Source organism: Melitaea cinxia, chromosome 16 (genome assembly GCF_905220565.1).
Source record: "Melitaea cinxia chromosome 16, ilMelCinx1.1, whole genome shotgun sequence".
NCBI classification, from domain to species: Eukaryota; Metazoa; Arthropoda; class Insecta; order Lepidoptera; family Nymphalidae; genus Melitaea; species Melitaea cinxia.
The window spans coordinates 11370414-11496051 of NC_059409.1; the positions used below are offsets into that span (position 1 = coordinate 11370414).

A 125638-nucleotide genomic window follows, 5' to 3' on the forward strand; every position below is an offset into this window, starting at 1 on the left:
GAAACAAACATAACAAACAAACTGCCAGTTTATTGTCTTCACTATAAATTTCATAAAAGTTCCAAATAGGCAATTTCTTACAAATGGATTCATTTAACTTTACTCGAATCAACGGTGATATTTCTTATGGTAATCAATCACATTAAATGTTATATCGTAGAATACAGTACGTACGATGCACCAACGACCAACAAATAAAGCAGGTCCGCGAACACGACCGCGAAGTACGTATTACTTCAGCGATGCAAGTTTCGTACGGTGACGAGTTGTGTCTTGTCGCCCGTGAAAAGTACTAAGTGTGGCCGAATATTCGGCTGCCGAATGTTCGGCGCTTCGGCCAAGAGCCTCGCCGAACATTCGGTATTCGGTATTCGGCCAAATTACTATTCGTGGCATCTCTACCATCTCTACCATATACCTATGTTAAGTCCATTCCGATTCGAAAACTCAAACGTCCTCACACGAAACAAACAGATTCGAGACATCATTAAATTATAATATCCCAGTGCATTTTTCTGTAGTAACTAAAGTCTTAAAGTCTGTTTCATATAAATAAATACAAACCAAATAAATAATTCGAACCTGTATTTAATGATATTCAAAATGGAATCGCTCCGAACTCTGCGCAATATTTTCTTAAATTGAAAACTCGAGACAATGATGAGTCACGCAGCTAATCCCCACAAATATTATAAATTCGAAAGTAACTCTGTCTGTCCTTTACGCTTTTATTTAATAATTTATTTAGGATCACCAGTATTTTTTAACACTAATTAATTACACAATAAAGTAAAATTAATCTACATACAGCAAAGTAATTTCTTAAGGTGAACACCACATGAAAAAAGAAGGGGTACATTCAAGCATAATAAAAAAATGTATTTAAAATCCATGAAAAACAACAGTAACATTCGTGCGATTCCCGTATAAGCTTACCAAATGAGTCAGCAAGGACGTCGATGGGAGTCTGGACTACTTTGGTACCCTGAGTTTGCACCCAGAGTTGTTTTGCAAAGGGACGGATACAGCGGAGTAATAGGAGTTTGAAGATAAGTTCTCGGCACATGGAATTGGAAACTCTCAAACAGTTGTAAGATTTTTCACAAACAAACGATCAACAAGACAAATTGATTGTAATAAAATGTGGTACTAAGATAGATGGGGCTCTGGAGACAGTAACAGGCTATTCGTTTTTTGTATTAGAGGTGGTTTAACGCGGACGTATCCGCAGGCACGTTAGTTAAACATAATTAAATCTGCTAAACTAATTTCTAGAATTGTCCCCATAATATTGGAGCCAAATTGGCTGAATATTTTTGCTTATAATTACGAATGTTAGCACAATGGTCACGGCACTAACTTTTAGCTGTTGCGTTGACGGTCACGGGTTCGAACTCCGCACATGGCAATAATTTGTATTAGCCATACAGACCATTGCTGTGGTCTGGGCGTTGTGCTTGGGTATTGTGTGTGTTTTCGGAATACCGACGACCATACACACACCCACGATGCATTATTTTGAAGTGATTATCCTAATTCTACTTCGAAATATATTTCCAAAATGATCTCATTGAAATGGCAATTGTTATTGTAGTGTAGACTAACCAATCCATCGTAACACGTTATAAAAAGCGCCTTCAAATTCGAATAGCAATTTCATAATTAAACTTCTTTGTGACAAAATACATTGAGAAACTGATAAAAAAAAGTTTTTTGTCCTTATAATATAGACTATTTATGTAAACAGAAACTAATGCATAATTATTTGATGAAAATCATCTAGTCATAAATTATTTAAAAAAAACTAATACACATACTTAAAAAATAATAGATAAATAGTGGTAAAAAATCAAAGCTGGCAACACCTTTAAAAAGTAAACTGAACTACTCACTATTTTAACGGCTATCCAGCCGTTTGTCCAGCCGCTTGACTGTTTTCGATACGAAGTTCGTTTTTATTGTTATGAAAGAATAAACATTTATTTTTTACTGTTTTATTTAACACATACCATTTGTGTTATTGTTTTCACACAAGTTTGAAGTGCTCGGTAAGTACGTCACTTAATTTTATTTATAAAGTTTATTATTTAGTACGTATTAATAGAGCTATTAATAGTTAATAATAGAGCTTAAGTATTGGCATTATTGATAGCTTAGTTTACAATTTGTGCTAGTTAAAAGTCTTACTAGTATATTGTTATAATCGTTTTTGAGATTATTTTGGCCACAATAAATGGAATAACGTACATAAATAAAATAATTCAAATAAATGTAAAAATTATTTATATTCAATGTTTTTTAACTAAGTATTTTCGTAATTTTTACATGTTTATAAATAGACTAAAACCCGGCAATATTTTTTATTGCTGATATTTTATTGTATCCTACAGCAAAAACCAGCTCATAAAATTAATTTACGAATAACATAAGCCTCTCGATAAATCTCGGTACTTTCTTGATTAATTATAAAAATAAATGTTTTGTAAATCATAAATAGGTAGTAGTTATTATAATTAGAACTTGAAGAAGAAGAAATTTGCAAATGCTCTGTTATCTGTTTTTGAATAATATAATCACATTTATTAAAGCATGTTTTTAGAATTCCAGTGTATCGAACTTTTTTAGTAGCTACAGCTGTAAGTCGCATTTATTTTTAGGTATTTAAAGCTATTCAAAGCTACAAGCAATGTAAATAAAAGTAAGCCAAACGCTTAGACTAAAATTATAATTTATCACAATAAACATTCTTGAATATAATTATAAAACAAGTTACAACTTGTAACTTACAAGTTATATACCTACTTATTCTATTTATAGCAAGTAACTTATTTGAAAAAAAGACCAAGGCGCCGAGTTCGTTGGACCTATCGTAGGTATTTATTTTATTTTTATTTACATTGAATTTGATAAAGCGCAAGCATTCTTCTCCTCCTGTCCTCCCTTGACCATGGTTGCTGTAAGGTATCCGAATCTTTGGGCATCTAAAACACTTAATAAACCGCGATAAAATCCAAAAAAGTTTTCTTCATTATAATAAAGGGTATTTATACTTATTCAATATGTAATACAATAAAGATAAGAATAATGAAAATATTAAGCCAATTAGCTCTGTTTTAAAAAGCTTAAGTTTTGATAAAAACTTCGTAATTATAAATCTATCCCTTAATAATCCATTACGTTTATATCCTCCTATAATACTTATATTTATTTATCATATATGAATTTGTATATTGCTTGTACTAGTGTAGGTATTTCATACGATTTGAATACACCACCTACTTTAAAAATATTAGTTTCAAAGTAAAATAAAGCGATAACTCCGTAGATACATGTAAATTGTAACTAAATTCTTGAATAATAATCACCAAATTAGTATGAAATATAAATCTGCATTCGTCGACGTACCCGCATACAAATACAATAATAAATAATTTTAATAACTTTAATTTTGATTTTTATTAACGTCCTTGTGGACTATGGTTAAAAAGACTTTTAATCAAAATATATTCAATACGCAGTTTGGAATATATTAAAGTTTAATGAAGGTAACCGTTGTACTGTTATGCCGTCGACAAGGTTGATTATTCCATCGTATTTCTCGTATTTTCTCTAAGACTGTTTAAAATAAATTCACAAATCTTCCTTTATCTTGAAATAATTACATGGATCCTTGTCATCATCCTCATCTTCTTCCGTGAATTCTAATGGATAAACATACAAAGAAAGCATAATGTACCATTGTCGGAATAGTTGTACACTGAGGCCATTGTCCGGTAGTATTATGTTAAATGTAAATAAAGGTGTCATAGACTGTAACTTTTATCGATATTTTATGCAAAGGTATTTTTTGATCGTTGTTCATTTTCAACTATTCCCTGTAGTTTAGTGCATTTCGAATTTATCAATACAAACAGAGTTAAAAACTTTACGTCCAAACGACAAAAACAAAATTTTAATAATATCACCCTAGTGGTGACAAACAAGATTACGGTCTGTCTGATCGACAGCGGTTACTATAAGCTAACCTGTAACACTAATAGTTATTTACAGGAACCTTAAGTGAATTACTGGCCGTAATTCGCTATTTGTACCTTTTCAATAAAGTTGGTGAGATCAACTTGTGGGAGGCCAACTAAACCTATTTCCAACACAGCAGAGTTTCTAAAATACTAAAGAAAGTTCGAAGCATCAAAATGTAGGAGTTAGTTTTGAACCTATTCATTCTCATATATATATATATATATATATATATATATATATATATATATATATATATATATATATATATATATATATATATATATATATATATATATATATATTATTACTACATTATTTCATAGCACAATTCTGAGGAATTCTACGAACGATTATGTACGACGCGACACGCGCTTCACGCGGACGTAGTCGCGGGCAACAGTTAGTGTATTATAAAACAAAGTCCCCAAAAGTGTATATGATCGATTCCCTCAAAATCTACTGAACGGATTTTCATGCGGTTTCACTAATAAGGGGAAAGGGGTTCAAGAGGAAGGTTTACGGAACGGCTAAGCCGATTTTGACGAGAGTTTTAATGAAAGTTTACCGGGAAAACGTTGTGACACACTGATTTCAACGCGGGCGAAGCCGCGGGCACTGCTTTGTAGCTGTTAAAGTTTCGGAGATTCCGTGATGAGGGAGTCAACCTATCGTCCCCCGTTTTGACCCTAAAAAGGAGTTGATTTCAAAGATACATTATTTGGACACCTTTTCACCTTTTACAGAGCGTACATTTTAAATTTCAAGTCTTTCACTTCAAAAACATAGGACTTTCATACAAAATTCCAATCCCCGTTTTATACCCTTGGGGTCGAGTTTCGTAAAATCAGCTCTTAGCGGATGTTTACGCCCTGTAAGGAACCTACCTGCCAAATTTCAAGCTTGTAGCTGTTATAGTTTCGGAGGTTTCGTGATGAGTGAGTCAATCTACCATCCCCCGTTTTAACCCGAAAAGGGAGTTGCTTTCTAAAGATACATTATTTGGACACCTTCTCACCATCTATAGAACATAAATTTTAAATTTCAAATCTCTTACTTCAAAAACATAGGACTTTCATACAAACTTTCAACCCCCCTTTTACCCCCTTAGGGGTCGAGTTTTGTAAAACCCGTTCTTAACGAATGTTTACGTCTTATACGAAGCCTATCTGTCAAATTTCAAGTTTGTAGCTGTTATAGTTTCGGAGATTTCGTGATGAGTGAGTAAACCTACCATCCCCCGTTTTAACCCCAAAAGGGAGTTGATTTCTAAAGATTCATTATTTGGACACCTTCTTATCATCTATAGGGTATACATTTTAAATTTCAAGTCTCTTCCTTCAAAAACATAGGACTTTCATACAAACTTTCAACCCCCGTTTTATCCTTTTAAGGGTCGAGTTTCATAAAATTCGTTCTTAGCGGATGTTTACGACCCAGAAGGAGCCTATCTGCCAAATTTCAAGTTTTTAGCTATTATAGTTTCCGAGATTTCGTGATGAGTCAACCTACTATACAATCCCGTGTTTTAACCCCAAAAGGGAGTTGATTTCTAAAGATACATTAGTTGGACACCTTTTCACTATCTATAAAGCATACATTTTAAATTTCAAGTCTCTTACTTCAAAAACATAGGACTTTCATAAAAAATTCCAACCCCCGTTTTATCCTCTTAGGGGTCGAATTTCGTAAAATTCGTTCTTAGCGGATGTTTACACCCTATAAGGAATCCACTTACCAAATTTCAAGTTTGTAGTTGTTATAATTTCGGAGATTTCGTGATGAGTGAGTCAACCTACCATACCCCATTTTAACCCCAAAAGGGAGTTGATTTTTAAAGATACATTATTTGAACACCTTCTCACTATCTATAGAGCATACATTTTAAATTTCAAGTCTCTCACTTCAAAAATATAGGACTTTCATACAAACTTCCAACCCCCGTTTTATCCCCTTAGGGGTCGAATTTCCTAAAATTAGTTCTTAGCGGATGTTTACGACCTATAAGGAGCCTATCTGCCAAATTTCAAGTTTTTAGGTGTTATAGTTTCGGAGATTTAATGATGAGTGACCTTTCGCTTTTATAAAATGTATAGATTATAGATTATAGACTGGAGATTTTTTTTTAACATTTTTATAATATATAAATTCCGCTGATAAACTGTCACGCATTTTGGCGGGTTATGAAATTGTAAAAGTATTTGGTCCATATATAGAATTTATTATTATGTATTATATTTTTATTAATTATCAAAATATTTACCTATTATTACATTACATAATAGCTTCTGCGCGCGACTTCGTCCGCGTGGAACAGAGGCGCCCGCAATACTTGATCAATATTTTGCTGCGATGTTATTTAAAATCTGCGATATCTCCTGGAATACTCATTGAAATTGAATTACGTAAAAGGCTATTTAGTTTCAAATTAAATACTTGTGATGAGTAACGTATTTATTTAGATAAGGATTAATATCATATTTATAAAAACATCTTCGCAAATAATGCATTATTTAAAAACAAACTTGGTTGGCATAAAAAAGGTTATAGTGAGCCAGCCTTAAAAGATAGATATATGCTGTCGTGGTTTTTTTTTAGAACTTTTAAAGAGGATCCATTCTGTGATACATGATTTTTGCGAAACTAACTGTTTTTACAGCGCACGCAGCGGAAGCTCTCAAAAGGAAAAAAGAACCCCCGATTTTAAAACATTATTCATTGGTGCTCCGCTCCTTTCAGTTTGAGCGTAATGAAATATAGCCTATAACCTTCCTCGATAAATGGGCTATCTAACAGTGAAAGAATTTTTCAAATCGGACCAGTAGTTTCTGAGATTAGCGCGTTCAAACAAACAAACAAACATTTCAGCTTTATAATATTAGTATAGATAACACTACTAAAGAGCATTATTTGGTTAAGGTTTTCTGGAAGATTAAGGCATGTGGTCTTAACTTTTAGCAGGGTATTTTCTGCTGTGCTCTAATTCATATATATGCGCTTGTGTAGTCAAAAGCGTAATAGACTAAAAAAAATCTTCGTCTTAATTTACTTAAAAAAAATATAGAGTTTGGCAGTAAAAATTCTAATAACGCTGAAATCTTTTATGCATACTCTTATGAAAATACGTGGAAAATTTTATTATCCGGCGAACGCTTGGCGCGGAAGTATGTACGTCTATATGTACGTCTTTCGTGTCTTGATAGCGAGTTCCAGCAATTACAACATAAATATACAGTCGTTAATTTATGTTGTTACAGTTGATGATGATGATGATTATGCATATGTTATACTGCTAAGTTTCATTAGAAAGCCAAGTATATGTAGTTGTATTTTTTACACGACTAAAACAGGCGTACGACGGTAAGTGGTTACGCCTTCAATACCTAAAGCATCGCAAGCGCTTTGCTGACTCTACCCCCTCCTCAGAAGCTCTGGCCACATAGAGATTTATCTGCGATTTTCTGTAAGGTTGAGGTACTTCCCCGCATGGGTTGCTTCAGATTTTGAGCAGGTTATATCCTTCTGTGCTCTACCTCAATAATATAGACATTAAAAAAAAATGTATAAAATACAACATAAATAAAATACAACACAAAAAATTAAAACAGGTAATATTTAAAACAGAATAAGTCGCAAAAAATGTAAACGTCGGATATGCGCATTAATCTAATGATAGGTAGGATTTGAATGTAACTTTTTTTTAAAAATATTACTGACACAATGTTTTTCACAAAGTTCTGATATAACTATACGGTCACGAAACACGTTAATTATAGTTTTTATTGTGTGAGGATAGATGTGTGAGATTTATCGTACGTAAGCAAGACTACTTTATAATCATAGATCAATTGCACGATTACTTATAAATAATTTTACAAAGAAATAATTTGAAGGTTCACCTACTTTTAACGGTCGATTAAATAAACGCTACACTCTTACGAGATCAAATTATGCAAAGCGGATTTCACAAAAAAAAAAATACAGTCGAATTGAGAACCACCTCCTTTTTTGGAAGTCGGTTAATAAAGGGATAATGATGAGTGAAGGTCTTAATTTAAATGTTAGGTCTACTTCGCCGATTACTGATAAAGCTATTTTACCTATAACAGTATCCAAATGAAAAAAGTTTCTCATTAATTTTCTTTTCATCGTCAAAGTTTACTTTATTTTACAAATAAGTACATTTTTATATTCATAGGCCTTGAATCCAAAAGTCGTCGTTTATAAATTGAAGTGAAATAAGCCTTAATGACTTGTTTTACATGCTGCTGATATATTGTGATATTCTTTGAATACAGAAACTAAAAGCGCACTCAAACAAAAATGTTTTTTCGTCTCAAACAAAAATGTTTTTTCGTCTATCTCTATGAGCGCACACATCATACAACCTACAACATGGAGTTCAATGAAACTTAATATTTTACAAGGTTCCGAGCCATTGTCAATACTTTAAAACCCAAAGTAATGAACGAATAATTTAAATTTAATTGGTAAAATATAATAAGGTGTTTATTATCATTTATCATACATACGAAGTTAAGACCAAAAGCTAGTAAGTACCTACCTATAATGGGAAATATTAGGTGGCAGATTAAATAAGAAAACGTAAAGTAAGACAGGTAAACATTGATACTAGAGTTGGACAGTCGTTGTGGAGTCGGCGTAGTGATTCATCATTTGAATTAGTGTTGCCCAAATGCAAGAACAAGACGAGACTTAGCCAGTCTTGGTCTTGGTCTTGCGCCAATACACCTGGTCTTGGTCTTGGTCTTGGTCTTGCGCTCCCATTCTTGGTCTTGGTCTTGGTCTTGCAGCAAGAGTCTTGCAAGTCTTGCAATTACCTATTAGTCTATTACTATTTATTAAAGTTTACTTTAAATCTTAGAAAAACGTATTAGAATTGGAACATTGTGAGCTTGAATTAACATAGCCATAGTAAAGATCAAGCAGATTAATAAATAACTGAAGATTTGATAAGAAATTCGAAAAATCAACTGACCTATATGTCGTTTTCCATGGAAGTAACTGTTTCTTAATAAACATTTATGATTTATAAGCTTACATTTGCTAAAACATGTAAAAAAACAAATTAATTACAATAACTTGACTGTATTTTAAAGAACAATACTTATCTGTCTAGAAAGAGATTGAACCCTCAACTTATAAGAAATTTAATAAAAGAGTTTTACGATTTATCATTTATTTGAATAAAAAATAAAATACAACACAAATCAACAGCTTTATCATTAGGTTATGATACTTTATATCAATTTTTTTGACCAAGAATTAATACAAAGTAACCATCTGGCTGACTCATCACTTAACCTATTTCTATGTTTTCTAATTACTAATGATGCTTTAGAAAATAACCTCTCAGCAGGTACTGAAGTTGCAGGTATTGAGAGAAAATCACGGGCCATTTTCGATAAAATCGGATACTCTGTCTCATGCGTCCTCCACCAATCTAAAATGTCTTCCGAGCTGGCAGTTCTTGGTTTTCTCAGGTACTCCTCCCACTCGTCTATCACTAAGCCTTGAAGACAAGATCCAGATGACGTCGAGGGACATTCATAGAGTTTATCAAAGTCTATTACGTCTTCATCTTCATCACATACTTTATTTTCTTTTTCTGGTAATTCCAGAGATTTGTTCAGTGAGTGTAGACTTTTATATTCTTCATAAAGTTCATTGAACTTGCGCTGACTTTCTGTTTTAAGTTGCTTCCCCCACATTGTCAGGTCAAAAGTCTGAGCCTTATGCCTTGGCATTTTTGAATATCATATCAAAAATTGACCGCTCCAGCGGGGTTCGAACCCGCGCCTCCGACATACCGTGTCGGCGCTCTAGCCAATTAAGCTATGGAACGATGCACCCGCTCGAGCGAAATTTTCGATATGATAATTTTTAATTTCGGTTTAAGCGAACCGTGGCGCCGTCTATAGTGAGCTCTTTACAGAAACCCGTAACTATTCAAAGTTTCATATTACAATGAAAATCTTTGACAGGAGACGACAACGTGCTATTTTTAATATCTAACCGCTGAGCTGAGTCAATTTTTGATATGATATTCAAAAATGTTTAGAATTCCTAATGTGGGTAACACAAAAAAAATAAAATCTTAGATATTACCTTATGCCTTGGGTCTAAAATTAAAGAAGTACAATAAATCCAGTTGCTCTTCTTGTAATGTTTAAGCATTTTGTCTCGAGCTGCTTGGAAAGCTAGAATGAGCCTTTCATCCACTTCAGATCGATTAGGTTTCTCATCTAACTGTTTTACCATGGATTCAATTTTATCTAGCAAGAGATTGAATGATACAATGACTAGCGGTAATGTAACATATTTGTCTCCACCAAGTTTTGTACTTAAAAGTTTAAAGTTTATTAGAAATTTATGTAATTTTTCGAGTACCTGCCATTCATTAGCTGTGATTTGAAAATCATTTAATTCGGTGACAGAACTGCACAATATGTCAATGCCCGCTCTCACTTTTAAACCAAATCCAATCATATCATGTGTGGAATTCCATCTCGTTGGACAGTCAAGAATGGCATTTAGATTTGATGGCACGCCAGCTGCTTCACAAGCAGACTGAAACTTCTTCTTCACTATCTCACTTCTTTTTATTTTACTGGAAATACTGCGTAACTTTGTTACAGATGTACGCGAGTCAGCAATATTTGGTGCAGATTCTTCATCTTCCTCATCCTCAGTTTCGTCTGCATAGTCTTCGTACTGCTGATCTTGCGCGTTAGTGTCAGACTCACAGTGTAATGCTAAGGTCTTTAATAAATCTTGTACACCAAGGTTTAAAATGTGAGCAAAGCACCGGAAATGTTGATTGTCTGAATCAAAGTGTGGCGGCAGCTGTTTGCCCAGTTCACACATAAATTTGGTATTTGCAGTTGCGTTGTCGACCGTGATACCTTGTATTTTATCAATTATGCCATATTCCAATAAACATTCATGGAAAATCGTTGCAATATCTTCCCCAGTATGTCGACCGCGTGATGGTATAAAATCAAGAACTACAGATTGATACTTCCATTCGTTGTCTATATAATGAATAGTAACCCCGTAGTAACTCCTACCAGCAATTGACGTCCACCCATCAATGGTAAAAGACATTTTAGATGATAATTGTTGAAGTCGTTCCTTGAGATTCAATTGGAGCTCTTCAAATCGCTCTTTGACTTTCCTTCTAAGTGTAGACCTTTTAGGAAACACCATATTAGGGCAAATACATCGAAAATATACTTGTGTAGCTTCGTCATCGAAAAATGAGAAGGGAAGATATTTTTTCACCACCCAATCAACTGTAGCTGTCGTGATGTTGTCACTGCTGTTTTCCGACTGAAACAAAACAATAAATCTTGTGTTATTATTTAAAACATACTAGGTTTGAGCGTATAAGAGGAGGAGGTTTGTTGTTGTTAAATCGAGAAAATCGTTAAATTGATATTTGTTATATTAAGGTTGCACTGTACTGTAATTTACCAAAATAAAGTACTTAGTTGTTACTGGCCGATTAAATGAAAATATGGGTGTTTATAAAAAATATTTAAGACGATAATTACATACTTAATATGTCGCACCCCTAGATGAAAACACCACTAAATCAAAAATAGTTACGTAAGTTAATGGCGTTTTTGAAAGTATCGCATGAATAGCTACGCAGAGTTAAAATTCTTTTAACTGTTAAAAAAATATTCTTACCTGTCCACTTCTTCCAGCGGTTACTAAAAAGCTTGTGATATCTCCACTTAATTTTGGTTTAACAGGAAGAAATATTTCTGATTCCTTTTTGTGGAAAGATATTAGATGTTTCCTTAAGCCTGAAGCGTTTCTGTTTTTCATTTTTATTTCAATCTTTTTATGTTGGCACAATTTACAGAAGGCAGTTTGGGATGCATGAATTATTTCGAAAAACTCCTCAAATTTGCTTTTGGGTCTTTTAGATCTGTGACTCAAACTCTCGTTACTCGGACTAGAATAATTTGAATCTTCGTCACTCATATTAAATTGTACACGTGATACGTTTTTAGAAAACAACGAGAATTAGTAAAAACAATTATTAAGTTAGACTCGAAGCACAGCTCAATTGGAAATGACTGGAATTAAAATAATTCCTTTATTTATAGTACGTTTCCTTGCTTTCTACCGCGCCGCCTCGCCACGTGCCGGCTCTATGAAAAGGATGCCGCCGCAAATCAAACAATGCCGCGTGCGGCGTACAAACACACACTAAATATTACCTACTTGTACAGACGCGACGCGTGAATAAAATATATGTAAAGAATTAGTGCCAATCACTATTCTTTACATATAAGTGAATGTTTTGGCGTACATCTATACTAATATTATAAAGCTGAAGAGTTCGTTTGTATGTTTGATGACAGAAGTTTTAAAATAAATAAATAAGTCCTGAACGTCACTATACCTCCAAAGTTACTATTCCTCGTGGACGAAGTCGCGGGCACAGCTAGTAAATACTTACTCTCATCATCTCTCTCAGAGATATTCGGGCTGGTAAGTAATACAAAACTCTTATCGCAGGCTTTTTATTTTATTAGTAGGTAAGTACCTACGCTTTTTATATTATTTTATTAGTTTTGTAGAATTTTTTTACACGTTTCAAGTATATTTAAAAGTGGCTACAATATTTATTAAACGGGTGATATTTGAACACTTTTTGCTATTTTTTCTTGTAAAAACTTAAGAAATATAATGACTAAATGTACAATAATAGTACCTAAGTAATTAGTTTAAAACCATATAAGTAATCAATATTATAATATATACTTACTAGAACGAATTAATATGACATCTACTACCTATCCTTACCATTTTATCCTAATCATAATACTACTTGCGTGATCAGTATAATGTATTCATTTTCATTCTAAGCACTCTGAAACTTATTTATTCTTTGGAACACCTGTAGGTACTCTTAAAATTCGAAATTATTTTGCATGAGTATACCTACGCCCTATGTCGGCAATCAAATAGTGTCAAATGTTATGATTTCGGCGTGGCGGCAACGATTGTTTTAGATTTCAAAAGAAGCCGCCGGCGCGTGTATCATAACCATGTACTTCCGAAAAGCGGCAAATTTCTTTGAGAAGTAAGTACAAAACCTTTGATGCCGCATTATCAAAGTGCCGATGGTTAAAACATAACTATGCATGCACTCAGTTTGATTTTAATAGATATTTTTTTATTCGCTATGTTTATGGTATTAGTCGTAATGCGCATAGGTCCAGTTTTTCATATTCTTTGATACAGTTTTTTGCGTCTCATAGAATTCCTAAGCGTACCTACCTATACACCGAACTGTTACACCTAACTACTCAGTGAAATAGCGCTAAGTCCTAGCTGCAAGACGCAAGAGTCTTGCAGGCTATGTCTTGTTCTTGCTCAAGTCTTGCACGGTCAGTCTTGGTCTTGGTCTTGCTAAAAATACGCGGTCTTGTTCTTGGTCTTGGTCTTGCAAAAACGCAAGAACAAGACCAAGACTGCAAGACCAAGACTGAATTTGGGCAACACTAATTTGAATTGTGTTTACTTGAGTTGAAATACCCCACTATGTTGCGCAATACTCAGATTTCTTAAGTAATTTAATTTCGTTATTAATTCATAGCATACCGGATTAAATAATTGTGATTTATTAAAAATCGTTCATTCGAAATCGTAGGATCTTCGATTTTATTTAAATGGTATGTACGCGTACAGTTTGAGAAATTAATATTCCTTGCATGTCAAAAGTATGCCTATAAAATGATTATAAAATAAAGTACCAACATCTTTTTGTTTGTGTGTATATGTGCAAAGGCATTCTTTTAATGAGGTAAATAGAGTTTAATGACACGTGATATTTTAAAATGACACGCGAAAATTTAAAAAACTAATCCAACAATGAACCGCGATCTCACGTTTAACCTTTCCGATACCCCTGTTAAAAGGTGTAACATGTATACTGGCACACGGTCTGTGGGACCGAAAGTATAATAGCCATTTTTTTGCAAATTATTTAGTAAAATATTATCATTAAATGTAGTTTTTATATAGATAGAAATGTGTACAAGTATATCAAACAGAGGGTTACAGAGAATATTTTCTTTTACAACCAAGAAACAGTCTTTTATTACAACCTTGAACTTATTTCTTTTTAATCTAAAAACTACTTACAGTTTAAAAGAACATATTATTATTATTATTATATAGAATGAAGACAAAAAAAAAATTTTTGGGTGAATCAACAATGCAAGCAGAAAATGTTATAATAACATAGTCTATAGAAAAAAAAAAATATATTTTTTACAATTGATGCAATTTACCGAGGTTTATTGATCTTTATTAGTGTGCCAATAATAACAACGCCCTATTTTGTTGTTATTTACTGTCAATATTGTTCAAGTGTAGTCTTATTAATATATAAAAATCATTTTCGTATTAGCTTGTCATATAATACCCATTTCATTCGCATTTCGCATTCGCTTCTCATAAAATACCTATTTCACACTTTTTCTTACTGCATAATGAATTACGTGCTCAGTGACATGTTCAGAATATTGTGTCGCGTGCCATTTGTTCGCCATCGTTCTATGTCATCAATAGTCTTAGAATTTATGTTTGTGTTAAAAGTTCATTAGTACTACAACCAAACTAATACCTACTAACTTTGTCACCGCTGTGTTATCAGGTACTTTACGCCAGAACCTCATTTAAAGTTCTTAACTTTAAATATCTTATAAAAATGTCATATTCAAAATCTTTGATTAGTTGTTATTAAGGAATAACACAAATACTTTGTCGTAATTTTTTCACACATAAAGAAATCTTGGTATCAACGAACGCATAATCACAAAGTAAATATGCAAATAAATATCTCTAACACACGTACACTGTCGTCTGTTTCTAAGGAAGACAAACTTAATCCGGTTTTATAGGTAACAGCCGGCTGATAGATAGCTTTTTTTACAATAAATCTTTTATATAAAATTCTCGTTTTACTATGTTAGTTAAAATACTCCTCCGAAACGGGTGGACAGATTTTTATGAAATTTTGTGTGCATATCGAGTAGGTCGGAATCGGACAACATATATTTTTCATACCGCTAAGTTATAAAGGAGGGGGGGATTAAAGGTGGTTGGTAAAATATATGACTAACAACGTTTGTGGGGTCAGCTAGTATTCATATAAATTATACACATATAAATAAATATGTATTACAAACAAACTCCGAGGGCATAATGGTCACTGCAAACTGCGCTAACGTACTAGCCATTATAGTTCATCAATACGAGTACATATAATATAAATGTAACGGGTAGCTTTCTGTACATTTAAGATATATGAAAAATAATTGTGTTTGCTCGCAAATGAAAAAAAAAACCGACTTCAATTACATCGACGAGTAATACAACGCAGATCGACGAAAAAATAGTCAAGTAACAACGCATTATCAAAGATTACTCAAAAAGTAGTTAGTCAGATCTCGATGAAATTTAAATGTGACTACATGATAAACTTCGGCTTTCGATTAAATTAAAAATCATTAAAATCGGTACACCTAATAAAAAGTTATTGCGGATTTTCAAGAAGTTCCCTCGATTTCTCTGGGATCCCATCATCAGATCCTAGTTTCCCTATCATGGTACTAAACTAGGGATATCTTCTTTCCAACAAAAAAAGAATTATCAAAATCGGTACACCTAGTAAAAAGTTATTGCGGATTTTCAAGAGTTTTCCTCGATTTCTCTAGGATTCCATCATCAGATCCTGATTTCCTTATCATGGTACTTAACTTGGGATATCTCCTTTACAACAAAAAAATAATTATCAAAATCCGTACATACAGTAGAAAGTTATGCGGTATAATACAACGTAGGTCGACGAAAAAAGCGTCAAGTAAAAACGCATTATTAGATATAGCTCGAAAAGTAGTTGTTAGATCTCAAATAAATTTAAATGGGACCAATTGGCATACACCACCTTTCGATTAAAAGAAAATTTGTCGAAATCGCACCACCGAGTCAAAAGTTGTTTGCGTTCGTGCACGCTAATCTCAGAAACGACTTATCCGATTTATATGTGGTATTTACTAATATATAGTGGCAAGCTTAGCTTGACATTTAGTCATTTTGTTTTTATTTTTATTTTTTGTAACTAATGTGTGGGTAACACAAAAATAAAATCGTACATATTGACATTTAGTTTTTATTGTCAATCGGTGCATAAATAAATAAGCTATGTCAATTTAAAGAAAGACCTTGAACATGTAAAGTCACTATTCCACGTGGAAGATGTGAGCACGGCACTTTGTTTGTTTGTAGGGGGTAATCTTCACAAATACTGATCCGATCACGAAATTTCTTTCACTAACAGAAAGTTACACTATTTAGGAGTGACAAAGGCTATATTTTATTGTAATTGAACAAAAAATTCAGTGAAAAAATCTTATATATAAAATTCTCGTGTCACAATGTTAGTTACAATACTCCTCCGAAACGGCTGGACTGATTTTAATGAAATTTTGTTTGCATATCGGGTAGGTCTGAGAATTGGCCAATATCTATTTTTCATACAGCTAAGTTATAATGGGGGGGGAATTAAGGGGGGTTAATAACATATATAGCAAAACAACGTTTGCGGAGTCGGCTAGTACCTAATAAAATTGCAACGCCTTATGGAATAGCTAAAGACGAAGCTAATTAGACTAATGATGTGACAAGTATTATGTTATACGTATACTTATAGCTTGGCAATAATTTCATTATATGAACATCTGTGAACATGTTGAAGACGTTTTTCCTAAGCTGTGAAAAAAATACTTAAATCTATTTTTAAGCTGATTTTGTTTAAATAGAGGAGCTACTTCGATAGACTCGTTTCAAATAAAACTGCGCGTAAGCTTGGCTATAATTTATAATGAAAATATTCTACAAGATTCGGTTTTTTAATCGTATGTAGTGATCTATAATACTTGTAGAGTCCCCCATTTAAGAGAACGCAATTAGGAGTCGAACCATATATATATATATATATATATATATATATATTAAATAATAATTGTGTTTGCTCGCAAACGAAAAAAAAACCGACTTCAATTACATCGACAAGTAATACAACGTAGATCGACGAAAAAATAGTCAAGCAACTACGCGTTATTAAAGATTACACAAAAAGTAGTTATCAGATCTCGATAAAATTTATATGTGACCACATGATAAACATCAGCTTTCGATTAAATTAAAAATTATCAAAATCGGTACACCCAGTAAAAAGTTATTACGGATTTTTGAGAGTTTCCCTCGATTCCTCTGGGGTCCCATCATCAGATCTTAGTTTCCTTATCACGGTACCAAACTAGGAATATTCCCTTTCCAACAAAAAAAGAATTATCAAAATCGGTATATCCAGTAGAAAGTTATGCGGTATAATACAACGTAGGTCGACGAAAAAAGCGTCAAGTAAAAACACATTATTAGATATAACTCGAAAAGTAGTTGTTAGATCTCAAATAAATTTAAATGGGACCAATTGGCACACACCACCTTTCGATTAAAACAAAATTTGTCGAAATCGGTCCACACGGGCAAAAGTTCTGATGTAACATACATAAAAAAAAAAAAAAATACAGTCGAATTGAGAACCTCCTCCTTTTTTGGAAGTCGGTTAAAAAAAAAACTTTATGAAGTATATTGATAACTATTCGTTAATTGTTCCTATCATTAAACTCTGTGTATGCACATGAATAATGCTTATTACCCATATATGTATAGGAGTTGCTTATAATTACGGTTATCAGTTTACTAGTTATACCGATGCCTGCTGACGTTCTTGCACTTAAGTATAGTATAATAGTGGAGTATTTATAGTTTTATTATTCACATTTACAAAAAAGTTTAGTTTTTTTTTTTTTTTAAATCAATGCTTCTGTTCTCCTCCATATAAATAGTAAAAAATCTTGGGGCACTTAACTATAGTTCAACCTGACCAGTGTAGTCCATTATCGTAAGACCGACTAACCTTAATGTGGTGTCGAGTTCTTTGTATACAAGTGTCACGCTACACACGGTATTCCAGTCGAAAGTGTGGTAAGTAAAGCCGCGTACCTTACAGAATTAATACACAATATTAATTTAAAGTCACACACAGCGACACACCACCACCACCACCTTGATAATAAGGTAGATTCATGTATGTAGACATTTCAATAGTGATACATGTTTTCAATACAATGCGTGCTATAGTTGGCAATTTTATCACCAGTCTTGACAAAAAAGCAGTCTAGAGTTAAGAGCGGAATGAGCGAAAAGGCGAATTTACGGATGACAGAATTTATAAGATAACTGAATGCTTTTGTGGTGGATAGTGTCTAAGTGACGAGCTTATACTTACTCGTACATGTGTAAATTTACTTGTGCGTGAATACAATAATAGTCTATTTTTATTTTAGCCCAAAACGTTATTGAACTGTGTGACGATAGTTCCGAAGGAATCAACAGGTTCTATACTAAAAGGTGAAAAACTATGTAACAAAAAAACCGGCCACTTCACCGGTTACTACGGGGACTATTAGGTAGTACCTACTAAACTGTAGTGGGAGCACAAATGGTGTTAAAGTGCAAATTTGTAGGAACCGAAATCTTCATATCCAACCTGATACCCCAATTATAGACTATTATTGTAATACAAAATTACACTATAGACTGTAATTAAATATAACATTAAATTACATTATATCCAAATATATATTTATATGTATTTTTACATGTACGAGTAATATTATATACCTATATATTGTATTATACATCATTATATTTATTAATTAAAGTTTATTTAATTAAATTTACACTGTTCATAAATAGTAAGTATCTATCTTTTGCAAAAAGTTATCTGTTAGAGGTTGATATAAGCAATAAGACCGCCTTTGCGGACTTATATACGTTTTGTGTACGTATTTTTTTATTATTTACTGTGATTATGGTGACTGCAATAAAGTTTTTATTTATCTATAAAAAACTTCAGTTGGTTCAATACAAGTATGAACACCTACAATTGGCCTTGCAATTATATAATTACGTTGTAGATAATTTAGTTTTGTTTCTTACCAGTGCGAAATATAACGTTTTCTAACATTTATGTGCAATAGTATGTATATACATATACTGCAACACAATGTAAACACTTCCTTTGAGGAGACGAGTAATTGAGATAACGTACATTTATTTGGCTTGCAAGTATCAAGCGCTATAAGTTTTTTACTTCCAAATCTATCTTTTTACAGTTTATTAAATTTATTTATTTTTAAGTTTATTTTATTTGTTGTAAGTTCTTTTTTGTTAACAAAGTAACTATATATTTAGTAAAATAATGTCTGTTATTTAAATACATAGAACTTTTTCATTTACTTTAATGTAGTAAGTTTTTAAGTGCATTTTAATATGAAATTATAATGTGAGTACTTAGTCTAGGTAAGGCATCTTACTTGTCATACTCGTATAGTGTTTTACTGTCGATCTCACATTCTATATATTTACTAGCTGTGCCCGCAATTTCGTCCGCGTGGAATTTAACAAAAAGTTATTGCTCAGTTCGCAGAGTTATAAAATAAATAAATTTCTAAAACAAAAGTTGTAGGCTACTAGTAGTAGTCACTATTTAAAACACCACCTATCTGCCAGCGAAAGTCACGTCAAAAACGGTCCAGCCGTTTCACAGATTAGCCGGAACAAACAGACAGACAGACAGACAGACAGACAGATAAACAAAAATTGTAAAAAGTGTCATTTTGGTATATATACCGTGTACATGCATATGCATTTCGTGAAAAGCGGTTATTTTAATTTTACAAACAGACACTCTAATTTTAATTATTTGTATAAATATTATACGAAACCTAAAAGCAGCGGAATTTTGGTAGAATGAATTCAGATAGTTTACTGTTAGACGCACGTGAACTGAACTGGTCTATAATTTATAGCGAAACGGATATCGACAAAAAAATAGAAATATTTAATAGCCTACTAGCTAATTTATATGACAAACATGCCCCAGTAAGACCTGTTAAAATTAAGCATCTTCCTGCACCTTGGATGACCAACGAGTTAAAGTTGTTGATAGCCAAAAAGCACAGGGCTAGGGCAAAGTATAGGAAGTCCAATTCTGATGAGCATCGTGAGAGATACGTAAAAATACGCAATCGCTGTAATACGATGTGTAGGGATGCGCAAAGACGTCATATTCATAAATCGGTTGAGAACGGCAACCCAGCAAAAGTGTGGAAGTTTCTTAAATCACTTGGAGTTGGTAAGCAAACAAGTAATTATTACTCAGATATTTCTACAGACGAACTAAACCGACATTTTGCTTCACCTGATTCAGACTTTGACGCCAATACAAAGGCTTGCACACTACATCATCTTTCCCAGCTACCAGCTCCTAATCATCCTCCGTTCTTTTTTAGTCAAATTACTGAATGTGATGTTAAGAAGAACATATTATCCATATCGTCTGATGCCGTTGGTTGCGATAACGTTAGTCGTAAGATGCTGGTACCTATCCTTGATGTAATTCTCCCTGTTCTCACGCATATCTTTAATAGTTCTATTGATTCTGGTATTTTTCCCATTACTTGGAAGGATGCTTACGTTATTCCTTTACCTAAAAAATCTAATCCTTCTACTGTTACTGACTTTCGACCAATCTCTATCCTTCCTTTTCTTTCCAAAGTCTTCGAACGCATAGTCCACTTTCAACTTACTTTGTATATGACAAAAAATAATCTTCTCAATCCACTTCAATCAGGGTTTAGAACAGGACACAGCACGACTACTGCCCTTGTCAAAGTCACCGAGGACATCAGATATGGCATGGATAACAAGAAACTTACTGTTCTGACTTTATTAGACTTCAGTAATGCTTTTAATACGGTAGATCATGACGTACTTCTTAGTACCATGTGTTCATTTAACATATCTCCATCAGTGATTGACTGGTTTCGTAGTTATCTACAGAGGCGCCGGCAGAGAGTAAAGATGGCAATAGATCTTTCCTCTTGGTTTAATTTGCCTGTCGGTGTGCCTCAAGGTGGCGTCTTATCACCTCTTCTATTTGCCATTTTCATTAACAACATCACGAATAGCATTTCTTCTCTCTACCATTTGTATGCAGATGATTTGCAGATCTATGCTCAGTCTGACCTCGAAAACTTGCCTGGGGCTATTACTATAATTAATAAAGATCTTGCTGCTGTAGCTGAATGGAGTCGCTGTTATGGTCTTAAATTAAATCCAGTGAAATCGCAAGTTATAGTATTGGGTAGTCGGGCTTTTATTTCGAGGATTGACTGGGCTTCTTTACCTCCGGTGCTCATCAATAACACTTCCATACCATATAGTAAGTGCGTTAAAAATCTTGGCGTTTACATGGACGAGAATATGAACTGGACAACGCAGATTAAAGAAGTGAGTAGAAAAATGTTTTCAACTTGGCATTCGTTAAGACGCTTACAATACATGCTACCGACTTCTACTAAAATTGCACTCGCGGAATCTCTTTTCCTGTCTCATCTCGACTATGCCGATGCGTGCTATCCTGACCTTACTGAGCAACAACTGACAAAACTTGAGAGGCTCCAAAATTTAGCTATTAGATTCGTATTTTCTTTGCGAAAATACGATCACATATCCGATTTTCGTAAAAAGCTCAAGTGGTTGCCAATCCGCTTTCGCCGGAATACTAGAATGCTGTCGCTGCTTTACTATGTGCTTAAAAGTGCCCGGGCCCCAGAGTATCTAAGAGAAAAGTTTGTAGTGCGTGAATCTGACAAGGCACTGCGCTCGAATGATACAACTACGCTGTATATACCTATCCATCATACTGCTTTCTACAATTGCTCTTTTACTGTGCAGTCAATAATTCTGTGGAATGCTTTGCCTAAAAGTATTAGGGAGGCTAAAACTCTTACATCATTTAAGAAGCTACTTAAAGATTTTTACCTAAATTGTCAGTGAAAAGCTGGTCTGTGTTAGTAAGTTTACTCGTAGTTATTCGTAAATGTGCTGTCGATAATTATTCAATTTTATATTTATGATTAACTATTATCTACTTGATAATTAATGTAATAGGTATGTATTTATTTGTGTATTTAACTGTTTATATATTTATAATATATACTATTTATTTATATATTATATATAATGTAATGGGTATGTATTTATTTGTGTATTTAATTCTTTATATGTTTATAATATATACTATCTATTTATATATTTATGTATATATGTGTGTATATGTATATATGTATATATATATGTATATATTATTGTATTATTAGATTGTAGAATCTACTTTGTTTTTAATTTTCTGTTTTGCCTTTTGATAACCCTACTCTTTTTATTTTAAAATCTCCTCTACCCCAAGGTTGTCTGGAAGAAATCGCTTACCTAGCGATAAGACCGCCTTTGTGCATAATATTGTTTTGCAAATTTTATTTTTTAAAGATGTATGTTATGTTGGCTTGTAATATGCACAATAAAGTATATTTCTTCTTCTTCTTTCTTCTTCTAAAAGGTCAACCAACTGTTCAGTTAACACTAGATAGGTTATCTTTAAATTGAATATTAAAAACAAATAAACCTGTATTTTGATATTTGGGAAAGTAATTATAGCTTTATTTATCATACATATTATAACAGACAAAAGTTATGAAGTCATGTCCCGAAGTGGCGACCATTTCAACCAATGTTACCACTATATTTTGTATGACATTTTCATTTTAGACGGCAAATAACGAATAAACGTAACTATTACTAATCTTTTACATATAATAAAATGGTAGGAAAGTTAAAACTGTTCATTGAATATTTTTTAAAAAGAATCTTGGGGTGTGATCTACAATCGATACCGAAGCCAAAAATATAGTGTTTAGAATTTCTGTCTGTTTGTCTGTTTTTCTGTTTGTCTGTATGTATGTCCGGGATAAACTCAAAAAGTACTGCATGGATTTACTTCAAATTTGGCACGAATATTATTAAAAAGTCGGGTCAACATATATTATCACGCTATTACCTACGGGGAACGAGCGGTGTACCTTTAATATTTCTTCAACGTATTCTGTAACAACGTGTAATCTGACGACGCATATTTGAGTGCTGTTGTTATTATGTTAATAACCATGCTATAAGCTAGGTTCACACTATAAATAAAGACATTCTGTAGTATATTTAGTATCAGCATTGCACCCGTGCGAAGCCGGGGCGGGTCGCTAGTTAAATTATAATATATATATTTATATATATACTATATACAATATTGGTCGCGGGTTCGATTCCCACTCGTAATGAATTTTGTATTTGTACAAATATCAAATATTTGTTTCCGCTCCTAGTGTCCATCCTTATGAGTCTTACCACTGACCCACAGAGAGCACGTTAAGCCGTCGGACCTGGTTGTTATTGTACTACTAATAGAGATTATTAAGAACCTACTCATAGTAGAGAATATATCCGCCAAACTACAGTCGTGGAGCAGCTTGATAGATTAATCTCTAACCCTCCTCCTACCTCGAATTAATAGAAAAAGACAATTAATCATATTAGTATGCGTTACATAATGTCAATAAATATTTGGTTTACAGTCAATATTTCTATGAGAAAAAAAAGCAGAAAACAACAATGGACAAAATAAATTTCACTATAAACGGAGAACGCATCACCTTGTGTAAGTACACATGTTTTTGAACTGTTCCAAGAGATTGCGTTAAGCAGTTATAGACACAATTGGAAAAATCTGCATAAAAACTGAGGTTTGGGTTAGACGTTTGAGAATCACACGTAACCTATATACGCTTAAAGCTCTTATTGATATAAGTTCAAGTCAGAAGTTTTTAAATTCTTTTATCGAAAAAACTACTAGAAGGGACTACAGTGGGCACTGTATTAATCTTTATATATTTGTACTCTTCATAAACTACAAAGGGTAGTCTACCTTCTCCATTGGATAAATGTCTTTTTTATAACGTTCTTCTTGTCTTCTATTAATTTTTATTTACATTTTCAGCTGGGTCTGAATTGTCTCCATTGACTTCACTAAACGACTACTTGCGGAACAACCTAGGCCTTGTGGGAACTAAGGCAATGTGCCATGAAGGTGGTTGCGGCGCATGTGTTGTTTCGGTAACGATAACTCATCCTGTGAGTAAGGAAAAACAAACTATTTCAGTTAACTCGGTGAGTATTGTTAATTAAATAATATGGTTGATCAAAAATTACGTAAAATATTAAAGCCATTTGGAATGTACCTTGCGCTCAGTTTTATCTAAATCCAAGCATTGGGAGTCTTATATTGAAAGTAACTTACTTCCACTAATAGGTAATTATTGTATAATACAACTAAGTATACAACTGTGTAGTCGCTCGGAATAGATATTTGTTTTTGTAGAAATGTTTTTACGGTTTGGATGTCTGTCCTTGTGAGTCTCCCCACCTTGCCTCGGAGAGCACGTTCCGCTATCAGTCCCGGTTGTTATTATATACACCTACTGATAGCAATCGTTACTCATAGTAGGGAATATATCCTCCAATCCGCAATGGAGCAGCGTGGTGGATTAAGCTCACAATCCTTCTCTTACATAGAGAAAGTGGCCTATGCCCAGCAGTGGGATGTGAAAGCCTGAATCGATACAACTGTATAAACAAACAATTCCCAATATTATCTATATCAATTATATCAATCTAACACAAAAAATCTTACTGGGGCCTGTTGTGTGAAGCATTTATTTATAATTAAAAAAAAAAACAATCCGAATTCTCATATACTTACAAGCAATCTTAAGTACTCGTGCTATTGACCAACAAACAAAGCATCACTACTTAAGGTCAGTTAACTCATTGAACGTACAGACACCAAGCGATAAAAATAAAATACCTACTCACGAGACGAAACATCGCGGGTACAATAATAAATCAATTTTCGCTTCTTTTCGCGAACGTAACCACGTGGAATTAGAGTCCTTGAAAATTAGTCATATTTATAGCGCGCTATTAACTAAATGATGAAGCTATCAAACAGCGGACACGTGGAAAATTATAATTATACTTACCTACATGAAGTGCTGAAGAACCCATCGATTAGAAATTTATATTTACTTTTAATTCTTATAATTTAGACCCAATAAACAAGTACAAATAATAATAAACGCCTAACCACACATTCCACACTAACCTATCGTAAACGACCGAAGAAACGACCGAACGCGGTTTAAGTCTGCCAGGACCATATGTCACAGATAAAAGAAAAGATTCAACTGAAGATAGTCAAATTAGAAATAATAAGCACCGAATGTCGTGAGTTTCTTCGCCAGATATATTGTAAATTTCTCAGGTTCTAAGCGGCATACTAAGATGAAACACACACCAGTTTTCAAGTTAGACCTCATGCATTACAAATGTGAGAATCGCATCATATCACATTCAGTAATTTTTGCGTAATGCGTGGATAAGTATACAGACAAACAAAATAACTATTCTACTTAATTTGTGGCTTCTAATGGCCCCATGAAGACAGTTCATAATTTTTTTCTCAGACATATTTAGGTATTCTACGTACAGACATAAACCGTTTATTATTTATTTATTAACACTTTATTGCACAATACATAAAAGAACTGTACAAAAGGCGGGCTTAACGCTAAAAGCATTCTCTACCAGCCAACCTTAGGACATACATGAGCAGACTTTTGTAGGTGTGCAAAGCTGAGTATTAGTAAAATTCACATTAAGAAAAAAAGGGAGGAAAAATAAGGTGACGTTAGTGGCAATCGTTATATTTTATACACAAGCAAATAATTCATATACATACTATACAAATATATACATACGTACATACGTACATACGTACATACGTACATACATAATACTTAATAAGATGACGACAATAATATTTTATTATATGTAGGTATAGATTAGTACTGATATTCAGCAAAAGTGTATTTATTTCCTCGTGATGATTCATTCATTACCCAACTAGGCTCTACTACGCTACAAATTTTCTACAACGTACCATGTCAGAATTTGGAGCATAATACATTTATAAAAAATTTCCAGTGCCTAGTAGACGTCATCTCTTGTCACGAATGGGAGATCACCACGATAGAGGGGTTGGGAGGTAGAAAACAAGGTTACAATGTGCTGCAGACTAGGTTGGCTGCATTCAACGGCACCCAATGTGGGTATTGCACACCTGGCTGGATTATGAGTATGCACAGGTATTGGAATCCAACTGATGATGTATTTTCCTTGTATCAACGTAATGTGTTAACCTATGAAACTATTACTCTGGTATTTAAAAAAGGTTCTGCAATTAATATACTGATGTTAATCTATTAATATAAACTTTGATACTTTACAAACTATCTCACGAGAGTAAAATTTGTACACAATACATAATTTTGATGCTTTGTTTTTCAAAATTTAATAAACTAAGATTCACAAACATACGCTATAAAAAATAGTATATAAGTTTAAATTATCTACACACAATTTTGTACTAGTTTACTCGAGGGATCAAAGAAAAAACTCACCACTAGGCAAATAGAAAGATCGTTTGGTGGTAACATTTGCCGCTGTACTGGTTATCGGCCTATTTTGGATGCCTTCAAGACCTTTGCTACTGATGTTGAATATAACGATAAAATTAAGGTAACATATATAAATATATAAGTAACATATAAGTTATATAAGTACCATATAAGTAATATATAAGGTAACATAATAATGACCTCTTCACACTGATCGATCCTTACTAACGACAACTAATTACATACGTGAGGCAGAGGTCCGGAAACACGCAGCCTCGTAGGAGGATAATCTCGGGGGAGAATTTAAAGAAAAAAAATGTTAATAAAAGCCACATTATTAAAGTACAATTAACATAATTTCCACTTTTGTAGATCATCATATATAAATATGTATGTTTTTTTTATAGATACAATTAGTTCAGCATGAAGAATTTTCTGAATATTTAATCAACTAAATATTTATATTATTAAAATAAAATTAAATCTCTGACTTCATCATTGTGAAAAATTATACCATGTTTAATAATGTTTATTTGGATTTAGATTTCAACTTCAAGTAAAGATTTTTTTTAATCGATCTTAATTAGCGGAAATTTATTACGTACTTACTTACAAGAGGGCTGTCGTGGACATGTGAAAATTGCACTTTGAAAATTATTCATTTTAAAAAGTAACTTTTAAGTTTCTTACAGATCCTTCTCAGCAAAATTTAAGTACCTACCTAAGTATATTCCGAATCGATCGTGGCTTCAAATTAAACTTAATTAAATAATTAAAGTGTAATCTAATTGTAATTTGTAAAATAACGCTTCAAGAGTGCTTTTGTAGCCTCCTTGAATAAACACTTTTTTTGATTCGATTTGTAATGTTCTTCGTGAAAGACTTTGTTGTCAGTGTGTTAGTCACGAGCAGGCATGTATTTTTTTATTCAAAATTACCTTTACATACGGTAAAACTAAAAGACCTCATAAGTATGTGTATTGACAAAGTATTTACAGTTATACAGAACTCTGTTGCGTAGCAAAACTAGCACTAATCCGATTTTTATTTTTATTCGTAATCATAAGGTACATATTTTTTTTTTTCTTTTAGGATTTGGAAGATCTTGATAAATTAAAATGTGCTAAACAATGTTTCGATAAGGACAATATTGGAGACGATTGGTGTATCATAGATAATAATAGTGAATATTTATTAAACGTTAACATGGATACAAACAGATGGTACAAGGCTTATTCTGTTAGTGATGTTTTCAAGGTAATAAAAATATAGGTACAGCAATGTCATTTTTAAATTAATTCTATATTCATGTTTATTAATTTAACATTTTGTAATAATTACTGCAGATCTTACAGAAAGAGGGAACAGATAATTATACATTAGTGGCGGGAAATACTGGGAAAGGTAAGCAACGTTACCATAAACCAAAACATTAACAAATAAAATCTTATAAACTGTATTTTTCTTCTGTCTATTTATTATTTTCGTGTGTTTTTACAAGAAACGATGTTAAATTATTATTAAAGAAGGAAATTCATATTCTTCGCAACAATGTTATGTATTTTGTAGTTGTCGTAAGAAATTTCGATTTGAATGTTTAAATATTATATAAGGGATAAGATGTATGGGTTTATTAGCGTTGGCGTCAGTTATCAGGCAGGACACGTAAAATGTTTTAATTTTTTTTACGACAAGGCCAGCAAACAAGCTTATTACGTCCTACGTGTGGCAACCGGTAACAGTAGCCTAAAGACGCCTTCAATACCAGAAGCATCATAAGCGCGTTACTGACCGTACCCCTGACCCTCCCCAGGAGCTCTGGCCTTATTAAATACAGGTGTCTACGTGACAACACTACTTGAGAGTAGTGTTATTTAGCTGCGATCTGCTGTAAGGTTGAGGTACTTCCTCAGTTGGGCTACTCCTGATTTTGAGCAGTATATATCCTACTCTGCCGTTCTTCAGTTGACCTACCAAGTATACCATTACATTTATCTACAGATAATATTTTGGTCGAGGCATCAAGCGACTATTTATTTTCTAACCGGTTTTCTGAGCGGAATCTACATTCCATTTCTGCGGTAGCTTCATTACACGAACATTACTATAACAATGACAATTCAAAAGTGCTTTTAAATTCTAGTGATGTAGGTGGCACGATTAAGTATGCGATATTTACATATTACTAGGATGGGATTACTAGGATATCTACATATTTTTTAAACTTTACAGGAATGTATCCAGTAGCAAGAGAACCCCGACTTTTTATCGACATAGCTTCGATAAGCACGTTGAAAGACATGCTCATAGATGCGAACCTAGTTCTAGGTGCAGGTCTCTCGATTAATGAAACCATGGCGATATTTCAGGATCAAATGAAAAACGACGATTTTTCGTATTTAAAACAATTTCACGATCACCTAGAACTAGTCGCAAATGTACCGGTTAAGAATGTATGTACAATTTTATTAATGGTTATTTATAATATGTTTAAAATCCTAATAAAGTAGGTAATTTACTTAATAATTTGGCATCGAATATCGAATATTTTTCAATAACACGGTACGTACTTACTTACAAAATATAAATAGGTATATATGTATACCTTTTACTCTATATTAACTTTTATCTTTACACGAAGTACTCTTGACTTATTTAATAAATATGGTGATATTATCAAAATCTTTATGTTGACTGACAGTTAAATTTAGTTGCGTTACGATATTTTAATTTTAACAACGATATGTTCAATATTAAATAACTTATTTTTTTTCTATGCTTTTCCAGATTGGAACAATTGGTGGTAATTTAGCGATAAAAAATGTTCACCCGTTCTTCGCCTCCGACATTTTTGTCATATTTGGAACAGTCGGAGCTACCGTGACATTGGGTTTGTATTTTTATTATCTAGACGTTTTTTTTTTTTTTTTTTTTTAATTTAAGTTAATTTTAAGATAGGAATCCGAATACCTATTATATAGTATATCTATAATATAAAAATGAGTCGCTGAATGTGTTGCTAAGCGCAAAACTCGAGAACGGTTGGACCGATTTCGCTAATTCTTTTTTTAAAATATTCCTTGAAGTACGAGGATGGTTCTTACGGCGAGAAAAATTCTAAAAAAAAAAAAATTAAATTTCCTGAAAAACTCTAAAAACAACACTTTTCTATACTCCCATACAAAAGATTTGTGATAATACTTAAAAGTCAATTTGAACTTTAATACCATACGATAAAGTTTGTGTTAGGCGATACGAAGTTCGCCGGGTCAGCTAGTCTATTATAATAAATGTTATTTTCAAGGTGTACTTATATTTTTAAACTTAGGTACCTACCTAGTTTTAAAATGAAATTAGGTAGATAAAGATATTTTTTACGCATACCAATAATTTTTACACTTAATGTTTTGTTAATAATAAAATTAATCACTTACCTACTACCTTGTTATAATAATAAGGTACCTTGTCTAATATTAAACCGAATATAACAAGCATCATATCAAAAAAAAAAAAAATCGATCCAGCGGGTATATCGTTCCATAGCTTAATTGACTAGAGCGCCGACACGGTCAGTCGGAGACGCGGGTTCGAACCCCGCTGGAGCGGTCAATTTTTGATATGATATTCAAAAATGTTTACAAGTGTATTTTATATTAATACTAGCCGACCCGGCCCACTTCGTTGGGCGTTATTTATTATTTTTCTGATGTAAATATAGAGTAAAGTTTCCATCTCGCTCGTATTTCTCCGACTTGATTTACGTATACTATTATTTTTCACTGAATTTTTTGTTCAAAACGATAAAATATTGCCTATGTCACTCATGAAGAGTGTAGCTCTCTGTTAGTGAAAGAATTTTCATGATCGGTTCAGTATTTGCGAAGATTACCCCCTACTTTACCTCTTTATAATATTAGTATGGATTTATCTATCGGGAATTAATAAAGTTATGTAATAACTTCCTACCACGGCAACGTTCTAAGTAGAGGTGCGATTCTTGCTAGTAAGCAACTGTAGGACCAACGTACATTCTCACCTATAAACACAGTCTCCACTCCAGTTTTCACGACTGAATAATGAGCATTAGTGCCCTTATAGGTATGTTCGCTAGCACCAATATTCACTTTTTTTTTAATTTACCAAAATTTCGTTTCTAAGTTTCTATATTGTTCACATGTAATTTTCTATTCATATAAAGTTTAATACTTTTTCGATAAAGTACTGTTGGTTGTAGATTTATTTGCAATAACTAAACATAGTTTAATTTTGACAAGTACTAAAATATACAACAATGATATATTAATAAATGATTTTTAATAATTATATGTCTAAATGGTGTAAATACATAAAAATAATGATGTAAATGCATATTACAATAAGTACTCACTATGCATTTACATAACTTCTGTGATACCTTTTACATGGTACATAATTATAAGTAGTATGTATTATGCATTATATTACTTTTTTCAGAGGACATGAATTCAAAAAGTATTGAAGTCAATTTACCGAAATTCTTAAAAACGGATCTCAGAAATAAGATAATTTTGAACGTGAAGATACCACCCTTAAATAGTAAACACTTGATAAGAACTTACAAGGTAGGGAAATATTATGCTTCTTCTCAATACATAGAAATACGTTTTCATACATACATATAAAACAAAATAATTTAAAAACACTCCATTAACTGATTTTCCTTTTGTTTCTAATTGGGCGTAGCCACGGTGGGACCTTTGCCCCACCCTGACTTGAAGCTAATATTTGATAAGGAAATTTAAGGTAGATTTAGATAAAACCACCGAAAGCTATGTAAGCTGAAGTAGTTAACATAGTGTAAGTAAATGAAAAGATGCAGTAAATTATGTATGTATTATGTATGTATGTATGTATGTGTGTATGTATATGTTTAATTATTTGAATATTTATAATAAATTTGTTGTAACTTGTACACCTATGCTGACGCTAGACTATTTCCTTTGCCCTAAGGTTGCCTGGAAGAGATCGCTTTTTAGCGATAAGGCCGCCCTTTGTACCTAATGAATATATTGTCAATATTTTCTTTCTTTCTTTGATATGTATTATTTTTGTTTTTGGTATACAATAAAGTGTATTATTATTATTATTATTAAATTAAAAAAAATATATTTTCTACTACTTATCTAGTTTTACGTTTATTTGTTTTTGCCCCCTTCACAAAAATCTGGGTACATTCCATGCGTTTCTAATGTACAAAATCTGTATATTTTAGGTAATGAATCGTGCACAAAACACACACGCTATAGTCAACGCTGGATTCCACTTCTATCTAGACAAAAACCAAAACATTTTATCATCAAACATAATCTACGGCTCCATAAGTCCTAAGTACAATCATGCAAGGAGGGTCGAGGAAGCGCTCATTGGTCTACCGTTGTTTAGAGAGGAAACTCTGCGGACAGCGCTCGTTATATTACAAGAGGACATTATACCTTTAGAGGCTGCTCCGGAACCATCGCCATTTTGCAGGAAGGCTATTGCCTTGGGGTTATTTTATAAGGTTGTTATATTTTTAAATTTAGTCGTCATCGTATGATGGCAGTGATTCAAAAATTAGATCTTCGAAATTTTTGTGTTAGACTATTCAGTTCGAAATTTTTATATATAGATAGACCTTGCTTATTTTTGAATAATTGAAATTTCGAGTTTAGTTAAAATTTTAATTATTTGATAAGCCAATATGAAAATTACAGTGAAAGATAATGACTAAATCTTAATCTTCTTTTTAACAGGCTATACTTTCTTTAAGTCCTTCAGTACATCCAAGATACAAATCTGGAGGTGATATACTATATAGGCCTGTATCAAGCGGTACTCAAACCTACGACACAGACAAAGACTTATGGCCGCTCAATCAACCGCTGCCGAAGCTGGAAGCCCTGGCTCAGGTACATACAAAATATACATATATTAATGCTTCCATTTGAAAGAAGTCGGATAAGCGGCGGTCCTAGTGGATATATATTCACAATTACCCACAATTTACAAACATTGTTAACGATAGCGATGCGTTTACTCTCTGTTTACACAATTTATTTATTTAATTTTTACAATGTTGTAAATATTTAATAATAATTATTAAGAGCTTTTAAAATGCAACGCCAGTGCTCCGGCGAGGCGCTGTACTCCTGCGACGCAGCGCCGGCGCCGCGAGACGTGCACGTCGCCTTCGTACTCTCCACGATCTGTCTCGGCGAGATCGTCGACATTGACGCGAGTGAAGCTTTGGTGAGTAATCATTTCAAGTTCAATAATTCCTTTCACATGATACTCGAATATTTTTACGATTGACATAAGAATTCTTTGAAATACGTGCATGTTTCAAATACGTACCGCACAAGATTTCGATGTCAGCTTAATAGAATAGTTCACAAAACACAGATGCAAAAAGAGAGAATAGCAATAAAGGAAATAAATTACAACAAAAAAGTCAAAGAACGGTCTAAAAATCTTTGGACTGGTTACGAAAGAAAAAAAAACTGTGCAAATAAAGCATTTTACAACAAATTGTCCAACTGTGAATTGTGAGTTCAGCCTATTGGAGTCCACAGTTAGGCCTCCACAAGTTTGCGCGACAAATGGCGTGAACTCATGTGTTTTGCCCATAGTCACTACGCTGAGCAGGTGGGTCGGTGACCGCAGGTCGCAGGCTTTGTCGCACCGAAGACTCTGCTTCGACCGCCTTCGACCTGTCTATTTCAAAACCAGCAGTTGGATGGCTATCCCGCCATCGGTCGGCTTTTTAAGTTCCAATGTGTTAGTGAAACTGTGTTATCCCTTAGTCGCCTCTAACGACACCCACGGGAAGAGAGGGAGTGACTATATTCGTTACTGCCATAACCACACAGCAGCCGTGTGTGGTCCAACTTAAGAAGGAAACTTAAACTAAATTTGTCACATCGCTCTACTGTGGCGAATGTACACAAGTTTTTTCCGATTTAACGATATTCCAGCTTTATGACATGGAGCACATTTTCTAGCCACTAACTATAAAAATGGATGGTGTATCTATTTATTACGTCACGCAATTAAGTCACATGTATTTTTTAACTCCTAGACGCAACTGTAGATAACAATAAATTTATATCACAAATTTCAGAATATTCCAGGTGTTGTGGCATTTTTTACTGCAAAAGATATTCCGGGAAAGAATTCCTTCACTCCTCAGGAATTACCCTGGCAGAGTGCTGATGAAGAAATACTGGCCAGTAAAAACATATTGTACTTCGGCCAACCGATTGGCTTAATTGCGGCAGTAACAAGAAAGTTGGCTATCAAGGCTGCTGATTTAGTTAAAGTATCGTACACAAAGTACAATACAAAGCCAGTTTTAAGCATAGCAGACGCCCTGAACGCTCCGGATAAAGATAAACGGGTAAATATAATTTATTCACAACTCATTAACGGAGGTAGGGCACGGTAGGAAATATCCTAATCAAAATCTCGGCAGCCCAACTAGGAAAGTACTTACCTCAACCTTACACAAGATCACAGCCACAATAATTGCTTGAAAAAGTAAAGATTTAAATCTTTGTCTTTTTGTCTTTTTCATATTTGAGAATTCTGATAAAATGTTTCTTATTATTGTTAATCGTTACAAAAATATACCATTGCCAATACTTTACACAAACAGGATTTAAAGATTTAAGCCACAGATTTAAGCCTTTACTTTTTCTCTTTTTAACATAAATGTCATAAAAATGAAATTATAATCGAATTAATAGAAATTGTTCAGTATCAGTCATTCATATATTTAGTGTCATAAATTCATGTATTAGTCATTTTTTGTCGCGTAATATATCGTAGTAGATGACGTGTTTTTATTCACGTCAAACCGACGTCTGTTTTAACCGATCACAAAAAAGGAAGGAAGAAGAGTAATACTTAACTTTGAGTACGTTATTCGCGGCATTTATGTATTACAATATAGGTATTTATAATGATATTTTGTTTTGCAATATTAAATATTTAATTGTTATTACAAGCTTCGCAAGGATATAACAGTCGATGCCAAAGATAAAGGGAACGACACAACCTATACAATCAAAGGACATTTCAACATCCCCGATCAGTATCATTTCACAATGGAGACGCAAAGCTGTAGAGTAGAACACACGCCACGCGGATTACACGTACAGTCGGCGACACAGTGGATGGACTTTATACAAATTGCCGTATCAAAATCAATGGATATGCCGTTGAACAGGTAATCAAAACTGACTACGATTCAACTGACCAAAGTACAATGTTAGTCTTGTATAATCCTATGTAATAAAAAATTATACATCTGTTACAATAAATAATCATTTTAAACAAACTAAAAAAAAACGCTTTTATAAATAAAACAAACTAAAAAGGGAATAATCTTATCAAATTAGTGTATTGTCATCGGTCCTCGATAAGTCTACTAAGTTTAAATTAAATCTGTACGTTTCAATGGGGTCAAAATAAGGTCCGAAGGAGTCGGTTACAAACATACAAACATATCATATCTCAAGCTAATAAAAAGCGCGTAAAAAAGGATAAATTTGTCAATAAATACACTGAAAATATATTAACAAATGTATAATCAAAACCATTTAGAACCTCCCATATACAACATTCGAGGATACGTACTGCTTTCAAGCAGTGTTGTTTTCCTGTGGTAAGTAAGGTGACTAGAGTTCTTGTGGGGTATTTGGGGTCGGCAACGCGCTTGCAATTCTTCTGGTGTTGCATGTGTCGTAATCACTTCCCAACAAGTGAGTCGTACGCTTTTATGCCAACCTAGTTATAAAACTGAGGTAAGGCACAGTAGCGAAGGTAAGGACACAGAAGGAAATTTCCTGTTCAAAATATGAAGCATCACGACTGAGTTATTACCTCGAACTTAAAGAAGATCACAGCTAAATAATACTGTTTTCAAGCAGTATTGTGTTCCTGTTCTTGTGTTGGAGACGTCTATAAGCTACGGTAATCGCTTACCATCAGGCGAGCCGTACACTTTTTAGCCGACTTGTTATAATAAAAAAAATTACAAAATAAATAAATGTGGCCATGTCTAAAACTGTATTTGACAACGCTTCAGCCAGTAACATCCCACTACTCGGCATAGGCCTCTTTCCCCATGTAGGAGAAGGATCAGGGCTTAATCCACCACGCTGCTCCAATGCGGGTTGGCGGATATATTCCCTACTATGTGTAAGGATCGCTATCAGGTGTACATGATAACAACCGGGACTGACGGCTTAACGTGCTCTCCGAGATACGGTGGGGAGACCCGCAAGGACTGCACAAACACCCAGACTACGGCAAACACCTGTATGGCCAATACAAATGTTTGTCATGTGCGGGGATCGAACCCGCAACCGCCAGCGCAACAGGTACAATCCATGGCTGTAACCGTTGCGCCAACGCGGTGTTAATCGCGGTATTTGACTAGTTTAAGACAAATTGGTAATTGCGAATAACGAGCTTATACGGTTCTTTAGAGAGTGCACTTTTATACATGTTTCTTTGACTAGATACTTGGTACTAGGTTTCATGCTGTAAATTTTGTTTTTTTTTATAGTCAGTCTCGAATTTGCTAATTCACTTTTTCAAAATTTAATGTATATAATCAATTGGAATAAAAAAAGGTAATCGCTTACCATCGGGTGAGTCGTACGCTTGTTTACCGACCTAGTTGTAAAAAAAATGTGACGTGTAGCGTGAAGGTGTCGGTGAGAGCTGTGGGTGGGAGGGTAGATCGCCGTTGCGCAATAAACAGCTGCTTTCGTGAGCTCCGATAATTTAAAGTGCAAATAATAGTTACAAGTGTTACAAAGACCAAATAACATCCCTAATTAAAATAACTTCTCGGAAAACAACTGTGACTACAAGTGAATTGGCGAATAACAGTGGAATAACCAAAATAATAAGCCAGAAAAAGGAGACTGAACGGACAATCTATGCAAGTGAAAAATCCACGAAAAACAGTGAGAAACAGGAAATAGTCAACAAACAAGAGAAACAGTAATAAAAAAAAAAGTTACAAAGACGACAAAAACAACAAAAAAAATAGTAAGTACTGCAAAAATCATACAATCTAACTTTGAATAGAAATTAGTCGATAACACAACTCCAACTAGCGCCATCTGTGGATGAGTCGCAAGAAACACTACTATATGAACTAAGTTTATCGATCTTACAGCAGCTGACTTTACAACTAGCGACATCTATCGGCAAATAGCAAAAACATGGAAGACATGACTAAAATTTTAAAGTCAATTCAAATTGATCTAGCGGAACAAAAGACAGAAATGAAAGAAATGGAAGCGAATATTACTAAAAACATAACAAAGGCTATCAACGATAATTTTAAAACAATTGAATTGAAATATAATCAGTTAAACAAGCAATTACAAATTCAAGAAAATATTTTAGATCGTATAGAAAGGCACAACAGAAAGAAAAATTTGGTTTTCTTCGGCATTGAAGAAGGAGAGAAAACTTATCAAGAGCTAGAAAGTAAAATCCTATATATAATAAGCACCATGAATATACATTGCGAACGAAATGAAATTGAATCTGTGAAGCGAGTTGGAAGGAAAAGTGAAAAACCAAGACCAATAACAGTGACGTTTACTACTATGGGGAAAAAAATTACTCTATTACAAAATAAGAAAAACATCGAAAATAGCTCCATATATTTTAAAGAAGACTATCCACCCAAAGTTTTGGAGAAAAGGAAACAATTACAAAGTGAAATATTAAAATATAAAGCAGAAGGTAAAAAAGCTATAATTAAATATGATAAACTCATAGTATTACACCAATACAAACCAAATGATAATCAACAACCATCGAAAAAGAGGAACCTACATAATATCTCTCCAAACCATAATAACAATAATAATATGAACCAAGTGTCGAAGAAGAACAAAACGGAAATTACAGCATTTATGCAACCAAAGAAAAGTTTCGAAAAAAACCAAAACTCTATGAACATTAACAATCGAAATTCTACATCAAGCACTTAGCAACCAACGGGCCCCCCTCTACTATTTCAACACCCAACACGGCTAGTCACCGCGGGGGAGAAAAGCGACATTGGTTTTTCTCTTGACTACAACCCTCCTAAAAAAAAATACGGAATAAATACACAAAAGAAGAAAACAACAAATAACTTTTTTATTGGTACATATAATGTGAGAACGTTAGCAAGTAGTACAAAATTAATAGAATTAACAAACGCGTTAAAAAACATCAAATATGACGTCATTGGACTGTCAGAAGTAAGAAAATTGGGTTATGGTATTGATGAATATGAAAATTTTATATTGTGCTATAACGGACAAACAAAAGGACGGCATGGAGTTGGCTTCATCGTAAAAAAGTATCTCAAACCCTGTATAAAAAGCTTCAGAGGATTTTCAGAGCGAGTAGCACTCTTAGACATAGAAATAAATAGCTTCACAATATCAATTATTCAGGTTTATGCACCCACCGAAGAGTGTGAAGTTTCAGAGATAGATGATTTTTATAATACTTTACATAAAGCTCACCAAAATTGCAGCAAAAATGTAATAGTAATGGGCGATTTTAATGCGAGAGTGGGAAAAACGAACCCTTTGGACGGTCATATCTTTGGAAAATTTGGTTACGGATTTAGAAGCCCAAGAGGACAGCAATTAATACATTATGCTCAAGAATATAATTTGTCCATTATGAACACTTTTTTTAGGAAAAACCCCAGCCGGAAATGGACATGGAAATCGCCAGACCAAAAAAGTACAAACGAAATAGATTATATATTATCAAACTTTCCTAAACGATTCCATGACGTGCAAGTTCTAAACAGCATTATGTTTTCATCAGACCATAGAATGATTAGATCAAAAATATCACTTATACCAATGAAAAAAAGCCGAATAAAATACAAGTCTCCAAATTACACACTAACAAATCAAAATCATGCTAATTTCTTTTTACAGAAATTAAAAAATAACATAGAAGCTATAAAGATAGGTAATACATATTCGGGTCAAACTGTTTATGATATATTAGAAAAATGTATATTGGAAAGCCTAAAAATGGATAAAAAAGTAAAGAAAAGCAAGGCAAATACAATTCTTACTGAAGAAACTTTAAATCTAATTAAACAACGCCATCAGTTACAAATTTTGAAGCCAAAAAATTCAGAATATAGAAGGAATCTTAGCTTAACTTACAAAAAAACTAATAAAAACATTAGAAAAGACTACAACATGTACAGATCAGACATAATAGAGAAACATCTAGTTAAAAGTAGAAGCTGCAAACGAGCATATAAAGAGCTCCGCACATGTAAATCTTGGATATCAAGTTTAACACAAAACTCTACCAGTACAACTAGTAGAGATAATATACTTAAAATAGCTACAACATTTTTCGAAAATCTCTATGATCAAAAAAGCACATGTGACCACGTTGGACCTCACAGTTTCTACTCTCAAAAAGAATCTACCGCTCTTGTATGGAATGAAAAAGAGATAGCGCAAAAAATAAAGAAACTAAAACCAGAAAAGAGTCCTGGCCCTGATGGAATCCCAAACGAAGCAATAAAACTCGGAACAACAATTCTAACACCAGTAATAACCATGTTATTTAATAAAATTACCGAAAAACAGAGAGTGCCCGAGCAATGGACAAAGTCGAACATAATATTATTATACAAAAAAGGCGATCCAAAAAATATAAAAAACTACAGACCTATTAGCCTTTTGCCCAGTCTATATAAACTCTTCTCATCCTGCATATTAAGTCGAGTAACTGAAAAAATCGATGAAAATCAGCCAGTAGAACAGGCAGGTTTTAGAAAGGGCTACTCAACAATCGACCACATTCATGTCCTCGAAAATATTTTAGAAAAATATAAAGAATTTCAAAGGCCTCTCTACCTAGCCTTTGTGGATTATCAGAAGGCATTCGACTCTATCTCACATAAATCAATCTGGAAAGCCCTTGCAGATAATAAAATAGACCAAACGTACTGCAACATAATACGAGACATCTATGAGAGGAGCACAAGCAGAGTGAAATTAGAAACTAGTGGTCCAGAAATAAAAATCAAAAGAGGTGTGAAGCAAGGCGACCCTCTATCGCCTAAACTCTTTATAGCGGTGCTAGAAAACATATTTAAAAACCTCGACTGGAAAGACCTCGGTATTCAGATAAAAAATACTCACCTTAGTCACCTCCGCTTCGCAGACGACATAATATTATTTTCAGAATCCAGTGCACAACTAGAAAAAATGATTCAATCACTACAACTAGAAAGTGAACAAGTTGGTTTGGAAATGAACCTAGAAAAAACAAAACTGATGACAAATTCTACAAAAACACCTATTAAAATTGGAAACGTATACCTAGACTATGTTGACTCCTATATTTACCTTGGAAAACAAGTATCATTCCATTCTAACAATAACTTTGAAGAAATATTAAGAAGAATAAATATATCATGGCAAAAATTCTGGGCCCACAGAGAGATATTTAAAGGAGAATTGCCGCTTTATATTAAAAAGGTAGTAATGGATAGTGGTATTCTTCCCTGCCTTACGTACGGTTCACAAACTTGGATATTCACTAAACAGATAAAAGAAAAAATACGAACATGCCAAGCAGCAATGGAAAGATCAATCCTATCTATAAGAAGAATAAACAAAACACGTAACAGCATCATAAGAAAAAGAACAAAATTAATAGACTTCTTACATCACTCTATGAAATTGAAATGGAAATGGGCAGGACATCTGGCTAGAATGCACGATACTCGATGAACCAAACGAGTGGTGATATGGGAAGGGCCCAAGGGGAAAAGAAAGAGAGGAAGACCGAGCAAAAGATGGATCGATGATATCCAAGCTATAGCAGGAAAGGAATGGCATATTGGAGCAAAGAATAGAAATCTGTGGTCACAAATGGAGGAGGCCTTTACCCTATAGAGGGGTTCTCATTTATTTTTTAAGCTATTGATAATTTTAATTTATTGATCAATTTTTTTCAATATTTTCTATTCATATTTCGCAATTATTAATAAACTTAATTACTTATTATATCGTTTATATATTTTTTTTATAAGAATGCAATTTTGAATGTAAATTTTTTAAAATCAATTTTAAAAGCTATAAACATTTTATCGCAATTATGATTTTAATTTAATTTATAGAGATATTTTTTCTTTTAGTAAATTGGCTTAACTTATTATTATAATGAAAGAAATTATATGATAATTTATTTGTCAATGAAAATGTATGCTATATGAAATGAGAAATAAAAAGGCTTATTTATTTATTTATTTTATTTAATCAATTGGAATAAAAAAAGGTAATCGCTTACCATCGGGTGAGTCGTACGCTTGTTTGCCGACCTAGTTGTAAAAAAAATGTGACGTGTAGCGTGAAGGTGTCGGTGAGAGCTGTGGGTGGCGGGTATGGCGGCAAGGGCTCGCGCTCGGCGCTGGTGGCGTGCGCATGCGCGCTGGCCGCGCGCCGCCTCGGCCGCAACGCCGCGCTCGCGCTGCCGCTCGCCCACAACATGCTCGCCATCGGCAAACGGCAGCCCGCGACCTTCCTCTACGAGGTACGCGAAGTTTGAAATAATAATATAGTAAGAAATAGCAATCGATTTACTAACGACTAGCCCGTTGGCGCAGTTTGTAGTGACCCTGCTATCCGCTCCGAGGGTTGTGGGTTCTATTCCCACCCCGAGTCTGGGTGTAATATATATATTTATTTGTATAATTATGTATTATTTATAAGTATGTTTATATATACATATATGTCGCTATGCCAGTCGGCTGTTACCTATATCACAAACATTAAGTTGCTTACTTTAGGAACAGACGATCGTGTGCATATTGTGTAGATATTTATTTATTTATTTTAATGTAATGAAATTATTTATTTATCTTTTGGAAGTTAACCCTTTATTATTCTTTTTTTTCGGGAATTGTAAAATTATTGTCACATTTAAACTTTTAGATGATTTTGTTTTATGAATTGTAAAAAGAATTGTCCTAGGGGTCATTGTTATCTGGAATAAAGATTTATTGATTGTTTTGATGACCTTTTTTAAATCAACATCTGATAAAATAATCTAAAGACTAATACTGAAAATTATTGAAACTCGATACTAAAATAATCGATTTTGTTTTTTTTTTTTTTGAGGGCTTATCTCTAACTTTACCTACTACAATATTTTATGGACATAGATATTTTAATGAATACTAAATCGTTTTAGATTTTACTTATTATTTTTGTTGAAAACAAAACTACGTGCAGTTTTCAACACCTGGACGATGCGCAAAGTGATCACCACTTTTTGACCTTGATTTCAATATCCGTGTCGATAACTGAAGCCTCAAATAAGCGTTGACTAAATTTAGTACTTGAACTTGGTATCAAAATGTTTATTGATATATTTTTAAATAAAGAGGCAATAAGAATGGCGAGGGTATCAAAAAAAGTTCTGTTCATTTCAGATTACTGATTGGGATATAGTAACATTTTTCAAATTTCAGGTGAGCGTAAACGACGATGGTATTATTCAACAAGCGGATGTATCGTTTTACTCAGACTGTGGTATAACATACAGCGAATCGCCTGTTAACACTATTGCCTCGGTTATGACAAATTTGTATGAATCGTCTAGATGGAACATCAAAGGGTACAGCGTACTTACTGACAAACCTAGCAATACTTGGTGCAAGGCTCCAGGTAAGATTTCTACTATTGGTGTTTGAAAAAAAAAACATATCGTTTCTCCTTGAAATTTATAAATTCTAAATATACTTCACCAAGGTGAACCAACTATTGAACCATTTACTTTATGGAACTCAAAAATACATATATAAACATACCAAAAGACAAATACACTTATTCATATACATAACACACATATATACCTACGTATAATATTTATTTTATTGAATGAATAATAGCTTATTAAACATTATACATATTTACAATTCACAACTTAAGAACTAAATATTTACAAATAGTTTTGGTCCAAATCATGTCCACGTGGAATTGTGCCAAGAATGCTGGCAGCATTTCCTCGTTGAATCGCTATGCCGATTCTCTGGGCAAAAACTGCATCAGCCCTCATAATAATCTGTATTCTGTATGTTGTGTTGTTGTTGTTGTTGTACACGGGCTATTTTCCGCAACTCGACGTCTAGGTGCGCTTTTTTTGCGTGATCGGCTGGTGGGCACTATTCGTGCCAGCCAAGCTCCTTGAGGAAGCCTAGCAGACCCTTCACGTTGCCGACGACTTCCTGGAGCAACCTCGGTGTCCCAAGGTGTAGTGCCCTATAGTTCGCCACGCCACCGCATTCCAGCAGGATATGTGAGGCCGTTTCCTCTGCCTCCAGGCACGCTCTGCACAGGGGGCTGTCTGTAACACCTAGATTGTGTAAGTGCTTGTTAAGCAAGGCATGTCCGGTAAGCGCCCCGACCAGTAGTCGGAGCTGGGCTCTTTCATAACCGCGAAGTTTGCGGGACAATCCTGGGTTGATCGTCGGAAGAGCTTCCTTGGTCTGCCTGCAGATAGTTAGGTTTGTCCAATATTCTTGGTGCATTACCTTGGTGTTGTGTCGCAGCTGGCTGCGCAGCCATCCGAATGGCAGAGGCAGAATGGGTTCGGGTCCGTGGACCCTCATCTCCGATCCATTCCTCGCCAGTCGGTCGGCCGCGTCGTTGCCTCGCGATCCACTGTGTCCCTTTATCCATTGAAGGGTAATGGTGTTTGTTTCACTTACCTTCGTCAGAGCTCGATGGCACTCGTATATTAGCCCTGATGTCATAATGTCGCTCTATAGGGCTTGCAGGACCGATCTGCTATCGGAAAGTATACGGATTGGAATACCCTGTACCTCTCTAGACTTGATCGCTGTTGCTGCCATTATGATTCCCATGCATTCCGGCTGGAAGACGGTGTTGTGGGTTCCTAATGGCGATGAGATGTGGACATTCAGATCTTCTGAGTAGACCCCAGAACCTGTACCTGTTGATGTTTTCGACCCGTCTGTGAAGATTCTTAACTCTCTAGGGTTGAGGCCTTCACCTGGGTCTTCGTGTAATTGTATTCTGTATTTTTTGTCGAATACGTACTGTTTGGGTATCCTGTCGGTAACCGCTTCGACGAGCGGTTCCCTGTTTGCCAGTTCGCCAAGTATTCCTGTATGTGCTACCTTTACGTTCCTCCACAGGTTTAGCTTCCTGAGCCTTACCGCAGCCGCTCCCGCCTCCTGTTGGATAAACAGGTACAGCGGCGGCAGGTTCAGTAGGGCTTCCAAGGCGGCTGTCGGAGTAGTCCTCATGCAGCCCGTAGTCGCCATGCAAGCTAGCCTTTGAAGTCGTTGTAATTTTGCTTCACCGGTGATTAGTCTGGTTCTCGGCCACCAAACCACAGCACCGTAGCTGATAATTGGCCTGATGACGGACTGGTACAGCCACAGAGTGATTTTTGGGGATAGACCCCATTTCTTACCTATCATTCTGCGGCACTGCCAGAAGGCTATTGTAGCCTTGTCAATTTTGCTGTTGAGATGTTTGCTCCAGTTCAGTTTGCTATCTAGAATAATTCCTAGATACTTTACCTCCGAGCTGAACTGTAGCTCTGTACCGAACAGTCTAGGGGGTTTGTAGCTCCCCAATTGCCGTTTGTTAGTGAACATTACCTGTTCCGTCTTACCAGGATTGACGGTGAGTTCGTTATCTATGCACCATCTCTCCACAATTCGTAGCGCCTGCTGTTTGACATTGCACACGGTACTGCTGACTCTGCCGCTGATTAGAATAGTGATATCATCAGCGTACCCGCTGTTTTCTGTATATACAGAATACAGATTATTACATATTAGCTAGTAAAAGGTAGTGTTTCTTTAATTTATATTTAAAGAAAACAAGGAAGGACTAGATTGAATGACTCTTGGGAGTTTGTTCCATAGTATAGAGGCGCGTACTGAATATGAATTTAACTTAAATTTTGTATTACCTTTCGGTATATCTAGCATACCTGTAATGCCAAGGCGCCTGGAACGAGTAGGAGAGGGCAGTAGATAAAATCGGGATCGAAGATACGATTGAGCGTTTGGATCATGAAAGATATTAAAGAGAGTGCCGAAGACGAACAGAGAGCAATTTTAACTGAGCACGAAAGTGTGTGAAAGAGAGTGAGAACTTTCTAAGTAGCTCGTCAGACACATCCAAATAGCATACATCAGCATAAACAAGGATAGGCAGCAAAGGGTTTGCGCAAGCATAATTTTGGTTTGGAAAGGAAGAAAATATTGGAGACGTTTGAGAGAGTGAAATGTTTAGTGTATTCTTCTGCTAACTTCATGACATTCATTGATATGATTCATTGATATGACATTCATTGAACATTTTATTTAAAATTAAAATTTACATCCACAGGCTCAAAATTCCCATGTCTTTTATTAATCATGCATTATAATACCACAGGCGATTTATAATGTATACTCACACTCACACATATACATAAACATTTCATTACACCTATATAATTATCTAGCCATATTCACATAATGCCTATCCCCCACCTACAAGTCATTATATTTTATTTGTACATCAAACGACTTCGTTGACATGAGCTGCCGAGGACTATTAGAGCATTTTATTCAAATCAATATCAATTAATCATATCAATCATTACAGCCTATACAGTCCACCGCTGGACATAGGCCTCCACAAGTTTACGCCAAAAATAACGTGAACTCATGTGTTTTGCCCATAGTCACCACGCTGGGCAGGCGGGTTGGTGACCGCAGTACTGGCTTTGTCGCACCGAAGACGCTGCTGCCCGTCTTCGGCCTGTGTATTTAAAAGCCAGCAGTTGGATGGTTATCCCGCCATCGGTCGGCTTCTTAAGTTCCAAGGTGGTTGTGGAATCTTGTTATCCCTTAGTCGCCTCTTACGACACCCACGGGAAGAGAGGGGGTGGCTAAATTCTTTAGTGCCGTAGCCACACAGCACAATCATATATAATCAATTAAATTCAAATGAAATAGAGATAAAAATACAAATAATTGTTATGTTACAAAAAAATATTTTCTTAGACTACCTAGTTAGCGTTAATTAGAACTTTTTTGGAAATACAATTTATGATATGACTATTGAAACCAATCATCATAGCTTCTTTTATTATCAATTTAAATTTTATTTATAGGAACGACCGAAGCGATAGGGTTCATGGAACATCTAATGGAACGAATTTCATTCGTAACGAAAAAGGACTCAATCGATGTACGAAAAGTTAATATGGCGTCCAAGCACAGCCCTCTAATAGATATGATTGATACTTTAAAAAAGGATTCTAGTTACGATGACCGAAGAGCTGAAATCGAGAAATATAATAGAGAAAACGCTTGGAAAAAGAAAGGTTTAAAGCTATCCATTATGAACTTTCCCATTGAATATTACGGAGTTTTCTCAGTCACAATTTCTGTTTACCACGGTGATGGGACCATATTGATCTCCCATGGAGGAATTGAAATGGGTCAAGGTATTAATACGAAGGTTGCTCAAGTTTGTGCATACACTTTGAACGTTCCATTAAATACGGTGGAAGTTAAGGATTCTGACAGCTTCGTAACTCCTAACAATATGGCTAGTAATGGAAGCATTACTAGTGAGTGTATAACGTTTGCGACTATTAAGGCGTGTAAGGAATTGTTGACGCGGTTGGCTCCAGTAAAGGAAAAGCTTAATGATCCAAATTGGTTCGAAATCGTTAAAGCTGCATTTGACCAAGGTTTGTATTTTTTCTAGAACATTTTAGTAAATCGATCACTTCAGTTTGTTTTATATGATATAAAAAACTAATCGAAATGACTAATATAAAGCTTATATCATAAGACTAATTTCAGTATTGTATTGGTCTTATTAAAACACAAGAATTATAAAGTGACGATAAATACGCATGAAACTGTTTAACTGTGAGGGTAAAGTAATTTTTTTTGAACATATGTTATATTATTGTGTTTGCTAGCAAACGAAAAAAAACAGACTTCGATTACGTCGACAAGTAATACAACGTAAGAGAAAATTAACAAACGCACTAGTCGTCACTACGATTTTCGAGGATTCCCTTCGATTTCTCTGGGATTCCATCACCAGATCCCTTCCATCCAATGGGATTCCATCACCGGTTTCCTTATCATGGTACCACCCTTCGAATATCTCCTTTCAAACAAAATAAGACATCAAAATCGGTTCATAAATGACGAAGTTATCCCCGAACATACTTAATATATATAATATACATACGGTCGAATTGAGTAACTTCCTTCTTTTTTGAAGTCGGTTAAAACTAGAATGCTTTGTTGAATACAATTAATTATTGACCAGGAATAAACCTACAAGTGAGCGCGATGACGGAACCTACGGAATTGCCCGAATACACAGTTTACGGAGTATGCGCCGCGGAAGTGCACCTAGATGTACTGACTGGAACACATATACTGAGCAGAGTGGATATAGTCGAAGATACCGGCCGCAGTCTCAATCCAGATGTTGATGTGGGACAAGTAAGTCCTGTTAATTTGCACTAAAATAATACATTAAATAATTTACTTTTTTGTCCTTTGCGACTAGTAGTATAGTGTCTTGATGAATCATGGTAACCGTGAAATTCGTGTGACGTAATTTATAAATGGTCCCATACCCTTATCCATACATATTTAAGCCAAATGTTTTTCAACTCCAGTGAACTAATTTTTTCCCGAGTTAGCCACATTTATGGTGTTATGGTTGAAGAATGAAGATAATATACCGCCTTCTGATAAGCCAGATTATAGTTTTTCCTGATAAGACCAGGATATATTCTCATATTTGGAGCTTCACCGGAGGCGAAGCTTTACAAAAATATGGGTAGACTCATTTGAGTGTTCCCCTCCACGGAAATCTTTAGTAAAAGGCGAAAGATTTATACGTTTTGAAGGGAAACCAGAGTAACTGTAAATAATCTTCTGAAACTATATATCGTTGTAAATTAAAATCTAGCCAGCGCGATGCAGGATTTTAACATTTCCAATTTACGCCATCTAGTAGGTTACCATAACATGTTTGAGTTTCCCACGTTATATACTGTTATACGGTTTCAGACTTTTTGTTAGTATCTAATGTGTTTTTATGAAAATAATAATATTTAAATATTTGGTGACGACGTAGGTAACTATTTACCAAATAAGTACATATATAAAATATGGTAGGTATGTGATAATATAAATTATTCTGTATTAGTTTAGTTGCGATTCTCTAGATGTCGCTGTATAGTTACACTTTATTTCTGAATCGCGCTGGCCAGATTCTCTCGCGTCTAATGACCTTCCTCAGTCACGTCGATAACGGTATCGCTTCTCGGCCTTTTGGCTAAGATCAAAGTGTAGTATCTGTTCTTTTCAGCTTAATATCTGAAAGTTCCCGCACTGCGGGACCAGTATATTAAACTGATTTTTGGAAAACGATGGGAAGTTAGGGGCTCGCTCCACTCCCGTCACGGGTCGGCCCGGCATTGCAGTGCCGCCGGGATCGGCCCACATCAAAACTATGTCATAGTATTGGCACTTGTCGTACTACGAGGGACGTCTATCAATTACGTGAGCTCAAAACGGGCAAGCAAATCTCACCTAAGGCGGGAGGTGTCTGAACGGATCGAAAAATAGCTCACCGTAATTAATGGATGTCCCCCAAGTAACTAGCAGTCAGTGACCTTTTTTTTATTAGCAGCAACAATACGTTTGTCTCGCCCACTTTTATAATTAGTATAAACTGTACGCTTAAGCACGAGCAAAATTTTGCTAATAACCTTGGATGCCGTGTGTGAACTGTGTACATTTATTTGTTTCGTCAAAAGTACAATACCTCAGGTGGTGTGAAAAATGTGTGCATAATTATATAATGTATAAACGTAACATCTTTAACTTTTATAATCGTGATATCTTAGAAACGGTTTTTGTTAGAAAAAAAAAAAAAAACAGTATTATGCTTATTTTGTAGATATTTTTTTATGAATATAATGATTTTACAAATGTGTGTTAAAATCGTAGTGACATTACCTACGTCACGGATGTACCGATTTCGCAGCCAAACCATAGAATATAGGTGGTCGGAAAACAAGTCAATTATATACGCAGTACCTAGGTGACCGAGCTTAGTTCGGTATTTTTGGCAAATCGTGTTTTTTGGAATTCACATTTAAATACGAATTACATATTTATTAAATATGAATAATATTTTTCGTTTTTACCGACATAATAATAAAAAAAGTAATAACTGGCTATTTAAATAAAAATTAACGAGTGCAATTAGAAAACTAAAAAAAAATAATAATCGATCAGAGAAATTTAGGATTTGAACCGTGGTCTCTTCGGTCGATAGCGACCGGCCGATTTCCCACCTTTACACCTTTAATAACAAATGCGAAATTTACCTTCGTATTCTAACGATATTGTTGTCGTTAGAATTTTTTTAGTGTCGTTTTATCCCATTTTTTCATTGTCTCAAAAATGGGATAAAACGACATTTTCTAAAAATGAATCCTAGCTAGATTTATTTATCTTCCCCGAAATCCCCTGCATACTAAATTTCATGATACTCATTGGAGCAGTTTCCGAGATTCAGATTCTATATACTATATATACAAGAATTGCTTGTTTAATAGTATTAGATTAATGAGGATAACTCAAGAAGTTACTAGTCAAGTATCAATCAGATTTAAAAGAGACCTCAAGACAAGCACCAGCTTTCGACAAAAAAGTCATAAAAATCGGTACATCCAATAAAACAGGAAGTATATAGAGTATTTAGAACAGTATTAGACACAAAAATAATTAATTGATTTAAAAAAAAATTAATGTTACAGACTAAAAGGGCCAATAATAGTAATATATAAGTTTCCATTTTTTTTTTTTTTATGGATAAATTATAAAAATTTTAGTAAAATAAAACAAATACGTAAAAGAATAGAGTAACTTAGGATACTTTCATTTTAGAAATTTATTTAATTTATACCTAACTCACCAAACTGAACTATAACATTTTTGTTAAATTCCACGCGGACGAAGTCGCGGGCACAGTTAGTAATTAATAAGTTCGTTTTGGTTGACATAATTCGTGAAAAAACGCTATTTACGTTTTGACCAGGAATTAATTATTGCGTTTCGGCATACATTTTTGAGGAAAAAAGCGCCATCTATGATTTGGTAAAGAAAAAATGGAATTCCGTTCCAGTTGGCAATTTTTGGTCTCGTATAGCGCCATCTATATATCAGCGAAGAAAAAGGGATCGATCTTCATTTTTTACAACGCAATCCTTTAAAAATTTTGAAATCATTAAATTTCCATAATATAATAGTAAATTAACAGTACACAAATCAAATTATAATAATAAAAAATTATAATAATTACGTTAGTTTTAATTTTAAACCGACTTCCAAAAATTGAGGCTGTTCTCAATTCGTCTGCATTTTTAAAGTTGTACTTATTTTGGCGCGTTGGGGAAGAATTATGAGCACACTGTTCTGAAAAAAAAACCGACACCCTGAAGTTCGCTAGTCAACAAAGAAGAATTTAGCAACGTGAAGTAGCTACACAAACTACAAAATACAAAGTAGCAACATGAAGTAAAGTATACACACACTTTTTGAAGTTATAATTCTTTTGGCGCGTTAGGGTAAAAGTAACGTTCAAAAGAGTAACTGCAGAGTTTCTTGCCAATTCTTCTCTGCAGAATCTACATTCCGAATCGGTGGTAGCTTCACTTTTACAAAAATAATAATTAATTTTTAGTTTTAATTTGTAAAATGATGATTCGAAAGTGCTTTTGGAGCCTATTTGAATAAAGCTATTTTTGATTTTGATTTTGAGTATGAGAGTAAATTTTTACGATGCGCGCGTACACCTTTACGAAAAAAAACGGCACGCTGTTTTTATGTATGTTACCTCAGAACTTTTGACCGTGTGGATCGATTTCGATGACTGTTTTTAATCGAAAGGTGGTGCGTGTCATGTGGTTCCATTTAAATATAATTGATATCTAACAAGTACTTTTCAAGTTATATCAAATAATGCGTATTAGCTTAACTATTTTTTCGTCGATCTTCTTTTGTATTATACCGCAGAACTTTTCACTGGGTATACCAATTTTAATGATACTTGTTTTAATCGAAAGCTGATGCTTGTCTTGTATTCCTTTCAAATTTGATCAAAATATAATGAGTAATCTTGATGACGCGTATTTATGTGACGGTGCGTAAGCGTCTTTGTCGTAACGCCATAACCCAATAGGGTTCCAATAGATGGCGTTATTAGAAACTACTTCGGTTCGAACTTTCGATCAAATGATATTTTACGGCCGGATCTACTTATAACGTAGTGAGCTATATGATCCACTAGAGGGCAGTGGCAGTTTATTGTTTATGAATAATTTTGATGATTCTTGTTTTAATCAAAAGCTGATGCTTTTCTGGCGGTCTCATTTACATTTGATCGAGATCTGATAGCTACTTTTGAAATTGTAGTCGTTTTTTTTTCGTTTGCAAGCAAACACAACTTATAAAAACAATTTTTTTCGCAATTTCGTTTTATCGACTTTCAAAACGCGCTTAAGCGCTGCTGCCGTTCGGTAAAATTTACTAGGAAGGTTCTTTCTACCTATTAATGTAAAGAGAAGTATGTTGAAACCGAAATAAAATGTTATCGGATTTTATCTCCAAGTGGTGAATGAGACCTTAATATGCCGAATTTTTAAAGATTAATGTAATTGTAAAATGCTTTTGAAGTCTCTTTAAATAAAGATTTTTTTTTAATTTCTGATATTTTTTGTGAACTATTTATCAGCTTCCTAAATTTTAACAAAAAATAAAAATGATGAGACAAAAAGAGTGATATAATTTAAGATTCCATTTATTAACTAAATTTTAATGGATTACTAAGTTTATTCAACTTTACTTGTTACAATTTTTAATGTCCTAATTGTGGTCATTGTCACAGCGATGCAGCATTTTTTATTATAATCTTAAAATAATCTACTATTATACAAGATCATTGAATGTTCTGTTAATGAACTTTATTTATTTATACTTTATTGTACACCACAAATATATTACAAACAAAGCATAAAGACAGTGAAGTACAATGGGCGGACTTATGGCTAATAAGCCATTTCTTCCAGACAACCCAAACTTTAGAAAAATAAATTAATACTTTATAATCAAAATAGCTCACAAATATTTTAAAAATTTATTACAGTAAAGTTCATGTATCAGATGTTTATTAGCCTGTTGATGCAGATGACAGAAACTGTGCTATCAGTGGTGTTTTGAGTTTGATTCCTGTTTCAAGTCTGGATGTAATAGACATATTTATACATTTACTGAGTTATTAATTAATAACAGTTTGCTTTTATCTCTAATATTAAACTACATCAGGAACAGACAACCAAGTGTGAGTTGGAGATATTAATTCAGAAGTATATTTTGCATTTACTTTGTTTCTAGTGTACTTTTAATATCACTTACATATACTCGTATACTAATTTGGATGGATTTTATCATAATTGTATAACTATTATCTATATTATTAAAATGAATCTTTAGTTTATAATGTAAATTACAAAAATAATAACACTACTGATAAAGTATTATTATATTATGTAGTTGAGTAACTTTTGAATAGTGGAATGGTTTTGTTTTAAAGGCCAAAATATTAATTTTCATGTTTTTAAACTTCAATAAACTTTATAATTATTATTATAACTCCCATACTTAATGTTACTATTTTACAGCATATATTATGTATACCTGTGATTAGTAATTACGGGTGGAAAATTCGGATATTCCCCAAGATTTTATATGTAATAAAAAAAGCTTAAATCTAAAATTTTCACTTCTAATTTAATAGTTTAACCTGGCATTCAACCTCTAGTTTAATCTCAGCAGTGATGAAATAGTCTATCGACTTGTCCAGGCTTGAGTAATAAAGTAATAAGTACTTAATATTTACAATTACACTACATGCAATTGTAATTAAAATAAAAATATTTTCTACATAAACTACATATTTTTACAATAATTTAAATAGTAAGATATAAAAACTTAATTGAATGATAGGTACGATTATTGATTGTTAGTAGTTATGTAGGAGCTCATACCTTAACTTATATTTAACGACGACTTACATTTACAATGAAATCACACATTTATGAATATTTTAAATCTTGATTGATTGATTAGTTTAATGGCTATCAGATTTTGAATCTCATACTCGTAAATAATTGAATTCTGTTACATTGACTTGCGTGCACAGGTGCGTTAAAAACGTTTCATTTTCCCGAATTTCCCGCGTCAGTTGGCGTTAGTAGTTTGCACGGTCTTATTACACTAAGCTTGTGGGCTCATTGAATTTGGCCCCACTTTTTACGATTTTTGAACTTTTTTTACTTTTAATTGTTTGTTCTTCGTTTATTCGTTATTGTTCGATTTGTAAAAATTGTTTGTTCGTCTTTTATTTATTTATAACTAATTAAACAAATGTCCACCCTTAGGTTGTTAATGCCCCCTTAACTAGATATAATGATTTTTATCAATCAAATTAATTAATATTTATTAATTATCGTTTGTTCGACAACTATTGATGATTCTTTAATAACAAAAACAATTAAATTCTTAATGATTAATTATTTTTTATCGGGAAATAATCAGTGCGTTCTACTAAGCGAATCCATATTGAATTAAGTTTTACTCCAATTCAATCCATGCGCGAGCCTTTAGTGGAACACGCCCCAGTAGCCACAGATTTCTTTATTGGCCACGTGATCTAACTTCTCATTTTATAACTAAACAATGGAAAATGAGATTGTTTCTAATAAACTAATTCGTCTTTTTCACAACGCTAAATAACGTTCTATAGAAAGCGTCAAGTTTAATTTGGGAGGTATCAACGGATATTGACTTATGCCTCAAAATGGTCACAGAACGGAATGTTATGCTTACCCCGACTCCATGTAGTCTTGTTTGCCCTACCCCTAGAGAGTTCTTTATAAGCCGGAGGCGCGGATTTTTTTACGCAAGAGCGAAGGGTCTGCGTCTTCCGAAGCGCCGGAGGCGTAAGGGAACGATATTTCAATACAAAAATAGATTTTTCAAAAATAATAATTAATAAATTTAATTGTTTTAATGATCGAACATTCATCAATAGTTCTCGAACAAACGATAATTAATCAAAATTAATTAATCTGAGCGACAAAAATCACGATATCTAGTAAGGGTGATCAACTTAAGGGTGGAGAGTTGTTTAATTAATTTTAAATAAATGAAGGACGAAAAAACAGTTTTTACAATCGAACAATAACGAACAAACGACGAACAAGCAATATTAAAAGTAAAAAAGTTTATAATTGAAAAAAGTGGGGCCAAATTCAGGGAGCTAAGACCGTGGTAATTTGACTTGGTGACATATTTTTTTTTCTGTGTTCCTTCGGTTCCGAAAGCAAAGATGCTAAGTTCATCATACAATTCAGTGTATTTTTGTATGAGGTCTTCATAGATTCAAAAATTATTTTGACAACAATTATTGAAGTTAACATGAAATTATTTAAGTAATTATTAGTTAAATTTGCCGGTAGCATTATTTGAGACTAAATTTACTACTGGTTCTCGACTACAAAAATCTAAAGCATGCTATTCAAGTACCTACATGTACAATTTACATTTAAATGTATAATTATTATTTTATTATTTGCAGATCGAAGGAGCCTTTACAATGGGCCTAGGTCTTTGGACGACGGAGCAGTTGATCTACGATCCCTCGGGCCAACTATTGACGAATCGTACATGGTCGTACAAACCACCCGGCGCCTGTGATATACCAGTGGATTTTCGCGTCTCCATCACAAGAAATCCCGTCAGTAATATTGGTGTTTTGAGGTCTAAAGGTGAGATATTCTTATTGCTGATAAACTGGACTCTGTAAACTTAATACTAAGTTCGTTCAAAGCACTAGTAAAAACCACATCTCTATGTGAGTGAAGTACTGCAAGTCAGAGCTTATTTTCCAATAAATTGTAATATTTTTATTAAGAACTAGCTGACCCCGCAAACTTTGTTTTGCCATAACACAAAATTTCTAATATTTTTTTCAATTTGATCGCAGCACCAACTGTCGGGACAAACTGAAATTAAAATAGAATTATATTTAATATTTGATGCTGGAATGGTAGCGCAGTCTACCGGATCCAATGTAAAACATTCCAAAATTAAGAACTACTTATAAATGGAAAATTAGTTAAATAATCATTTTCCAGTGAACCAAATTGTGAATCTAAACCATCCTCGAATCCCCTTGAACTCACACAAAAAATTTCATCAAAATCCGTCCAGCCGTCTAGGAGGAGTCCAGTGACATACACAAGCACACAAGAAATATATATATAAAGATTTAGACATTGTTTTAATATATTTTTTAAACATTGTACTTCACAGTCTGTAATTATCTTAAGATATGTTTAACGTGTAACATATGGTTATGGTGTACAATACAGTATAGACAAATAGATAAATAAATAAATAACATCTTCTGAAAATTCAGATCTTGGTACAATTTTTATGCAATAATGCTAAGTACCTACGTAAAAACTTTTCTTTTTTTAATTTAGCGACGGGTGAACCAGCTTTAGTGATGGCAGTAGTTGTCACGTTTGCATTACACGAGACTATTTTTGAAGCCAGAAAGGAATATGGCTATGACGATACGGAATGGATACATGTCGGTAAGTTATTCCATATTAAAGATTTCTGTCTTTTCCTTTATCTAAAATATGTTTAAAAAGGTGGCCTCTTTAAAATACTAACTGTACTCCACGGTTTCACCCGCATTAATTTGAGTAAAAAACGTAATAAAATATTTTTAAACCATTAGCCATATAGCTAATAATAATTAATGTAATGAATAATTACTTTTTTTTATAATAATTACGTTTAATTTTTTGTGATCATTAATTTGTTGCGGAGTTATTTTAGAACTATGATAGCTTCTAATAAAATGAAAGCTTGAAATCAAATGATGTCCAGGACAATTTTTCAGAAAGAAATACGTGTGATGAATAACGTATGTTTTTTGCATTGCAAGGATTTATATGATCTAAAAGAAACTTGATTACTTACCATAAAATAAGCAGTCGCGGACTTATTTAAAAATTTTAAAGGCGATCAATTCTGTTGTAAATAATTTCAGCTCACGCAACAGAGGCTCTAAAAAAAATCCCGTTTTCGTAACATTTCTTAATAACACACATTGGTCGTAGTGTGATATGGCCTATAGCCTAAATGGAACGCAAAAAAAAAGATTTAAATTTTGAACTAGTAGTTCCTGAGATTAGCGCGTTTAAACAAACAAACCAACTTTTCCGCTTTGTAATAGTAGGTGTTCTTAAAATATTGCAATCGGTTGAAGCACCAGGCTCAAGTTCACTTTATATAATAACACAAATGCCAGTATATTTTGTCAGGGGTCATTTGATCAAATTAGTAAAGGGGAATATGAATTTTTAAAATATTTTTAGCACTGCTAACAGTAACATCGATTCTTTTACTGTTTAAATTTCATGAAATCCCAATCTTTAAGCCACGCATGCATGCACACGCTCGTGTTGATTAGGCGATTTAATATTTGATCAATGATTATTGCCTAATTTTCCCTCATAATAAAGAATGTGTTTGGAAGATAAGCATATACAAGTACATACAAGTATATATTAATCTATTAAGAGCAATATTAATCAGTCAGTCAGTCAGTCAGTTCAGCCCATTGCAGTCCACCGCTGGACATCGGTCATAGGCAAGTTCGCGCCAGATATCCCGGTTTTCCGTAATCCTCATCCAGCCTACACCGGCAATCTTACGTAGATCGTCGGTCCAATGGGCCGGAGGACGTCCCACACTGCGTTTTCCAAGACGCGGTGTCCACTCCAGGACCCATCTGCTCCAACGGCCATCGGTCCTGGGACACAGATGACCAGCCCACTGCCACTTCAACTTGCTAATTCTGTGGGCTATGTCGGTTATTTTCGTTCTGTTGCGGATAGTCTCATTTCTAATCCTATCTTTGAGAAAAACCCCAAGCATGGCCCGTTACATTGTACGTTGAGCGACTTTAAGCTTGTGGACCAGTCCCTTCGTCAGTGACCACGTCTCGGCTCGTATGTTTACACAGGCAGGACGCATGCTCGAAGACTTTTGTCTTCAAGTATTGCGGAGTTTTCGAAGTGAAGACTCGAAGAAGCCTGCCAAACGCGTCCCAGCCCAATCGAATCCTCCTATAGCCTCCTTCTCGAAGTTATTGCGGCCGAGTTGGATGGCATGCCTACGTAAACATAACCTTGAACCACTTCAAGAATGGTGCTATCGACCGATACCGGTCTCGGTATGACTTGGATGTTAAATGTAACTTTCGTTTTGTCCAAGTTCATACTGAAATCGACTCGTTAGGAGGGCCCGTTCAGGCCAGCCAGCATTTGGTCTAGCTCATCCAACGTCTCCGCAAAGATGACGATCAAACACAAAAACAAATTAAGGTATTTTAATGTACTTTTTTACGAGTATTTTACTCGGGAATACTTATAATTGTTGAATATCTAATGAAATTACTATTTCAGGCATCATTTATTCTAAACTTAGGAATATTAGCGTTAGAAGCTATTTTTAGTTTTATTCGTTATTTTTTGTCAAGATTAAACCATTGATTGTGAAAAAAATGTACCGCACTAGAATTGCCCAGTATTTAAAAAAAAATGCTTGATCATAAAGATGAAAAATATGGTCGTAATAGCAATTTACCGTCCATCCTCATATAAAAATATTGACAACTTCTTTCTTCCTTGGATTGTCTCAAATTATAATAATATTGTGGTTATTGGAGACATGAATTATATTGGTACAGACAAAAACGTTAATTCAGATAAATATATGAACTTACCTGTTTTCCACGGTTTATTGCCAGCCCACAATTTCGTTACGCGTGTGATGTCAGTGGAACTTGTATTGGTCTGTTTTTTTATAAAAATCGTATACCTCTCTATAAGCATTGTACCACAAACGCAAATAATTGATCACAAGGCCGTTTCACTTAATGTGTATTTGTGTTTTCAGACCTCTGCCAATGGATTTTACCCTAGTGAAGGCTGTTTAAAGATTTTTCATCAAGCAAATATTTTGTTTCAGATACACCTTACTGCGTGGACAATGTAATAAAAGCTATTTCGCCAAATATAAAAAGCTACGCGTTGAGAAAATAAGTTATTTATTATTTTAGTAGGGATCGTCAATGATCACGAGAATCTGAGAATCGAACAACATCTATTTTTTATCCCCCTAAATGTTAAGGGTAGTCCACCCATAATTTTTTTTTAATTTTTAGATAAATTATTTATTTTTTATTTTATTATGATTTGATTTCCCTATTCCTAATCCCCCCCAAGAGCTCTGGTCACCTGCCCCACCAACAGGAACACAGTACTGCTTGAAAACTATATTATTTAACTGTGGTCTTCTGTAAGGTCGAGATACTACCCCGGTTGGGCTGCTTAATATTTTGAGCAGGAATTTTTGTAACGTGTAATTGAGCTATATTTGTTACAAAATAAATCGCTTTATATTTAAAATGTGTATTATTTCTTGTCAATTTTGAACAATTTTCTATAAAAATTAACAAAATATTTAAAATCTTTTTAATACAAGCAGCTCCGTACTTATACACACCACGTCAGATGAATAGTTTCGGACACTAATGCCGACCAGCATTAGCCGAGCCGATTAGCTTAGTTTTTTAGACAGTACAGACAATTTAATTACAGTAATAGTCTATTCTGAATAGACTCAAAAACAACTGAACGCATATTAACGTAGTTTACCAAAAAGATAGAGCTGTAAAAAAATCGCAATTTTTCCTTTATCTGTGCAGACGTCGCTTCGTACCAAATTTCAAGATTCTAAGTTCACAGGAAGTATGATTGTTATGATTCCCTTGCGAGTAAGGAAAATTTCCAGCATAAACGGCTGTATCTTTTGATTGCGTTAGCTTAGAAGTTTGATTTTTTTTTTTCAGTTTGATACATATACGCGTTCCTTAGAAATATAGGTCTTCACAGACGGACGGACGACAATGTGATCCTATGAGGGTTCCATTTTTTTCTATTGAGGTACGGAAACTTGAAAAATAATTTGTAATGGTAGGTTTGTAATAAAAGTCGGAAAATATTCAGCCACTTGGAAACTTTTATCGAAAACGTAGCCATATCATTTTTATAAACAGAATTATTTTGCTTTATATAATAATTTTAGTCATGCTCCGTGGAGTTAACATGGAAAGTTAGGAAAAACAATAAATCTTGGTATGAGAATTCATAGCTAAATAAATGGCTGCCAAGAAACTTATTTTGTTACTCATGCTGACTTAAGAAAAACAAATCTGCGGTCTCCACGTTAAGCTAGTAGAAAATATTGAAATCAACATTAATTTTTTTATGAAAAAAATAGTGAACATCGGAATGATTTGAAATCGGAAGAAAACTACGAGCTGTTACTGGATGCCAGGTGTCTGAAAATGACAATAAGCAGTGGTTAAGTTTGTTACTCAGCGTAATAAGACGGCTTAAAATACATATAATTTATAAACTTAAAAAACAAGTTTAATTTATAAATTTAAAAATAAATTTATTATATTCTAACGGTGTTAATTCTGTATGTATCTATACATATAATAAAATGATAGGAAACTCCAAACTGTACATTGAATATTTCTTTAAAAGAATACTTGGGGTGTGGTACCGAAGCCGAAAATATAGTTTTTAGAATTTTTATCTGTTTGTCTGTTTTTCTGTTTGTCTGTATGTATGTCCGGGATAAACTCAAAAAGTACTGCATGGATTTACTTAAATTTCGCACGAATATTATTAAGAAGTCGGGTCAACATATAGGTTATATATTATCACGCTATCACCTACGGGGAACGAGCATTGAACCTTTATTTCTATTCTGTAACAACGTGTAATCTAACGACGCATATTTGAATGTTGTTGTTATTATGTTAATAACCATGTTATAAAGCTAGCTTCACACTATAAAATTCAAGCAATATAAGTAACCTAGGCCGATACACATAATTAAATGAATATAAGTAGACGCCGCGTTGGCGCAACGGTTACAGCCATGGATTGTACCTGTTGCGCTGGCGGTTGCGGGTTCGATCCCCGCACATGACAAACATTTGTATTGGCCATACAGGTGTTTGCCGTGGTCTGGGTGTTTGTGCAGTCCTTGTGGGTCTCCCCACCGTGCCTCGGAGAGCACGTTAAGCCATCGGTCCTGGTGGTTGTCCCGGTAGGGAATATATCCGCCAACCCGCATTGGAGCAGCGTGGTGGATTAAGCTCTGATCCTTCTCCTTCATGAGGAAAGAGGCCTATGCCCAGCAGTGGGATATTACAGGCTGAAGCGGTAAGTAGTATCAAGAAAATTTGAAAGCAGCGTCATCTATGAGATTTCAAAAACATCATCATCAATCCCTTTTTGGATGTAAATAATTTAAATTTGATCATGTTGGCGAGACTAATAGTTGTCAGTCAGTACATGGCCAAGGCCGCATGCGCCGCCGTTATGGCTGGAAATTAATGTGTTTACATTTCATTTATTTAAATTGAAATGTATAGGAATTTTGGTAAAAAATTAAGTACCTATTTTTTTTTTTACATAATTCGAATGAGAATCATGTACCGAGTATCCTCCTTAAATATTGATAGTAAGTCACCAGTCATCCTGTATATACCGGGTGTATTTGGAACGCTTGAAAAAACGAAGAGATATGATAGTGTTGGCATGACCTAACATGATACAAGTTAAAAAAATAAATTTTATAAAAGTCAGTCTCTCTGTTACTGCACTTTCTGTAGATATGAAATGAAAAGAAGAAAAGGGTAAATGAATGTTATTTTAAAAGGTATAATCGTGGGTATTTTTGGTGCTGTATAGCGTTCACGCAAACGACGAGGCAGCAGCTAATAAATTCTAAAATTGCATTGAAATAAATTAAACATTTTATAAAAACTTTGAGGATAGGCAGGAATAATAAGTAACTAAACCTATTTCTTTATAAATGAAAGGTTTATTATTTATAAATTGATTTAGGTAGATATAAACAAACACTTGTTTCGAAGCAATGCACGCCATTTCAGCTATCATAAGACAATTTTCTTGACATAACCTTACATCATTTTTAACGTTTAAAAAAAATTGTTTTATGCAGGTTTAATAGTTTTAGGCTTAGTCATCATTAGTGTAAAAGTTAAGTAAGGTAGGGTAGGAGGTGCTAAGAATCTTAGCCAGTAATTGACTTTGTCTATGTATAACGGGTCCAGTCTTCGACTGGTAAAAAGCCTTGGACTTACCAATGCATCCTAATGGATGTCATGACATAAGGTGCCGAGACGTGGAAATTGACACTCACAGTTATGGAGATGTCTTTGCTTGAGATCACCAGGTCCAAAGTGAGACTTTCCGGCAGAAGACGAAAGTGACTGACATAGTTCAAAAGTTTAGGAAACTGAAGTCACAGTGTGTTGGGCACATCTGTTGTAGAACCGATGGTCGATGAAGCAAGAAGATTCTCGACTGGTGGCCATGGCGAGCCAAATTTAATCTAGGACGTCCTACTCCCGGAAGAGGGTATCTGGTAGTGACTGGATGGCTAAAGTGGGTGATCGGGTCTTCTTTCGTACCCTGCGTGAGGCTTATGTCCAGCAGTAGACTGTAATAGCATTATAATGATCACATCATCATCATCACTTCAGCCCAATACAGGCCACTGCTGGACATAGGCCTCCACAAGTTCGCACCAAATATATGGCGCGAACTCATGTGTTTTGCCCATAGTCACTACGCTGGGCAGGCGGGTTGGTTAGGTTGGTAGAATATTAGGACCACCGGGAACTAGTGACCTACGTAAATTTGTGACTATGCGTAAGGGGGGAGGGGTTGGCTCATAATCACCATACTGAGCAAACGGTTTGGTGACTGCATTGTAGCTGGCTGAGACAGTGCTGTACCTTTGAGACGTGCTGCTGCCCACATTTGTTACAACAATCAGCCTTCTATCGCCTTTTACGATACCATGGGGCAGATATGGGGTGATGGAGCTATTCTAATAGCCGGCACCACACGGCTTAGTTGTATTAAGAAATAATTATGTGTACATATAAAATAAAAACCTTAAATAATGGCTCTATATAATCCGTATAATAAACAAACAAGGTGTGAGGTCACTGACGAATGACGACATTCATGTCGCGAAAACAATGGGGCACCGTTCAAACACGTTAATTTAAATCAACGGCGTATACATTATTTTAAAAATAATTTTAAGCACTTCCAACAGTAGTTATATTTTGTAAATGTTTGTAACAGTAGTTGTTTGTTGTAAATTTGTAATGATGTAAAAATGCAAACAAAACACTAAAAAATTATGCACATTCTAGTGACGTAACGAACATTCGCATTCGCGATTATTCGCTATATTTCAATATTCGCATTCGAATTCGCGCGAAACGATTCGAATATATGGCGAATGTTTTTATTTTATTTTATGATGATTTTTTTTTTATATCACTACGTCGGCAAACAAGCGTACGGCTCACCTGATGGTAAGTGATTACCGTAGCTTATAGACGCCTACAATACCAGAAGCATCGAAAGCGCGTTGCCGACCCAATCCCAAATACCCCCAGGAGTTCTGGTCACCTTACTCACCAACAGGAACACAATACTGCTTGAAAACAGTATTATTTAGCTGTGGTCTTGTGTAAGGTCGAGGTACTACCCCAGTCGGGCTGCTCCATATTTTGAGCAGGAAATTTCTGCTGTGCCCTACCTCAGTTCATATTTTTCGCAGATTTATATGCAATCATCAGACTACGGATAAGATTTGTATTAGTTATTTTACTAATTATTCTAATAAAACAACCATTCCAGTGTAGTAGTGCATGTAAGACACCGATCGTGTGAGTTTGATTTCCGCTGATTATTGTACCTATTTGTATGAGTATTTTTTTCCAGGTCAAGATGTCTTATATTTACAGCTTTTTTGTGATTCTTTGTTGCGATTACGCTAAAATTACTTACGAAGAGAGAAAAATATGTAGAGAAAAACGCCTATGCTCAGCAGTGGGGATGGTACAGACTAGCACATACTTGACTGTTGAGCTCTTGCTCGGCAACTGGCATTGAAAGTAAGAGCGTAGCATCTATGTTGCTGTCGACAGAGTGTGAAGTTCCTCATGTTTCAGTGCTCTCACCCATACTGTTTATTTTGCGACTTTACAAGATGTTGTAAAACAGCAGTATTCGTGACTATCCTGATGAGATTACGTGTGCCATGCCTTTTACAGTGGCCAGTTAGTATGATTGAAGTGGTAGTGGGGGACAGATTACTATTTATGTTTTAAATTGAGTTCTCCATGGAGCAGGCCTCTGAATGAGGCAGACGTATGTAGTTTCGTCCAATTTAACCCCCTGTAATAACAATTTGAGTGTTTCTGCTTAAGGAGGCTTGTAATGTACCGACGACCCCTACCACTTGCAAGCAGGGCGAGCAAGTGGCATGCCTCCATCCGCCGCCCAGGGGACGCGCCCAGCAGGAGATCCAGCAACTTCTCCTGGAGGGTTTGCCCTATCCTGACTCAAGCTAATAATTGATATTTAAGAATTTAATAGTAGTATACCTACTCTTTTGTTAGATTGAACTAAAAATTTCCGCAAGCAGTTATTGTAGTAGTATAGATAATGAAACTGAATGAACAGTTGCAGTAAAGAAAAATAATTAAATTTTCAACTACTTGTCGAGTTTTACATTTATCCATTTTTGCCCCGACTTTACAAAATTGTGGGTACGTTACCCGTGGCTGAAACAATGCAAAGAATTCGGAGCAGGGTGGGACCATACTTCACATCGGAACATTGGCTTTTTCTTCACAAAGTTCAGGTTCACCCCAATGTGGGCCAATGTTAAAAAGTTTATTACAGTTATAACAATACCTACAATTCCAAAACTCTCAACAACAACAAACTCCATTCAACGCCGGGCGGTTCGCATTTTCGACAATCCAAAACTTATGGATGGTGTAGAACTTTTAAGTATAATAAGAGACAGTGTCTCTCTGTATCTTTTTTACCGAATGTATGATGGGGAGTTTTTTGGAAAACTCTTCGATATGGAACTACCGTCATGTTTTCACAATCGCACCCTTCGTCAAAGGACTAGATGTCATTCACAACGACTGGATCTTCTCGCTCATTTTTTCTGTGTAGGTACGTACTAACTTTGGAATGACCTCCATTCATCCTGAGGATTTTCATGAGACATATTTTCCTTAAAGACCAGGGATTCACTCGCGTCCCTTCTAAATTTGCAAATATCCATAAGGTAACATATACCATCAGATAATACCTTTATCATCCTTTTAAGTAGACTTTATTTTAAAATTCAACATTCGCATTAGTTTGAATTCAATCAATGTGCTAAATCCAACATTCGTTACATCACTAGTACCTACATTCCAATTATTATCAAAAAATAAAATTTACTGATAATGTTTTCGTTGTACAGCAACGTGTGATATATTAATCATAATGTTTATTATATGTATTATTTCATAGTTACATAATTGTTATATAAAAATACACCTGATTTCTTAAACTATATGTACACATAAATATCCATCAATGTTTATATCTGGCTTATGTGACATTTAACGTTCAAGATACCACGAATTGAATGTCGAAATGTTGTGAAATCGTTAGGAAATATTTTTTGTTTATCGACCGACCAAAAAATTGAGGTTATCGACAGTCGACGGTTCTTTTTTTTATGTATAGCATTTTTTAATACTACGCAGAGCGCCGTTGTCCAATTATTAAAAGATTGTCGATATTAATCTTAAGTTAAAAAAGAAAATGTAACAAAAAGTATGATAACATTGATGGTTCATCCGTACCATAATCTCAAGAGATAGGTATCGGTTCAATTGCAGGTAATTTTAGATTACTTGATTGATTTTTTTTCAGTTCCTACTGTTAGTTCAAAGCTCACACTTTCAAATTTTAATCTCATATAAAATATTTCTTATTCATTCACTCAATTACAAATGTGTTTTTTTTCTACTTATAGTTGATTACATTTGACGGTACGAAATTAATATTATGTAGGAGAAAATAAGATATACCTACTGTCTAGTTGAAATGGACTTTAATTTTTTTTATTTATTATGTGATAACAAATATACTAGATATCTCAGTGAAGAAAATATGTTTAAAAAAACACCCATCTTCAATAATATAAAAGATAAGGTGAGTTTGATTATTGGTATTACTGAAGTTTTAGATATGAACAATTGTATTGAGACAATATGTGTACAATATACAAAATAATATGCATACTACGTCTAATGAGAGGCCTCTACTATCCCACTGATGAGAATAGTATAGACCTCTTTCTCCATGTAGAAGAAGAATATACTACCTCGATAGTCCTCATTTCTTATAAACTGGAATTATTCTTATTACAGAGATCGAATTCGTATAGGCTGTATGTCAAAATTCTTTATTAACCGAATTCCAAAAAAGGAGGAGGTTCTCAATTCGACTGTTTTTTTTTTTATGTATGTTACATCAGAACTTTTGACCGTGTGGACCGATTTCAACAAAAATTTTTTAATCGAAAGGTGGTATGTTAATTGGTCCCATTTAAATTTATTTGAGATCTAGCAACTACTTTTCGAGTTATATCTAATAATGCGTTTTTATTTGACGCTTTTTTCGTCGACCTACGTTGTATTATACCGCATAACTTTCTACTGGATGTACCGATTTTGATAATTCTTTTTTTGTTGGAAAGGGTTTTACCTAGTTTAGTACCATGATAAGGAAACCAGGATCTGATGATGGGATCCCAGAGAAATCGAGAGAAACTCTTGAAAATCCGCAATAACTTTTTACTGGGTGTACCGATTTTGATAATTCTTTTTTTGTTGGAAAGAAGATATCCCTAGTTTAGCACCATGATAAGGAAACCAGGATCTGATGATGGGATCCCAGAGATATCGAGGGAAACTCTTGAAAATCTGCAATAACTTTTTACTGGGTGTACCGATTTTAATAATTTTTAATTTAATCGAAAGCTGATGTTTGTCATGTGGTCACATAAAATTTTTATTGAGATCTGATAACTATTTTTTGAGTAATCTTTGATAACGCGTAGTTACTTGACTATTTTTTCGTCGATCTATGTTGTATTACTCGTCGATGTAATTGAAGTCGGTTTTTTTTCGTTTGCAAGCAAACACAATTATGTTTTATATTCTATAGTAAATATTTTGAATCAAGATTATTGCGTTAAAACATAAACTCTTCATTTTAATAGAAAAAGATGACCAATTGCAGAATAATTAACTAATTTAAAAAAAAAGCAAAACTGTGATTATCTAATACTACTAAACGAGCAATTCTCTCAGCAAAGCTATGCTATAAGCTATATATATATATATATATATATTTTACCGAAAACAAAAAAAAAATATATATATATATATATATATATTTTTGTTTTCGGTGTAATTTTTTTTTTCTCTGATAGTGTACAATAAAGAGCATTTGTATTGTATTGTATTGAATTCATGAAATTTAGTATGCACGGGATTTCGGGGGAAATAAATAAACCTAGCTAGGATTCATTTTTAGAATATTTCGTTTTATCCCAGTTTTTAGACAGTGAAAAAATGGCTACAATATCGTTAGAATACGAAGGTAAATTTCGCATTTGTCAATAAAGTTGTAATAGTTTAAGTGTGAAATCGGCCGGTCGCGATCAACTGAAAAGACCACGGTTCAAATCCTTAAATTTCCAGATCGATTATTATTATTATTATTTTTTCTAATTGCACTCGTTGTTCTTTGTTTAAATAGCCAGTTCTTATTTTTTATTATTATGTCGGTAAAATCGAAAAATATTATTTATATCATTGTTATTTTTTAATTATTTTTTATTTTTCGTATTTATTTATATTTTTTATTATTGTTGGTAAAAAATATTATATTCATATATATTATTATTCATATTATAAAAATATGTAATTCGTATTTAAATATGATTTCCAAAAAACACGATTTACTAAAAATACCGAGCTAAGCTCGGTCACCCAGGTACTTATTATTATACCTACATACGTATTTTGGAGAGTTTGAATAAAAATTCGACCTTAGAAGATAAATGATCAGGATTTCAACAAATCAAGGATAACAACAACAAAAAATATCATATATGTATTCTAGTAGTAAGTATATATACAATGTTGGTTTTAGAGATTCACGCGTTAAGCTGTATTACTAAGTAAAAAATAAAAATAAAACATATCACGTCGGAGTTTATGTTTAAACAGTGATCAACGGTATTTAGAGACACTCGTCAGTTCAAAGAGTGAGGACGGTAGAAGTCCACCATTAAGCAGTTTTAGTTAACTATTGTGGCTTCTTTTGTGAAAATACTTTTTTATTAGGAGATACGAAAATTGTACTTCGTGTGAAAATCCTTTGCAGGTATGTCAATCGTATAACACTTTTCTACGTATATAAAATAGCTTGCATTTGAGAAAAAGCAGTAGAGCTCAATCGGTTATACTGTTGTACTGATTTGCAGTGTATTTGGCTGGTAAATAAAAATAAGTTTATTTTAATTTGGATGTATGAACGAATTTTTTCTTTTCTTTTTTTCTTATCACATAGTTTATCTTGTCTTCTTCTGTAGGAATAATGTAGTTCAGTTTGAATTTTGCAAGATGAGTGTCATTTGTCAGTTTGTTTTTTTTTATATACCCAATCAATATTTTGTTTTCTTATTTTTATTTTTTTACTTTAATGTTTTCAATTTTATAGCTGTTTTGATGGCTGTATCATTGTTCTTTAGATTAGATTCCTTTTTTTTTGGATTGCTTTATAATTTGATAAGTAATCATTTAAGCTTGGCTAAAGCATTTATTAATATATTTATATTTTTAACCGACTTCAAACAAAGGAGGAGGTTACTCAATTTTATTTATACATTTTTTTAAGTATGTTCGGGCATAACTCCGTCGTTTATGAACCCATTTTGATAATTCTTTTTTTGTTGGAAAGAAGGTATCCCTAGTTTGGTACCATGATAAGGAAACCAGGATCTGATGAAGGGATCCTAGAGAAATCGAGGAAAACTCTTGAAAATCCGCATAACTTTTTACTCGGTGTACCGATTTTAATGATTTTTAATGTAATAGAAAGCCGATGTTTATCATGCAGTCACATTTAAATTTCATCGAGATCTGTACAACTTTTGGAGAAATCTTTGAAAATGCGTATTTACTTGACTATTTTTTCGTCTACCTACGTTGTATTACTTGTCGATATAATTGAAGTCGGTTTTTTTTCGTTTGCCTGCAAACTCAATTATTCTTTTCTGTTATTTGTGATGTTTTAGAATTTTTTGTTTACTGAACTTATACATTGATAGCTATTGTTTCTACTCTGATTTTTTTTCTCTTTTTAAGTGTTGCAATATCTTTTACGAAGCTGGTAGGTGTTGAAATGAGCACCTTTAATTATGTATGTATCTTTTGATGTATGAATATTATATTATAAAACTATGTTAGTTTTTAGTTTTCTTTAGTATGTATAAATAAACTTGAATTTTTGTTTTTGTGCACTCTTCTCGGCACATTTTTACTAAACTACTTTCATTAAAGGTTGCCTGGAACTTGGATGAGATATGCGCTATAAGCGATTAGGCCGCCTCTGCATACTTTTTTGTTTTGTTTTTAATGTTTTTAAATTATATCTTTCCTTTGGTGTGCAGTAAAGTTTTAATAAATAAATAAATATTCACAACGTTGAGTATAATTCAAAAATGTTTGAAAATAATGGTGCTAGAAGAGGTGTCATGTGGTATTAAGAATAAAATTCACATACTCTAAGTATCTATTATCACAATATCTATCGCGCCATATCGATTACAAATTGCATAAAAATATTGCTTAACAATTTGAAATCAATCCACTTTCCGTAGAAAAATAGTGTGTGTTTACTTATGTACACACTAAACTTATGTTATACTTCATTGGCTAGCTAACTTCACGTTGCTATCTTCGGTAAAGCTTTAGATTAGGAAAAACCGATTTTCGGGACCGTGGGGGAAGGGGGGGGTGAGGGGGGGGGACGCTACCCCTGGTACCACTGTCACACCTCAGAACCCCATGGTTATGGAGATATCCATGGTTAAAGTTTTGATGTAAGAAGAAGAGTTTCGTAGCTTTCACACGTTATTTTCACATTTCTCACGCGTTTTATCAAATTAATCTACCACCTTTAAAGTTAGAAGAACGCTTGGCTCTGGCGCTGCGGGAAGTGCAGCCCTTCCGCCCTTGCACGGCGGGCGAGGGCTGCCCTCCCTCCGCGCCTCCGCGGCATAAAAAAAACTAGGGGTAGGACAGACCAAGACCACATGGACAGTGGGGTGCTCCGATTCGGTTTTGGGTATTTTTCGAATTTCTAAAGCTATGTTACTAACCTATACTTACTATTACTTCTAGCACGCAATGTTACTAATTTTATTAGAATATTATGTCTGACGCCTTATTTTGTTTAAAAGTGTCGATTTGACACACAATGCAAACAGTACGAGCTCAAAGGTATTATAATAGCTTTAAATTCTTCTTCTAACCTCAAAACTTTAACCATGGATATCTCCATAATCATGGGGTTTTGAGGTGTGACAGTGTTACCTTGTATAGATTCCCCTACACCCTCCGCCCTCCACACCCAAAAACCCCATAATTCGGTTTTTCTAATTCGGTTTTTCCTAGTCTAGATCTTAGCCCTAACTTCTTCTTGGTTGACTAGCTAACTTCAGGGTGTCGGTTTTTTTTGACGGTGTGCGCCCTCATCGTAAAAATTTACTCTCATAATTTTCCCCTCACGTGCCAAAAGAAGTATAGCTTCAAAAAAACTGTAGCATTCTGAACACTTTAGAATCAATTCAAATCAAACTTTCAACCTTTCTTCAAAATTGCATTTTTTAATACACTTCTTTTGTTTGTCTTTTTCAAAAACGTTTAAATAAAAAAGACTTTTCAGCAATAAAAGTAATTTTACCATTGAAATACAATACCTATAACTTTATTTTTATATTTATCTCAGGGAGAACACATGTCTCCTAATAAAATCGATAGTCATAGATGTTTATTTAAACTAATCGATGCTAATTTTATAAAACTGTAAAGTTGGTTTGTTTGTTTAAACGCGCCAATTTTAAGAAATACTGGTTCGAATTGAAAAAAAATTTGTGTTATATAGCCCTATTTACCGAGGACGCAGTAAAGGCTATTATTATTATTATTATTATTCCATTAAATTAACGCGTACGAATCCGTGGAGAACGGCTAGTAATATTATAAAGTTTAAAAGATTATTTGTTTGTTTGAACGCGCTAATTTCAGGAACAACTGAATCGAATTGAAAAATTATTTTTGTCTTGGTTACTTTATTAACTGCTTCATAATATTTTTATACGCTATTTCGTTAAATTAACGCAGTTGAAATCGCGGGGCACACTGCACAGCTAGTAGGTATAGTGGACAGTAAAAATATTAAATAACATCATTTGCACTTTTATGTCAGAAAACAGGTTGTGCAAAACATTGTATCAAAACTTTACACTGTTTATACAAAAGCCTTAAAGTATAGTAATATTAGCTTAGGAATAATAAAATATTACATTCGTGTTTTTTTAAAATTACATTTGCAATTAGAGAACAAAATTAAATACCTACCTGGAACATTTTTTTTTTATTTCCTAATTACAGAAAACGATTTCACTATTATGTTTAATCAACATCTATAAGTCAAATTTCTTTTCAAAGTCTTAAATGTTACCTATTAAGTTTTTAACTATTGGAATGTATCAATCTATACTAGCTGGCCTGGCAAACTACGTTCCGCCTTATTTTTTTGTGAATATAATAATTCATCACATCATTATCACTACAGCCTATTGCAATCCACTGCTGGACATAGGCCTCCACAAGTTCGCGCCAAAAATGGCATGAACTTATGTGTGTATAATAATTATTTATATTGAAATAAAATATAGGCCTATCTTTCAAGTACACTCTGTGCAAATTTGATAAAAATCGGTTAAGTAGTTTAGGAGACCATCACGGACAAACAACGTGACTCGTATCTTATATTTAAAATTTTCGTGTCACAATGTAAGTTACCATACTCCTACAACATGGCTGGATCGATTTTTATGAAATTTTGTGTGCATATCGAGTAGGTCTGAGAATCGGCCAACATCTATTTTTCATACCCTAAGTTATAGGGGGGGGGGGTTAAGGGGGTTAATAGCATATATGGCAAAACAACGTTTGCGGGTCAGCTACTTTATATATATTAAGATGTATATTGAGTATATATTAGGTCTTCTTAACTGCCTTTTATTCATAGTAGTTGGTGTGGCTTCCTTAAGGAAGCCACCTACATAAATATAATCGAACGGATTGAGATTGGTGAGCGAACTAGTCATGCAATCTTGCTCCTTCCTTATCCAATCCGAATATTTGGTTACTTGTTTAAATAATAATCAATCCCTCTGAATAAGAGTTGTGTCCTAGCAACATCATCTCGCAAAGTTCTTGTCGTACGCGTACTGTTTTTTTATTAAAATTAACATCCACAAACTCGTTCATGCCTTGTGTTTAACAGCATGCATTCGCTTAGCCTATAGGCGATTTTTATTGAAGACTTTAGATCGACATTCCTGTGAATGCACAGTAAAACTAAGAGGTGGTTCGACGCCGAAGTTCTATTTCACAATTTTACGCTCTGCAAGTTTAGGTAAATTTGGTCACATCGCGCGAGTCGTACGAGCCGCGCGATCTTTGTGCTAGTAAGTATAGTGTGACAACCAAAAGACTATCTTGATTATTTTCTGATGTATAATAAAAATTATAACTATGGTATAAAATGTTTTTTACATAATTAATTTGTTAAAAATTTCAAGTATGTTATATAACAACAGTCAATAAATTTAAAATAAAAATAAAAAATCAATTTTATGAAACAATTTTTTTTAAATTGATTTAGTTTTTTCAGTTTACGAATGAATCTAATATTTACGATATGAATAAAATAGTATTTTATGACATCGACACCGACAAACATATTAATTAACAAATAACAAGACAAACAGATTGAAAAGCCTATTTGTATTGATAATGTGAGAAAAGAAATTTAAATTATACATTTGTTTACAGAAATTATCATTATATTATTTTACAGTCATTTTCGTAATGTTTATTTTATTTATATTTTATTATAAAAGTATCAAATGCGGTTTATCCGCTATAACAACAGGCGCTTGGCGCGTGTGAGCGAAAGAGACGGCTCCGCAGAATTTGCCGTGGACCTTACCTCTAACAGCGCTAGCGCTCGACTGATTTACTGGGCTTGATGCGTGGTAATATATACTATCTTTTTATTATTTAATATAAAATGAATTAAAAATGATTACATCTTTTAATTTTTTTTTTTGTATTCCTTAATGATGTAAGTTTACTTTGATGAAGATAGTTCGTTAAAATTTCTTAGTTTTCTAAGAAAAATATCGCTTTTAAGTACTTATTTGGAAAATATTCGTAACTTTAATTTTTTTTTATCGTTTAATAGAGATACAAATTGAATAAAAATCTGCGATAGTGCGCAACAAAATTATATTCCACATATTACGTATTTTTTAAAAAATGTTTCAACGTAGAGGTTATTGAAAAGGAGGACTTCAAAGTATACATTGCGACCGTTTACCCAGGGAGGAGGCTGATGAAAAGGTTAATAATTTTATACACATAATATAAATCAAAATTCTGATCTGACTATGGACTACAACAAAGGTTGCTCTATTATATTTCAAGAATATAAATTACATTATTGCATCCAACACTGAGAGATTAACGACGTCAAAATATTACAATTTCGCGGATTGTTACCGATTTTTGTGAAATGGCTCTTAAGTTTTTTTTTTTTTTACTGTACATTTTTCGTATTTTTTTGCTTATAGCCTAAGTGATAAGCCTATACTGTTCCTAAACGAAAATTTATTCATTCGATAATATTGGCCGCTAACAAACCTTACTTATATACCCCTACCCTGTCATTTTTAGTGACTTCAAAAAAAGGAGGAGGTTCCCTATTCGACTGTATCTTTTTTTAAGTATCTTACCTCATAAATTTTTACTGGATTCATTTTGATGAACCATTTTTTAACGAAATCTGGTGCATGTTACGTGACTCCATTTAAATTCGATTGAGATCTGTAGAATACTTTATGGGTTTAATTCTTTAATTTACTTTTTCTTTTGTCAATGTAATTCAAATCGGTTTTTTTTTCGTTTGCGAGCGAACGCAAATAATTACCTTGTTATTCTAGTCGTAAATATTTGCATGTTTTTAATATTGTTGACCTTTGATATAATGATTAACTTAAAAATATAAATGAAAGGCGGCTAGAGATTTAAATGACAATATTGTACAGGAGAAGCAATTTATTATTGTAAACTGGCGTTGTGCTAAATTGGAAAGTACCTTTATTAGACTGCATCAAATTATTAAAAGTTTTCATACCAGCAACACTACATAGGTATGTATTATTTCGACTAGCCCGTTGGAGCAGTTTGTAGTCGCGCGGGTTCGATCCCGCCTGAATCTGGGTATAATATCTGTATTTATATATTTATGTATGTATTATGTCTATGTCTATTTAAAAAAATATTACAACAGTCGGCTGTTACCTGTAATAAAAGCATTAAGTTGCTAATCATAGGAACAGACGACCGTGTGTGCGTTATTTATTTATTTGTTTATTTATTTATATGGACCAAAACAACACATTAACAATTTACTTTTTGATTTTAGTTGAAATATGAAGTTTCTGTTGTATTTTTAGTTATTTTTTTCAATTAACTGAAAGCAGCAACTACAATGATATGTTAATTTTTCTATTTTTTTTTTAATGCGCATGCGGTTGACCCGCAACTGCATCTTCTGAAAATAACACGACAGATAGTGAAATTTTATAATAAAGTCACAACGCTCGACCTATAAGGTATTAGGAACAATAAATAAAAGTTAACAGAAAAGCTCCTTGTTAATATAAATAAAACAGTAAACATAATCCACTTTAGACAAACAATATTAGCAATGAATTTAAAAGGTACTCAATCAGATAAGGATAGATTATAAATGTGCTGTGTGGTTACGGCATTAAAGAATATAGCCACCCCCTCTCTTCCCGCTGGTGTCGTAAGAGGCGACTAAGGGATAACACAGTTCAACTGCCACTTGGAACTACAAAGGCAATAGACATATACTATCGCGAATTTTTTGAAGTGAAACTTCTTTAGGCCAATGAGGGGTAAAATTTTTACGGATCAAACGCGTCACGGCGCGGCGTCATGATTCACGAAATTTTTAACGTCCACACCACGTTGAATACACCGGTTCTCATCCGATCACCGAAGTTTAGCAACGTCGGGCGCGGTCACGGTCAGTACTTGGATGGGTGACCGAGTGGGAACACCGCGTGACGTTGGCTTTTTGTTTTTATCAATACGTTTTTTTTTCAATTAGTTTGCCAAAGAAGTTTCACTTCTGACATGTGTAATTTGTACGCACGCAATTTTTTTTGTAGACCTTTTTAAAGTGTACATTACTGTAGTACATTATTTTGATCTATCTCGTAGGGTTCAGCCAGCGTTTGTAAGGTAAGCACAAATAAATATGTTTACTACGCCATCACATTAGAAACCTCTAAAATTATAAGTGTTTCTCTACCGTATTATGCATGTATTATACATAAAAAACTTCTTCTTAAATTACTCTATCTATTAAAATAACCGCATCAAAATCCGTTGCGTAGTTTTAAAGATCTAAGCATACAGACAGCGGGAAGCGACTTTGTTATATAATATGTTCTTCGACGATTTTAGGTTTAGGATGTGTGTCAAGATTTCGTTTGTATATGTACGATGAACGTACGGTATTGATCTCATTTTTATCTATTATGATTGATGCTATCTCTTGAATTGTAATCGGTCCATTGTATACAGTATATATAGTAGTATCCTAAAGAGCGACTGATTTTATCAGACTTAGATTGAGGTATCTTACGGTTTCTAGGCGTCTTGTAGTGTATTTATTATGTAAGTAACGAAGCTTTTTTTAAATTTCTAATAATAACTTTCATGACTTTGTTTGTTTTGGTAACGGATTTAGTAACAGAGTACTTTTTTAGAACTTGGCTTTATGATAAGTTACCTGGTTTTAGCCCTAAAGGTATTATTTCGATTCTATTATTCTTTTCAATTTTCTACTACGTAATGTTAGGACAATAATAAATAAAAAAATATTTATAAAGCTTTTTACTTCCTAATGTTACAATTTTCTTATAAGTACTATTAATTATTTTTAAAGATTAAATACAATTATTGCAATTGGTTACTCTCTTATATTTATTTTATACTAGCTGGTACCTACGACTTCGTCTGCGCAGGATTAGTAAGTACTTCGAGTAGCTTATTATCTTCTCAATATCTATCTTTATACCAAAATTCATCAAAATTTGTTCTGCCATATAAAAATCAATTTGTTACTACCAAATGTGCATTAGAAATATATTATCAATTTTTATTGTATTTATGGTTCACTGTTTTCATTATATGCATGGCTTACTCATAAAAAATAGATATATGCTGCCGCGAACTTTTTTGTAGGACTAATAAAAATAAACATTAATTTCTCTAATACGTAATATAAGTGTAAACTTACAGTTTTTGCAGCGTATGCCAGAATAGCTCACAGATGGCAAATTTTTTTCCGACTTCACAATTATCGTTATATTTTGGACAATTCATACACTATGTTTAAAAGTAATAGCCCATATGTTATAGGCTATAATTATGTTATTCTAATGTATAAGCTATATGTTATTGTAAACTTTCAATAAAATCCATTCGGTAGTTTTTGCGTGAAAGAGTCACAAACATCCATAGATCCATACATACGAGTACAAACTTTCTCGTTTATAATATTAGTAGGATTGCTTAATTTTTAGTTTATTTAAGTGGTAGTAACTCGGTACTTTGTATTTATTTTTAGATAGCTATTTACTAAGAAAAACCCTCTCAGAAGAAGGCCTCTTCCAAAGATTGTCACATTTCGCGGTCTTGAGCTATTTTTGTGATAGTGATGACCTCCCAGCGCGCATAGGGGTCTACTTTTCTGAAATTTGCCCAATGGTCCGTTCCATGACGTAACCGTTTTTGTCCATCTTTGGTTTTTAAGTCGCGTTTGCTCTGCATGTCTTTTTTTGTACTTTTTTATATTCAACATACTACGCTCCAATCCACTTTGACATGTAGATATTTAATTTTTTATTCTGATAGTGAACTTCCATGTTTAGCATGCGTATTTTAAACATGGGATCAGACATCCATAACTTTCTAATTTCACTATACAGGCATATCGCTTTTAAATATTTCTTTAAAGCTCCAGTATTTAGTGCATATGTTCTTGACTCTCCTTTCCATTTGTAGCTCATGACTGTCTCTGTTGAACTCAATTTTTTTTCATAAATAAGTATATTTTTCTACATATCCTAGTGTTTCATAGTCTATTTTAATGTTTGTTCTGATAAAGTGTGACATAGTTTTTGTTTTAGTAAGCTTCACTTTGAGGCCCATCTGTCTGACATTGTTATGAAAATAATTAATTTTTTTTTTTTTTATAATTCTAGTCGGCAATAGTATATGAATTGTAGCAATATTTGTGTTTTTTGTGAAATGCAAAAATAAAAAACAATACTATAAATTAACGCAGTGCGTCAGGATTTTTACAGAACGTTGAAAAACTTTTTGGTATTTCCCGAGCGCAATCATATACCTATTGATCTTATCATTCTTAAATTTTATCAAGGAAACGACCTAAATTTCTGATAAGTTCATTTCTGGTTACAAAAATGGTATTCATACAAATTTATATACTATTTATTTATACAAATTAATAGATTTACAAATTTACCTAAGTTACTAGATATATACCTAAATATATACTACTTACTTAAATGTTATTATTGTTGACAGTTAATATTTCCATGTCGAAAAGAATAAATAACAAAACATAATGGACATGATAAATTTTACTGTGAATGGAGAACGCATCAGCTTGTGTAAGTATATATATCTTTTTTGACACATTAACAAAGACTAGAGAAGAGATAATTACTTGGCGTTTGGAGTTTTTTTCCAGAAAGCCTTATTTTGGATAACGATTTTTCCGCATTGCCAAACTAATTGATTAGATGGAATAGATGCTTAGATTCATATCTATGCATTATTTGCTTATAATCCTACCAGCTTCTTTATCATTTCTTTTAATTGTATAAATTTATATCTCTTTTTATTTGATTCAATTATCAAGTATTCACGTTTGTAGCTGGGTCTGAAGTGAATCCATTAACTTCGCTGAATGACTACCTCAGGGACCACCTAGGCCTTGTGGGAACCAAGGCGATGTGCCACGAGGGTGGTTGCGGCACATGTGTTGTTTCAGCAACGATAACTCATCCCAGTAGTAAGGAGAAACAGATTATGTCTGTGAACTCGGTGAGTTTTCTTTGATAGAAAATAATTTAGACTGGTAAATTTAAATCAACAAATAAAACAAAACTATAGACTGAAAGTTTTCCTTGTAAAAAAAGTTTAGACTAGATATGTACTGTGTACGTAATATTGGTAGGTTAATACGTTTAGGTAGGTACATAATAACAAAATTCGAGATAGTCCTATACAGAGACTTACAGCTTATTTATTACAGTTCCAATTTATTTTTTTAGTGTCTAGTGCACGTTCTCTCTTGTCACGAATGGGATATTACAACAGTAGAGGGATTGGGGAATAAAAAAGTAGGATATAATGAAGTGCAGACAAAGTTGGCTGCTTACAATGGCACCCAGTGTGGGTATTGTACACCCGGATGGGTCATGAGCATGTACAGGTATGGAATGTATTTTATTCATTTGAAGCTTTAGATTTTAACACAAATTTTCTACAACTATAGATACGATTTCAAAAATATTTGATGTTGTTTTTTAACCGACTTCCAAAAAAGGAGGAGGTTCTCAATTCGACTGTATTTTTTTTTTTTTTTTTTTTTATGTATGTTACATCAGAACTTTTGACTGGGTAGACCGATTTCGACAAATTTTGTTTTAATCGAAAGGTGGTGTGTGCCAATTGGTCCCATTTAAATTTATTTGAGATCTAACTACTACTTTTCGAGTTATATCTAATAATGCGTTTTTACTTGACGCTTTTTTCGTCGACCTACGTTGTATTATACCGCATAACTTTCTACTGGATGTACCGATTTTGATAATTCTTTTTTTGTTGGAAAGGGGATATCCCTAGTTTGGTACCATGATAAGGAAACCAGGGTCTTATGATGGGATCTCAGAGAAATCGAGGGAAACTCTCGAAAATCCGCAATAACTTTTTACTGGGTGTACCGATTTTGATAATTTTTAATTTAATCGAAAGCTGATGTTTATCATGTGGTCACATATAAATTTTATCGAGATCTGATAACAACTTTTTGAGTAATCTTTGATAACGCGTAGTTGCTTGACTATTTTTTCGTCGATCTACGTTGTATTACTTGTTGATGTAATTGAAGTCGGTTTTTTTTCGTTTGCGAGCAAACACAATTATTTTACTTCCAGTGCGACATTCAAGACACATCAATTTGTCGATTTTCATCCCTCTCCCTTCCTTGTCACAGATGGTCACATTTATTAGACAAAGTGAGACATCACACATTTTGCATTCTTGCATATCAGTTTAATATCGGACGGTGATGCAGAAGAACCTTACCAGAGAATCTCGTCTATGTAAACAAAGTCAAATTTAAAAATGGGCTAGGAATTTTTTTCACGCGAAATGTGATTCGTAACACCTACATAATTATGAGAAGAAATGCAGTTAGGAGTCGAACACTTTCCATAATTTCTCCATTGTTAATCGTAGAATTGTAAACTGCCTTTTATTTCTGAATAAAAAATTATATATATTCGTCCATTATCTATCGAAATTCGTATAACATGAAATTAATTTAAAAATAAAATTGGCTTGTCTGTCAACAAACTCTAATAGGTATCTACTTATTGTTATTTCTACTACGATTACTCATATTGTTTTATTAGTTACTAATGGTCTCATACAGATAAGATTTAAAACATTTATCTTTTTCTATTTATACACATAATTATGTAATCTATAATGCAATAAGACACATAATTATTTCTAAATTCTTAATATTTGTATGTATGTGTGCAGCAAGCGATAACAATCAATTACAGTAACCAGTTACTAAAAAACTATTAGTATATAAATTGAAAATAATAAAAATAGGTATGCATTTGATTAATGATTTTAATTTTAGTGCCAACTTGTAGTTATATTTATCTTATTTAGTATACTTAAAACCTAAACTTTATTTATTTTATTTTATAAATAGGAAGTAAAAATTCCGACAATAACACGTAACTTTGTACCCTAATTTCAACCTTTTGTACCAGTTTGTACGAGGGGTCACAGAAGAAACTTACAAAAAGACAAATAGAAAGATCGTTCGCTGGTAACCTCTGTCGCTGTACTGGTTATCGGCCTATTTTAGATGCGTTAAAGTCATTCGCTACAGACGCCGACACTAAAGATAAAATTGAGGTAAATATCAGCTTACAATAAGAAGTAGGTATATACTTATTTACACAAATTTTCCACTAGTTGAATGAAGATAGTTATAAAAAAGTTTTTTTGGAATATCATAATCAATAAATAGAGTGTTATCTCGGTTTAACAGGGCTATTTACAATAATGCGCTGATTTTATGGTTATCTGATCATCGGGTTATAAAAACATTCTATTTCTTCTCTTCGTATATAGTTATAGTCCCTTGTTAATGGTAAATGTTTTTAGTATATTGTTACAAATCTTGTCATTATGATTAAATTTGTTGATAAGTTTTATTTTTAAAGTAATTTATTTAAACGATAACGTAACCCGCTATGAATAGAACTAGAATATTAAGTATACCCACTTGAATACCATTGTGCAAAATCATTTTACAACAGGTAGATAGTAAACTAATAATATTATATATTACTAGCTGTGCCCGCGACTTCGTTCGCGTAGAATTTAACAAAAACGTTAATATTCAGTTTGCAGAGTTATAAAATAAATAAATTTATAAAATGAAAGTAGCCTAAGTTACTCCTTACTACATTAGCTATCTGCCAGCAAAAGTCCCGTCAAAATCGGTCCAGCCGTTTCAAAGATTAGCCGGGACAAACGGACAGACAGAGAGACAAAAATTGTAAAAAATGTTATTTTGGTATATGTACCGTGTATAATAAATCCATATGCATTTAGTAAAAAGTGGTTATTTTAATATTACAGACAGAAACTCTAATTCTATTTATTTGTATAGATGATGAGATAAAACACACGCCATGTTAATTTTTTCTTAATCTTTTTGCTCCAGGATTTAGAAGACCTTGATCATTTGAAATGTGCTAAAAAATGTTTGAATAAAAACACTGTCGAAGACGATTGGTGTATCTTAGATAACAATTGTGAAACTTTATTGAGTGTTGATTTAAATAAAAATAAGTGGTACAAAGCTTATACTGTCGATGATGTTTTTAAGGTAAAACTATTTCTTTTTATGAATACAGGAATATTTTTATAATTTATGTAATTACTAAGATACATTTTTATAATTTTAGGTATTACAGAAAGAGGGCACAGATAATTATAGATTAGTGGCGGGAAACACTGGGAAAGGTATACTTATAATGATCTAATGAACATTTCTAATATTTTTTATCTGTTTAAGAGCCATTAAGTATATAATATAATTAGGTTTAATTTTGCTTAATGGCTCTCACAAGAGTGTGACATAGAAATTAAGTTTACACAGAGCAGTGGACTGTCTCTTGGGCAGTTTATAATGTTATAAAATGTAAACATTTCATTGTAAAACACCATATATTTTTACATAATTATCTTATTGTGATTATAGTATGTAACACATTACATTCTCATTTGTAATTTTTACTATTTTAGGAGTGTATCCAGTAGCACAAGAGCCCCGAGTCTTTATCGACATAGCATCAATAAGCGCGTTGAAAAACGTATATATAGATGAAAACTTAGTTCTGGGCGCAGGTCTCTCATTAAACGAAACCATGGCGATATTCCAGGATCAAATGAAAAATGACGATTTTTCGTACTTGAAGCAATTATACGATCACCTGGAACTAGTCGCTAATGTACCTGTCAAAAATGTGTGTATAACTTTATAAATTGCTAAATAGAAAGTTTTATTTATGTTCCGTTTATTTCTATCAACGTTATTTGAATATTGTGTTTTTATTTAACAGATAGGAACCATCGGCGGTAACTTGGCTATGAAAAATGTGCACCCCTTCTTCGCATCTGATGTATTCCTTATATTTGAAATAGTTAATGCCACTGTGACGTTAGGTTTGTTTTATTTTTATATATTTATATGTAAATATATTTTATTATTATCATATGTGTGTTAAGAAAATAGCAACTCATCGTTGTCTTTAGCTTAGCCACGCCTGTATAATTCCTGTCCTAAACTCCTGATTTAATTAGTCAGTGGATGAGGAACAGAAAATTATATTTTCAAATGAAAAAGGAAATATCTCTACGTAAAGTATTACAATGTCGATACTTATCTCAGAATATTTTGTAACACACACCTATAATAAGTTACATAACACGAGAAATCGTTTGTAACGAAACTGGTACCTGGAACACGTTGCAAAGCCGACCAAAGATGCAAAATCATTACTCATCTTTTTTATATTTTTGTAGCATAATTATTAATTTTATTTATTAAAATATGGGTATCAAATGAAGGGCTTGCTGAAAATAACTAAGAATAAAGTGACGTCACTCTAAATCTAATATGGTGGACTACTAAAGATGGGTTTACTGGTTATTTTTTATGCAATTTTACAATATGGGTATCAAAACTTGATAACTCAGCAACGTAAAGAGTTTCTCTAAGTCCAATATGGCCGATTTATAAATGGTGGACTAAGTTTATTTTATGCTTTCCTACAATATAGATATCAAATGAGAGAACTTGCTAAGAATACCGCGAATTAAATGCGCTAAAATAATAAAATAAACTTTTCCTTTCCAACTGTTTCTATCGACAAATAACATCCATTATACAATTTATGTGGAAAAAAGTTTCTCGCAAAATTTAAGTGTTTGAAAATTTTTAAAGTTAAAATAAATCAGACCAAGTTATATCATTTACTTCTTTACTTTTTATAGGTAAAGCTTATTTTTTGGATTTTTTTTTCTTTTAATTTATTTAAAAATGTTGTGTTGTTTATTTCATTTTTTCAGAGGATATAAATTCACAGACGTTAGAAGTTAATCTACCGACGTTTTTGAGAACTGATCTTAGCGATAAGATAATTTTGAACGTCAAGATACCACCTTTGAATAGCAACCACTTGATAAGGAGTTACAAGGTAGGATTATTTGTTTGTTATGTTTAAATGAAAGCAACATGTTAAATATTTTTTCCATTTCTTCATTTAATAAGTTTTAATTTTTTTCAAAATTTTGTTATCATAGATAATGGATCGCGCACAAAATACACATGCTGTAATCAACGGTGGATTTCATTTCCATATAGACAACAATAAAAATATACTCTCTTCAAATATTGTATATGGCTCCATAACTACAAATTACATTCATGCAAGAACAGTTGAGGACGCTCTCGTAGGACTCCCGCTGTTTAACGAAGACACCCTGACAACAGCGCTTGTTAAGTTACAAGGGGATGTTGTTCCTTTGGAAGTTCCTCCGGAACCGTCGCCATTTAGCAGGAAAGCCATTGCTTTAGGATTATTTTATAAGGTTAATTATTACATTTTAAATTACGAACAAAAATAATACTTTTCAAATATGTAGGTAAAACTATTCTAAAACGGGATATTTGCCATGTTTTTTATTCTCATTTTGCAGATATACATGTTAATCTAAAATCTTATATGTGGGTAATGTTTTAATTGCTGATTAAAGAAAAAAATCGTCACTGAAGTACCTACCTACATCCTGAATTCACACTTCAGCCTATCACAGTCTACTATTGGACATAGGCCTTCCCAAGCTCGCACCAAAAATGGCACGAACTCATATGTTTTGCCCATAGTCACTACGCTGAGCTAATGAACGCAGAGCTGGCAACATGCACCGAAGACGTTGCTGCCCGTCTTCGGTCTGTGTATTTGAAAGCCGAAGTAGTTAGATGATTATCCCGGAATCGGCCGGCTTTTGAAGTTCCAAGGTGGTAGTGGAACTGTATTATGCCATAGTTGCCTCTTACGACACCCACGGGAAGAGAGGCGGTGGCTATATTCTTTATTGCCATAACCACAAAGCATATCTGAATTCACGTTTTTGAAAATAAATAGAAATTCTTAGTAAGTATATTTTATTTTCTAGGCCATCCTCTCTTTGAGTCCTTCGGTGAATCCAAGATACAAATCTGGAGGTGATGTGCTATTTAGGCCTGTATCAAGCGGTATACAAACCTACGATACCGACAAGAGCTTGTGGCCACTCAACCAAGCGGTACCGAAGTTAGAAGCTTTACCTCAGGTATACAAATTTACAATGTATTCTATTCTCTCTTTTTTCCTTTTTTGTTAATACACTAGAATATTTTCCCACCAAGTACCTACCTTAGTTCAGATTTTAGTGAGTTGAAGTGGGAAAGATAGATAATTAGACAACGCGTTCCTTGAGATATATATATGAGTATAAACCACAATCCAAACAAACTAATCACATTTAATTCATAATAATCAACGTTGGTATTGGATTTTTAAGACAATTATCACTATCTACTACTGACTACACAATAACTGAATGCCTTACACTACGCCTTCAATTTTTACTTAAAAGAAAGTAAAGAGTTTATTCAAACTCGAATTGAGGGAGAAAACATTAACATATAAGGTGCTCTTATGATGAATTATTAGATAGATACAGCATGATTTCTCTTAGCGATAGACGTTCGATGGCTGATGCACTTACCCTCAGACATATTTGCATGGGTGAAATAAACGCACCACAACTTCTTGCAGAACTGTATTTTCGAGCTCCAGCTCCAGCATTAACTAGAACAAATATAGGTCAACGCGCGCCACTTTACAGAATGTGTGTCCTACACAATACTTTATTTAATGATATAGATATGTTCTCGTGCTCCCGGCATCTTTTTAAAACTAAAGTTAGGGAACTATTTACTTAGATCAATTAGTTGCTTTGGTGTTTTCATTAGCTCTAGACTATTAATAGTAATAACTAATCATCATTACTGTCCTTGCTGTAAATCTTATCCCTATGTTCTTAGTGAGACATAGAGGGAACAATTTGTATCTATTTTTTTCTGTTTTATGCTACGCTGTTATTCTGTAATTGTTTCTATACCGTTCTTTAAATAAGTAAATAAGTAAATAAATAAATAAATAAATATACTGATATATAACTACTGGAGGAATCACTGCCTGCTTCTGATACAGAACTTTCCTAGCTTAGGCGACAGGGGTTTAAAATACAGTGTACGGGTAATTAGATAATTAAAATAAGGACTTAAACATGAACAGACATGCAGTATTAAAATATATCACTTCAGCCTATCGCAGTCCACTGCTGGACATAGGCCTCCAAAAGTTCGCGCCAAACCTCCCGGTTTTCGGGCGTGAACTCATGTTTGTTGCCTATAGTCACCACGCTGGGCACGAGCGTTGGTGACCGCAGGGCTAGCAACAGATGCACCGAAGACGCTGCTGCCCGTCTTCGGTCTGTGTATTTCAAAGCCAACAGTTGGATGGTTATCCTGCTATCAGTCTGGTTTTTAAGTTCCAAGGTGCTAGTGGAATTGTGTTATCCCTTAATCACCTCTTACGACACCCACGGGAAGAGAGGGGGTGGCTATATTCTTTACTGCCGTAATCACACAGCCACAAAAAATATATATAAATTGAAATTAATATATTGTCAGTACTTCCATTAAAAAATATATATAAATTGAAATTAATATATTGTCAGTACTTCCATTTTAATAATGTCGGATAAGCTATGGTCCTAACGGTCATATATTCACAATTACCCGCCATTTATAAAATAATATTTACAATGATTAGATTATTATTATTAAGAGATTTTAAAATGAAACGCCAGTGCTCCGGCGAGGCGCTGTACTCCTGCGACGCAGCGTCGGCGCCGCGAGACGTGCACGTCGCCTTCGTACTCTCCACGATCTGTCTCGGCGAGATCGTCGACATTGACGCGAGTGAAGCTTTGGTGAGTAATCATTTCAAGTTCAATAATTCCTTTTAAATTATACTCGAATATCTTTACGATTGACATAAGAATACTTTGAAATATGGACACGTCAATGAAAACCAAAACTATTACTGTTTCAAATCGCAACCCACAAGGACAGACAGCCAAACCGAAAAGAAATGTTTGTAGAAATACATTTTTTTTTATATTTGTACAAATACCACAGGAATCGAACTCGCAAACCGGCGGTGTTTAGGCGCGTACATGACACGCGCACCACTACAGCAAAGTGGTTAGTAAGGTTGGTGTTAGGTGCATTATATAGATTTTTTTAGTTTCTATATGTGGTAGCTTGTTATTAGCTTTTTTTGATTTTTACTCTGTATTATAGTAATAATAAGTTGTAAGCTATTCTAATAAAATAAAATAAAATTAAGAATTAAATTTCGTTTGAGACACAAGTTTTTCTTCACTAGCGAACAAAAGATGAATTGTTAAACTAATTTTACCCTTGGAATTTCAACGATGTTCCTGCTTTTAAACATTGAAGCACATATTCTAGCCACTAACTAAAACAATGTATGGTATATCTATTTATTACGTCACGGAATTAAGTCACACGTATTTTATATGATCTACACGCAACCGTAGATTCTAAAACAATAAATTTGACATCAAATTTCAGAAAATTCCAGGTGTCGTGGCATTAAATTTGACATCAAATTTCAGAAAGTTCCAGGTGTCGTGGCATTTTTAACTGCAAAAGATATTCCGGGAAAGAATTCCTTCACTTCTCAGGATTTACCCTGGCAGAGTGTTGATGAAGAAATACTGGCCAGTAAAAAGATATTGTACTTCGGCCAACCAATTGGTTTGATTGCGGCAGTAACAAGAAAGTTGGCTATCAAGGCAGCTGGTTTAGTTAAAATATCGTACACAAAGTACAATACAAAGCCAGTTTTAAGCATAGCAGACGCCCTGGTCGCTCCGGATAAAGATAAACGGGTAAATATAACTGATATCCATAACTCAATAACTAACTAATTGGCATGGCAGGAAATATCTTGCTCAAAATCTGGAGCAAACCGACTGGGAAAGTACCTCAATCTTACACAAGATCACAGCTAAACAATATAACTCTTAAGCAGTATTGTGTTCCGTGGTAATTAAGGAAACCAGAGCTCCTGGGGAGGCTTAGAGGTTACTACTACTTTGAATATAAGCAGCGGTAGGTTATACATTTGTTTGTCAACCTAGTTGTACGAAAAAAAAACTCAATGAGTCTACCATTTTACTATCAAGGTGTTATATGGCTAATTAAGTAGAGTAATACCTACGTGTGAAATTTTTATATTTCTCAAATTATTTGATCGTATCTTTGAGCGTATCTCCTTTAGGTTGTAGCGTCGCCTTGGCCTTTTGATAAAAGTTGCAGAATATCCAATAACTTTTATCAATTAAATTTAAAAAAAAAAAAATCTAAATTTAAAGTTTAATTAAACCAACAAATTCATCAGCTTCACCTATTACATATCTTTTTCCTATATACTTATTTAACATACATACTCGGTCGTCTGTTTCTAGGGAAGGTAGCATAATGCCTGTTTTAGGTAACACCCAATATATACCTACATATGTTTTTATCAAAGTCAAAATTACATTAATAAATTATTAATTATTGTAATTTTACCGTCATGAAACCCATATAGGCTGTTACCTATAACACAAGCATTAAGTTACTTACTTTAGGAACAGACGATCGTGTGTGTGTTGTGTAGATATTTATTTATTTATTATTTATATAGATCTTGGAGGAAGTGAATATTAAAGCAAATGATAAGGGGAATGACACAACTCATACATTTAAAGGACATTACAATATCCCCGATCAGTATCACTTCACGATGGAGACTCAGAGCTGCAGAGTGGAGCACACGCCACGCGGGTTACACGTACAGTCCGCGACACAGTGGATGGATTATGTACAAGAAGCTATTTCAAAATCGCTGAATTTATCATTAAACAGGTAACCTTCTGTGTAATTTACACATATTATCTATATTATATTACATTTATCAACACGACAAAAATTCCCAAACACTTTTACATACGTTAAAGTTAAGAGCCGATAATTAGTTTTACCATTCAACATAGATTTACCCGTTAATTTGAAGGAAAAAAGTACTAACATATTAGATAACCTTACGACATATAGCATTTCGCGGTAAATGACAATAAAAAAAAGTTTTCAATTTGAGCTTGTAGTCCCTGATATTAGCGCGTATAAATAACCAAATAATACAGGAAGGGGAGGTTGGCTGATCAACCTTAAAACAGATTATACTAATCATCCATATAGGATGTTCAGTCTGAACTCAAAAAAAAATTGTTTCAACTCATTGCATAAGCGCTGTGGCATAAGTAAGTTTTGTAATTATGTCAGCTGTTAAAAAAAATGTATATTGAGATAAACAAACTCTTCAGTTTTATAATTTTAGTATAGATACATAGGGGTCGTCCATTAATAACGTGAGGCTAGAAAGGGGGGTGGAGATCGGAAAAACATCACAAAATATTACAGGGGGGGGGAGTATATTGAGATATCAAGTGTATTTATTTTTTGTTGAACTCGCGATTTGGAAACAAACAAATATCTACCCAACAACCTTGCAACCTTGACGCCTATCTAAGAATTTGTATTGATGCTTAACTTTTCAAATATTAATTAGATTATACCTGCATTTAAAGATAATGCTGAAAATTACAATTTACTACGAACAAAAAATAGACGCGATTTTGGGTATGTCAAAAACCTCACCACATATCACCAATGGTAAGGGGTTAAGAAGTTGCTAGAACACATCACATAATTGATGGACGACCCCTAATGTGTGTAGTGTGGAGGTGTCGGTGAACCGGCTGGGCGGCGGCTACGGCTGCAAGGCCTCCCGCTCCGCGCTGACGGCGTGCGCGTGCGCGCTCGTCGCCCACGCGCTGGGCCGCGGCGCGTCGCTCGTGCTGCCGCTCACACACAACATGGCGGCCTTCGGCAAGCGACAGGCTGCTCGATTCGAATACGAGGTACATAAAGTCTATAGTATCGGTACTTCTCTACAATCTACATTCCGAATCGGTGATAGCTTCACTTTTACCATAATTAAAATTTTTAGTTGTGAGATGACGATTCGAAGGTGCTTTTGAAATTTATTTGATTTGTAAATCCTGTAAAATCCTGCTGGTCATCGTAGCCGCGTCGAAGGATCGTATTAACGGCGCTTAGGCGGCTTACCTTGTTCGCGGGTTCCATCGCTCGGAACAGAGGCGGATCTACCGTACTGGACACGGTCGTCATGCCAACAACCTTCAGCTGAAACATTTTCCCATTATTTTCAATTGACTCACTTATTTTTAACAAAAGGTCCTTATCGCGCGGTACATGCACTGAGCGGAATCGAAAAAAGCGTATCCTGGTGGAAATATTTGTTTTGTAAAAGTATCAAAAACTCGTAAAACTTCAAAAAACTTAAAATATCTTCATGTCTTAGTAAGACTTTTAAAATAATAGGTCTTTATGATTCTATAAAGATCAAATATTCTTTGAAATTTCAGACTTTCGAACTTATTATTTTAAAAGTCTTATCAAGACTTATGAAAATCTCAAACATGTGTCTCATAATTTAGATACCACAAACCATTTGACAACCAAACCATAAATTTTGTAAGCATGTGTAATTTGGTCCAACTTGGGAGATAGGGTAGTTTTTGTCTCAATTGGACCTGGTAGGTGGCACTGCTATCGGTATGTAAGCTATCAAATTTGGTAGTTGTAATCCGGGTAGGACAACGTCTGCTGGGTCCGCTAGTATTTGTATAAAAGTTTAATTGAGTCTATTTAAGAAATAACATAACTTTAAAAAATAACATTACGATTAATTTAATAAGATAAGGATGAGCAGAATAAACATCAATATTTTAACTTCAGGTAGGTGTTAACGACGAAGGTGTAATTCAACACGCGGACATAGTCTTCTACTCTGACAACGGCATAACACACAACGAATCAGGTGTTGCAGGGATCGCTGCAGTTATGGGAAATTTGTACGACATTTCTAAATGGAACATCAGAGGGTACGATGTACTTACTGATAAAGCTAGTAACACCTGGTGTAGAGCTCCTTGTAAGTTTTACTTTTAATATTAATTTTTGTTTGATAAAAGACGTTTTTGATATCGATAAATTCTGAAAATACTCCATTTTGACGTGACAACGTCTAATAAATCGATAAACGCCGGCGGCGTGCACAAAAAAGGATGACTCATTGCGTTGCTCTCTTATTTTCCATATGCGATAGCACTCGATTGGCCTTTACATCCGAGAAGATGTTTTGTTATGACGTTGTCATGTTAAACTATCATCCGTAAATTTTGTAAACATTTCTCCACTAACTTTGCTGCTACATTATGCTTTATTATCCAGAAGTATCAAAAACTATCGTATATACATACATATATATTCCCTTACATTTTTAACAGAGGAAGAATAACCTTAGATGTCAAAGCAGCCCGGGGACGTCTCTTAAATAAAATTTATATTTGAGTATCTAAAAAAATTCTTAATAAAACATTATATGGCCTTTGTTTATACATTTTATCTTTAAAATATTTTCCACCAATTTATAAAAAACTTGCTGATTGAAAGCTAATTTGACGCAGTGATCACAACAACTTATATTCACTTTATTCTCAGCATCGACGGAAGCGACAGCATTCGTAGAACATATAATGGAACGAATATCATACATAACAAAAAAAGACCCAATCGATGTACGAAAAGTCAATATTGCGTCCAAACACGACGTTTTGAAAGATATGATAGAGACATTTAAAAATGAGTCGAATTACGACGAGCGCAGGGCTGAGATCGAGAAATACAACAAGGAAAACGCTTGGAAGAAGAAAGGCTTAAAACTAACAATAATGAGCTTCCCTGTAGCCTATCATGGAAGTTTCAACGTTACGATTTCCGTTTACCACGTTGATGGAACAATCCTGATATCGCACGGCGGAATTGAAATGGGTCAAGGCATTAATACAAAGGCTGCCCAAGTTTGTGCATACACTTTGAAAGTACCTTTGGATATGGTGAAAATTAAGGGTTCTGACAATTTCATCGCTCCTAACAATTTTGCCAGCGCTGGAAGTGTTGCAAGTGAAAGTGTAGCGTTTGCGACAATTAAAGCGTGTAAAGAACTGTTGAAACGATTGGAGCCGCTGAAGGAAGAGTTGAACGAACCGACTTGGGCGGAAGTTGTTAAGAGTGCGTACAATAAAGGTTTGTATTTTTTTTAATACATTTTTTTTAAGTTTTATTACATCAAATTCTATTATTTAGTTATATATTTTTATACGAAATTAAAATAATAATCTGTTTTATAACAATATATGCTTGAATGCTCTAATCTTAGAATCTAATATGTATATACATACATATATTATATACATCGTCTTTGTATAAAATTACATAACCCCATACATTTGTTTCTTTCCAGGAATAAATCTACAAGCGACTGCAATGATGTCAACATCAGATAACTTACCCTCATACGATGTTTACGGAGTGTGTACCGCGGAAGTTCTCTTAGATGTACTCACTGGAACTCACATAGTGAGCAGAGTTGATCTCGTAGAGGATACAGGTCGAAGTCTTAATCCGAATGTGGATGTGGGACAAGTAAGTGCTATTAAATAAGTAATTTGGTCTATTTCTCTAATTCCTTTGGGCAAAAAAGTTTTGTCGACGAGTTATTTTATAGTAAGTAGTTATTTATAGCTGCGTATATCATTTTAAATATCAACTCGACAAAAAGTACTAACATTACATTACACAGTGAAAGACCAAATCTCATTTGACTAGCCCGTTCGCGTTGGTGCAGTTTGTAGTGATCCCGCTTTCTTCTCCGGGGGTTGTGGATTCGATTCCCACTCCGAGTCTAGGTGTAATATATATATATTTATTTATATATAAATAAATGTATTATTTATATGTAAATATATCGAAAAAAAATTGCTATACCAGTCGGCTGTTACCTATAAAACGCATTAAGTTGCTTACTTTAGGAACAGATGAACGTGTATATATGTTGTAAATATTTATTACTATTATTTATTATTGTTATCATTTGAATCAAAATTTTAAAAAATATTCTTAGCGCTTGGCTTTACTTTAGTGCAATATTTTTACGTCCAGTAAAGTAAACAAAATTTAAGAATATTAAAATATACATGAACCGGTTATATTACTAAGTAGTAACATTTTGAATATCAATACACATTACATTAAAATACGTACCTACTAGACTAAGTCGTTGTCTAATAAAAAAAAATTTGGTAGTTATAGTCTGCCAATAGAAGTGAAAAATTAGAACTTTATATTATTTCGACAATGCACAGTATATACACATTGAACTTTTAAATAAATCCATTCAATTTCACTTATAAGATAGGCACAGCACTAATGTTGCAAAACACTTCAGCTTTATCAAAGTGCCCAACGCGGCTAAAGGAGTGTTCACTTCGCAATTTTTTGAATTGATAACCTCCTCCCTCTTTGAACTAGGTTCATTAGGGTACTGGGTATCGATTATCGAGATTTCGAGGTCAGTAATCACTGGAGCGGCAAACTCACAATCAGTCAATCACGCTTGAGAAATGATAATAAATTATTGACTACCGTATAACCGTAATGTGTAATAAGTTATTCAGACAAGTGAAACAAGCAAATTATGAAACTAACATGCAAACAAAATACTTTGACTAGTTCACCTCGCTATATATTGTGTTATACGGTTTCAGACTTTTTGTTAGTATCTAATGTATTTTTATGAAAATAATGATATTTAAATATTTGGTGACGACGTAGGTAACTATTTACCAAATAACGTAGTTATGTTCTCATAGATTCTCTAGATCAGGGCTGTCCAGACAACGGCCCGCGGGTCTGTCCGAGTTTATAAGTCTTTAGCATTCTTTTCTTAATATTCATATTAAGTTATTTATAAGTTATTAGGTACTAAGTAATAAAATATATATAGTTAAATAATATAAAAATAAGTCTTAGGTATATATAATTTTACTTTGACCTTCTCAGATCGAGGGGTCATTTATTATGGGCCTAGGACTATGGACGACAGAGCACTTGATCTACGATCCCTCGGGCCGACTGTTGACGAATCGTACATGGTCGTACAAACCACCCGGCGCCTGTGATATACCAGTGGACTTTCGCATCTCGTTCACAAGAAAGTCTGTAAATACTATTGGAGTTTTAAGGTCCAAAAGTGAGTCGCTCTTTTTGTTTAACGATTAACCTAATATACAAATGTTATTTATCACTTTAATTAATATACTATTTTTTTTCAGCGACTGGCGAACCAGCTTTATTATTGTCAGTAGTTGTTACATTTGCGTTACACGAGGCTATTTTTGAGGCCAGAAAGGAATATGGTTATAACGATACGGAGTGGGTAAATGTCGGTAAGTTCCGCGATATCAGAGAAATTAATATTTTAAACATATTTGAGAAACTTACTACATAAGTACTATACAGACATTTTTTTGTTAATAAATTTTTTTTGCTTAATTATTATGAATGTACTGATTTTACGTAATTGACCATATTGAATTGGCATTTCTTGCCTCGTGTAATCATATGATGATGATGATGATACTTATACTTAATTTATTTTTTTCGTTTTAGATACACCGTACTGTGTCGATAACATCATAAAAGCGATTTCGCCGAATATAAAAAGCTACAAATTGAATTAAATATATAATGTATTATTGTTAGAAATTATTTTACAAGAACTATATTGTTATAGCCTTTATCAAAATATATTACTTTAGAAAATAAAGATAAATAAATTTATACAGTTAATTTTATTTTGCTACATGTTATTCCTTGTAAAAGCACTCTTGTTAACAAAATTAATCTAGTATAATATCGTTATAGAATATGTATTGTAGTGCATCTAATTTTACAAAACTTATTATTAGAATCACAATTAGGATGATTGTGTTAAAGGTCTCAGGCCTATGTCCAGCAGTGGACTGCGATAGGCTGAAGTAATGATGATGATGAGTGATTATGATATGATGAGTTATTTTTTAATATAGAAATAATTAAAAGGGCTAATGGCCTGTTTCACTGTTTTCTGATAACGTCTATAACTCAATAACGGTATCGAATAAAATATTTCGACACGTTGGCGCAGCAGTCACAAGCACTGGCTTGTTGCGATGGCGGCCACGGGTTCGATCCCCGCTCATAACAGATATTTATATTGGCCATATAGATGTTTGTCGTGGTCTGGGCGTTTATGCTCGTGTAGTGTTTCCGGACCCCCGACACAGGAGAAAATCCTACTGTGAATTGTGAAGCGTTTATTGTTGTTATTATATTCATTAGATGATATTTCGTGATGTATTTTTATTTTTCATCCCCAAACTGCGCTTTATCTGATCAAATGATTTTGTTCATAACCTGTGAAGCCAAGTTTTTGTTTAACAAACCTTTAAAGCTGTTTTTATCTCGTACTTCTTAAGCTTTTACCGATAAAACGTATCTTTTTATTTTGTGTTGAAAGTACTATAAATTTATAAGAATGTCATCAAATTATCATAATATATGTATGTAACTATATGGTATATTTTTCTAATTCCGGATCTTAGACTCATTACCAGTAGGACAGGACTTGAACTTCACTTCCAAGCAATGTTCTTAAATTTCTTTATAATTTCTACCACTTTATGTGGGCCAATCCCGGCGGCACTGCAATGCCGGGCCGACCCGTGACGGGAGTGGAGCGAGCCCCTAACTTCCCATCGTTTTCCAAAAATCAGTTTAATATACTGGTCCCGCAGTGCGGGAACTTTCAGATATTAAGCTGAAAAGAACAGATACTACACTTTGATCTTAGCCAAAAGGCCGAGAAGCGATACCGTTGTCAACGCGACTGACGGAGGTCATTAGATGCAAGAGAATCTGGCCAGCGCGATTCAGAAAACAACTCGAGTTGTACAGCGACATCTAGGGAGTCATAGCAGAACTAAATATTTCATAAATGAAGTATCTTTTTAGTAAGGAGAAGTACAAAACTCGATATATCTACACAATATTTACGGCCCTGTTTCATCGGTTGCTAAAAGGCTATCTGATATAAACGGTATCAAGCAGATAAGTTAAAATTTAAAAAAATCACTTAGATAAATAACATCAGAAACAAGTGAAAAACGCCCTTAGTTTATAAATTCATTAAAATAAATAAATAACATCAAATATTTTTTTTTCCTATGATATTAACATAGGATTTAATTTTCACTTTTTTATTCACATTTTGTTTTTATTTTTGTTACTTTTATTAACATAATTATATACGTGTGTAACATATTATTAAATTGTTAATGTTATTTGGGTATGTTATTTTTACAAATAAAAATAATAATAAAAGTATGACTATTTCAAATTATTTATTTTTTGTAACATTGACCTTAAAATTAACGTAATAACATTAATTTATCAAGCGAAGATTTAATACTAATAATTAATTACCACACTTGCCAATATTCTGGCTACATTCATATTTCCAACCATGACATTTCTTACTGATATTTTTTTATTCATCACAATAACACGTGTGGTGTACTTGTAACATTAAAACCCGGTTCCTATATATTAAAAAAAAAATCTATTATATATTTTTATAAAAATATTCGTTATCCAGTTTAATTTTGAAAATGACATGTTTGAAATTGAACGATTTGTGAATAAACATGGTTTTTTTTATACATATATTGGAACCAGGCATAAAGTACTATACATTTATTCCATACCGGGCGGTAAAGGTTCGACGGGATTTGGTGCGTATGGAACTTCCTGTAACAAAATTTTTGCTTTTAAAAATCATTTAACAATAATTTTTATGTCAATAAATAATATTTTTAATTTAATTAAACAAATGACATACTTGATATCTTACTAAATATTATTTAAATCAGTCTAAATAAATAAAAATGAATAACGAAATGTATATACGCGCATAAAGTCTGAACGGCTGCACCAGATAGGATATCTTTTTGGGTTTATTCATGAAAAAAAAAATTAATAAAAACAGCGGTACGGAGTTTGGGGGGTTAGCTGGTTGATGATATAAAATGTTTTTAAACTACGCTAGTGTAGGTGAAACTGAATCAATTGTTTAGTTAATGCTTTATATTATAAGAGCGACTCGTCTGAGCTTCGCACGGTTGCAAAAACTATTAGTGTTCCCTTACAATATTATGCATGTACTCGTATTATACATATAAACCTTCCACTGGTAACTTTATTTACTAAAGAAAACAGTATCAAAATTCGTAGCGTAGTTTTAAAGATCTAACCATACAGACAACGGGAAGCGATTTTCTTTTATACTATGTAATATCTGTTTTTTCACGTGATACAAACAATACCTATATTATTTACGTAATAATTATTTTACTATCAAATTATCATCATTCAGTCTGGGTATTAAAAAAATACACAGAAAAGTTTCATATGCTGTATATTCATTATCAAAATAATTATCGGTATTCGATGAATGTCGACGATGTTGGTAAGAGTATACCATTACCTAAGCTCCTGCTATATCAGGAACAATGCAAATGCAATGCCCACCCACTCACAATATCTTACTTGAAATTTGGAGTAGCTCGATTGGGTAAGCACCATAACACCTTAACCTTACAGAAGACCACAACTAAATAACACAGATCTCAAGTAGTATTGTAATCCTGTGGTGAGCAAAGTAGCCAGAGTTACTGCGGACGGTCGGGCTCAGGGATAGGGTCGGCAACGTGCGTGCAATGTTCCCGGTGTTGCTGGCGTGGGTACGGTAACCGCTTACCGTGTGGCGGACCGTACTGTTATAATACAGCACTGAACCCGAAATTGCAAACACCTATTTCCTGCTAAGTCAGCATTCTCATATTAGAAAGCTAGAGACAGAGAAAGAGAAAGTTCAGTTTTGCGCCTACATCCGTCGCGAACACACTTCTTGGCTTGTCTAGATTAATTAATATTATAATTAATTAAAGTTGAGTGTTGATTAAAGTGCAAAATTATATTTTCTTAAAAAAAAAAAAAAAACCTAGTCATATATTGAATTGTAACAGTACGCTCGTTCGCTACGTGTGGGTGCGGCAAGCAGCGGGCGGCGAGTGGGCGAGTGCGGTGGGGTACCTGCGGGCCCAGCGCGGCCACGTGCGGCGGCAGCAGCGCGCGCGCGCGCGGCGGCAGCGCGGCCAGCGCGGGCGCGGCGGGCGCGCCCAGCCGCTCCGCGCACTTCAGCCAGCCCTCCCACGCCACCTTGTTCGTCCACACCTGCGGGCACGTCGTGCATACGATTGAAAGAGTTATTGTATTTTTTTCATATAACCACGATATACTATTTTAAAATCCTCACGATGACACCTCCAATTCGATAACCCAGCACTAAGTAAAAATTTTTTATTTATTTTTTATTTAAACTGTAACATGTCACAGTTATCATGTTAGTTTTTATTTTTGTTACCTATCTAGGAACACGGATTATTGAGACGGATCTAACGTAATACAGCAGTTTGGAAGATAGGAGATAATAAAGAATTATTATATACATATATAGAAAAAACACGCTCGAAAAATCTTTTTTGACATTCTGCAAAATACGTGCTAGTGACCGCTCTTATGGAGACTAGTAAAAGTCGAGAGTTAAAGAGGTACCGATAGCTACGATTAAATTTTTTTCGTTATGTTTTTGATTTTAGTCGTAAGAGACGCGTCGGCTGCAGAGTTTTAAGCTGTGAAAAAATAGAGAGCACATAGGGCTTTAGACTTTTGTCCTAAAAGCGTGTTCTAGTCTAATTTGCCTGGAATATGTTGTTATGAAAGCGACAAAGCACTATCGTGTCTCTTACCCCTCTTTTAAATATTGGAAGTTGTTGGATGCCACAGAGCAAACAGACTCCTATTTATGACATTAAAGTCAAATTATATAATCTATATGCTAGGTAACTATGCCACATGAGTTTGCACATGTAAGTCGTAGCACGTGAAACTACAACCATGAGAAATGCCTTGCCATGCCTCTGAGAACGTGTTAACTTGTTGGTCCCGGTTGTTATCATTCACACTAGATAGCGATCGTTACTCATAGTAGAGAATATATCCGCCAAGCATTGGAGCAGCGTGGTGAATTAAGCTCTGATGCTTCCCTAAATGGCGAAATAGGCCTATACCTAGCAGTGAGATATTATAGGCTGAAACATCTATACTCGTAATTTCATCAAAAATATCAACAAGTATCAACGAAAACTATAAACATATGTGTATGTACATAGATGAAAGTGTACTGAGTAGACAGACAAATTTCTTTTGTACTTACAATAGTACTAATTTTAAACAACATATATTTTGCCATAGTAAAATTTCAGGACACATACCTCTCGTTCTATAAGCACTTGTAATATATTAATCGCCAGAGGTCCTAGACCCGGATAGAGTGTGAGAGCTTGGAGTACTGTTCTCATCATCAGGACTGGAATTTCAGTTTCTTCCGCCAACCGTTGTAGCACTGCTGACAGTACCTGAGAAATATTATCAATAATGTGTTTCTCTATAGTGATATTATAATGAACTACATATACACAAACTTAATATGTGAATGTGTATCATGTTCCGGTTTTAATTAATTTAGCTGTTAAACTTACTACAATGGGTTTAGCGTAATACTTACAATATATGAAAAAAAAAGACAACTTACACTTTGTGTAAACGTGTTCTTCTCAGCAAAACAGAGTGCAGTTGCTTTGATGATATACTTGAGTTCAGCCTTGTTAGGATCTATTAAGTGCAGAGCAACCAAGAGATCTTCCGGGGATACTGTATAATATGATAATTGTATTATATAAAATTTATATTTTGTACCTTTACCAATGTTATACTTATTATAAAGTGAAGAAATTAAAAGTATTTGGTAGTAAGTAGGGGACAGAAAGGAAACTAGTTAGGGTGTGTATAAAGGAGGTACAAGTTTTAATCAAGCAATGTACCACAACCGCTAAGTTATGTCAATTAAAACTTTATATGTGTGATATCAATCACACTCCAATACAAGTTTTGTATTGAAACGAGCGCGAAACGCAATTTTAATGTTGTGCTATGCTTAGGCTCTAATATATGATTGGCTATTAATTTGAAATTACAATTTTGACATGAATAATTCCAATAAAAATTAAAAATTAATAATTGAATAAATTAATAATTCCTATTAATTAAATAATTCCACCATTTAAAATAATTTGAAGTAATTTAAATGAATCTAATATTTTGCATTTTAATACCATCATAGTTTGAATACTTACAAAACTTTTCTAAAATAAAAATTAAAAAAACGTTAAAATGAGTAAAAGGTGCATAGAATTAATCATTAATTAAATTTTTTTAGTATACCTGGCAATTGTTCATTGTTAGGATTTTGTAATCCTAGGAGTTTGTTAAATACTTCTTTCACTACAGCTGGGTTCAATTTTATCAGTTTCGGTAAAGCGGCTAAGATCTGAAATAAAAGAGTAGGTAATGACAATTAGGGGTTGTCTATAAATCACGTGTGTATTTTTTTTTACCAGTTCCCCCCCCCCCCCCGCTTAGGTTATGTATGGCGTAGTTAGCAAAATAAATTAAAATTTTCAAAACATTATTTTTAATTACAGGTATAATCTAATTAAATTTTGGAAAGTTAAGCATTGTAATATAAATTTATAGACGGAGATCATAGTTGCAGGGTGTTTGTTGGTTGTTTCTTTGGGTTAGAAATCACGCATTCAACGAAATATTGTGTATTTTATAGCATATCAATGCATTGTTAAGAATAAAGGTTTAAGAGTAAGGCCTTCCCGTACTTTTAATTTTGTGACAATAAAGCACAGCGTCCTTGAAGGCGTCCAATTATTTCAATAACAATAAAAACAATTCATTATTGTATTTACGTTATGTGATCATTGAAAGTTTGTCAATTAATGTAGTAATGTAAAACATAAAAATCTAACGCTGAGTTGCACGAAAATAAATTAAAATTTAAGTAGTGATTAAACTAATTTAATCGCAAGAATTGTATGAAATTCTTGTGATTAAATTAGTTTAATCTCTACTTAAATTTTAATTTTGTTTCGTACAACTCGGCGTAAAACTGTGTAAATTACCCCCACTCTCTCCCCAGGCTCTTCAATTCTAATTGTCCTATAGGTAACATTACATGGCAACCATATTATTGTTTTCTGGAATCTCTTCTATACTACAAAGCACTTAGATACTTAAGGCTTAAAAATACTAAAATTAAGTTGGGTTAGTTAATATTAAAGTTAACAAGAGTAGTTAAAAGTAACAGGGTTACATGACAACCCAAGAGCACTTACCTCTTTTTTAGACAGTCCATTTAGTACGGGGATAAGGAACCGTACGTCGGATACACGTGTAGCATATAGTTCACGTACACGCGACACTAGTTCAGCACTAGGAGGAGCTGAGTAAGAAAAAAAAAAAAATTACTGAAAGACTTATTTGTTAAAATATCATATTTTTTTGACGTATTTCAATATAAACGCACACTGCAAACTTTCTAGCTTATCAGATAAAAGACAGACGGTTCATTAAAAAGGAATAGAGAATGGAATAATACTAAAATAGTTGAGTGGCATAAGCAATGACAAACATGGACACAGTGATTGAATTGATGACTTACAGAATTATTTTTTTCAGTAATAACTGAGTGACATACGGATTTAAAGGGTAAACAAATAATAAGGAGGAATTAAATGACCTAAGGAGTTGATGGGGTGATCTAAGGAATGACTAGAAAACTCTAAGGAGTGACCGAGTAATTTAAAGAGTAGCTGTGCGATTTCAAGAAGTGATTGAAGGAGCTACTAAGTGATTTAAGTACTGATTGAGTAATTTCTATCGGGTTCAATGATTTAAGAAGTGACTAATTCTACGTGACATTAGCGAAATCATCTGTGGTCATTTGGCACTGTTGAAAGCCATTTTAACCTGAAGAAGAATAAGAAGTGACTCGAGTTATTTAAGGAGTGAATGAGTGATTTAAAGTGATTGAGCGATTTAGGGGAGTGGCTGTGTGATTTAAAGACTGACTGAGTGCTTTAAGCGGTGATCATCTGGTTACAGGAGTAACCGATTGATTTGAGTTGATGACTGTTACCATATGATTTGAGAGGTGACCATGCGGTTACAGAAGTGACTGAGTGATTAAGAAAGAAACATGTTTATTTGGGATATCACACAAATTGCAGACAGTTTTTATACAAAAAGATAAATACAATTAATTAGAAAAAAAGTAAAAAAAAAAGTTTGCAAGAACAGTATATAGACTACAAAAAAGAAAATTATATCATCAAAAAAAAAGTCATAAAGATTATAAAATGTTATAAAAATATACAAGAAATGTGAAGGTAAATATATAAGTAACAAATAGCGCCTGCGGCTAAATGCTGGGCCCCAAAAAGGTATATCCTCAGCTTGGAGTCGGTTATGATAAGAAACGAAAGCGAGCAGTGCTCGGGGCCGGACCTCTGTCGGTGAGGATGTGCACGAGGCGCGTGAGCAGCGTCTCGGCGCCGCGCGGGCAGTCGGCCAGCAGCGCGGCCAGCGCGGGCCGCAGCGGCGCGGCGCCGGGCGCGGCGCGCAGCGGCGCCTCCAGCGCGCGCAGCACGCAGCGCTTCGCCTCCGCGCCCGCGGCCCCGTACACGCGCCCCATCTCCATTATCAGCTCTGCGGGACCATTCATACGTGAAGCAAAAACTGTCTACCCCTTTTTACGAATATTGCGATGGAGTTTCGCACACTTATACTTTATGTAGAGGAGTGCAGAATGCTAATTTTTTTTTTAAACAATTAAATTTTTTTTTTTAAACATTAAATCAATACATAATACATTACACACTACCAGGTATTTGACAAACACACGCACGATGTACTCTTTTGTTTATTATTATAGAAGTATAGTCTCTGAGAACAGAAACTTAATAATGTACAAACTTTACAACAATTTCTATCACTGGTCGGCCATATTAGTATATTTTTTTACACCAGTGGCCTTTCTTAAGATTAAGCGACCTGGCCAAAAGTTTGCCGCGCAGTATATGTAGCGCTATAGCGCAGATGTCGGTTGATCATTTCAGAAAAAATCGATTAAATTATTAGTTGATTTAAAAAAAAATCAGAAAAATATTTTAGAGCGCCTATTCTGTATAATTTTCATAGAATACTCGGTAAAACTAACTAACAATAGCCATTATGTTTCGGCTGACCCTTTATTTAGGTTTGTTTACAGAGGTGAGAGTTTATAATTAAAAATCGATTATAATGCCGCCCCAGACCATGGTCTTTTTGACCCTAGTCTTACGTATTTAGCCCTTGCATAACATTGGGTACATTCCCTAAGTTTGTACCCATATTAAATTGTAGCAATTTTGAAATTGTTAGTTATTTTCCTGCCTCCTACTCGTTTATTTTTTAAAGATATAGAAAAAATAACGCTTGTAAAATGTGTATGTGTTACTTAATGGCGAAACAAATATTTTCATTTCATTTCGAAACGACAAACATGTCAATGTCCAAAAGCTTTAATAAGAGAGTTCTAGGCAAAAAAACCTTTTTATTTATTTATTTTAAACAATTATTCTCAATTAAAATGAGTGATTCGAATTGAACATATCCATTGGTATGTATATAAAAAACTACAGTATGACTTAAATACAGAGGCAAAATTCGTACCATTTGTCTTAACATAAGCCATACTCTATAATTTCATAGATTATATAATATTATGGATGGTATTATGGATCGTAGAAGGGTGGAGAATGGTCTTTATATATCAGAAAGTGTCCGTTTTTCTGTTATTCACGTACTTTTTTATAAAATTAATTGTTATTAAATCAATAAGTGTATACTATTCACAGTTTACGAAATAAAATCACTAGGTGCACGTTTCCTTACAATAAATCTTTAACGTTACATTTACTACATTATTTTGTACAACGTAAGTTGTTGAAATTTTTCAATAATTAACTACTTTAGTCGACATTAACCATTTGATATAAATTTTTTTTAACTCGGCATACATCAATTGTCCCCACAGTGCCACTGTGGAAGGACTTTGAAATGTTATTTATAGCATACAGCTGAACACTTTTTCAACTTTTCTCCCATATAAGATCATTCTCCTCCCCTCTACCCTCCATATATAACATGTAACATTCACAAAGACTTGACATTACCTTCTTTTTCCGGAAACAGTGCCATCACCAGATTTAAGCATATCTTGTAAAGGTCGTCTGACCAAGGCCTGTTCATGTATCTGTTTCCGAACAACTCTTGTGGAGGTGTAGATAGAGATATAAAGCCGAGGTACAAGAGAGCGTGTTTCTCAATAACCTTCTTAGCTGCCTCTGTACCCTGTTTGTAGATTTTTACGCAGGCTTTAAGAGTTAAATCGCGGATTTCTTCGTTTTCACTTACTGAAAGGTAAAACGATAATCGTTTGAATTACTTTAGTGGTTTCACTTGATGAGTGACCAAAGTGGAAAATGCTAGATATTTATATGAGAAATCAAAATACTTCGTTTTGTATACATATACGTAATTTGTAAAGTATATGTTAGTATAGTTATATTTTTATCCTATGAAGAAGCGTCGTAAGCATTAAAATATTTAAAAAAATGTTATTTAACCACAGGTGGTAAGTGATCGCTGTAGCAAGCTGAATAAAAAGATTGGATTCTTACTTATGACTTATGATATATGGTTTTTGGAGTCTGGAGAGTGTATATGTAGCATACTGACCACAATATTAATATTTTTTTTATTCAAATAGGTTGGTCTGATGGTAAGCGATTACCATAGCCACTGCTTGAGAGCAGTATTGTTTCGCTGTGATTTGCATCAGGGTTTATTGTTCGACAAAACCAGTTACTTAGGGTGCGTTCAAGTATTACGTAACACAATGGGGGGCTTGTAAAAAGATAGCAACCATTTTCGTTCATATTATATGTGGAATCATAAGTAATTTTTATTTTGTTCTCCCAGGAACTCTTTTAGCCACCCAGGGGCATATTTCTTGAAGCGTTTAATAGCAAAGTTCATGACTTTCTGTAAGCAAGTAGTTTAACAGTTATGGAATCCTCTTTGTCTGCTTTCTTGATGCTAGTAATGAAAGTCGAAAATCATCAAAAATTGCTTTACGTAATACGCGAAAATGTGCGCCCTTTTATTGTAGAATCATAGCTTCTTGAAATTAAATGATTTAAGATTAAAATAACAGAAATTGTATACTTACACACATTACATACCAATGCAGCAACATACTTGTGTGATCTCGGAGGCCTCATTATACTCAATTCCTCTAACAACTCCATTGCTAAACTTGACTTATCTTCCGTTATTAAGTGCTTTAAGTAATCAATCGCTTCATCTGTTACTACTGGAGCTTCCATATAAATTTTTCGTAAAAGTACATCTTTATTTGATTCTATTACTGGCTCTTCTCGTTCTGATATTTGAGTTATTAAAGCACAAAGTAATTGATTGTAATTTTCGTCATGCTTTTCGTGAAGTTTCGGTTGTAAGGTCGACGGGTGTCTGTTAAAGCCTTGCATGAAGGCATACTCTTCATATAACCATGACAAAGCTAAGTCCATTCTATTCATAGGATCTTCTAGAATATAATTTAGCACTAACTCTCTAAGGTCAGGTGTGTAACTCGAAGCAAATATAGTTATGAATTTTGAGCGTGTTTGAGCCGCTCCACCTATGGCTGCCTCTTTTTCCGCTTTCAAAATTCTATCAACAGCTTGTATCATTAACTTTTCCTTTATTTCCTTAGGTATTGGTCGTGTTATTTCTTGCAGTTTTAATAACTTAACTTTTTGCTTGAGTTTTGGCACCGTCGGTGTAGGTGGTGGAATTAGTTTTTCCTTTTCCTTAGCTTTTCTTTCCTCCTCCTTCAAATGTTCTTGTCTAGTTTCCTTCATCAGTTTCGACACAGCATTTTCTATTTGTTTGTCCGCTTTGGATGTCTCTTGGAGTTTCGCTACTGCATTTTTCAGAGTAGTTTTCTCATCATCTTCTCGTAGTAGTGGAATTTTAGCACCGAAATCCGATAGTATAGAAGTAGAAGTGGTAACTTCCGGAGGAACAAGTGGTTCGTCCTTTATTAGAGCCAGTAACATTTTTGCTAAGCCACGCTTCTGGGTATTAGTACCAGAATTTGGTATTGGTTTGTATAAAGACATGAAATGACTTGGGATACTGTTGGGTAGATTATTACGCAAGGTCGACGTAACGAGATTGACGACATTTTCTACGCTATTGAGTCCTTCGAATATGGATTCTTCGCTGGCTGTTGCTTTAGTTACACTTGACTGACTACTGTCATCATCAAAAATATTAAATTCACTCCTACTGTTACTGTCGCTGCCGGCAGCGCTTTGTGGAGAGTCAACTCTGAACCGTTTAGCTGGTGTATCTCCATTTTTAATTTCTCCCAAACGCTTATTCCTTCTTTCTTTCGGTATCGCTTTATGTATTTCCTGAGGAGTCATACCAATGTCGGATAGTAGCTGCGTCAACTGGGGCATCATCTCGTTTGAAGATGGATGTTTGACCAAGACTAATAGTTGCATTTTCAAATGTTTACGAACTGAATTGACTTGTGATTGTGATAACGTTGGCGGTAATGTCGTGTGCAGGTCGCCTAAAGCTTGGACTACATTTGGTAAATACTTTGGTCTCAATTTTGCAACTAAGCATAGAGTTGTCATACAAGCCATAAGATTAACGCTTGAAATGTGTTGCGAGTTGTGAAACTTAAGTAACAGTTGGAAGATATGTCTGTAATATAAAATGTAAATTTAATGTATACATTACTTTTAAAAATGGTATCTACAACGAGATAGTATATCAATTTTTATTTCAGCAATCTATTAATATTGATGTGTGGGCAAATACATTTTTCTTTAACTTTATATTATCTGTAATATGGCCTTTAAGTAGTTTAAAATACAATAAGGTTAGTATTAATTGTTCTGTATTTGTAAGATGGGATTACTTTTAGTTGGGTAGAATAACCATATACACTTCGAAGCAATAAATCGAATTTTTATAATAGTTTATAAAGTACTTTTTACCACTAGGGTGACAAACAAGCATACTGTTTCTCTTTTGGTAAGCAGGTACGATCATCTGTGGACTTCTGCAATACTAGGACCATTGTGTGCAAGTGCATTGCCGACCCAACTCAAAATTCGCTTCAGAAGCTCTGGCTAGCTTACGTACCACAGGAATACAATACTTTTTGAGAGTAGTATTATTCGTTTATGATGTAACTTTAACGCAGTTCCCTAATCATGCTGCTTCTAAATTTCGAGCAAGATAAGCTAATAAAAATTAGAAAATTTTCATTACAAAGTTTGACTCTGTGAGGTTTATCGCTTTCTACTTCACAAGATAACAGCAATCAATTAAAAACCCTCCTATTTTAGGATAAATACTAAATTTACTTACTCAGATTCTTCCTCCATTGAGTTTCGTTTCAAGAAGGGTAAGTGTGTAGGTAGATTTTCTAGACTAAATCCATTATCTGAATCATCACTAGGGTTTGAACTTTGTAGGAGAACCACCTCTTCAAGAAACTTGATAGAGTGAGTCCTGATACCTTCATTGTCACTGTCTATCATGTTCAGAATAAGTAACTGGAAAAAAATCCAAAATTGAAATCAGTATTGGGCTTACATATTTTATTTAATTAAGGTAGGGCAAATCAGGAAATAGCCTGCTCAAAGTTTGGAGCAGTCAAATGGGTAAGTACTTCGACCTTACAGAAGACCATAGCTAATAATACTGTCTTCAAGCAGTGTTGTGTTCCTTTGGCGAGTAAGGTGACCAGAGCTCCTGAGGAGATTAGGGGTAAGGTCGGCAACGTGCTTGCGATGCTTTTGGTGTTGCAGGGGTCTATAAGCTACAGTAATCACTTACCATCAAGTGAGGGGTATGTTTGTTTGCTAAAACTAGTTGTAGAAAAAAAATTATAGTCATACAACAAATAATTTACTAATAATTAAAATACATCTACGGTCCTAATATATGCAACCTAATGCTTGTCTAAAACCTGCATTATAGGTAATATCTATCTAATAAAGTAATATCTATCTTTTTACATGAATACATACTAGATCGTTCAATAAGTCCCGAGACTAACCTGGAAATGGCGCATATATTAAAAACTCTTTTGATTTTTAAAAAGTACTGGCTATCAATACAAGAATATGTGTCAAATTTTTAAAAATGGAACAATAAAATTATTGATTTTGAAACATTTAAGTGACGCTACGGTTGTAATTTCGATACAATGGAAAAAAACGATTTTCGCGTGTTGATAAAACATTGTTTTTTAATGGGAAAAAATACCGTTGAAGCACAGCAATGGCTTATAAAATGTTATGCAGTATCAGCTCCCTCCAAAGCAACCATTGGTAAGTGGTATGCCGACTTCAAACGCGGTCGCATGGACACCAATGATGGGGAACGCTCAGGTCGTCCAAATGAAGCAGTGACTCAACAAAATATTAACCAAGTCCTCAAAATCGTATTGGAAGATCGGAAGGTAAAAGTGCGAGAGATAGCCGAGATAGTGAAGATTTCAGCTGGTAGTGTTTTCACTATTTTACATAAAAATTTGGCCATGAAAAAGCTTTTTTCTAAGTGGGTGCCGCATTTGCTTACAACTAATCAAAAGGAACAACGTATCAATGATTCAGAGCGATGTTTGGCGCTGATGAATCATAATAAAAAGGATTTTTTACGTCGGTATGTAACAATGGATGAAACCTGGATATACCATTTCACTCCGGAATCCAATCGGCAGGCAGCAGAGTGGAGAGCGGCTGGTGAAAGCCGCCCGAAGCGTCCAAAGACTCAGAAATCGGCCGGTAAGGTTATGGCGTCTATGTTTTGGGATGCGCATGGAATACTTTTCATCGACTACCTTGAAAAGGGGCAAAATATAAATAGTGACTATTACATGTGCTTATTGGAGCGATTGAAGTACGAAATTGCGGATAAACGGCCTCACATGAACAAAAAGAAAGTGGTGTTTCACCAGGACAACGCGCCTTGTCACAAGTCCGTGAGAACGATGGCCAAAATTAACGAATTGGGCTTCGAATTGCTTCCTCATCCCCCTTATTCGCCAGACTTGGCCCCCAGCGATTACTGGCAGTTCGCAGACCTCAAAAAAATGCTTCAGGGTAAGAAATTTGACTCAAATAGTGAAGTTATCGCAGCAACGGCGGCTTATTTTGAAGCCAAAGACAAATCGTTCTACACACATGGGATAGAAAAGTTAGAAAAGCGTTGGAGGGACTGTATCGCTCTTGGAGGAGACTATGTTGATGAATAAAAATTAATTTTATAAAAAAGACCTTTTTTTAGTACTTAGTCTCGGGACTTATTGAACCACGTGTTATATTACACACAGACTTAGGGCAGGAATCAGTCATAAGCCCTGGAGCATAAAGCAGGGTCACTGCAAATTGCACCATCATTCTAGTCAAATTTGTGTCATTTTGCGATTATTTATTATGTACAGTAAGTTTGACTGGAAAAGATCTATTTGAAGTAAGTTTATATATATATAGGTAGCTTTCCTACAGAGAGTGAGAGAGTTAGTTAAAAAAAAAAGAGAAATGGCATAAATGAATTTTCATTGCATGATTATTTCTCCAAAACAGATATTTTATAAAAAAAAAAAAAACAGTATGATAAGCATTATTTAATACCATATAGTCAGCTGTTAAATATTCATTTTTTGAGCCGGCCTTTTGTTAATACTTTAATTAATTTTATCTACACTAATGTTGTAACATTCTACTTGCTTCCAATACTTGACTTATAATTACTACTGTTATAGCGCAGACAACAAAACACTCAATTTAAGCAATTTCACATGATGGTATAATATCCACATCGATATCGTAAAATCTCATTATAACATCGCGCGCATGCGCGCAGCTGCGCTTTCATTGGTTAGATTTTAATGGCGGCAAAATCACTGTGACAATACACGTACGCGTGAATTTAATTTAATAAATTAAAAGTTAAAAATGGATAGCGACGATGATATTTGTACGCCTCCGGATATTCTAGAATTGGCAACAAAATTAACTCACAATCTTTTGCCAGAAAAATCTAGAAAATTATATGAAAAAGAATATAATAACTTATTCCGACTCCGTCTACGAGCTCTACTGCTTGCCCCGCGACCGCTACAGCTGCTGGATCAATAATTAACATTAACTTTCAAAATTGTACCATCCAAAATTTGAACAATTATTATAAATAAGCTATTGTCAGCTTTTACTCTCGTTGTTTGATTAATTGCATTAGTGAAGATAAAGTAGTGTATGCAACTGCATATAACACGGGTATTAAAACACTCGTTACTATTATGAAACTCGCAGCGCTCGTTTCATAAACTCACACTCGTGTTTTAATACCCTTCATTATATGACAGTTGCATAAACTACTATTATAATATAGGACTAATATTACGTAAAAAAAAAAAACTGATTCCAATTTCTTATTCTATACATTAACAAGTAATAGAGTAAGAAAATAACCAGTCATTCAAATATGCTTTATTAAGGACTAGCGACCCGTCCCAACTTCGCACGGTTGCAAAAACTATTAGTGTTTCTCTACTATATTGTGCATGTATTATACATATAAACCTTTCTCTGGAATCACTCTATTTACTAAAGACAACCGCATCAAAATCCACTGTGTAGTTTTAAGGATTTAAGCATACAGACAGCAGGAAGCGACTTCGTTTTATACTTTGTAATGATAACTCAAAAAATACTTGTAAGATCTCCCTCAAATTTAAATGAGTCCACACGACAAGTACCATTTGACATATATAGTAATGTCATGAAGTAACACATAAAAAAGAACCCTCTCTTTTTTTGAAACCGGTTAAAAATAGTCAAGTTGAGTTTTTTCACTTATCCTACATCCTTTTACACACCTTTAGTTCAGTAAGATGTTCCCACACATATTGCATCTCGGAGACTTCTGCATTTCCCTTACAGATCCATAATAAAACATTCCGGTACACAATACTCGCTGCCTGGATTGCTCTTTTCTGCACAGCTACTACATGATCTATTACTAGCAACTGTAACTGGCCTATTATCTTAGGTAATAGATGTGGGAATGCCTTGCTAAAAAAAAGTATTTTGTTTTATTTGAAATTTGTAGTTTAGTTCTAAAACTCTATTGTTTTATAATAAATCTTTTATTTATATTAAAAATAAAATATTGAACAGGTTGATCATATAGTATTAATTTAAAAAGGAAATTTAAAAATTAACATAACATAGCCTAACAATACGCTTTATTGTACAAAATAGAAATAATACATAGAAAATGGATTTTAACAAGGTATCATAAGGTACAAAGAGCAGCCTTATCACGAAAAGCGACCTCTTCCAGGCAAACTAGGGGCAGAGGAGATGGTACTGTGTCGGCGTAGGTTTACAAATTGAGACAATGTTTAAAGCTAGACATAAATGTGTAACTTACATACACACATATAAATACATAAAATAACTTAGATTGTAAGAGATTTGATTGTTTTCTATTAATAACTGATGTAATGTATAACAGAATTAGTTGATTGTTCTTCTTGGCCTTACCTTAGTTCTTCAATAAAAGTAACAACCTGTTTTTTAACCTCAGTCGATTTATCACTAACTAAGCTTAAAATATTTTCCATATAAACAGGCACCATTTGTGGAGTTTGGTGTAATAAAACCTCTATGATTTTCCTCAAGAGGTTCGCTTTCTTGTTCCCCTCTGCCATCCCAGCCTCGTTCATCCATTGTATCAACTGAAATTAATGTGTAAAATAAAACAATAATTCGCTTAAATAGTTTGTATATTTCGATGAACAATACTTTACAGTTTTCGGCGTTAAAAATAACAAACCTGGTTTTGAGCAGTTACGTTGGATCCTTGCTGATATTTACTCGACATGTTTGTTAATTTCTTTTTTTATATCATTTCAAATTATGAGTATTTCATGGGCATAAATATTTTAACTAAATATAATAGTTATTCTATAAATAATAAGATAGCGCAAGCATTCTTGTAATTTGGAGAATTTTGTAATATAACCTTACTTTACTATTATTAAACGAACTCAACACGACAACAAGTGCGTAAGAGATGCATAATGCGGGAAAATACACGTAACAGAAAGAGAAACAATAGTTTAAATGTGACATTAGCAATTTTTAACGAATAGCATTGTAAGGACAGATAAGTATTAAACAACAATAATTGTTGCCATTTCATGATTATAACATTCCTTAATTATTTTTGTTTTAGATTGTCTTTATATTTCATATTTGAATAGATATTCGATATGAAATTCCCAGAACAAGTAATTAAAAAAACATGAACGTGTAATCAAATACTATCCATAAATAAATTTTTCATATTACAACGATACCTTCAAAGAATAAACCAACCATAACCCAGTGGTATTTACAACGTGTTATTTAACTAGTGTCCTTCCATTTAGGGACATATAAAGATACATGTAATATACATAACATAGCCAAAATTATAAATAAAAAAATATTAAAAAGCATGAAATTACAGCAAGTTACTTTAAATCGACTCCGAGAAAACAAAAAAACGAGTGTGGTACACACGACAGAAATAAACCTTCTTTAGCTCCATCTAATCAATATTTCTCTATTAATTTCCATTCGTATCGCCCGATCACATTTTTCGTAACGGTCTCGACACGCATTCACCAGCTTACTTCCCAAGTCAAGCGTGCGTTAAGAAGCTGTACTTCAAAAAAAGGTGTAACATTCTTTACTGCAGAGGATCTAAGCTGTGATAGCTATACGTGGGTACCGTATGGTGTTATGGACAGCGGATCTCTTCTAGCGATTAATCTGCCCTTAGGCTCAGAGAGTACCTGGGGATCCTAGCGGCGGTCTTTGCGATGGGTTGCGAAGGGTTTCTTGAAAGTATTGTATTTTACTTAATATGCGCTTTTTAAAAAGCTATTAGTATAATAGGAAGGCGTGGTGACTATGGGCAAAACACATGAGTTCACGTTATTTTTGGCGTAAACTTGTGGAGACCTATGTCCAGTAGTGGACTGTATTAGAGATGGGTTCTTCACTCAAGAGGTGCCTCATTTGAGGTACTCGTGATCGCAAATTAAAAGAGTTATTCGAATTTCAATATTGAACCACCTCACTCGTTTACGCGTCCTCATATTGACATTATTGACGCGATTCACGAGGACTCGACGAGGACGATTAATTCTCACCTCTATGAGAACGATTCTTTGAGGATAAGGTGGAAGTACTTATTTCATAATTGAACAGCGAATTAGAGAATGAGTAAGGTGAGGAGTCGAAATTTTGAAAACACAGTTACACAAATTATGATTTTGATATTATGTACCTAATGAAATAATAATATTTGTTATACTGATGTTTGGTAGGATATTATTCAGATAATATCATAATATAATATATAAATAATAATACGTGAAGAAAAAACTTTGTACCTCTTTTTACGAAAATTGCGTGGACGGGTATCAATATTATTCGAGCTAAGCCGAGCTAAGCTCGGTAACTCAGGTACTCCAATTTAAAAAATCATTTAAAACAAAACATTATTTATGAATAAATATTTGGTTTAGTGTTAAATAATATGTAACGTTCAACAGCGCGAATCAAAACGCGTCGTTCTAAGAAGCAAAGTGATAATTATAAAAAATAAAAGTAGTGTATCGTTTATAAGTTAGCTACTCGTGAGGCATGAGTGACTCACGCTTGCCGCTTCCTCGGACAATCGGATGAGTTCGGCTGTCCTCGTACGATACCTCGCCTCAAGTCGCCTCAAATGAGGGGTACCTCGTGAGGCCTCAAAAGCTAAAATGAGGGTCTTCCTCATCCTCAAATTAAAATGACGAGTTACTCATCACTAGACTGTATAGGCTGTAATGATGATGATGATGATAATAGGAAGGCTTCTTCATATTTACAATGTGTTAGCGTAAAGATTACAGACGATATATACAAAGTATCGTAGTTTGAAGTTTTGCTAGTTTTTATTTAATGATCACTTAAATTATTGGACGATACTCACAAAGTGTGAATATTAAACTAATGACATCAACAGGGGCGTATAGCACGGACGCGAAGCACGAAGAATTTCGTACATTGACTCCTCATCTTTGGTCTTTGTCGCTCGCGTATAAACATATTGCCGTTGCGCTCACACAGGTGTAGTGATAGCCGTATTCACAGTTTGTCAACCTTTTTACTTTTATTTTTTCTTACCAAATTTAAGTCACAAGATTCATCGTTTTCATTTTTAATTTCAGTCAAAAGTTAACAATTCTTATATTCAATGCGAATGTGTGTTTACTGGTGTCTTTTTTCACACAGCAACAGATTTAAGATTTTTTGCATATACAAAGTATAGCCACCAAATTGTACACATAGTAATATATACACTAACTTTTATTTATATATATGTATATATACTCATAACTTATATATAAGTTATTTTCTATGATTAAACAAAAAATATTTTATTGTGACTAGACCGATCCACGGACAGACAGCGTAGATTTAGTGTAGTGTGCAAACAACGAGTTCTAAGACATTCCAAATTCTAAACCCTACCGATTTTTTAAAGCTTCGTACTTTATATAAAATTTTGAGAACCACTGGCAGTAGGCAAAAAGGCCATTGTACGAAATTCTTCGTGCTCTGCGTCCGTACTATAGCTACCGACGTATCAGCCGTATCAATGATACGGGGCCCATTGTCTACAGGGGCCCCTAACATGTGTAAGCAAAAATAAGTAAAATGTCGTCGACGTCGACTCTCTCTCTCTCGATCTCGTGCTTCCTGGGAAAAAAAACATCATTCCACAGTTTCCATGCAGGTACGCGGAAAGAATGCGCGCGAAGCTCGCATATTGGTTAAAAACAACACCACAATAGCTGAAAGAAGTTTTTCAAAACTAAAACTGATAAAAAAATACCTAACGACTTCGATGGAACAGGAACAGCTACAGCAGACTTATCACTCTTGTCTATTCTAAGAAGTAATAACTTATAATCAATAAATATATTATTAATAATTTATTTATTTTATTTTAATGCAAGTGTTTTTGATTCTTTTGTGAGAAATCTTTACTCTTCATTTGCCCCCCCAACTAATTTTGATAAGGTATGCTACGCTACAGGACATCAACAAAAATATTTAGGTAATGGGCGTATTTTAAAATAAGAAATGAGGAAAATGGTAATTAATAAATAATAAAACCTTAATTGCTTTATTATTGTATAATATGTTATTACAAAACTAAGTATTAAGTATAAAAATAAATTAAAATTTTATAGTAAAAGTGGAGCTCTATGAGGTATATAAAGATTTTCCATTTGGAAATCCCTTGGTCTAGATTTTTCTTCTATTTCCAAATATGTGCTTCGTACCACTATAAGGCAGTAGAAAATTATAACTGAAAAGAAGATTAACTTTATTAATTAAAAACACATGTAATAACTTTATTATCCCTACAATAGGCATACCTACTCGAACACATATAAGCTTTAGTTTACATAAATATTTTCAACATATTTGCCTACTGTGTGGCACTTTTAGTTTGTTAATTAATTTAATACATAAATATTTTTAAAGCAGACACACTGTCGTCTGTGCCCAAGCTATAAGTAACTTAATGCTTGTGTTATTAGTAACAGCCGTATAATAATATATGTATTAATTAATGGTTACACAATTATGTAATTAATGTTTACACAATTTTTTATTAAAATATACTTACTACACCATGTTAAGAGAAAAATAGTGGCGATGAAGTGTATGAATATTGTGGACACAACCACAGTCGCCAGACCGAGCATAAGTAAAAACAAGCCGCTATTAAAGTAATACCTGATGCATATTGCTTTATTCTGAAAAAAAAAACCTCTAAATGAACCGTCCATAGAAAAAGGGAAAAAGTTTTACGGGACAGTAGGTAAGTACTTTTTTTAGTTCTTTTAAGTTAACTATTGTTATCAATAGGCTTTTATAATTTTCTTTTTTTTTTGTTATAAATGTAATACAAATTATAATTCTAATTGCAAACTATACATTTCGTGAAGTTTAAAATCAGCAGGATTAGGTATAACAGTTTGTAGTTCGCATTAGTTTCAAATAGATTTTGAAACTTGTTGTTACCTTTTATTTAAATAATTCTTGTTATCAGACTAACGGTAAATAATATCCAAATATCTTTAAAAGCATAAAAAAATTTTTTTTAGGAAAAAGTTCTTTTAAGTTAACTATTGTTATCAATAGGCTTTTATAATTTTCTTTTTTTTTTATAAATGTAATACAAATTATAATTCTAATTGCAAACTATACATTTCGTGAAGTTTAAAATCAGCAGGATTAGGTATAACAGTTTGTAGTTCGCATTAGTTTCAAATAGATTTTGAAACTATTGTTGTTACCTTTTATTTAAATAATTCTTGTTATCAGACTAACGGTAAATAATATCCAGATATCTATAAAAGCATAAAAAAATTTTTTTAGGAAAACTCTTGAGCCATAGCAAGCCTGATGATTTATCAACAAAAAATAGGAATTAAAAGTTACTTGTGTTTCTTTACTTACCATGTGTATACCAACGATAAGCATCACGCTAATAATCATATAGTATAAATACACTATTATTATGTAAGCATGGGTTATATATAAGCTGTAAGATACTTGTTCGTACTCCTCGAGAGTGTGTTCAGAGTCAGGTTCGTTTTCATGCACCTTTACATACGTTATCACTTTGTAGAGAGAAAAGGACAAAACACCTAAAGACAACAGTGAGTATACCTGGAAATTATAATAAAATAATTTTAAAAATTAACCGATCACTGCAATTCAAGCTGTGTTAAATAATTTAAGCTGTATTCTGCTATGGTATGTAATTACTTATAAGCATAACAGGTAGAAAAGAGCAGAACTATTTGCTAAATCAGTTAAGTAAACAGCAAATATTAGTTCCAAGCCTCACCAGAATGGCGCTAGCGTTGTAAAAGAGTCTATTTATTTATTTATTTATTTAAACTTTATTACACAACTCCAAAAAAAAAACAACAACATAACAACACATCAAGATAACACGTTGCGCAAAAGGCGGACTTAAGGCCGTACAGCCTTATCTACCAGTCAACCTTAAGGCGTAAAAAAATAGTAAAAGTAAGTGTTGAGGTAGGTCTATGAAACAATATAAGCAAAATAAACATACGCATATAAATACATAAATATACTTATATATATACATATATACATACTACAAACAAAATATATAAAAAAAAGAGAAGAAAAAAAAGAGTCTAAAGTGATTTTAACAGTTACAGACGAAGTGAAGTGAGCCGAGTTGAAAATTTTAACATTTTTGGTGATTAAAGAAGTTAATAAGGTTAATACGTCATACGTATGGAACTTTCAGAATTTCTGTGCTTCAAATTTATTTAAATAATGTGAGTCCGGAAACGGCTGAAAGTGCCAAGAGTGTTTTAATTCTTGTGAGATTGTAATAATTTATTAATTTGATTGATTGTAATAATGTATCAAAAACTTTTAAAAATAATATTAAATGAGTTACTTTTGTAAAAAGCTATTAATCAATTTGTTTTAATATACCAATCCTTGGTAGTAAGCGGCACCAATTTTGCAACTTTCGACGGATATCTTTGATATGCAAAAGATGGTTCTCCATACCTCTAAGTTCTACATTTTTAAAACCTAAAGAATAGGAATCGAACCAGAAATAGAGTGGTAGATACAATAATGTGACTTTTTTTTCTTTTAGTTTCTTTTGTCTTATAATATTAGCGAGATTATACACTAGCAAAAGTAGAACGTTTAAAATCCTTAAACTTAAAAAAAGCTGTTATAGTTTCTTGTTCAAGTTAATATTATTATTTATTGTTTTTTTAGACATGTTCCATTTTACATCATTAAATTAATAACAAACATATTTGTATAAATGACTAGTTTATTTATCTGAATACATTTTTAAAAATTTCGAATATTAGGACCGTTTAGGACAGTTTCGTTTACAGACATAATTATAAGTTCTCCTACATTAACTATTGAATATATCTAATGTATCTTCTTCCTTTTCTTAATGCAAAACATATTTTAATACTTACAATGGATAAATATCCAATTATTAGCGACCCGGTTCTCGATGGTAAGCAAAAACAACATTTTGTCACTCTAGGCAATTCGTAAACCATTTTTATCACAACACTAAAATACCTTTATTAGATTATTATTTCCTTAATAACAAAAAAAAGAACTCCTTTTTTAAAGGTGTTTAAAAGTATTTCCAAATATTAAGGTTATTTTAGAAATAGGACTTGATATGAGGTATGCACTCATACATTAGTTTTGTAACGTTATCTCATCATCAGATTAGGGACGGGCTGATAAGGACTGACCAAAGCCACGGTTGATAGACATATATGCTACATTCAGCTTGTTTTATATTATATATATTTAATACTCACACTAAGACTAAAATCAGCATACATTTTTATTCTCTTCTACGAGGTTAACGTAATAACTGTAGACAACGATGAAGGAATAGAACTCGAGAACTAAAAGAATAAATTAAAGTATTATTTAGAAGAACAAAATTTAAGGAACTTTCTAGTTAAGTTCTAAGTTTTATATTTTTTTTATTCCATTTCTTAAATATTGGGCTGAATCTTGTATAGGTAACAGTTTAGATAACTTTATTGTGCCGTAAAGCTTTATATTATAGGCTAATTTCTCAAAAAAGTATGCTTTCTTCTCTCTTCTTCATGCTTCTACATTAGCATTCTTTATGTTATGTTGTGCACCATTCATTAAAATACCGACTCGGCTTTGTAACTGCAAGCAGCTACTTAGATGTCTAAGTAAGTATCTGTTGCACTATCCAGCTTGGTAGTAGACACATTTTAATGTACAAAAACAACTTGTTTTCGTTTAGCGAAAAATAAATTAGCATACTTAAATAATAATAAAAAAGTTTGTTTTATTATTTCAAAATCTTGTTTTTCCCAGTGAGTAGTCATATACTAATGTTTAGGAAATGGCTCGCTAGTTCTATTTTAGTTAAAATATACAAATAGAGCAAATATCGAAGTCTTTTGTTAATTACCTAATTTAATTATTTTATATGGTTTTTATACTTATACTTACTAACAAAGAACAGTATCGCCAAATACCACCCAATCAGCAGTTTGTGAGCCAGGCATAACACGAACAGTGCTACCACTTCAATGAGCCAAGTCACAAAACGACATATTAAATAATGTTGGAGTAAATCTGGCCTATACTGGAATTTTTTTATTTATTACCATTTAAAAGAAAAATTACAGAGATGTAAATTTAGGTAAAGGTAACTTTCAAGAAGTAGGTAATCAACTGTAACATAAGGTACTAAGAGATTTTATTTATTCTAAGAGAATAATAAAAGTTGACAATCTTAGGTCTTATTAAATTTTGTTTTATGTTCTTGTTAAAGATTGTCCTTATTTATAAGAGGTATCTTTAAGAAAAGTTTAATAAGGCATTTATCGTATTCTAATGAGTTCTAATCAGTCATCGAAAAAATATAACATATAACTTCCAGATTGTGCGATGCAGGGTCGGGTTTCAATATTTTCAAGACACTTAAGCTAAGTCATAAATTTATAATACATTAAAATAACAAACATTCAGCCTGTAACATCCCACTGTTGTGCATAGGCCTCTTTTTCCATGTAGGAGAAGGATTGGAGCTTAATCCACCACGTTGCTTTACTGCAGGTTGGTAGATGTGTTCCATACTATGAGTAACGATCGCTATCAGGTATTTATGATAACAACCGGGACCGACGGTTTAACGTGCTCTCCAAAGCATGCTAGAGAGACCCACAAGGACAGACACCCAAAGCGGTAAGAAATATTTGTACAAATACAAATATCCATCCCGTGCGAGAATCGAACCCGCAAGCCGTCGATGTTTTAGGCGACTACTCGCACTAGTACACCAGAGTAGTATATATATATATAAATCTATACTTATAGATTATTTTTGTTTAATTTTAATTCTTCCGAAACAGTGAGTAGGTATATTAGAAGGTTTAACAGAAAAAATATATAAGCACGTTTTGTTTAATGTAATTATTTGTTAAAACGCAAGTATTTCTAGTCGTTTGGTTTCATCAACTTAATCTTATTTTTAACCGACATCCAATAAGTTAGAGCTTCTCAATTCGTATGTTTTTTTAATGTATGAACTTTTGACTGGGTGAGCCGATTTTGATATTTTTTTTTAAATCGAAAGTGGTGTGTGTCATTTGGTCCAATTTAAATTTAATTGCGATCAAACAATCACTTTTCGAGTTATATCTGTTAATGCGTATTTACTTGACTACGAGTATTTTGTTGACGACTTACGTCGTGTTATATACCACACAACTTTTCACTGGGTATACCGACTTTGATGATTCTTGTTTTAATCAAAAGCTGATTCTAGTCATGTACTCCCATTTAAATTTGATCGATATCTGATGACTACTTTTTGAGTAATCTTTGATAATGCGCATTTACTTGTCTATTTTTTCGTCTACTTACGTTGCATTACTTGTCTATCCAATACTGTAGTCGGTTTTTTTTTCGTTTGCGAGCAAACACAATGCTTAATATTACGTACATATACGTTTTGTAAAAAAGTAAATATTTATACTGATATAATTATTAAAACTAGTAGATACTGTAATCTAAATACACAATTTTGATTTTATGAAGTTAATAAATATTTTGAAACTAATAAGTTATTACTAATAACTGATTAATTGTTCATCTTACTGCACTTACACAACATAATCCAATAGTAAAATGTATCATAAACACAAATGTAATAGTTTCACATAGCAGCAACGCCAAAACCGTGTAATAAATAATATATAGAAAATCTGTAGCAGGTTTCTTTTCTACGAGCCAGGCGCCGAACAGCGACTCTTCACCAATAAGAACTTCTAGGATTATCGTTGAATAGAATAATATGCAAAGTCCTGTACGCAACTGTGAAAAAGCATGTTCTGTATGTACTAATGCTGGTTATTTCGAATATATTTATTTATAGACACTTTCGATTGTTTGTGCCTTGAACGGAGCTGGACGCAAAGAGGGTGTTGTGCTGACGTTTGTCTAGTCTCCAAGAAATGGCGTTTGGGAATAAGTAATAAAATTTAAAATCTCTTAATTTTGACTGTAATAAAATTCACATTGGGTTTATTATATAAATATAAAGTTAATATCTTATATTACTTAGTATTTTTTTCATTAATTTTTCTGTGATTAAAAGATTTGTTAGGGTCAGAGCATGTGGGACTTTACGGTTACATTATTTAAAACCAGGATAAAAATAGAAATAAAAAAGTATGAGTATTGTAAACACTTGTTTATGTTGTAGTATTTTTTAAATATTTTTATACAACTAGGTCGACAAACAAGCGGACGGTTCTCCTGAACACCAGAAGCATCGTAACGCGTTGCCGACCCTTACCCCCCCCCCCCTCCATCCACAGGACAACACTACTAGAAAGCAGTGTTATTTAGTGCCGATCTTCTGTAAGGTTGAGGTAATTCCCCAGACGCACTGTTCCAGATTTTGAGTAGAATATTTCCTATTGTGCATTACCTCAATGTATAGTAATGTAGTTATAACAGTTTTAGGTAAATAGTGAAAAGTAGTAATAACTTACAGCTGTCCAGCAAAGAATTAATATAGAGCCGCATCGTAACGAATACAAAATTAGGAATTTTTCCACAGTTGGTAAAATAACTTCAATATTTACACACATTTTAGATAGATTTAGAAGATATTTTAAATTTTAAATTATAGATGTTATATAAATATCCATAAAATGTGATATATTTCTAAAATAACGTATTTAAAAAACTCTTTACACTCAATGATCACAACTTTTTCTACTTTATATTTTATTTGATAAAGGTTGAAAATTAAATTTATAGTATTACAATCCAAAGTTAATAATTTAATGTATATAAATACAATTTTATACTATGTCACATATGACAGAGAGAACCAAAGAGTATACGAACATTAAATACGTACGTAGATATGTACATAATATTAGGCTATACTAGTATATGGTATTATTTTTTAAATAATATTAATATGTAGTGTATTTGATTTTAGGTGAGAATGTAACTCATTAAAATTGTATATGATCTTGTGATAAGAAAATATGTTTAACGTTAGTACATAGAAGTCTAGATCTAAGGTAGTCTACAAATGACTATGTACATTGTACACATTATAAATACACTATAAACACATACCTCATCCAGAATCAGAACAGGAATAAATCCTGCGATCCGGAGTGGAAAGACTGCCAACTATAGTCATTAAAGAATACATTTTGGTTAATAATTGCTTATTACCCTCAAGACAATTATTTACAATTGACAATACTATTCGTACGTTAATGTTTTTGAAATAACTAGATCAATATATAGATAGATTTTTGATATGATATTAAAAAAATGTTTAGAATTTCCTAATGTGTGGGTAACACAAAAATAGAATCATAGAAATTAAAAATAGTATGGTGTCGTCTCCTGTCAAAAATTTTCATTGTAATATGAAACTTTGAATAGTTTGAGGGTTTCTGTAAATAACTCACTATAGACGAGGCCACAGTCGCTTAGACCGAATATAAAATCATTATATCAAAAATTTCGATCTAGCGGCTACATCATTCCATAGCTTAATTGGCTAGAGCACCGACACGGTCAGTCGGAGATGCAGGTTCGATCCCTCTGGAATGGTCGATTTTTGATATGGTATAAAAAAATGTTTAGATCAAATGAATTTAAATATCCATTTATAAGGCTTGTTTTACCGGTTCTGATAAAGTTCATGAGCAGGATTTAAAACAATCTTTAAGATCTGTTTCATTTCAAAAAATAAATTACAACATTTTAATTCTTAGGTTGCGAATAGAAATGACATCGCGTTTCTGCAAAAAGGCGGGAAGGCCTCCACTCAGCATATGCAGTCCACTTTCAGGTGCGGGCCACCAAATTGGCTACACACGTCCTCTGTTTCCGTGCAGAACTTCTTATTGTGTGCGTAGGCTAGACGCCTCACATACTGGACCAACGGAGATGGGTATTCCCAGTTCTGATTTCTTACGGCTTTCAAAACGTCCTCGTCAGTATTAACTAAGATTACCCCCCTCAAAACCAGAAGCGGATCCCTGTTACAGACTTCTTCGACTACGAGACCTTACCGTTTTTAGTCTCGCACTGACCTTACTCTGCTCCTCGGTGGTGCTAAAAACCATCACCACCTTTCACTTCTGGCGCACCTACTCTACTTTGGTCCAGCCCTCTTTCGCGTTGACTGTCTCTTTTATCCTAGTGAGTAAGTCATCTTTCCATCAGTCCATCTGCTGATAATACCACTAAGGATTGGAGCACAGACGATTTTTTCGGCGAAGACTGACGCATCTGAGCCCACATACGTCTTTCGTGTCACTAGTTCTTCCTGTTGCTTTATCATTTGCGCTTGCAATTTAAGGAAGCCTCTCACCGTTTTCGACCTGAAAGTGTGTTCCTGCAGCTTTTGCTCAGCACCAGTTCCATAATCGCCATGGGAGTGGGGTCGACATCCTCAGCCATCAGCTCCACCTCTCTGGTGCTTTCTTCACCTGCGCGAGCCCTCTCAGCATTCAGCTTTACCTCGCTGGTCTCAAGCAGATCATACAGACCTTTTATGGTATCAGCTATGGTCTTCTTATACATTAGATAATATTACGATAAAAAGGCAAACAAATATGCCTAGGTTTTAACATTAAAACAATAAGAACTTAAACTAGCAATAATTGCGTTTGCTCGCAAACTAAAAAAAAAACAACTTCAATTAAGTGAATACGCATTATTAGACATAACTCGAAAAGTACTTGAAAGATCTCAATTAAATTTAAATGGAACTACATGGCACGTACCACCTTTCGATTAAAAAAAAGTTGTATCATTAAAAAAAACATCGACATCGGTCCACCCAATCAAAAGTTCTGAGGTAACATACGTAAAAAAATACAGTCGAACTGAGAACCTCCTCCTTTTTTTGTAAGTCGGTTGAGAAAACTCTACCTTTGGTCAATAACTCTAGGAAGAGTCATCACCCCGTGTCCAGTTCGAAGACCTTGTAGTGGGGGGGTCTTAGGTAGATAGTAGGTAGAGGGTCAGGAGATTTTAATTTTGGCAGATATTTTTTGTTTAATTTTTGTGGTCCACCCCAGTTAAGATATTAAGAAAAATTGAAATCATGTAACAGCAGGATTCATTAACAGCAGGAGGTAGAAAAAGTTCTTAAGACCTGTTTCTACTACTACTACTAACTACAACTTTTATTTTAATTTTATTTTTGCTTTAGCCTGTAACATCTCACTGCTGGGCATAGGCCTATTTCTCCATGTATATTTGCAAATAAAAATATCTCACAAATATAGTGGAATTTGATGGTAAAAAAGAATAGTATATCAAAAACTTTTATCTGTTGGATACCATAATCCGTCAAATTGCATTATTCACAAGTGGCTAAAAACAGTCCCTTAGTAATCTTCTCATACTCGTTCTTTTTGTATTTTATCATCAGTCATTTTTGTTACTATTAATAATTATTACTTTAAATAATACCATTTTTTTAACTTAAGTTTAAAGAGATTTATTTTAACTTTTATTTGCTTTATCTGATTATGTTTTTATTAAAAAGGTTTTCAACATCTTTAACTAGTTCATTTCCAAAGTATAGAGTTGGTTAACAACAGCTATTCCTTGTAATTGCTTGTTCTATTTGCTAATTTGAATTTAAAAGTTGTTGTTTATTAATTCAGGAGAAATAGGTCCATTAGGGCCTATGATGACATATACCGGGCCATTATGCCTATTCTACCTCCTACCGCTAAAGTCTATTCGTAACTTATTTGCAGAATAAACCTTATCTACAACCGGAGGAATCAGCCCTCAATATGCATTTTTATATATTAAAAGTGAAAATTATTACACACACATACACTAACTATATTTACACAATTTAAAAGTGTGCAACATTGTATCGCGCTGTTATGATAGCTAGATTGATAAAATTACGATTTAAATATGGTACATACAATATACCTATTAAGAGATTTAATGATTGAAAGATCCATTTTTCCTTATTTTGCTTACAATTAATGTTTGATATTTGTGCCTTATCCATCATAAGATAATCATTTAGAAGGGGTTTCCTGTAAAAAGACCTGCTCTGTTCGGGATTCGATAATTGTAATCTAATATCAGTAATCCACATCGATCATTGTATCATAAAATTCAAAAGAACGTTTAATACATTTATTTACAATGATAAGATTGTGTTATACTAACGTTTACACTCTGTATTTTAGCATTCATAACGTTTTAAAACTATGATAAGTAGAAAACTCGAGCAAACAATTTAATAAGTTTTACTTTTGTTCTAAGTAAATATTGTCAATGGCACTCAAGAGAAATTTAGAAATATTCATTCGCAAAATCAGCGAACGCTTTAAAGGTAGGTAAGTATTTTTTTAAACTATTGTAATTTAATATACGTATTACAATATCTCTTAAATTGCAAACAAATATATTACGTTGATAAGTAATTACGTAGCTACGTAACAAACGTTGTACACTATTGGTAGTTATGTAAAGTAAATACATTAGTAAAATAATAATGTAAAAGTAAATATTGTACATACACACATAGGCATTAGTTCTAACAATTGTGTGTATATAATATGGGTGTACAATAAAAATTAGTACACGTATATGTTTTACTAGTCAAATTTTTCATTCCCTTTTAAAAATATTTCGGAATAATTAATTTTAAGGTTTTACATTTAAATATTAAATGCGTAGGGTTGTGTGTAATATGATAGATGTTAGCAAACCCGACATCAGTTTTGCAGTTCTAATTAATAGTAGGTTCAACATAAATATTGACTTTTAATTCGACTGCTGATAGAAAAGTATAACAAGTGTTTCCTACCATTGCGTATACAAATTGATGAAATAGAGTAATCTTTTATTTGTCTAATGCTATTAAAAAAACAATTTACCTATTTCGATAGAAAGTAAATAGTTAATTCAAGAAAAATAGGGTAGAGAGAACGCTATTATTCCTATATATACAAATATATGACTGAGAGTAATTCGGATTAAGAATTCAATTCATCAGGCTTCTCTACTTGTAAATCGTAAATCTCAAAATTCTTATCAATGCTTAAATTTATCTCACAATGTTTTGTTCCAAGACAAGATCTACATATACTCGTATATGCGAAAAAAGCTATCTTCTATACATATAATAAAATGGTAGGAAAGTCAAAACTGTACATTAAATATTTTTTTAAAAGAATATTTGGGGTGTGATCTACAATCGATACCGAAGCCAAAAATGTATTTTTTAGAATTTTTGTCTGTTTGTCTGTATGTATGTCCGGGATAAACTCAAAAAGTACTGCATGGATTTACTTCAAATTTGGCACGAATATAATTAAGAAGTCGGGTCAACATATAGGCTACATAATTTCACGCTATCACCTACGGGAACGAGCAGTGAACCTTTATTTCTTCAATGCATCGCATTTCTGCAATGGTCGCTAGTATAACATAATTTTATTTAGTTTCTCGAGCCCATATAATAATTATTTTATAACGAGAACAATAAAGAAATAAACGTAAAGTTAACCATTGTGACTCCGTAACAATTTGGGTTTTTATTGCGTTACTTTTTGGTTAAAAATATGAAATAAATATATCTAACTAGCTGTGGTCGCGTCTTCGTCCGCGTGGAATAGTGACTTTCCATTCTCAACGTGATTCTTTAAATTGGCATAACTTTTTTATTTTTGAACCGATTGACATAAAACAAACACTAAATGTTAAGATAAGATTGCCACAATATATTAGTAAAATCACATCTAAATCGGATAAACCGTTTCTGAGATTAGCATGCACAAACGCACAGACAAACTGAAAAAAATTCTGACAATCATCGTTTTGGGTGTTATTACTTATTTGCGTTGATAAAGGTTTCAA

The 125638-nt window shown here is 33.6% G+C and overlaps 5 protein-coding genes, 3 non-coding genes and 1 pseudogene across 8 annotated transcripts; 4 read left to right on the forward strand and 5 right to left on the reverse strand.

Annotated features, from left to right (window-relative positions):
• The first annotated feature begins 23700 nt into the window (after positions 1-23700).
• Positions 23701-57959, forward strand: LOC123660935 (xanthine dehydrogenase/oxidase-like). The gene is made up of 21 exons (XM_045595954.1): positions 23701-23746; positions 24086-24255; positions 26131-26291; positions 26577-26724; positions 27696-27860; positions 27950-28007; positions 28836-29056; positions 29391-29493; positions 31077-31204; positions 31855-32142; positions 32375-32530; positions 32748-32870; positions 33742-34017; positions 34628-34848; positions 41042-41225; positions 42166-42361; positions 45837-46421; positions 47018-47196; positions 54413-54602; positions 55323-55436; positions 57886-57959. The coding sequence occupies exons 1-21, from the start codon at positions 23701-23703 to the stop codon at positions 57957-57959; spliced, it is 3786 nt and encodes a 1261-aa protein (XP_045451910.1).
• LOC123661300 lies at positions 47505-47623 on the reverse strand. Its single transcript, XR_006744326.1, has one exon. It is a non-coding gene; the product is annotated as a U5 spliceosomal RNA (small nuclear RNA).
• LOC123661297 lies at positions 48021-48213 on the forward strand. Its single transcript, XR_006744324.1, has one exon. It is a non-coding gene; the product is annotated as a U2 spliceosomal RNA (small nuclear RNA).
• A 16295-nt stretch (positions 57960-74254) lies between the features above and the next one.
• On the forward strand, positions 74255-74379 carry LOC123661296 (annotated as a pseudogene).
• Positions 74380-76964: 2585 nt separating this feature from the next.
• LOC123661124 (xanthine dehydrogenase-like) lies at positions 76965-93113 on the forward strand. The gene is made up of 21 exons (XM_045596117.1): positions 76965-77010; positions 77277-77446; positions 77677-77837; positions 79417-79564; positions 80382-80546; positions 80626-80683; positions 80966-81186; positions 81283-81385; positions 82292-82419; positions 82526-82813; positions 83402-83557; positions 85145-85267; positions 85979-86254; positions 87055-87275; positions 88147-88330; positions 89232-89427; positions 89997-90581; positions 90799-90980; positions 92397-92586; positions 92669-92782; positions 93006-93113. Exons 1-21 carry the CDS (start codon positions 76965-76967, stop codon positions 93074-93076), a joined length of 3786 nt encoding a protein of 1261 aa, XP_045452073.1. The 3' UTR covers positions 93077-93113.
• Positions 93114-94054: 941 nt separating this feature from the next.
• On the reverse strand, positions 94055-94247 carry LOC123661299. Its single transcript, XR_006744325.1, has one exon. It is a non-coding gene; the product is annotated as a U2 spliceosomal RNA (small nuclear RNA).
• A 766-nt stretch (positions 94248-95013) lies between these two features.
• LOC123660799 (symplekin) lies at positions 95014-110715 on the reverse strand. Its single transcript, XM_045595835.1, has 13 exons — positions 110385-110715; positions 110093-110286; positions 109423-109618; positions 105903-106090; positions 103678-105230; positions 102620-102859; positions 100911-101111; positions 99740-99846; positions 98778-98883; positions 98089-98207; positions 97769-97912; positions 96528-96668; positions 95014-95183 (listed from the first exon to the last, which is right to left on the reverse strand). Exons 1-13 carry the CDS (start codon positions 110430-110432, stop codon positions 95130-95132), a joined length of 3291 nt encoding a protein of 1096 aa, XP_045451791.1. The 5' UTR covers positions 110433-110715; the 3' UTR covers positions 95014-95129.
• Positions 110716-113778: 3063 nt separating this feature from the next.
• Positions 113779-116927, reverse strand: LOC123661175. The gene is made up of 4 exons (XM_045596160.1): positions 116662-116927; positions 115124-115336; positions 114288-114417; positions 113779-113963 (listed from the first exon to the last, which is right to left on the reverse strand). The coding sequence occupies exons 1-4, from the start codon at positions 116746-116748 to the stop codon at positions 113839-113841; spliced, it is 555 nt and encodes a 184-aa protein (XP_045452116.1). The 5' UTR covers positions 116749-116927; the 3' UTR covers positions 113779-113838.
• Positions 116928-117034: 107 nt separating this feature from the next.
• On the reverse strand, positions 117035-120351 carry LOC123660936. Its single transcript, XM_045595955.1, has 4 exons — positions 120253-120351; positions 119363-119569; positions 117701-117836; positions 117035-117111 (listed from the first exon to the last, which is right to left on the reverse strand). Exons 1-4 carry the CDS (start codon positions 120349-120351, stop codon positions 117035-117037), a joined length of 519 nt encoding a protein of 172 aa, XP_045451911.1.
• Between the last annotated feature and the right edge of the window lie 5287 nt (positions 120352-125638).

Bases quoted from the DNA above. Each gene is read 5' to 3' on its own strand.
- LOC123660935 (XM_045595954.1), top strand. From the start codon at position 23,701: ATGGACAAAATAAATTTCACTATAAACGGAGAACGCATCACCTTGT. The intron at 23,747-24,085 runs GTAAGTACACAT...TTACATTTTCAG, and splicing joins CGGAGAACGCATCACCTTGT to CTGGGTCTGAATTGTCTCCA. The intron at 42,362-45,836 runs GTAAGATTTCTA...TTTTATTTATAG, and splicing joins TACTTGGTGCAAGGCTCCAG to GAACGACCGAAGCGATAGGG.
- LOC123661124 (XM_045596117.1), top strand. From the start codon at position 76,965: ATGGACATGATAAATTTTACTGTGAATGGAGAACGCATCAGCTTGT. The intron at 77,011-77,276 runs GTAAGTATATAT...TCACGTTTGTAG, and splicing joins TGGAGAACGCATCAGCTTGT to CTGGGTCTGAAGTGAATCCA. The intron at 82,420-82,525 runs GTAGGATTATTT...TTGTTATCATAG, and splicing joins ACTTGATAAGGAGTTACAAG to ATAATGGATCGCGCACAAAA.
- LOC123660799 (XM_045595835.1), bottom strand. From the start codon at position 110,432: ATGTCGAGTAAATATCAGCAAGGATCCAACGTAACTGCTCAAAACCAG. The intron at 109,619-110,092 runs GTAAGGCCAAGA...ACTTTTTTTTAG, and splicing joins ACTTTTATTGAAGAACTAAG to CAAGGCATTCCCACATCTAT. The intron at 95,184-96,527 runs GTACCCCACCGC...ATTTTGTTACAG, and splicing joins TGGCCGCGCTGGGCCCGCAG to GAAGTTCCATACGCACCAAA.
- LOC123661175 (XM_045596160.1), bottom strand. From the start codon at position 116,748: ATGGTTTACGAATTGCCTAGAGTGACAAAATGTTGTTTTTGCTTACCA. The intron at 115,337-116,661 runs GTAAGTATTAAA...TATAATTTCCAG, and splicing joins TAATTGGATATTTATCCATT to GTATACTCACTGTTGTCTTT. The intron at 114,418-115,123 runs GTAAGTAAAGAA...TTTTTTTTTCAG, and splicing joins TTATCGTTGGTATACACATG to AATAAAGCAATATGCATCAG.
- LOC123660936 (XM_045595955.1), bottom strand. From the start codon at position 120,351: ATGTGTGTAAATATTGAAGTTATTTTACCAACTGTGGAAAAATTCCTA. The intron at 117,837-119,362 runs GTAAGTGCAGTA...AAAAAATTCCAG, and splicing joins TTACTATTGGATTATGTTGT to TATAGGCCAGATTTACTCCA. The intron at 117,112-117,700 runs GTAAGTATAAGT...TTATTCTTTTAG, and splicing joins GGCGATACTGTTCTTTGTTA to TTCTCGAGTTCTATTCCTTC.